The sequence below is a fragment of the Euprymna scolopes genome, chromosome 28, assembly GCF_053919585.1.
Source record: "Euprymna scolopes isolate OS-2025 chromosome 28, ASM5391958v1, whole genome shotgun sequence".
Taxonomy (NCBI): Eukaryota; Metazoa; Mollusca; class Cephalopoda; order Sepiida; family Sepiolidae; genus Euprymna; species Euprymna scolopes.
Window position 1 is genome coordinate 11,539,326 of NC_136509.1, and position 135,220 is coordinate 11,674,545.

The 135,220-nt window shown below is 34.5% G+C and overlaps 3 protein-coding genes across 11 annotated transcripts; 2 read left to right on the forward strand and 1 right to left on the reverse strand.

Moving 5' to 3' along the window:
* The first annotated feature begins 2,165 nt into the window (after positions 1 to 2,165).
* LOC145249450 (L-threonine ammonia-lyase-like) lies at positions 2,166 to 37,512 on the forward strand. Of its 7 annotated transcripts, none has more exons than XM_080111010.1 (9): positions 2,166 to 2,306; positions 7,709 to 7,861; positions 14,194 to 14,327; positions 18,483 to 18,641; positions 25,940 to 26,007; positions 27,203 to 27,317; positions 31,076 to 31,201; positions 35,722 to 35,823; positions 37,151 to 37,512. In XM_080111010.1, exons 1-9 carry the CDS (start codon positions 2,252 to 2,254, stop codon positions 37,289 to 37,291), a joined length of 1,053 nt encoding a protein of 350 aa, XP_079967136.1. In that variant the 5' UTR covers positions 2,166 to 2,251; the 3' UTR covers positions 37,292 to 37,512. The 7 variants fall into 7 exon arrangements, with proteins under 7 accessions (XP_079967136.1, XP_079967141.1, XP_079967137.1 ...); XM_080111015.1 differs by lacking the exon at positions 2,166 to 2,306 and adding an exon at positions 2,609 to 2,631; XM_080111011.1 differs by lacking the exon at positions 2,166 to 2,306 and adding an exon at positions 2,954 to 3,130.
* A 19,895-nt stretch (positions 37,513 to 57,407) lies between these two features.
* On the forward strand, positions 57,408 to 59,012 carry LOC145249452 (WD repeat-containing protein 18-like). Its single transcript, XM_080111017.1, has one exon. It carries the CDS (start codon positions 57,575 to 57,577, stop codon positions 58,994 to 58,996), a length of 1,422 nt encoding a protein of 473 aa, XP_079967143.1. The 5' UTR covers positions 57,408 to 57,574; the 3' UTR covers positions 58,997 to 59,012.
* A 12,640-nt stretch (positions 59,013 to 71,652) lies between these two features.
* Positions 71,653 to 92,554, reverse strand: LOC145249453 (uncharacterized). 3 transcript variants are annotated; one of them, XM_080111018.1, is made up of 3 exons: positions 92,400 to 92,554; positions 78,446 to 78,531; positions 71,653 to 73,118 (listed from the first exon to the last, which is right to left on the reverse strand). In XM_080111018.1, exons 2-3 carry the CDS (start codon positions 78,522 to 78,524, stop codon positions 72,064 to 72,066), a joined length of 1,134 nt encoding a protein of 377 aa, XP_079967144.1. In that variant the 5' UTR covers positions 78,525 to 78,531; positions 92,400 to 92,554; the 3' UTR covers positions 71,653 to 72,063. The 3 variants fall into 3 exon arrangements, with proteins under 3 accessions (XP_079967144.1, XP_079967145.1, XP_079967146.1); XM_080111019.1 differs by lacking the exon at positions 92,400 to 92,554 and adding an exon at positions 79,897 to 79,913; XM_080111020.1 differs by lacking the exon at positions 78,446 to 78,531 and having other exon boundaries at positions 92,400 to 92,550.
* Between the last annotated feature and the right edge of the window lie 42,666 nt (positions 92,555 to 135,220).

Consider the following 135,220-nt stretch of genomic DNA (forward strand, 5'->3'; position numbering starts at 1 on the left):
AAATATCTTTTCACTTCCTGCTGAACAGTGCACAAATGAGACCACTGAATGGTTGAAAACAGCAATTGAAACACATGTTCCCACACGGAAATTTTATAGCAAGCCTCACTCTCCCCAATGGTTTACATCTACTTGTGCAGTTGCCATCGCACAAAGGCAGCATGTGTACTGCAGATTTAACCAACATAAGTCCAGTTCAAACAGTCAGAAGTATATAGAAGCCAGAAGTAACTGTAAGAAAGAAATAGCGACAGCTAAGAGAGAATTTACTGAAGTTCAGAAATTAGGAACCCGTGACTTCTGGAAAATCTACAACAGTGTAGTAAATAATGGGCAATCAACAATTCCCCCACTATCCAACAATCAAGAGGTTGTTTGCTCTGTAACTGAGAAGGCTAACATGCTTGCCAGTGGGTTTGCCTCCAACTCCACACTAGACCCTGCCAACCACCCTCTCCCTGACTTTCCTTTGCAGACAGACGCGACACTAGACGATCTGAAAATCACCCCTTCTCAGGTGCATGCTATCATAAGAAATCTTGACACTGCAAAAGCATGTGGACCTGATCTCATCGTGGTTGTGCTATTAAAAAAGTGCTCAGCCTAAGTAGCTCCAGTTCTCTCTAAACTTTACAACAAATGCCTTAATGAATCTTTCTTTCCTGCCTGCTGGAAAACTGCTTCTGTCGTACCAGTTTTCAAGAATTCTGGTGAAAGAACTGACCCATCAAATTATCGCCCCATTAGCCTCCTCCCACTTCGCCAAAATATTTGACACCATGATTAACTAAGCTCTAGTCCATCATCTTACAGATACTAAACTTCTGACTGACCAACAATATGGATTTAGGCAAGCCCGTTCAACAGCAGACATCCTAACTGTAATCTCAGAAGGTATATACCAGTCACTGGACAAAGCGTAGGGCAGAGCAGTAGCTCTAGATATATCTAAGGCTTTTGACAGGGTATGGCATGAAGGTCTTCTCAGGAAAATCAGATCATATGGTATCACTGGAAGAATACATGACATAATTAAATCCTTCTTAGATAAGAGAAAAATCCAGCTTGTCCTCGACGGTCGTACATCTAAACAATATGATATAAATGCAGGAGTGCCTCAGGGGTCTATCTTAGGACCTCTGTTATTCCTAATATTCATAAATGACCTCTCTGACAAAATTGCCTGTGAGATAGGTATATATGCTGATGACACCACACTCTATAACAGACACGACAGGAAAACAAATGAACACATATCTAAAGAAATGGCAGAAACACTAGAGGATGACCTCCGATCTGTAGTGGAATGGGGACATAAATGGTTGGTCACATTCAATGCTGCCAAGACTAAACTCGTTTCCTTCAACAATTACAAGAAACCTTCTCTACCACCAATAGCAATGGCCAATGACTCTTTATCTGAAAGTACATCCTTTAAACTCCTCGGCCTAACGCTCTCAGGAAACATGAGTTGGAATAATTACATTGAGAGTATCGCCAGGACCGCTGTGAGGAAGGTAGGTTCTCTCTACCGTACTAGAAAGATCCTAACGCCCAAAAGTATCTTATACTTCTATAAGGCCACCATTCGCTTATGTATGGAGTATTGTTGTCATATTTGGGCTGGTGCATCTGTCACTAGTCTCTCGCTCCTAGACAACGTTCAAAAGAGAGTCGCCAATCTGATAGGTCCTGAACTGTCATCTAAACTTCAGCCCCTGTCCCATCGACGAAATGTTGCATCCCTCTGCCTTTTCTACAAGTACTTTAACGCTGAATGCTCTGACAAACTGCAAGCCCTTGTGCCCCCTCGACGTAAATACCCTCGATAAACCTGACAAGCAGCTAAAGCCGACCTCTTCACAGTAGAGATCCCTAAATGTAAGAGAGGCTTCTACTCCAGTAGTTTCTTCCCCAGGACAACTAGACTTTGGAATTCCATTCCAGGTCCCTGCTTCCCCAACTGTACTGACATGCAGAAGTTCAAGTGCGACGTGAACCGACATCTTGCTGCCCAACTTCCTACACAGTACCCCTGATGCCTATGTACCTGATAGTAGCCCCCTACACCAAAGTGGCAATGTGCCTTGTTTGAGGTGAAAATGTAATTAAAAAAAAATTTACGCCTCCCCCTCCAGTTTCTGCGCATGCGCCGTAAACAAATATGGCCGCTACATTATAGTACTACATGAAACATGTGGAAAAGTACGTTTGCAATATCGCGAAAACTAGTTGCCGGCCCCAATTTTAAATGCGATATTCGTTTTCAGCACACTCGAAAACCGACAGAAAAACAATTTTTAAAGGTAAGTTGTATGTTGGTCTACCAGGCCACAAATACCAAAGTAACTTCTATTGGCTACAGTAAAATTTAATTTTTAAATTTTTTTTCGCGTAGTATCGTTTGTTAGCTCCTTGGCTAAATGGTCGATTTTTTTTCCCGTAAATAAACTCACGCTCTGATTTAGTGACTTTGCACCAATTTATTAAAAAAAAAAAAATGCTTAAACAGAGGGGGGGGGGTAGAGTCTTGCGTTTAAAATGTTTATTGTACATTGTACAATAAACATTTTTACATCAGTGAAGTTACGCACAAATTAAACTATAATGATAAATTCTTATTTTAGTCACGTAAGTTATTTTGAGGTTTAAGTATTTAAATTACATCACATGTTATCATTTTCTTGGCCTTCGGGACAAGATCAAAGTGTAGTACCTGTTCTTCAGATGCTGCACTTCTATTTCTTGTTCTCTTTCGGTGGAGGAGAAATCCTTCACGACTGAGACAATTTTTATTTTTGTACCTTTTCTCCACGTTAAAAAACGACCCTGGTGTCTAACTCTGTCCCGTGGGGAGGCATAGTAAATAGGTAAATAGGTACATCACATGTTATCGCAAACGATATCAATATCGGGTCAACCTCAATATTGTTATCTTGTCGTTATCAAATGATATCAAGAAAAACTTTGGCCTTAAAAAAAATAATGATTCTGCTAAACGAGCCTCGTTCTCGTAACGAAATCCGTTTTTTTCTCTCGCGTGTGATTGTCTTGACGGTCATTCATTTTGAAAAGTTGGTGACATTCCCTTTTTTTAATCATTTATTTAAATCGGCTTAGAACATGTCAGGTACTTAAAAATTATTTTTTAAAAATTATTATTTAAAAAAAAAAAAAGGAAAAATGTGTTTTCGTGTTTACTGCTATTTTTATATTTCTGCAGAAGATTACAATTCATTTAACCTTCTCTTCCCTCCTCCCTCAAAATATTTCTGCTGGTCAGTATTGGTGAGAATTTAATCTTTACGGCATCTTTTGTTTATTAAATTGTTAGGTGAAAGTGCAGAATATTTTTTTTTAAAGCGCCCCCCCCTACATATTAAGAATGCTTCGTAAATGTTTACTAAAAGGGAACACCGACCAATATGAATTGTTTTTTTTGGGGGGTGGGGGAGTCAGTGTCGCTGACAACGAATCGGATATTCAAACTCGTCGCAAATTTACAGTTTGCATGGTATTAACCCCTGAACCCTGGCACTATTTTGCTCCATTTCACCGCCTTCATTAACACTACGCACGGGCACGCGGTAGCAGTGCTTACTGAAATGTACATTCGCGCGTGCATGCGCGCAGTAAAGTAACGTTTCACAAGGCGCATGAATACATGGCGGACATTTTAAATTATAAATATTTTTCATAAAATAAAAAAAAATTAGTTTTCACTTTCCATAAAATATTCTATATCTCGGTAGCCGTGGTTAAACTCTATGCTGGGTTTTAATCGCAAGGTCAAGGTTGTTTCGTGCTTACGGCCTTGTGAGGGCAGCCATCTTGGATTCTTAAAATATTTAAACATTTTAATCGAGTATTTCTCTTGTTTATATGGGTGAAATAAATTAAATTTTTGCTCGAAATGACTCCTCATGTAATAAAGTTTAAGATAAAAACATTTTGAATGCCTTATTTTTCTCAAATCACCTGCAAACCCTATTTAGCGACATTACCGAATTTGCTTTCCGAGTTATGTCCCCTGTGTAAACTCTTTATCGTCAGACGTCAACTAAGAAAAATACAATTTTACCACCACCACTTACTCTTGGTGGCATTGAGTTTACCCAATTTTTCGTAACAACTTTCTACTTGATGAATTTTCGTAATATTTGGATATATTACTATTTTCGACATGACAATTAAGTATGTAATATTGTTTTTGCTTAAAACGATATATTTTTTAAAAATCGATCTGTCAACTCTGTCTTAACAAGCACCAAAAATTTTTTGTGTTGTACGTACTCGTTACAGAACGGAGATGTCATATTCTAAAAGTCACGTAAATTGATAAAGTAGTTTCAGTAAATTTTTAGTTTACCGACCCCTCGGCATTCACCTTTAATTTGTCGACTTTTGGACGTTTTCAGGTACGCTGAGGACGAATATCGCATTTATTTTTTGCACAAACACGCAGTTATCCGTATTTAAAGACAAACGGTATCTAACGTAATCTCTATCATTTTAATGGCGGCCATCTTGTTTTCCAATAACGAAAAAACGCCCCCAAAAGACTAAATATGCCACATGTAAATGGAATCCCCTCTTTTCCACCACCGGTGTTGGCGCAAAAAAAAAAAAAAAAAAAAAAAAAAGTTTATTGGAAGAGGGAAGGGGTAAATTCCAAGAAGTTTTGAGCGAAAGGAAAGAACTTAAAGACAAGACCACAAATTAAAAGCAGTAATATTTATTAAAATAAATTTAAAGGTAAATATTACCTTTCGCTATAACAGCACCGACCACTAATTTTTTTTTTTTTTTTTTTTTAGGGATATTCGATATTGCTGGCCATAAATCTGATGATCAAATCCGTCGCAAATTTACGGTTTGCATGGTATAACCCTTTTAAAAAAATTAAGTTTTCACGAGCGGTTTATAAAAGCATATTTTGTTTTTCGTTCTTTTTTTTGGGGGGGGGTATTCAATTAGAGAATTTGTGTAGTTTAACAGATACTTCTGCAGTTTAATTAACCGTTTTTCCATAAGTAACGCGCCGACATTTACCTAGTAGAATACTGTTTAACATTTCACAGAAATTCTGTGTTTACATGGGGGGGGGTAGAGGGGCGGGCATGACATAATTAAAAAAAAAAATCACCCTTTTACCAACCTAACAATTTAATAAACAAAACATTGGTGAGATCCTTCTACCGCCCCAGTAGATATCTCACTTCTGATGCAATTCTCTACCTATATAAAAGCCAGGTTCGGCCAACGATGGATTACTGTTGCCACATCTGGGCAGGAACTGCTAGAAGCAGCTTAGCCTGCCTTGACAGAGTTCAAAATAGACTTCGTAGCTTAGTGGGGGATGCCCTTTTCTCTTCCCTGCAACCTCTTTCCCACAGAAGAGACGTAGCGAGCCTAGGCTGTCCCTGCTTTATCGTTATTTTCATGGCAGGTGCTCATCTGAACTTCAATCTATGCCCCCCCCCTCGCCAGACTTTCACGAAAAACACTCGTCGAGCTAGAATCACTATCAACAATTTCCCACACTCTTTATCTGTGCCTACACCCAAACGTAGATTCCATGAACAGAGCTTCTTTCTTAGAACTGCTCGCGTGTGGAACTATATTCCGTTTGTCTGCTTTCCAGCTGACTACAATCTGATTGTTTTCAAGTCCAACGTAAACAAGTTCTTATTGAACCGTCCCCCTAAGTAATCCAAATTACAAAATTCCCACTAATGTTTACTACGCTAAAATCACAATGACTAATGTATACCTATTAACCCTTATCCTCGAGCGGCCCCTGGGGCTTGGTAAGTGGTGACCCCCATGCAAAAAAAAAAAAAAATTTTAATTAAAAAAATAAAAACAAAGAAACAACCGGAAGTTAAATGGAAACAGTAATTGTAAAGATGACTATGTATATGTTACTCCCGTGCAACACCAAATCTTTTAATCTATGAAAAAGAATTTTAAAAATAGCAAATGATTAAAAAAAGAAAATGTAATGGAAGTATGCATTTTTCTGAATATTTTAGCAGATTCTTTTAACTAGAAATAACTTTCCACTCAATGAGTTTTCATAATTCTTTGATGCATTACTATTTTTCGACATGACAATTAAGTATGTAATATTGTTTTTGCTTAAAATAACATATTTACAGAAATCCACTTGTCACCTATATCTCAACAAGCACCAAATTTTTGTTGTTGGACTCCTAAACAGCTGGGCTGATTTTTTTTAAATTTCACACAATTGTACTTTATGTAGCTGGCAATGTTCTTAGAATATCGGAATATATGTAATAAGTATCAATAATCGAAAAATCCAATGAAAGAAGGAACAGACGATTTTGACTAAAGTTAATGCTTTATACAGCTTAACATTACAAGTGTATTTGAGAAATTTTATTACCACACAAGCAGAAAGGCCCAGCATATAAAATCAACAGTAGGTTCTTTGACATGACAAAATGAATGCTTCTGTCTAAAGCACAATTGAACCATTATACTTGACTTTTGCATTTTAAACTTTATTTCAAGCCATTATCACTGCAAAAGTGGAAAGGCCTAGCATATAAACTCAACAGTAGGTTCTTTGATATGACAGAGGTGCATTCAAAATGAATGTTTCTGTTAAGAGCACAGTTAAAGTATTACTATATTCCGATGTGACATTTTAATTTGTAAAAATGTCACATTGCCATGTGAATTTTTTATTTATAAGCATTACTATATTAAAATACTTTAAAAACAATTTCTTATTTCATGCATAATCTATATATATCTATAAAAGTGAATGTGCCTGTGTGTGTGTGTCTGTGTACATTTCCCTATGCAATAACTCTGTCAATTTTAAGTCTACAGACTCAAAATTTGATATACAGGGTACTGAGATTTGGGAAAATCGTTGTGATCAGTTTTTGGCCAGAAATTTGACTGTTAAGAGGTTAAAGTTCAACGATTTGACCTTCGAGAACTCTACCAAACTCCTTCGACAATAGGGTCTAAACACTTGAAATTTTAAATATAGGTTCCTTGGACATCAATCTAACTTAATAACTTGATTTGAGCCCAAAACAATAAATTTTAAGGAGTCATAATAGGGGTCAAAGTTTAAAAAAATTGATTGCTTTCTTTTTTTTTTTTTTTTTGCTCAACATACACCTCCAAACATCCGGGCAATGCCGGGCTGAAATGCTAGTATTTGTATAAAGTTAATAATTTCCCTCATTTGGATAATTCAGACTACTAACTAATAATCAGATTGCAATTTTGAAATTCACCAGCTGTGACAATCAGGCTTTAGTAGGGTGTATTCCAATTCCTGCTGTAGCTGTTCATTTGAACCTGAAATCATGAAACTCGGTCAGTCATGTCATAAGATGCATAACAATAACATATTGAATTTTAAATGCCTGTACAAAAAAATCTGGAAACTTATTGAAGGCGCCTCATATACAAATTATTAATCGTCATCTGAAAAAATTCTGAAAGATAAAGTTAATAATTCTAAAATAATTGTGTAATGAATGGTGTTTTAAAAACAAAGTTTATTACATGAAATAATATTTTGAAATGCTGAAAATTTGTTTTATTTCAAGAACACGTCTTGTACGATGAAGGGGGAAAAATTGATCATAAAGTGGCATTCATTATGCAACTCAATGCAATAAATGATATCATTGTTTATTTTCTGCCTTCTTTTCAGGAGAGGTAAGTTCACCAAAGATGAGCTTACTTACGGTGTCACAAATAATGCAGGCAAGAAACCGAATCAAGAATTATGTGAGACGGACGCCATTAGAATTTTCACCATTCTTGAGCCAACTTTCCAAAGATTCCAGAGTCTACATTAAATGTGGTAAGTAAACTTGGCCTCAAAAAATCAGATTTTATTGTAAATTCAAGATAGTTTAGATATCACATTCAAAAACATAGTGAGAAAAAATCTAAGCAAAAAGTATGCAACTTGATAAAGATACTGACATCAAAGACCTAGAAGAGCAAGAAAAATACAAATACCTTGGCACAGAAGAAGAAAATGATTCAATTCAACATGCCAAGGTTAGAGACAAAATTAGCAGTGAATATATATACATACCGTGTAAGGAAAATCTGTAAAAACAAAGCTTACAAAAACAAGATCACTACCATTAACCTACTAGCCTGTGGTAGCATACAGTTTTGGCATTGTTGACTGGCCACAAAAGGGCATAAACAGTCTAACGTCTCTCTGTACAGAGGTTTGTCAGAACAACCTGGCATGAGTATACTTTTTCCATAGAAGTAAACTCTGACCAAATATTCAAAATAACATAGTGTTCGCTGCCCATATTTGACATAGTACCCCAGTAGTTGTTGCCCCTGATAGTAGCCCCCTACACCAAAGTGGCAATGTGTCTTATTTGGGGTGAAAATATAATAAAAAAAATATTGTCCCTTTGACTACCATACACTCATTAACTCTTATCCTTGAGTGACTTTTGGTCCTTGATAAGTAGTTACTCCTTAAAAAAAATACGAAGAAGCTGAATGAGTAATTTAACAAGTTCATATTGCGTGAATGTCATCAACGATTGGCTGGTGAAATGACTCCGACACAGGTTTATCAACTATCTTGACTATTTGTTTATTACTAAGCATTTATGGGTTCATGCCTGATTTATGCATCTGGAAAAGCCAGTCCTACTCCCACCACAAACACAGCACACAATGCAGCTGCATATCAAACGAGTTTCTTGCCTGACATTTTAATTCTTACCTCCACTATCTGTCGGAATTTATGGTTTTCAATCTGCATTGTTTGTCGATCAACATTTCTTGAACAAGTCCACACAACAAATATCAATGTGTGTGCAAGTACACATGGCATAACAGCTTTTTTTTTTTTTTTACATGGGAGTCACCACTTATCAAGGCCCAGAGGCCACTCGAGGATAAGGGTTAATGCATGTACAGTAATCAATGGGATAATATCGTAGTAATCATTAGTAATGGAGATTTGATAAATTGGATTATTTAAGGGGGTGGTTTATCAGGAATTTGTTTATGTTGGACTTGAAGACATCCAAGTTGTAGTCAGGTGGGAAACAGGCAAACGGAAGAGAGTTCTACAGGCATGCACTTCTAAGAAAGAAGCTTTGTTCATGGAATTTATGTTTTGATTTAGGCACAGATAAAGAGTGGGGAAAATTATTGACAGTGATTACAGCTAGACAGGTGTTTTTCATGAAAGATTGGCGAGATTCGAGCTCAGACGAGCACTTGACATGGAAATAACAATAAAACAAAGACAGGCTCGCAATATCTCTTCTGAGGGAGAGAGGTTGCAGGGAAGAGAAAAGGGCATCTTCTACTAAGCTACAAAGTCTATTTTGTACTCTATCAAGGCAGGATAAGCTGTTTTTAGCAACTCCTGTCCAGATGTGGCAGCAGTACTCCATCCTTGGACGTACTTGGCTTTTATATAGATAGAGAATTGCATTAGCAGTGAAATATCTACTGGAGTGGTAAAAGGATCCCACCATTTTTCAAGCGACCTTGGCCACAGATTTGATGTATGTGTTCCATTTCAGATCAGGAGTAAAGGTCAATCCCAGAAGCTTGTCAAAACATGGAACCTCCCCAAGACGAGAGCCATCCATTTCAATTGATGCCAGATGAGGATCAGAATGTTGATGATGTAAAGATAGAAGCTTGGTTTTAGATGCATTAAAAGTAACAAGCCACCTCTTCCCCTATTGTACCACACGCTCAAGATCAGAGGAGAGAGAATCAGAGAGAACTTTGTCATTTCTGGCCTTTGATGTGTTGCCATAGATGGTCGTGTCATCAGCATAGATGTCAATGAATGATTTAAGTATGTGTTTTGGGAGATCATTGATGTAGATCAGAAAGAGAGTTGGGCCCAGGATGGACCCCTGAGGGACTCCAGTACTAATACTGTGGGCTTCTGATTTCTGCCCATCAACCACTACTCTTATGAGCTATCAGAGAGAAATGATTTAATAATTGAGAAAACATTTCCAGTTATACCGTAGCTGGAAATCTTGTAAAGTAGGCCTTTATGTCATACATTATCGAAGGCCTTTGATCTTTCAAGAGCAATTGCCCTAGAAAGGAAGCCGTTGTTGAGAGATTCACTAATCCTATGAGATATAACTGTTAGCACATCTGCTGAAGATCTAGCAGAACGGAAACCATATTGCATGTCACTAAGATGATTATTTCTGCTGAGGTGGTTGACTTCTTTATTTAATATGGATTCCAGCAACTTACTCATGACGCACAGGAGATTATTGGTCTGTACTGAGAAGGAGATGACCTATCACCTGAATTCTATAAATACTGATGAGATTTTCCAGGGTGTTGGGAAGCAATTCTCCTTAAGACAATGCTTAAACAGTTTTGTAAGTCTGGGGGCACGTTCTGATTGAAGCTTTTTCAACACCATAATTGGAATGCTGTCAGGGCCAGTTGCTTTACTGGAATCAAGGTTCTTGATTAGCTTGGTGACATCACGCACAGATATTTGTATGTTGCATAGCGTGTTATCTGTTATAGGAAGAAATACGGGGATTTGACGGCCTTGGTCGCATAGGGTAGAATTAGCTGCAAAGTTCTTGGCAAATAGTTTGGCTTTGTCTGATGCTGAGATGACCTCAGGTTCATTGATGATAGTTGGGATAGAACGCACGCTTCTGTTCAGGATCTTGTTTGCTATTTGCCATCACGCACAGATATTTGTATGTTGCATAGCGTGTTATAGGAAGAAATACGGGGATTTGACGGCCTTGGTCGCATAGGGTAGAATTAGCTGCAAAGTTCTTGGCAAATAGTTTGGCTTTGTCTGATGCTGAGATGACCTCAGGTTCATTGATGATAGTTGGGATAGAACGCACGCTTCTGTTCAGGATCTTGTTTGCTATTTGCCAAAATTGGTGGAAACCAAGCCGGTGCTCAGCTACTTTGTATTTAACGGACTGAGCATATAACTCTCATTGAAATTTGTGAATCATAAGTTACTGAATCATCTACGTTGAACGTTTATTTGTTATACCACGGTCCTTGCACAATGACCTGTACAATTAAAAATTTTATTCTTCATATTGCTCAAATTGAGGATTGAACATTTAACCGCCAGAAGAGTCTCACTTACGACTGAATTTTACCTTGCACTTTATTACACTCTGTGCACAAGTACCCATGGCGTAATAGATAAAGTACTAAGTAAAATTCAGTTAAAAGTGATACTCTTCTGGAGGCTGAAGGTTCAGTCATCAATGCGGACGATACAAAGATTTCAATTGTGAATTACCTGGATTAAGTGGAAGGTTCCATTCGTGAATCTGTGTAGATTCCCGAGTTTAACAGAAAAATACACCTGGAGACGGTTGGAGGTTATATTGGTCGAAACGTTTTGAGAATAATACCCAAAATAAGAACAGTAGTTTTAATAACCCAAACAATCCAAATTATCAATCTTCATCTCCAAAATTCAGAGACATTGATTTCAATTTTTCGTTAATCCCTTTATCGTTGAAAACTTAATAACATTGGCATTTTACCAAAATGGAATTCATTCCAGAAACTCTTTTTTTTTTGTTTTTTTTCAATTTTTTATTTTGTTCAAGCTGGAGATGGGGAATCTTACCGGCTGCCAGGTATTCACCCACCATCTCATATATTCCAACCGAGAGATCTTTTTAAGATTCTAACCATCTTTTTAAGTGCAATTGTTTGAATCTTTCTTGCACTTGGTTCACCAAGTATATTTTCCAGGTAGTTTTCTGGATTGCCGTGTGCTCAGTCAGCTTCCTGTTATTCTATGCCTTCTTTCTTTGATAACGGTAGCTGCGTTGCTAATGTCAAGCTCTGTTTTGCTCTCGGTCAGAAGAAGAGTAATTGGCATCGATTTTTATTTTTGTCGCAGTCAAGAGTGCTCATTTTGTTTTTGTGTGGGCGAAGGAATGTAATGGATACACTAAAGAACCGTCTGTGCTTATTAAGGCTCAAGAGCCACTTGAGGGTAAGGGTTAATGAATGTCAAGTAGACAGTGAGACAACATTTGATGATCAGTAATGGCAGAACTTGAACAGGGTTTAATTATTTAAGAGGACGGTACAACAAGAACTTATTTCCATTAGATTTGTAAATAACCATGTTATAGTCAGTTTGGAAGCAACCCCACAGTATTATGTTCCACAGGCGGACAGTTCTAAGAAAGAAACTTTGCTCATGGGATTTTCGTTTAGTTTTAGGTTCAGAAAGTGAGGAAAATTACTGACAGTTATTGTAGTTAGACGAGTATTTGTTGCGAATGTTTTGCAAGGGTGGGGGCATAGATTGTAGCTCAGTTGAGTACCTGCTATGAAAAGAACAATAGAGCAGAGACAGATTTGTAACATCTCTTTTACGAGAAAGAGGAAGTAAGGAGGCTAAAAGGTCTTTGCCCACTAGATTTCAAAGACGGTTTTGTACCCTGCTAAGGAAGGAAAGAGTATACTTAGCAGCTCCTCCTCAGATGTTTCAACAGTATTCCATCTTAGAACATATTTGGTTCTGTTATAGGTAAAGAATTTGGTTAGGAGTGAGATACTTTCTGGAGCGGTAGAATGATCCAACCATTTTTTCAGCAGCATTGGCAATGGATTTGATGTAAGTCCTCCATTTAAGGTCAGAAGTGAAGTTGGTTGGTTGGTTGTTTTTGTTTTACGGTATATCAACCCTTTCCAGGTTATTTAATGCCGAATCTGGTGATTTTGAAGAAATTTTTTTTTATAGAATATATTTGTTTTTTTCAAGTCGGTTTCTATTTAACCCATAGTTGGGACCCTAACAGGTACTACCACTCTGGGTCAGAGTGGACCTGGGAGCAATAGCAATTAAAGGGTGGCTCCACACTCCCCAAAGCCCGCAAGCTGGGGCCTCACCATCGGATATAGTTTAAGGTCATATCCAGGATCCAGAAGTGAAGGTCAATCCCAAAAGTTTGTCAAAGCAGAGTGCTTCCTCAAGATAAGATCGGTTCATTTCGACTGGGGCCAAGTGGAGATCAGAGCGCAGGCCTTGTGTCCAACTTTCGTATTGTGATGAGGCAAATAAAGAGAATTAAATCAAATTCCTTAAAAATAACAACTTATTTAAATTCCTTAACTGCCTAATATTTTTTTAATGAAAATAGCTCCAGACAAGGCATGAAACCACTTGATGTAAGGAGTTATCACAAATGAAACATCATTATCGCAAAAACAAAAGATACTTGTTGACCTCCTTAGTCTTAAAAGGACCATGACTATAATGATAGTTAGCAATTTCTTATGTTTTCTTCTTCTTCTTCTTCTTCTTCTTCTTCTTCTTCTTCTTCACCACTACAACGACAATGTCCATTTTAAAAACTAGCACGTGTTGGATAGCTTTTAGAAATTGACTTCCAAACTAGCCTATTACTAGCCAGGTTTTTATCTATCTCTATTTCTCTAACATCCATCCATTTCCTGCCATGTTTTAATTGGTTCCCTAGCAAAGGAGGGATTGGACCTAGTAATTCACTCCTGTTAATTCATTTGCTTGTTTGCACTTTTTTCAATAACTATGCTTGGATTTTTTTTGGAAATTTTGCACAAACATTAGTCATGGTGAAAATATTTTTTTCCAGCAAGGATTTTCCAGGTTAACTCTGGTTGCCCCCCTATGGGTCATTATAGGGGTAAAATTGCCCCCAAATTGTTCATCCATTTGTTTGTTCGCACTTTTTTCAGTAACCACTCCTAGAATATTTTTTTAAATTTTGCACAAACATTAGTCATGGTGAAAGTAAATTTTTCGCTCAGCTTATTTTCCTTTCTCTGTGAACTGACCCTGCTACCTCAACTGTTCTACATTTACTAACCCAAAAACTCTCATTTATTCTTTCAATGTGACTATACCATCAAAGTCTCCTGTTCCGCATACGTCTCCCTATACTGTCCATATTTAATCTTCCTATGAGGTTGTCAGCACTAAACCTCTTTTTAAGACTCACATTGCATGTATCATTCTTATCACATTTCTATCCATGCAATGCATGTCCTCAACTCGCACTTACCAGGTTTATCCGTTTCCATTGGTTTGCATAGATGTTCTTTCCTTTCATTTAAATCTTATTCTTCAATATTGAAATTATCTTCTTAAATTTTTCCTTTTTTTTTCAGAAAACCTTCAATTGACAGGTTCGTTTAAATTACGTGGAGCTTTCAATAAGGTTTGTCTCTTGAAAGAGAAAAGCGATAATATTGCTCAGAAAGGCGCAGTGTCTGCTTCGACAGGGAATCATGCTTTGGCTTGCGTAAGTATTCTGGTGAATTTCTGTTTCTATGCGTTTGTGTCCTACTGATCCCCTTTGTGATCACGCTATGATAAAACGACACAAGACAAGTACTGGGTGTTCATAACTTGCTGACCCTGATTAAAGAATGATATATTAAAGAATAATTTAAATCCAATGAAAAAGATGGTGACAGATGAAATTTAAAAGAAAAAGATGGCGACAGATGAAACTTAAAAGAAAAAGATGGCGACAGATGAAACTTAAAAGAAAAAGATGGCGACAGATGAAACTTAAAAGAAAAAGATGGTGACAGATGAAATTTAAAAGAAAAAGATGGTGACAGATGAAATTTAAAAGAAAAAGATGGTGACAGATGAAATTTAAAAGAAAAAGATGGCGACAGATGAAATTTAAAAGAAAAAGATGGCGACAGATGAAACTTAAAAGAAAAAGATGGTGACAGATGAAACTTAAAAGAAAAAGATGGCGACAGATGAAATTTAAAAGAAAAAGATGGCGACAGATGAAACTTAAAAGAAAAAGATGGTGACAGATGAAATTTAAAAGAAAAAGATGGCGACAGATGAAACTTAAAAGAAAAAGATGGTGACGGATGAAATTTAAAAGAAAAAGATGGCGACAGATGAAATTTAAAAGAAAAAGATGGCGACAGATGAAATTTAAAAAAAAAAGATGGCGACAGATGAAATTTAAAAGAAAAAGATGGCGACAGATGAAACTTAAAAGAAAAAGATGGTGACAGATGAAATTTAAAAGAAAAAGATGGCGACAGATGAAACTTAAAAGAAAAAGATGGTGACAGATGAAATTTAAAAGAAAAAGATGGTGACAGATGAAATTTAAAAGAAAAAGATGGCGACAGATGAAATTTAAAAGAAAAAGATGGTGACAGATGAAATTTAAAAGAAAAAGATGGTGACAGATGAAATTTAAAAGAAAAAGATGGTGACAGATGAAATTTAAAAGAAAAAGATGGTGACAGATGAAATTTAAACGAAAAAGATGGCGACAGATGAAATTTAAAAGAAAAAGATGGTGACAGATGAAATTTAAAAGAAAAAGATGGTGACAGATGAAATTTAAAAGAAAAAGATGGTGACAGATGAAATTTAAAAGAAAAAGATGGTGACAGATGAAATTTAAAAGAAAAAGATGGTGACAGATGAAATTTAAAAGAAAAAGATGGCGACAGATGAAACTTAAAAGAAAAAGATGGCGACAGATGAAACTTAAAAGAAAAAGATGGCGACAGATGAAATTTAAAAGAAAAAGATGGCGACAGATGAAACTTAAAAGAAAAAGATGGTGACAGATGAAACTTAAAAGAAAAAGATGGCGACAGATGAAATTTAAAAGAAAAAGATGGCGACAGATGAAACTTAAAAGAAAAAGATGGTGACAGATGAAATTTAAAAGAAAAAGATGGCGACAGATGAAATTTAAAAGAAAAAGATGGCGACAGATGAAACTTAAAAGAAAAAGATGGTGACAGATGAAATTTAAAAGAAAAAGATGGCGACAGATGAAATTTAAAAGAAAAGATGGCGACAGATGAAACTTAAAAGAAAAAGATGGTGACAGATGAAACTTAAAAGAAAAAGATGGCGACAGATGAAATTTAAAAGAAAAAGATGGCGACAGATGAAATTTAAACGAAAAAGATGGCGACAGATGAAATTTAAACGAAAAAGATGGTGACAGATGAAATTTAAAAGAAAAAGATGGTGACAGATGAAATTTAAAAGAAAAAGATGGTGACAGATGAAATTTAAAAGAAAAAGATGGCGACAGATGAAACTTAAACGAAAAAGATGGTGACAGATGAAATTTAAAAGAAAAAGATGGCGACAGATGAAATTTAAACGAAAAAGATGGTGACAGATGAAATTTAAAAGAAAAAGATGGTGACAGATGAAATTTAAAAGAAAAAGATGGTGACAGATGAAATTTAAAAGAAAAAGATGGTGACAGATGAAATTTAAAAGAAAAAGATGGTGACAGATGAAATTTAAACGAAAAAGATGGCGACAGATGAAATTTAAAAGAAAAAGATGGCGACAGATGAAATTTAAAAGAAAAAGATGGCGACAGATGAAATTTAAAAGAAAAAGATGGTGACAGATGAAATTTAAAAGAAAAAGATGGTGACAGATGAAATTTAAAAGAAAAAGAAAGTCTGGAAACCCGTAAAAACAAATTAAAATATTCAACTCCAATTACACAAAAACAAAAAATAAATATCATGGCCTCAGAAAATAATACAGTAGAGCTGTCATGAAACCAAAGTATAACAATATTTTGTCCAGGGCAATGCCAAGTAGCCTTGCTGGCATGTGATGATATTGTCAGATTGAAAAGAAAAAAGAAATGTACAAATTTATCAAACAAATATAATCGTTCCCAGGAATGGAGATATTTGAGTAACAGGTGTGACCTGTGACCCTGCCGGGATTATTTGTAGCTGGAGTTGCTGAGGTCAGTGGACAATGTGATGGATGAGGCTATCGAAAGATATTTACTTGAGTTCGGGAACACAAACATCTCTCTAATCTGAGAAAGAGACGAAAGAGCAAAAAAAGTTATTAATTTACAATTCTTTCTGATTTGGAAAATGGAGAAAAAGGAGAAAAGAAAAGTTATCGATTTAAAATTTCTGTACGTGAAGAGGAGGAGTGATTCATGGAGACTATAAGTGTCTGAGGAATCTACATCGTTCCGAGATAGCTCCCGGATTTGGGGTTGTGATCACCAACTAAAATCATCCAGAACTTAAGAACCAAAAGCCAATCCCAAAAATATTTTAGATGGAAATTACAATCATACATTTTTCTTCCTTAACTCAATATTGTTATATTTATTTAAATAATTATTTTTAATAAAAAAAGAAAACATTTGTGGACTTGTTCATTTTTTCTTACTTAAAAATGACCTCTGCTCCTCACTCATACAACACTGAGGACCAACATTGGACAATTACACTCATGATCCAGACAACGTGAGGTGTGTGATAATCTAATGGAACAAGACTTTTCGACATCGGCAGTCTTCATCAGAGTGGCAACCTTTCTACGAGCAGGTATCAAGTGACCATTCAGAACCCAGAAACAGCCAAAGTCGGTGACGTCACCAAGAAGAGGACAAAAAGGAGTACACTTTGATTAGTTAATGTAGAACAGTTGAGGTAGCAAGGTCAGTTGGTAGGGAAAAGCCAAGGGAAACATGGGAGGAATGATAAATATCGATTTGAGAGAAAGAGAAATAAGGACCTGTCCAAAAGTATTGTAATATTCCCTAGTTTGCTGCCATAGAAAAAAAAATACCTAAGTATGTTTTTTATAATGCCGTTATTTATGTGAGGGTTGAGGACATGTGTTGCATGGAAAGAAACCAATGAATTGTTTATTTTTATTTTTTTGCTTAAAAATGACCTCTGTTCTTCAGTGTTTTCAACTCTGATGACTAACACCGGACAATTACATTCATGATTTAGACAACGTGGGATGAGTGATAATCCGATAGAGTGAGACTCTTCAACATCTGCAGTCTTCGTCAGGTCGTCACCCTTTTTTGCGAGCAGGTGACCACTCTGAAACACAGGAATGGCCAAAGTTTGGGATGTCATCAGGTAAAGGAGAAATAAGGTACAAAAGAAAAATAAATGCTTTTATTAACAAACTAGCAGGGAGACCCAACGTTGTCCGGGATTAAATGAGGATCAACGAATGATTCACACCATACTTTTATTGTCATTGAAATCAGTGAAATTCCATATTTTTTAATCAAATCGATTGATTGCTTGCACCAGGAGGAAGCTTCACATATCTCTCTGCACTGATTTAGTCCACAATACTACGTTAGTTTTTTGGCAGAGTCTTATCAAAAACCTACTGTTGATTTTATGCTGTGTCCTTCTGAAAAATAACTTTTCTGTTCGATCTTCTCCAACAATTTGATTGTAAATAAGCTATTGATTGTTGATATATCGTAAAACAAAGCAAAAACAAAGGTATGAACCCCCTAATTCCCCAGCAATGGGTAAAATAGTAACTTGTGCACAATTAAACATTTTCATTTATTTTATTAAATAATGAACCAAAAATGAGTCAATGCGACCAAACCAAATTAAAGTCATTTTTGTCTTCTTTATTACAGACGGAGGCCATGAACCAACTTGGGGTTCCAATCCGAGTGTTTGTTCCTGAAAATATTTCTGCTGCTAAACTTGAACGCTTGAAGATGAACAATGCTATTTTAACCCTTCATGGTCATGACTGTATCTATGCAGAGAACGCGGCACGTAAATACTCTGAAGTAAGAAACTTTTTTTTGTTTCATAGTTTGTGTGATTGACAGTAATGTGGAATGTATCTTAGCTCACAGAAGAAACTGTTATGGCGGAAATAGTCTTATTTTATAAAGAATTTCTAAAGATAGGCATAAGTGGTTTGGAGAAGTGATGGATTATGGGAAGAAGTTTTGGAATACTGCTGGATGGAATACTGCTGCCATATCTGGGCAGGAGCTGCTAAAAACAGCCTATCCTGCCTTGACAGAGTACAAAATAGACTTCGTAGCTTAGTAGGGGATGCACTTTTCTCTTCCTTGCAACCTCTCTCTCACAGAAGAGACGTTGCGAGCCTATCTTTGTTTTATCGTTATTTTCATGGCAGGTGCTCATCTGAACTCCAATCTGTGGTCCCCCCTCACCAATCTTTCACGAAAAACACCCGTCTAGCCGAATCCATTGTCGAAAATTTTCCCCACTCTTTATCTGTGCCTAAATCAAAACGTAGGTTCCATGAACAAAGCTTCTTTCTTAGAACTGCACGCCTGTGGAACTCTGTTCCGTCTGCCTGCTTCCCACCTGACTACAACCTGGATGTCTTCAAGTCCAACGTAAACAAATTCCTAATGAACCGCCCCCTTAAGTAAACACTTCATTAAATCTCCACACTAACATACTGTACTTGCAATAACCCTTATCCCTGAGTGGCTTCCGGGCCTTGATAAGTGGTGACCACTGTGTAAAAAAAAAAAAATAAAAAAAAGTTATATTTCTGCTATGTTTAAAAGAATGACAACACACCGATGAAGATATAGTGATATATTTTTATTTTGGATGAAGGATGATGTGCAATAATAATTTCTACGTTAGTTTATTAAATGTTCATATAAAGCGATGCTAGCAAATTTTTGTTAATTTAAATTTAATAGTTATTAATAATCATTTTTCCCTTCTGTCAAATTGTCGTTGGAATAATATCAAATCAACGACATTATTGATTGATTCTGTGTGTAATGTTGGTTTGACTTGTTCCCAGAGAATTGCCAATTCTGTCAAATTGTTCTAGCAATCCAGTAGATATCTCACTGTTGATTCAATTCCCTACCTAAGAAACAGGTACATCCAAGGATGTATTGTTGCTACAAGTTATATTTCTGTTATGTTAAGAAGAATGACAACACACCGATGAAGATATAGCGATATATTTTTATTTTGGATGAAGGATGGTGTGCAACATTATCTTTACATACAAGCAAGCGGAAATAAATAAATAAATAAAAATCTGGGTTGGCATTTTTTATTTTTAACAAAAGTTTTGGAAATGGTGCATAGAAATATCTAAACAATTTGACAAAATATAAACATATTTATTTGAAAAAAGATATGCGATTAAAAAACACAAAATCCATTGATAAAGAAAGTTTACATATTTTAATATATTTTTGTTATAATGGGGTGAAAAAATAAACGTAAAATATAGTTAACTATAAAAAATAATATTTTTTTAAACTGGCGACAATCCTAATAGACTGCGCAGGTTTAAATAAAGTATATTTAAATATAGTACATTTAAAAAAAATGTAAATATGTTAAAAAAAAATATATTAACAAAAAATATCTTAATATTTTGCCCAAATATATAAGTAAGCAGTTTTGAAGAATAGCGGAAGTATTGTTTCAATTTTGTGCTTCCATAACTCAAATGACAGACTTGCCGCCATCTTTGAAATTTAGGGTCTCGTTTTATGCACCATTACAAAAGTTTTTTATTACCATTATAATTGTTTCAACACCATTTCCTGCCTTTGCTTTACACATTCATTTTCTTCGACATCCACTCTGACCTCATGCTGACATTAGCCATTTCTCGCCTGCGATTTCACTCGTTTATTTTCTTCAATGCACACTTTGTTTCTACTTCAAGCATGTGTTGCATTTTTTTCCTTTTTTTTTTTACGCCAACTCGCACGCACTTCCTAATTTGCATATGTGCATTTTTTAGCTGCTGCTGCTGATCTCTTCGCAGCCAGCCATCTTTTACTTCTTCTGATACTTTCCGACATGCTCATATGCACTATGCTACAGGTGCACAGGGATTTGACACGTTCATTCTTCTTGGGTTCAAATCGTTAACCAATTCCAATATCCATTTTGAGCTGTTATTATATAACTTTTTGTGACCACCTGTTTAGGTCAGCATTGTCACTGTAGCTAAACCCCATTTTTACTTAATTTTTAAAAAATTTTCAGTCATCAGAAATGATTATTTATGTATATGAAAAATGTTATACTTCTATTACCTTAATATTTTGGTAATATATCTAAATAATAGCAGGTGCGAACACTGGCGAAGCATAATTTTTTTTGTCATTTTTTGATGGAGTGTGTACACTGGCTGTAAATGTTCTACATTAATTAATTGTTTCCGCTTATCTTTACTGATGCATGTCATATCTGCCAATACAATGAATTTCTGTTGATGAGGGCACCAATATATGAAACATTATATTTGTTGCGGCTTTTGCCAAAAGAAAAACACCCATCAAAAAGGATCCCCATTCAAAAAGGATCTCCATTCAAAACGTAAAAAAAACACAACTGACGTGATTTTTGACACAGGCAAAATGGCTGGCAGAGAAGATGTCAGAAACCTCGGATGAAAAGAAGATTAACATATCAGTTGCTCATGTTCGACCCTGACTATCAAACGTCTAAACAGACTCAACCATGATGGAAGAAAGTCGCACCAAACTGCAACACATACATCAAAAAACTCAAGGACTGACCATTGTGGAAAAATTCACACCAGTTTGAAAATGAGTTAGCTGCGACAAGCACATTGAAAAACTTGATGACTAGACGTTCGTTGATTCAACCAATGCATAGGGAACTCGATCAACACAAACGATGCACATCGATATCAGTACAGACTCGCTTGTACTTGGCATTGCAGACTCGCTTGCAAGCCTTTGTGTAATTGACTTCAACCACAGCATGCCATCAATCTCGACAAATATCTCCACAAAACAGATGATACAATCAACAAGTACAGACTCACTCTCACTCATCATTCCAACGATCCTTGCAACTACATTCTAAAAACATTTGCAAATACCTCTGACATTGTTTCTTTGGTAATTGATTTACAATCAATTATCTAGGAGGGAGCCTTGTCAAAACGTAAAAAAAACCACACAGCCGACAGTATTTTGACAAGCACTTAGGCGTAAATAATTATCCCGTGGAACTCTGAATAACACAATTCCCGCTAGAATAATATTCACAACTTTACCAGCTTCAATTTGATATGACACATAGATGTAAATCTCAAACAAATGACTCCCCACATCACTTTAAAGACACAAAAACAAACACAAATTATGAACGAAAAATGATGACCAGCGCTGCAAAGCCTCGGTGTCTACAACTATGTCTGCCAGATGTGTATAAATACAGCGTTTTTTTCAACAAGCAGTCAGTCACAGCTAGATCGCCGCATGGCGAGGTTGGACCCATCAGCGGCCTGACCCAACTCAGCAGCAGCAGCAGTCATGTCCACGCAGAACGTTTTTGACTACCTCCCCAACAACGGCCAAATCAAGTAACAGCAGCAGCGACTACTTGCCATCGATGTGCTCGATTCCCAGCTTTTCAAGCCAGCACGTGTTTCCTGTAGCCACTAGCAATGACCTCATAGCATTCCAGTTCAAACATCAGCTGGATTCCAACCCTCAGCCATTCAGTTTCCTTACAAAAATAAACCTGAATGGATTTATATTCGTTCACGACGGTACCCACTGCGTTTGTCATCTCTTCTTTGCTATTGTCGTTTTTCTTCTTTTTCTTGCCTGTGTTGTATTTTAGTTGTAGGGTCGATTGTCATCGACATTTGGCCCGCAACATATCTTTATTGTCGGTTAAATAGTTGGTTGTTAGGAGGGAGATGTATGCAGAGGTTAGAGTTGATTTTTCTTGGGCCCAAAGTATCAACCAGGTATTTCAGGCTGTTATTCTACAACCATTTGTAACCATCTCAAAGCCCCCTTGCAATGACATTGTTTCTGTAGGCACATCCCAAAGGCGTTTTATTCAGTAATGGTAGTTTCACTGAATTGATCTGACTTTGGTTCAAATTGATTACACCTGTTTATACCTTTTGCCAAAAATGATGTTTCAAACATCTAACAATACACTTTTTGACTATCAATCATGGTTGTTGTTTTTTCCCATGATGGTTCATTATTTTTTTACTCAAATGACTATTTGATACATTTGATGATGCTTTTTATGTTGTTTCTTGCATATCATTGTTAAAAATGATTTCTTGGTACACATTGCCTGGATATTTAACAGAAGGAGGACATAGAAAGAGTATAAAACCCAAGAAAATAGATGAATGAGAATGATCATTGTTTTTTCTTTTTTTTTTTGCTTTTAGTGAAGAAAATTGGTGGTAGTTAAGAGGGCAAAGGAGATTAGGAAAGAGTGAGAGGAATAGACAGTATGCAAAGTATAACTGACAACACATTTCTTTATAAAAATATCTAAATCCAAAAGGGTGTTAAATTGCAGAAATCATTACAGCTACTATTAAAAAAATTTAAGAATTCTACATAGTTATGGCTGACTGGACAAGAGCATGCTACCCCCATGGATTAAATAAAGGGTTCTATTAAAAATTCTGTGCAGATTCCAGAGTTTGACAGAAAGAGTCCCGAGTTCAACAAGATACCCTTGAAGGTGATCGGAGGTTACATCGACTGAAACCTTGTGAAAATAAGGCTCAAGCAGAAAACAATAGTCCAACAAATCCAAACGATACAAATAATCAATCCTTATATAAAAAAAATTAAGTAAAAACTAGTTTTACGTAATCAGCGCTGCTAATGATTGAAGGAAAATACTGATTGACTTGTTTAATCAATTTAGGTAACTTTAATTTTGTAATCAAATTAACTGAATAGAGAGAACTAAGTATAATTGCACATGATTAATCTGTTTTGGTGAGTAAAGGAAATTGCCTCCACTCTTTCAGTTTTCTTAGCTGGAAAAAGTATTTTCAGAAAAAAAAAACAAGTCAAATAAAATACATTCATTGCAATAGTGGAAGGAAAAAAATGAAAGAAAAAGCTAGTCAAAAACAAATATGACAAATGGAAAAATAAAAAAGAAAAGCTAGTCAAAAACAAATATGACAAATAGATTTCTATTTATGCTTGCTTTTGACAGTTTTATATGTTAGATACTTTGGTTTTTTGAAAACATTAGAAAAACAAATGCTTTTTTTTCTTTTTTTTTTCAATTTTTAGAGGCATTAACCCCAAAGGGTCAGCTCCTTGTGAAGAGAGAGAAAAAAAAGTGTTATTGATAAGTGTTGTCAGTTTGAAGCGATGCGTATATTTGCATAACTGGTGCAAAATTTAAATTTTGAATAAATTTTAGGGCTGTTGTCTCGGGGTTAATACCACCAGAAAAATGGAGAGGAACAAAAATACTAAAAAAACCAACAGTCTTTGAAAATGTTGTTTTACACTAAAAGTCTCAGAAAAAAATGATTTCATTCATTTAATAAAATATTTTATGACATTGTTTTTTCTGAAATTTTCAAATTAACCTTACAAAATTATATTTTCCAAAATGTGATCAAATTCCTACTTTGATTTTGTTTTTATTTTTAGGCAAATTTTTGCTATACAATTTGTCATTGTATGTGTTCGGCTAAAAGTCAGGCACTACACAAGATACATTTATAAGCCTCACATTATCAGATTTGTTGTAATCTTGATCTCATTATGGTAATAAATATATTGTAATATTAATTTCCTTGTGGTCACCAGAGATTAAATTAGTGCAAGGTGGAAGATGCTAAAAATAATTCATTCTCACTGGTAGTTGTTTCGAAAAGAACACTGAAACTAGGTCAAGCAGTTAGTCAACTTTTTCTTTCTTACTGCCTTTCTTATTATATTGAACCAGTTGCTAGAGAGAGGAGGCAGTCATTTTTTTTTAACTCTTACTCACTCAAAACTCTTGGATGTAAGGGGCTACTATTTGAGACCATATTCACAGGGACACTATGTAGGGAGTTGAGCAGCGAGATTACATTACATTTAAATTTTTATGTTTCCACTGTTAGGGAAGCAAGAGACTAGGTGGGAATTCCAAAGTCTAGCAGTTCATGAGAAGGAACTATTAGAGTAGAATCCTTTCCGTCATCTAGGGACATCTACAGTGAAGGTGGGGTGGGATTTTGGTACTTGTCAGGTTAGTTAGAGGTATTTATGTTGAGGAGGCACAAGTGTTACGAGTTCGTCACAGCACATTCTATTAAAATGCTAGTAAAACAGGCACAGGGATGCAACATAGCAGCGATGGGACAGAGGTTGGAGCTTGGTTGATAGTGTGGAATCTATTAGGTTGGAGACTCTTTTTTTTTACCCTGTTTAAGAGCAATAAACTAGTGGCAGATGCACCAACTCAGATGTGGCAACAAGACTATGCATGGGCGAATGGTGGCTTTGTAGAGATACGGGATATTGTCAGATGCAAGTAATTTTCTAGTACAGTAGAGGGAGCCCATCTTCTAGCAGCCTTGGCAATGTTGGAGGGAAAGAGACAAATAGAGAGAGAGAGAGAGAGAGAGAGAGAGAGAGAGAGAGAGAGGTTTCAAAGAGATCTTATGCACCCTTTTTTTTTTTTAAATTCTTCTATTTTTTTTATCCTTCTCCTGCACAATACTGCTGGTCTTTATTATAAAAAGGAATCCATTACATATCAGTTTATTTATTTATTTGGCATGATAAAATTTTGTCCAAAAAAAAAAAAGAGAACATTCACAAATGTCCAAAATTATTGAGAAAATTTATCCATGTTAAATTTTTGGTTCTTCTTCATTATTGTTGTGAACTCTGACAGCCGAAAAAAAAATGCGTTTTCATTAAAAAAACAATTAAACTATTTACTGTTTTTATCAATTTCAACAATAAGCAATGTTATCTACTTAATTGTCATGTCAAAATTAATTAAATATTACTGAATTATTACATAAAACATGTACTTTGTACAAATAGATGATTGCGTGACAGCCATAATTATTGTAACAAGACAGATAGAGTTACTTCCCTTGATGTTATAAACACACTTGAATTTTTTTTTTTAACTATTTCCTTTAATAATTAATTTTTTATCATATCGTTTTTCATAATTTTTGGATATTTTCATAAGTGAGACATGAAAATTCAGTAGGTGTCATTGGTTTCACTTGAAATTCAATATTTCAATTTTCGAATTTCACTACAATAACAAAAAATGTTTTCCTTTTTAGGAACATAAAATCCCGTTTATTTCTCCTTATAACGATATTGACGTTGCAGCTGGCCAGGGAACAATTGGGTAAGTTTTGTTGAAAACATCTCATGTTTGACTGTAGACGTCTCTTTCATTAAAAAAAAAATTAGAAATAGCATAAAATTGCCCCCCTCCCCCTCCGTGCTCCAATGATACCATTTTCTGTCTTTTACTTTTTTCCATTTTTTTTTATTTTATTTTGTTTTTATCCTTTTGCTTTTCTATTTTGTTTCCTTATCTTTCCTTTTTTGTTTTAATTTTCTTTATTGAAAATTTTTTTTCTTTATTAAATTTTTAGTGCAAGTTCAGAATTTAACCTAATTAAGCACACACACACACACACTTTATAATGCTGTTAGGGAACGAAAATATCATATTCCAAAAAACACATAAATTGATCAAGTAGATTTTATTTTATATAAAAAATTTACGATTTTTAGCAAGTAATAGCAAATTGTAAGCATTAAAAAATTCTGATTTTGATCTCTATTTCTGCAGCCGCTTATGTCAATGGATCATTAAATCTAAGGGAGATAACCAGCATAGACATAGCAAAAATAAGCATATTTTGCAAGATATAATTTGGGATGCTGAAATCGCTCCAGACAAGGCATAAACCCACTAAGGAGTTTAGAGAAATTTTACTTAAAAGTCAAAAAACTATCCAACGATAAATATTATATGGATAGGTTTCAACCCAGAAAATAGCTATTGTTCCGCCTTTATCAGAAAAATATCTGATGGCATATGAGAACTAAAGGACAAAATAAAGAAAGTGAGAGTTATTTGAAGCAATTCATAAAACACTGAATTCCAAATTGACTTGCTCAGATATTAATTTGGTTACCGAATTTGCATCTGGTATATTATTTTTTATGTTACAGGATAGAATTTGCATCTGGTATATTGTTTATTTTATTCTGCTACAGGATAGAATTTGCATTTGGCATATTGTTTATTTTTTATGTTAAAGAATGGAATTTGCATTTTGTATATTGTTTATTTTTTATGTTACAGGACAGAATTTGCATCTGGCATATTGTTTATTTTGTTGTTATAGGATGGAATTTGCATCTTGTATATTGTTTATTTTTTATGTTACCGGATAGAATTTGCATCTGGTATAATGTTTATTTTTTATGTTACAGGATAGTATTTGTATCTGGTATATTATTTATTATTTTTTATATTACAGGATAAAATTTGCATCTGGCATATTGCATTATTTTTTATGTTACAGGATAGAAATATTTGAAGATTTATCAGAAGTAGACAATGTTTTAGTGCCTGTTGGGGGAGGAGGATTGATTGGTGGAATAGCAGCTTTTTTAAAACAAATCAATCCAAGAATAAAGGTAAATCAGAAAATATGATGTGATCGAGGTCTTTTCTTTTTCTTTCTTTTTTTCTTTTTCTTTCCTCTTTTCCTTCTTTTTTCAATTTTATTTATTATTTTTATTTTTTGTTTCATTTTTTATTATATGTTCTCACTTTTTCCATTTCTGATTCAATTTTTTTTATTGTTTTCTTATTTGTTTTCTTTTTTCTTCTATTTTTCATTAACTTTTTTTTAAAACGTTTGAGTTGAAATTCATGAGTTGTAAAATGTTATCAATGTGTCATTTTTCTTTGAAAAACGATCAATAATTTTGAAACTGAAATATTCACAAATAAACATGTAAAAATATATTGGATGAGTTTTTTGCAATGATTGCATCAAAAGAAAATTTTCAACACTGTATTAAATAGAATTACATAATATTTAATTAGAGGTTAATGTAGTTTGCTTGAAGCATAGTGTGTATATAAAATTAATTTATAGAAGGAAGTACAATGCAGAGGTGTAACAGTTATTCATAAATTATAATAGTGAAATAAACTATGCAGATTCACCTTTTTATTAATACAAAATATAAGTATTTTTTAAAATTATTTTACGGTTGCATTGTGTTTTTAATTGCATCAGTACACTCAGATGGAAGCTCTGTATTGTATAATATATTGGGAAAATTTTCCTTCCTCAGATGTATGTTCGACTCTAGTTCAAACCTGCATCCAAGGTCTGAAGTGCTACCAAAGGCAAGATAAGTTACTTTTCTGTGATTAAACTTTTTAAAAATTGGTACAAACCTTTTTTTTTGTGCAGTCTGTAGGGTCTCATGCAGACAAATAGAATGAAGAAGAAAGAAAAAAAAATGGCCACCTTTTCTCTTTATATGCTTATGATATTGTCACCTAATATGCAAATGAGATGCTTCTTGTTTGAAATAAAAAGCTTGATTTTTCAGAGACTGGGTTGATTTTGGATTTGGATGTTGTCATAGCAAGTTTTGTCAGCAGTGCATCCAGTTTTGAAGTAGCGAGTTTTGACAGCAGAGTGTCAAGTTTGAAAGTAGTGAACTTTTGACAGAATGTCACGTTTTGGAGTAGCAAATTTTTGGCAGCAATGTGTCAAATTTTGAGTTGTGAATTTTGAAAGTAGTGTGTCAAATTTAACCTTGGAAATTGTTGCTTGAAAACATAGCATAGTTAACAATCCAAGTATGAAACAGTGAACACTTGATTGTTTAAACCACATATTCAATATTTTTATTTTTTTAAATTTGTTTTTAATATTTGATTCTTTCCAACCAATGAACTATGTAGATTTTCACTCCACATTATCGACACAAAAAAAAAGAAATTTCCATCAATTTCAACCACATTCTATCCAGTTTAATAATTATTTCAACAACATTCACTATGAGAGATTCACTGTTTTTATTGGCTAATCATTTCTGTTGATTTAACAAATGAAAATACTGCATTTCTTCAATGGAAAATTTTAAATGGCTTCTAGAATTGCTAATGACATAATTTTTCAGTTCTTTTAATATATTTATACAAAGACTACGATTTAAGAATTAAACTGGCAAATTAATATTTAATTCTGCCTAGCCAGTGAACTACATGCATTTTCACTCTTTGTAACAACGGTCATGGAAATAAGCGTCCAAGAGTGGTGCATATTGAAAAAAGTTACCAACACTCGAAACTGAAACCTGATCAATAGAAAACGAAGAGGTGACATATGCAAGTTAAGACATGGTCGAATTTGAGCATATAAAAGCTGATATTTCTTCCATTGAGGAGGACATTCGTTTCTTGACTTGGAGTCATTTGAACATACAGTGAATTTGCATGTCAGTGGGAAGAAATAAATACAGATTTTCTATGAACGTCAAAACAAAAAAAGAAAAACGATTGTCGTTTTTGCGTGTGCCGAGAACATTGCAAGCTGAATAAAAAAATTTATTTTTTGCATGAACATTTAACAGTATTCGGCAGTTCAAAGGCAAATTTTAATTTCAACATCTCAACATAAAAAAAATAAATTCCCATCGATTTCATTCTAGTGCTATCAGATGCCGGCTTACTGACCTAAAACACACCAAATGTTGTTGTTTCTCTCTTTGCAAAACCAAAAACAAAAGTTTTTCTTTTATAGAACAATCTGTAGTGGAATGGGGACAAAAATGGATGGTCACATTTAATGCTGCCAAGACTAAGCTTGTTTCCTTCAATAACTAAAAGAAACCTTCTCTACCACCAATAGCAGTGGCCAAGAACACATTTCCTGAAAGTACTTCTTTTAACTCCTCGGCCTAAGGTTTACAGGGAATATGAACTGGAATAGATACATTGAGAGCATTGCCAAAGCTGCCGCAAAGGAGGTGGGCTCTCTCTACCATGCTAGAAAATTACTTACGCCTGAAAGTATCCTGTACCTCTATAAGGCCACCATTCGCCCATGCATGGAGTACTGTTGTCACATTTGGGCTGGTGCATCTGCTGCTTGTCTCTTACTCCTGGACAGGGTTCAAAAGAGAGTCGCCAACCTGATTGGTCCTGAACTGTCATCTAGACTTCAGCCTCTGTCCCATCGACGAAATGTTGCATCCCTCTGCCTGTTCTACAAATACTTTAATGGTGAATGCTCTGACTAACTGCAAACATTTGTACCTCCTCGACGTGACTACCCCCAACAAACCCAACAAGCAACTAAGTCCCACCCCTTTACAGTAGAGATCCCTAGGTGTAAGAGATCCCTAGGTTTAAGAAAGCCTTTTACTCCAATAGTTTCTTCCCCAGAACTGCAAGTCTTTGGAACTCCCTTCCGGGATTCTGCTTTCCCAACTGTACTGATATGCAGAAGTTCAAGTGTAATGTGAACAAACATCTTGCTACTCATCTCATTTCATAATGCCCCTGCAAATTATGTCCTCGATAGTAGCCCCCTACTTCAAAGTGGCACTGTGCCTTGTTTGGGGTGAAAATTTATAAACAAAACAAAAAACAAAAAAAAAAACAAAGCAAACTTTTTGTGAATACATATTTGAAAATATAAAGAACTTGATGAATAGAAACCTTTTCTCAGATTACTGAATTTGGCATTAAATAACCTGAAAATGGTTGATATGCTGTGAAACAAAACAACCAAACCAAGCACTATGAATAAATATTTGAAGATATAAAGAACTTGACATATAAAAACTTTTATCCAAATTACTGGATTCGTCATTAAATAACCTAAAAAGGGTTGATATGCTGTAAAACAAAGTAAGCAAAACAACCATAATAATTTTTTCTGTAACATACATTACGAAAGATTCACTATTTATTTTCATTGGTTAATCAACAGAGATGATTATCCAATTAAAATGCTGCATTTGAAATAAATGGAAAATTCAAAATGGCTTCCAAAATTGCTAGGTACATAATTTTGCAGTTCTTTTATTTTAGTTACACAAAGACTGCAATTTAAGAATTAAATTCAAACACTTATTATATATATGCAATTACAAATTCACAGGGTGTTTTTTATTCAGTTTTTTTAATTTATGATCTCTTGAAAGGTCACTTTGAAAGCTTCAAACTTTTTTTTTTGTAACTGAATGATTTTGGAAAGTCGACTGACAATTTCCCTCCAATTGGGGGTAATATAGAAACTTACACTGAACAAATTGTATAAAATGAATTGTTAACAATTTTGTATTTTGTTTCAGCAGTAAATGACTGAAAAAAGTAACAGAAATTTTTTCTGATGTTTTGTGAATTTTATTTAATTATTCAGGTTTTTGGTTGTCAGCCGATTCAATCAAAAGTGATGTATGAAAGCATAAAAGCTGGACGGATAATATTTGAAGAATCTGGAGACACATTGTCTGACGGAACATCGGGAGGAATTGAAGAGAATTCTGTAAGTAAAGATTACTGACGAGCTAGCTTCACCTGCTCAATATGGCTTTGCAATTTTATTCGTATTTTCTACTTGAAATCATTGAAAGAAAAAGAAAATAAAACTACTGGTATTTCTACCTCAAACTTAATCTCTCTTTTCTATATAAATAAAAATGTATCTGTCCGTTTGTTACTAACTGCTAATCTAAAAATAAACTACTTTACTGATTGCTTTGAAATTTTGCTATAGCATTTTCATTGAATACAGGCATGTTTTTATATACTTAATATAAAAAAATATTACATTGTTAAAAATATATTTTTTTTAAGTCGATTTTACTCAAGAAAAGTTGATTTGTAATGAACGTAACACTTTTCTGTTCACATTTTGTTTTTCTTTGTTTTTTCTATTATTTTTAAATTTTTATCTATCTTTTTCAGTGAATACGAATGTGTTTTCATATACATAATATCAAAGATTACAAAAAATATTTTTTCATGTTTTTTTTTACATAGGAATCACCACTTATCAAGGCCCAGAGGCCACTTGAGGATAGGGGTTAAAGATTATACAGTAGTCAATGGGACAATATCATAGTAATCGTTCGTAGTGTAAATTTGGTAAATTGGATTACTTAAAGGAACGGCTCATCAAGAACTTGTTTACATTGGACTTGAAGACAACCATATTATAGTTAGCTGGAAAACAGGAAAACGGAACAAAGTTCCACAGGTGTGCAGTTATAATAAATAAGCATTGTTCATCGAATCTATGTTTAGGTTTAGGCACAGATAAAGCTAAGAAACTTTTCTGTTCATAACTTTTGCAGCCTACTAATCTAAAAACACTAACATGTTTAGGTTTTATTTTTTATTTTTTTCTCTTTTTCCTTATCACAGGTTTGACTTTAATTCTGAATATTTGTCTTGTTTTCTTATCTTTCTCCTAAATCTTTTTTGTCAAAAATACTATTATTAACCAATACTTTTTCTTATATTTAAAACGAGAGGAAAAAAAAAAGTATCCCATGAAATGGAACATTTCCCAAATTATATTTGCATATTATCTGAACTCAAAAACACGCAGCTTTTTTTTTTCTTCTCCTAAAGTATGCATTACTTCTAGCTAAAGTTAATACATAACCCTAAAGGTATTACTTCTTAACCAGCTTTTTAAACGAGTTAAAAATAACCAGACTTTTTCACTTTGATAAAAGTTCCATTATAGCATATTTATTATGGGGTGGAGCTGGAACAGTTTCACATCCCAGCTTGACCTAGATAAAGGCAAAAAGTATCCATGCACTAACATTGGAGGGGAGACTATATTCAAGTAATAGCCTAAGCCGTGAATGGGGCAACGGACTTATACTAAGTAGATATTAATAAGTCCTTCCCACCTTTTTTTTTTTTCTTTCTCAATTGAGAGTAGATAATGCATGTGGATGTGTTATCGGCAGCTCCAGTAACTCTCGCTTCTTTTTTGTCCTTCAGTCCTCATTTCAAATGAATGATTTTTCTGAAAAAGGGTGAAGAAAAAGCTGCTTTCCAGGTCGGTAGTACTTTGTAAAGAGTAGCCTGAGATGTTGGAAAATTTCTGTTTCTATATCTATCCTTGTAGTCATGTCACTAGTAAGGGTGCTGGAGGTAAACGTTTCATCTGGACTGACGTTACCCACCTGATAATCAGGGACCCGAACCTTGGATTAACCACTAAGGAGGCTGTCCTATCAGCAGGTGCAAAGTACCGAGGCTGCTGTATTGCCATTTGGTGAATGGATTCTGGACTATACAGTAGTTTCTGGTAGAGCCTCTCGATGCCATACTAGTGGGTAATTGTTACGGCTTTACCTTATCATGTGCCACAAAACAAAACAACAAAAATAAAAAATTTCTTGTCTTTTTTCTCTCTTATTTTCCCTCTCTGTCCTGCTCCAACCAAGTCTACCGACCTGCTCCACAAACCCCAAAACCTCAATGGTAGGGATATCTCCAGAGAAGACCCTAATTTACCTTATATATGCTTCCGGGTTGCACTAGCTTACACCACTGCATTTATATTTGCCCTCTCTCGCCCCCACAACAGTGGGGTTACTATCTTTAAGAGCATATCTGAGAAAATTGACCACATCCTGTCTGCTCATCCTTCGGCTAACATTCACATTTGCGGTGACTTCAATGTCCATAATGTGGATGTGGAATGGCCGACCCACTCAAATAAAACTAATAACGAGGGGAGGTTTTGTCATGATTTTGCCATTGCCTATAACCTCACTTAGATTGTTCACGAACCCACCCGTATGCCCGATACACCCGGTCAATATGCAAGCCTTTTAGACCTTTTCTGATAATGAAAATTCGTTTTTATTTAGCTTAATTGTGACAATTTGAAAAACTTATAGAATATCTACCTTAAAAGTATGTTTCCTCATAATCAAAATATATGTATGTACATATTTTTTTGTATATATCTAGATATATATATATATGTATGTATATATATATATATATATATGTGTGTGTGTGTGTATATAGTAAGTTATAAAATATATATGGCAATTAAGCTACACTGAATATTCCGCATTTTATCCACTCTAGGATTCTTCAGGCTTATGCGAGAATTTTGTGGTTGTCTCGCGTTTTTATATATGCACCTTTTATTGAGTTTTTAGTTAGCCAATCAGCTTTATAGTATTCACCGCGCCCTTCCTAATCAGCCAATGAGCAGGCACTTACAGGACAAATGCCCAGTTGACTTCCGGTTGAATATGAGTTTATGTATATGCATATTTATTTATTAATTTTTTTTATTTGTTTATTTTCTATTGTTATTGTTAGTTTTAAAATTATTTTGTATCTCTATCCTAGAGTAAATTTTATCCTGTGAACACAATTGTTCGCTATTTCTTAGAACTGCACGCCTGTGGAACTCTGTTCCGTCTGCCTGCTTCCCACCGGACTACAACTTGGATGTCTTCAAGTCCAACGTTAACAAATTCCTAATGAACCGCCCCCTTAATAAACACTTCATCAAATCTCCACACTAGCATAATGTACTTGCAATAACCCTTGTCCCTGAGTGGTTTCCGGGCCTTGATAAGTGGTGATCACTGTGTAAAAAAAAAAAATTTCTCTCCTACAGTTTAATAAATGTTGGGGTTCTTTAAAGTATAGGATAGCAAATTTTTCATGAAGGCATAATCTACATGGATCGTTTAGGTCTCTACATGTGTTTGCTTGTCTTACTATTTTCCATTCGACTACCGGCAAACGTCCGCTTTCCTTGAGTTCCCAGTATTTGCTAGCGTTGTTTTCATACAGTGTTTTTTATTGTTGAATGTACTTTTGTGGTCATAATATCGAGTTTTGAAATCTAAGGAAGTCATACCTACGTAATATTTCTTGTTATTTGGGTTTTCTTTTGCAAATATTGCGACCTGGTAAACTATGCTTTTGGTTAGACATTTATTTGGAAGTGGGCAAAGTGTGTGGTATCTACAGTTGTATATATTTATCAGTATTTTTATTTTTATTTCTACTATGGTTGTTTTTGTCCGAAGTTATTATTATTATTATTATTATTATTTCTACTAGTTACATATGTGTTTTTTGTGTTAGTTTTATTTTTGTCATGGTGTCCACTTTTTTTTTGTTTATTTTGTTGTTGTTTTCATTGTTTTTATTTAATATTTTGTTATTATGTGCGTTAATTATCATCTCTAAATTTTTGCAGCATCTGTAGGATAACTTTAGGGTATTTTTTTTTTTTTTAATTTTGTGTAAGAGATTGGTTGCGGGAAAGTGCTTTTCAATAAGATCTAGAAATTTCTTGCCAAGTTTTTTTTTAACATTTGATTGTATGGTGCCGTATACTAGATTATACTTCTTTTTCTTCTATGTTTAATTTTATTATAGTTATTCGTGTTTTGTTTCTTATATTTGATATCAATATTTTTGTATCCACTATTTTTTAGGGCTGTTTCATAGATATTGGTTGACCTGTTAAATGCATTTTCATCGCTTGAGTTGTTGCTGAGCCTACTTACGATCAAGTTAGGAATCTGTTTTATAATTGATGGTGGGTGATTGGACTTAGGGTTTACGTATATTGGATTAGCGTTATCTTTTAAGTAGGGTTCATATGTGTTTTTATCTAAATTTAACGTGATGTCCAGGAAGTTTGTTATTTTTATGTTAGCTAATACGTCTACTTTTAGACCTAATTTTTTCATTTGCTTGTGTATGATTTTTTAAAAGTTATCTCCTTTGACTTTGTTGGAGTCTTTTATTATAGCTAGTCCACCATCTCTATATAGGCCATTTATCAAGAACACCTGTGTTGTACTTTTAGGCCTAATTTTTTCATTTGCTTGTGTATGATTTTTTTTAAGTTATCTCCCTTGACTTTGTTGGAGTCTTTTATTATAGCTAGTCCACCATCTCTATATAGGCCATTTATCAAGAACACCTGCGTTGTGTGTAATTCTTGTTGAACTTTTGTGCACTTTTTTGACTCATTCTTTTATTTGATGCTTTCAGGTGACCTTTGAACTCTGCCGCAGCTATGTTGACCATTGGCTTCTCGTGAAAGAGGAAGACATTGCCAGAGCAATTTATGTGATGCTCTCACATCATCACATGGTGAATTATCATTTTAAAAAAATTTCTCTTCTCTTTTTCAATGAGAAAAACAAAAAATTAATTCTAACTTTTTATATAGTTCAGTTATCGGTTCTTGTCCAGAATTCCCATATATTAATAAATAAAAAAAAAACAAAAAAAAAATAAATAAAAATAAATAAAAATGAACAAAATTCTGTATGATATATGAGGTGCCGTCAATAAGTTTCCAGACATTTTTTTGCTGACAATGAATATTGAAAAATTTAAACATCAATAACCTAAGAACACATTCTTAGTGGAAAAAGATGTTTTATTGAGCTGAGGTCATGTTTGCTGTATAAGTGTGTGTGAGGGAGGGGGGCAGAAAAGAAGGTCCTTATTGCTTTGTTCAGATTTTAAATCATCTCAGATGCATCTGTTCACAGCGCTTATTCCCTGTTATCATTCCCATGGGTGATTGCCTCGAAAGGTTAACCCTGTTCACTGAACATTTTTTTTTTATTACATACATTTTCACCCCAAACAAGGCACTTTACCACTTTGGTGTAGGGGGTTACTATCAGGGACATAAGCTACTGGGGTACTATGTAAGGAGTTGGGCAGCAAGATGTTGGCTTACGTTATACTTGAACTTCTGCATGTCAGTACAGTTAGGGAAGCAGGGAGCTGGAATGGAATTCCAAAGTCTAGCAGTTCTGGGGAAGAAACTACTGGAATAGAAAGCTCTCTTACATTTAGGAATCTCAATTGTGAAGGGGTGGGATTTTACTGCTTGTCGGGTTTGTCGGAGATATTTACATCGTGGGTGATTGCCTCGAAAGGTTAACCCTGCTGACTGAACATCCTTTTTATGCAATATGTGAGCATTATTCCTTAATTACTGGTTGATGTAGCTACTATTATTTAAAAATATGATGTCACTCCGTCTGTACATGAATGAAGACTATTTCTGTATAAGTATGATTAAGATTGAAATTTGATTTTTCAAAAAGATAATACATTTTTATTAGGAAATTTTTATAAATTCTTTCATTGTTTTTTACTTTTCTTTTATTTATGTATTTATTTTTAGTTATTTCTTTTATTTTTTCTCTCTTTATTTATTTCTGTATTTCTTTATTGATTTATTTAATTTACTTAATTATTTATTTATTTCATTTAATTAATTATTTATTTATTTTTATTTTATTTATTTTATTTATTTAATTAATTTATTTTATTTGTTTATTTATTTATTTTATTTATACATTTTATTTTATGATTTATTTAATTATTTATTTCTTTAATTTATTTATTTGTTTTAATTATTTATTTTATTTATTTATTTTATTTATTTATTTCTCAGATGGTTGAAGGGGCAGCTGGAGTGGCCCTTGGTGCTTTCATGACGAACGCGGATCAATTTGCTGGACAAAAAACCGTTATTGTTGCCTGTGGAGCAAACATAAGCATGGAAAAACTTAAAACAATTATCCAAATGGAATAACGTGAAAACCTCAAAAACAAATAACCTGTAATTTGTATTATTTGGTCCTCAGCTTGAGTGTTATTCTCACAACATTTCGTCCGATGTAACCTCTGACATTCTTCAAACTCAGGAATCTGCACGAAATATTTCCCTGACTGAGGCAGCATGTCATTTTTGCAGAATACACATTTCTTTCTTTTTTTACAAAAAAGAAAATAAAGTTTGTTATTTTAATCGATTCAATGAATATATCTGATGCAATACAAAGTTATATACTTTCTTTTGGTAATTAAAGAATTACAAGTTCCAGGTGCAAGGCACGCAAAATCATATTAACGGTTTTAATGGTGCTTGTTAACACTGCAAGAGAAATCTTGCTCGACTGATGATTAAATGTTTCTTTCTTTTTTTGACTGAAAAGGAAATGATCAATTCTCGTTGATCTGGTACTTCCATGTTGAGAATTTAGATGTGTGCTGCGCGCAAAGTTATGTCAGTGGTTTAATGCTGAACCGAGACGGAGTCCATCTTGCTGTTTACGACATGCTGGCTAGCTTCGACTGTTTAATTTATGTGCACAAAAGCTTATATAGCCAGGTTCTGGAAGGTTCTGCACTATTTACTATATTGATTACATACTCCTTTTATCTGGTGTGCAGATAGGTAAATCACGACATTGTGTTTTTGCGCATTCCATTAAAATGTCATAATTTTGGACGCAAAAAGCAAACATTAAAAAAAGAAATCCGTCTTGCTTATTAGGATTCATTTATTTTGTTATTAAATAATTTAGGACGCTGTGAACAAACATTATATAAAAAAGCTTGTCTCGTTTACTAAAATTTGATTTTATAATCTAGGATGCTCACGACGCTAAAACCAATGAACAAACTATTTTCAATAGATGAAAACATTGCATAAAGAATATTTCTAAAGCTTTTTTATCGCAAATACTTTTTAGTAAGAAAAAAGTAAATGCTATAGTAAGGTAATGAAAACATTCGTTGTTAACCTCTCGGAAATACGACGATAGGAAAATGTATTTTTTTAAACAATTCGCAACAATATTATGTGTGTGTAGGTAAATGTGAGTTCCTATTTACAATGCCTCCCCACGGAACAGAGTTAGACACCAGGGTCGTTTTTAATGTGGAGAAAAGGAACAAAAATAAAAATTGTCTCAGTCGTGAAGGATTTCTCCTCCACTGATAGACAACAAGAAATTGAAGTGCAGCATCTGAAGAACAGATGGTATTTATTTGCTCCCCCACCGAGCAAATTAGGCACAAGGCCGATTTTTAATGTGAGGAGTGAAGGGAGGGGGAAGGGAAAATGGGGACCAGCTCCCGAGAGGTGGGAAATGGGAGCTGGTTAAAGGTCAGGGATGTGGGGTTGCCCCCACATCTGGTCTTTGCTAGTCATAGCTAGTCATAGCCAGTCATAGCCTGCAGCATCTGAAGAACAGATACTACATTTTGATTTTGTCCCAAAGGCCACGAAAAGTTATGATTATGAGAGTTTTAGAATATTTTTATTTGGTTTAATATTCAGAAAAATGTTGATTCGTGTAGAGGTAGAGGCAATGTTGGTGAAGATACGAAGTGTTCGTTTTTAGTATGAATGTATAATCCAGAATAGCAGATTTTTTAGTATGAATGTATAATCCAGAATAGCAGATTTTTTAGTATGAATGTATAATCCAGAATAGCAGATTTTTTAGTATGAATGTATAATCCAGAATAGCAGATTTTTTAGTATGAATGTGTAATCCAGAATAGCAGATTTTTTAGTATGAATGTGTAATCCAGAATAGCAGATTTTTTAGTATGAATGTATAATCCAGAATAGCAGATTTTTTAGTATGAATGTGTAATCCAGAATAGCAGATTTTTTAGTATGAATGTGTAATCCAGAATAGCAGATTTTTTAGTATGAATGTGTAATCCAGAATAGCAGATTTTTTAGTATGAATGTGTAATCCAGAATAGCAGATTTTTTAGTATGAATGTATAATCCAGAATAGCAGATTTTTTAGTATGAATGTGTAATCCAGAATAGCAGATTTTTTAGTATGAATGTGTAATCCAGAATAGCAGATTTTTTAGTATGAATGTATAATCCAGAATAGCAGATTTTTTAGTATGAATGTGTAATCCAGAATAGCAGATTTTTTAGTATGAATGTGTAATCCAGAATAGCAGATTTTTTAGTATGAATGTGTAATCCAGAATAGCAGATTTTTTAGTATGAATGTGTAATCCAGAATAGCAGATTTTTTAGTATGAATGTATAATCCAGAATAGCAGATTTTTTAGTATGAATGTGTAATCCAGAATAGCAGATTTTTTAGTATGAATGTGTAATCCAGAATAGAAGATTTTTTAGTATGAATGTATAATCCAGAATAGCAGATTTTTTAGTATGAATGTGTAATCCAGAATAGCAGATTTTTTAGTATGAATGTATAATCCAGAATAGCAGATTTTTTAGTATGAATGTGTAATCCAGAATAGCAGATTTTTTAGTATGAATGTATAATCCAGAATAGCAGATTTTTTAGTATGAATGTATAATCCAGAATAGCAGATTTTTTAGTATGAATGTGTAATCCAGAATAGCAGATTTTTTAGTATGAATGTGTAATCCAGAATAGCAGATTTTTTAGTATGAATGTGTAATCCAGAATAGCAGATTTTTTAGTATGAAAGTATAATCCAGAATAGCAGATTTTTTAGTATGAATGTGTAATCCAGAATAGCAGATTTTTTAGTATGAATGTGTAATCCAGAATAGCAGATTTTTTAGTATGAATGTATAATCCAGAATAGCAGATTTTTTAGTATGAATGTGTAATCCAGAATAGCAGATTTTTTAGTATGAATGTGTAATCCAGAATAGCAGATTTTTTAGTATGAATGTGTAATCCAGAATAGCAGATTTTTTAGTATGAATGTGTAATCCAGAATAGCAGATTTTTTAGTATGAATGTGTAATCCAGAATAGCAGATTTTTTAGTATGAATGTATAATCCAGAATAGCAGATTTTTTAGTATGAATGTGTAATCCAGAATAGCAGATTTTTTAGTATGAATGTGTAATCCAGAATAGCAGATTTTTTAGTATGAATGTATAATCCAGAATAGCAGATTTTTTAGTATGAATGTGTAATCCAGAATAGCAGATTTTTTAGTATGAATGTATAATCCAGAATAGCAGATTTTTTAGTATGAATGTGTAATCCAGAATAGCAGATTTTTTAGTATGAATGTATAATCCAGAATAGCAGATTTTTTAGTATGAATGTATAATCCAGAATAGCAGATTTTTTAGTATGAATGTGTAATCCAGAATAGCAGATTTTTTAGTATGAATGTGTAATCCAGAATAGCAGATTTTTTAGTATGAATGTGTAATCCAGAATAGCAGATTTTTTAGTATGAATGTGTAATCCAGAATAGCAGATTTTTTAGTATGAATGTGTAATCCAGAATAGCAGATTTTTTAGTATGAATGTGTAATCCAGAATAGCAGATTTTTTAGTATGAATGTGCAATCCAGAATGAAGTGAATAGTATCAGTAAGTAAAGAATTGCCTTTTAGAAAGGTTTTATTAACTGTAAAATACACGTACGCTCTTGAAAGGATCGAGCGGGAAAATGAAACAGAGGGCGCTTTTATTATGAATGTCAATCCCAAGGGGGATAACTCTTAACAACAAATTAAATCATAACATTTTCCCCGTCCTAAAGTATTCAAGTAAGGGGTAATTAATTATAGACAAATTTTTTTTTTTTTTTTTTTTTTTTTTTTTACAATCACATAAGAATCATTTTATTTACAAATAACATATGAACCCAAACTGCAGTTTTTTCAGTATTTAGTCACAAACTCCTTATATTTACTAGGGAATTGTCGAACTCGGGACGACCTCCGCACAGATTGGCAGGAATGCTGATTTTCAGTATTATTTTTTAGTGAAATCTGATTTTCTTCAAGATCAGACGATTGATTTTTGTCTTCCTCATGACCAATGTTTTCATTAGTAGAAGGTTCAAATAAAGTCTCTGAAGTAGTAGGATTATTATTAGAGTTTTCTTCATTTGATGAGTTTGGAGCTAAGTCTCGAACGTTGACAGTGGTTTCAGTACCAGAAGGTAGTTGAACATAAGCGTAGTGGGGGTTGACATCTATTAGGGTGGCAGGCGTTACAGGAGGGTCATGTTTACTTGTTTTAGTGTGGTTTCTAATATATATTGGGCCTGGTTTAACCCAAGAAGGAATTGAAATTCCGGAAGCAGATTTACGACTATATTTAAATAGTCTATCATGGGGAGTCATATTAGTGGCAGTACAAAGTAATGATCTAATTGAATGAAGTGCGTCCGGTAGTATGTCTTCCCAATAAGGTAGTTTCATTTGATTAGAATGTAATGTTGTTTGAATGGCCTTCCATAAGGTACCGTTGAGTTTTTCAATCTGTCCATTACCTTCAGGATGATATCTACTTGTTTTAGAAGTAGCAATTCCTTTTTTGTGTAAAAAATCCTTTATTTCTCTTGCTAAGAAATCAGAAGCACGGTCAGTATGTATCATGTCAGGCAAACCAAAAATTGAAAAGAGTTTGTTTAGACAGTGGATAATGGTTTTGCTTGTCATATCTCTGCAAGGAAAAGCGAAAGGAAAACGGGAATACTCATCAATTAGAGTAAGTAGATATTTGTTGCCATGTATAGAAGTAGGTAGAGGGCCTTTAAAATCAAGATTTAATCGTTGAAAAGGTAATATGGCTTGAATGAGAGTCCCTCCATTGGTATTGGCGAATTTGGGTTTCAGTAATTGACAGGATGAGCAAGAGTCAGTAATATTCTTAATTTGATCCAAAGTAAAAGGGAGGTTCCTCGTTCTTATAAAATGGCTTAGTCTTGAAACACCAGGATGACATAATTGTTTATGTAAATCACGAAGATCTTGTAGATTGTAAGTAAGAGCAGAGATGCGAGAGAATGTGTCAGCAGCAATATTTTCAGGTCCAGGTCGATAAGCTATAGTGAAATTGTATTGGGATAATTCTATACGCCAACGACATATTTTGTCATTCTTAATTTTTGATTTTCTTTTATTGTCGAATATGAAGCTGATGCTCTTCTGATCTGTGATGACTTTAAAGTGCCTGCCGAGTAGAAAATGTCGCCACTTACGGAGAGCTTCTACAATAGCGGCTGCCTCTTTTTCTACTGCATGGTGCTTAATTTCGTTAGTATTGAGAGTTCTTGAAAAAAATGCAATAGGACGATCTTCTTGATTTAGTGTTGCAGCAATGCAATAGTTACTAGCGTCCGTTTCTACTTCAAATTCTTTATTTGGATCTACCGTTATTAAAGTGGCGTCTTTTAGATCATTTTTCAATGTTTGAAAAGATTTTAATACAGATGGAGGTAGTGGAAATTCTTTGTTTTGATTTAGTAATAAAATTTTATCAGAAAATTTTTTAATGAATTTGCAGTAATAGGAAAACATTCCAACTATTCTTTTTTGAGATTTAAGATTCAGCGGAGGTGGCATTTCGAGTAATGGTTTTAGTCTTTGATAATCGGGAGCTATTTGATTATTTTCTATGGTGTAGCCGAGTAGAGTAATAGAACTAGAAGAAATTATGCTTTTATTTTCATTTAAAGTGATGTTATATTGTTTAGCAATTTTGTAGAATTTTTGAAGATTGTAATCGTGTTCTTCTTGATTTTTTCCGCATATAGTTACGTTATCAACATACACAAAGGTATCGGTTAGATTTTCTTTTTCTATAATATAGTCTATGCTCCTCTGGAAAGCACTTACTCCATTGGTGACGCCAAAAGGAAGACGAGTAAATTGAAAAAGTTTGCCACTTACTTCAAACGCAGTGAATTTACGATCAGCATGATTTATAGGTATTTGGTGATAAGCAGATTTTAGGTCGAGAGTAGAGAAGATGTTATATTGAGCGATGTCGTCTACCATCTTATTGATATTAGGCATTGGGTAAGCGTCTAGTTCCGTGAATCTATTAATGGTATCGCTGTAGTCGACTACCATTCTTTTCTTATGATTCTAATTCGAAGTTACAAGAACTTGCGCTCGCCACGGAGATATCGAAGGTTCAATTATGCCTTCTTTCAACATTCTAGCAGTCTCTTCTTTTATGAATTTGTTGGCGGCAAAAGTGTAACGTCGGGATTTTGTCGCAATAGGAGTAGTATGAGGAGAAAGATTAGAAAAGAGAGGAGGGGGTGGAACGTTTATGGTAGGAAAAAAATTATTCGTGTTTATAGCTCCAATTATAAGTTTGTCTCTAGGACCGTCGAATTTAAGTGTTACTTTTTTATATTTTTTTAAAATATCTTTTCCGATTATTAAATCAATGAAAAGGTTTTCAATGATTTCAATTGTTATTCCAGAATGGGTTTTATCTTTCAGTATTAAATCCACGACAGCTTCGCCAGTTATTTTAGCATGTTGATCGGAAGCAGCCAGAGCTATAGTTTTGTTTTTAGGTATTGTGAAGAGTTTAAGTTTTTTAGCAGTATTTTCATTAATGAATGTTTTTACACTGCCGGAGTCCACCATAGCGTTCACGAAGTGCCCGTTAATTTGGCATTGAGTGAATGTGACATCTTTGGAGTTAGTTCCTAGTCAGGATAGAGAAGGTGAGGGGTAGTCAGAGTCGTCATAAAGAACAGCAGTATGAGTGTTAGAAATAGAAGATTTACACACTTTAGCCCAATGACCATTTTTTTTTGCATTTTTTACATTCGGCGTTTCGTGCAGGACATAAATATCGAGGATGACGTGATTTTCCACAGAAAAAACAAACCCCTTTTGGATGCATATTTTCTTTAGTCACAGCTATACGATTGTAGCCCGAAGGATTATTTGTAGCTGCTACAGTAAAGTTATTTGCGTAGCTTATCGAATGCTTTTCTGCTTGTTCAAGAGATCTGGCCGTGGCATATGTGTCTTGTAAAGTCAGGATGGGTTTTTCTAACAGTCGTTGTCGGATGGACGAAGAAGAAATTCCACCGATGAAAGCTTCCCGAATGTATTGATTTTTGTTTTCTTCAGCAGAAACCGCTTCGAAGTTACATGTTTTGGCAAGCATTTCCAATTGTAGTATGAAGGCATCTATATTTTGTGTTGTTTGTTGCTTCGTCGTCATCAACCGATATCTATTATAAACAATATTTTCAGGTTTTAAATAAGCGGCGTCCAATGTTCTTAATGCACTATCGTAGTCGGTTTTATCGCTTATTAAATCGAAAACAGAGGCTGAAATACAATTGATCAAGGCAAAGAAATTATCTGAAGTGTTTTCGATTAATCCGTTATTATGTGAGCGGATATAATTCTGGAGGGTTAATTTCCAATGCCTATAGGATTTTTCGGAATTAGGGCATGTAGGTTCCACCTCGAATCTGTCGGGACGTAAGATTCGATCCATTATTTTTTTTTTTTTTTTTTTTTTTTTACAGTTAATAAAATCGAAGTGAATAGTATCAGTAAGTAAAGAATTGCCTTTTAGAAAGGTTTTATTAACTGTAAAATACACGTACGCTCTTGAAAGGATCGAGCGGGAAAATGAAACAGAGGGCGCTTTTATTATGAATGTCAATCCCAAGGGGGATAACTCTTAACAACAAATTAAATCATAACACAGAATAGCAGATTTTTTAGTATGAATGTGCAATCCAGAATAGCAGATTTTTTAGTATGAATGTGTAATCCAGAATAGCAGATTTTTTAGTATGAATGTGTAATCCAGAATAGCAGATTTTTTAGTATGAATGTGTAATCCAGAATAGCAGATTCTTTAGTATGAATGTGTAATCCAGAATAGCAGATTTTTTAGTATGAATGTGTAATCCAGAATAGCAGATTTTTTAGTATGAATGTGTAATCCAGAATAGCAAATTTTTTACATTTTTAGCCAATGAAAATAGTCAAAATGTAAGTGGGGAGAAATCATTATTTTCGAAAAGGTAGTTGTATGGCTATCAGTGATGATGCAGTTAATATTTATATTGTGTATATTTTTACTTGGTCTTCACTGGGGTGGTGGGAATACTTTTGAGGTAGAGGGAAAAATATGAACCACTTTGTCTAAATATGTTGTCGGTCATGATAATGGTACTCGTAGGATGTAATGTAAGATTTTATCATAACAAATAAATGTATCCGTAACGGCCTGCAAAAGTTACATAAGATATTGTGTGACAGTTTAGACATAAAAAATATTGTTTATGGCATCTATGAGTGATAACCTATGGTAATTTTATCCAGAGGGGAATTTCTGCAATCAAAATATTATATATATAGCGACATAAGTTGCCAGATATTTTTGTACAATCATGTAAAATTGTCATAGACTATTGAAAATTTCAGTGTCTTTAATGTAGCTTTAATATAAGTTAATAATATAATTTGCATATGAGAGGAGTGGCTGCGATAAGAAGGACAAATTGTGAAGGAGGAGGAGTCGAGTGCTCGGCAGCGAAGAGAACACATCGAAGTACTAATCATGCGAATTTCATAGGCAAGCTGTCAATCCTTATTTTCTATTTCTTTTTAGATTACAGGCTATTTTTGGCAAGAAAAGTAAAGTTGATGCGACCATGTTGAGAGTCGGACTATTTGAGAGTTAGAATTGTTATGTTATGAAAAAGTTTTAATTACAAGATGAGAGTCAAATTTTTTACAGTTGGCGTCGGCATGTTTTAGAGAATCGTTTATACAATTCGAGAATTTTTGAAAATTGTCTTCGTTGAGTTATAGAGAAAATTAAAGTTCAATTCGAGTCAGATTTTTAAGAAATAGAAAAATGTTATGGAGAAGATAATTATGATTTGAATCAGACTTTTTTACGTTTGAAGGCTTAGGTGTGTCTAGTCATGTATGGAGGGTTAGTTGTGTTTGACCGTGTATCAAGGATTAGCTGTGTCTGACTGTGTATCGAAAGTTAGTTAAATCTTGCCATGTATCAAGAGTTAGTCGAGTCTTGCAATATATCAAAGGTTACTAAAGTCTGGCTATGTATATGATACAGGGCCTCTACAAAGTTTCTAAGGTGGTTAAAGGAACTTTTGAACTCCTTTGCAGAAGGCGCCCCAATCATAAAAAATAATAGTTTTTAGGTTATACTGGCCCCGAACCCAGCTGAACAACTAGCTACCATGAGAGAAAAGATTCTAGAATGCTCACGCAAACCCAGCCAACAACCCTAGTCAATTCAGACAGTAAGACAGGCTAAGCAACTACCAAGTTTATTTCATGCAAATTTTTAACGAAGATCGACTCATTAACGCACAAGCTGGACATGTTTTGATGAGACAAACGAGTTCCTTGTGTTAAGGATTGAAGTTGTAATAATTCTCGGCTGTATATTACAAATAATACTAGGCCTTGCTAGTACCATCTCGTTTGTGGTGAGAGGGCACATCAATGCCAACCATCCTGCTTTTTTAACCTGGGAAACGAATCATGGAGGACCTGAGCACGTCATGTGCCTCCAGTGAGTGTTCACAAAATTGCGCAAATTTTTGTAAAGGATCATGTGTCAAACGGTTTTTGGTGGACACAGGATCATCATCGTGCTCAGTTATTATTTCTGGTTTCTAATAAACCAAATCGGACATTGCTGTAAATTCGTCGATGATAGACACCTATGGTCAAGTTTCATTGACCCTCAACCTCAAACTTCACTGAGCACCCCATTAGGGTTCATAATTGCGGACCTACCCTATCCAATTCTGATTTCCGAGATCATTTTGACCTGCTGGTTGATATTAGAAAGTGGAGACTTGTGGAAAATTCAACATTCCTGCACATCCCTTAACTAAGAGAGTGTACGGTCCAAAAATATTTGACAGTCTCTACTAACAACCGGTTTCATAGTCTTGTTTTCCTATCATTTTCTCTTGTCTAAGACGACTTGCATCTGATCATCTCAAGAAGGCTAAGGCCGAATTTGACCATATGCTCCAATTTGGGTTGATCTGCTCTTCAAAAATCCATGGGCATCTCCTTTTCATTTTGTAAGGAAGGGTGAAACAGATTTTCATCCTGTGGGAGACTAAATTCTGTCACTGTCCCCGACAGACATTCAATCTCAAACCTCCAAGAATTTTCAGCTAATATTCATGGTTGCATGATATTTAATAAGGTTGATCTCATTCGCACATACCATCAAATTCCTATGAATCCAGAAGATATCCCTAAGACAGCAATAACTATTCCCATTGGGAATTTCGAGTTGGTTTTTATGCCATTTGAGCTTCAGAATGCAACTAGTACATTTCAAAGTTGATGAAGTTTTCTGGTTATTGGATTTTATATTTGCCTATATCAAGATTTGCTGGTCACTAGTGACACAGAGGAAAACTATGTAAAACATCTTACTCAGTTCTTCAAATGACTCAATACACACAATGTACTCATAAATACAGACAAATGCCTGTTAGAACAGAACTCACTTGAATTTTTGGGTCATTTGATTGACTCTAATGGTATTCAACTGCGTTCAATGAAAATCAATGCAGTTAAACAAATCTTCCTTCCTACCTCTTTACAACAGTTACGTAAATTTCTGTGCATGTTGAATTTTTTCTCAAAGGTTTATACCAAAATGTGCTCATAAACTTCTTTGACTATCTTATTGAAAGCACAAAAAAAAGTAAATGCCCTTGACCGAAGATGTGTTATTTTCGTTTGAGTTAGTAAAAAAGGAAAATTTATTTCTTGGCACATCCCATACCAAATGTCTCTTTATCATTGACAGTAGATGCTTTCGATTCTGCTGTTGGATTAGTTCTCCAGTATATTGTAAATGAAGTAACCCGACCACTGGCATTCTTCTCTTACCAGTTCAAACCTGCTGCATGTCAATACAGCACATTCGACTGAGAGCTACTGGCAATCTACGTATCTGTTTGACATTTTCAAAATCGAAGGTCGGAATTTTGTAATTTTTACCAATCACTTTTTACTTTGTCATCTACAGCTGATAATCACTCGCCTCACACTTTTCGTCATCTGAACTATATATCTCAGTTTACCAGTAACATTAGACATATTCCCAGAACTGAAAATGTACCAACTGATGCACTTTCCTGACTACCAGTTGGTGCCCTTACAACTTCTACCTCTATTAACTTAAAACACATAGCATAGGCACTGGAAAATTTAGATTTAACATCCAAAAAATTTTCTTTTGCCTTCGACTTCCCAATTCAGAGGGTACCATACTCTGCCACTGGGATGCTTAGACCCCTTGTTCCTGAACAATACCAACACACAGTATTTTAGACACTACTGGCACTATCACACTCGGGGATTGCTGCATCAGTAAAACTTGTCACAGCCCTTTTCTTTGGGGGGGGGCGAACATGTGCTGAACTATCACTGGTTGGACCTGTGCTTGCCTTTAGTGTCAATGCACCAAATTTCACCAACACATCCGAGCTCCCCTTGAATGTTTCTCTTCTCCTGTAGCACATTGACGACATGTTCATATAGATATCCTGGGATAGTGGTCTGGCAGTTCTGGTTATTCTTAATAATATGTGTCGACCGTTTCTCACTGTGGCCTGAAGCAACACCGATAACTGATAATTCTTTGGAGACTATTGCAAAAGTTTTTGTTTCTTCCTGGATTGCTCATTTCGGAGGAGCTGAATAAATAACTACTGATTGCGATTCAGCAGTTTGAAATTTCTCTTTTTTGTGAATTATTGTGAATCCTAGGTACTTAACACATTTACACAACTAATTATTATCCAGCTTCCAATGGGATGGTGGAAAGGTTTCATAGGTAATTTAAGGCCGCATTGTGTGCTTCTTCCAGATCCACAGTTTTGGTCTAAAACATTACCTATTATTCTACTCGGCTGATGTACTGCCGTTAAATCAGATTTAAGTTACTCATCCTGAGAACTGCTTCAAGGGACTAATCTGGCCTTGCCTCGTACGATGTTCACTCCTGACACTCAGTACAGATATTTCATTGTATCTCTCACAACTTCAGTCATAGTTTTTTCAAAGCTACCTCCTTTGTCTCCTCATCCACAAACAATCTCAGTGTATGTCCCTCGAGATATGGATAGATGGACACATGTTTATATCCAAAATGATGCGGGTTGTGGAACTCTCAATGTTTCCTACCTTGGATCATTCAAAGTTTTGGCACAAAAAAAAGAAACACTTGTTGTTGGATATGAATAATCGAACCGAAATGGTGTCGGTGGACAGACTAAAGAAAGCCCATATTGAGTGTGACACTGCTGTGTTGGACATACCCAATACATCCAGTTTCAACCGCTTCACTCACTCACCGACACACACACATCTGAATAATCAGCCCAACTACACAAAACAAGACCAGGTAGGACAGTCCACTGACCCAAGAAACTTTCAAAAGATTTTATTTAAATTTTCAATCTCTTTCTGCATTTATGATATCTACAACTGTTCTGGATGAGGAGCCTTGTAGCGGAGCGATATTTTGGTTGTGGGATTTCAAGAACTAACAAGAGTCCCTACCTACAAAAAGAGAGAAACACAACTCACTACAGACTCGTTTGTCAAACATACTCGCGATGCTGCAACCCGCAAGCACACAATCAACTCGACAACTCGTAAAGAGACACAGTGAACAACTACAAATTTGTTACAAAATGAAAAAGTTTAAAATAATTATAATGTAAACATGATTTTAGTCTCGCATTTTCATCATTTTCATATGGTGGAAAGTTTTTTTTTAAATATCACTACTTTATTAGTAGTGATATTTAAAAAAAAAAGAAAATGATGAAAATGCGAGACTAAAATCATGTTTACATTATTGATGCCTCAAAACGTTCCTATGTATTCGTCATTTTGTTTAACAAATCTATCATAGCAAAAAAAAAAAAAAAAAGAAAGGATTTTCATGAAATTTTCGATATTTATTCACTTTTGGGTTAAATTATATTCAAAATACAATTTTCAGGGGAAACAAAAAGACGTAACTTCCATTATTCATATTTAATACTTTTGACCAAATTTGTCAATATTTAATTTACACACAGAATGATGATGTCACCGATTTGGTCAATATTTAATTTACACACAAAATGATGATGTCACCGATTTGGTGCAGAAAAATGGAGGTAACACAAAGAATAACTAACAATATTTTTTGTAAATAAATAATTCAATGTGTATGTTTTATCCTCAATTAGAAGCGGAGAGACAATTTTTATTTTTGCCCCATCCAGAGTATCTCTGTTTTTGGAGGGGGAGGTGAATTTTCTCATTAAAACAGACTTTTTTTTTTTTTTTTTAAATAAGGATTAATGAGTGTACAGCAGACAATGGGACATTATAGTAATCGTTAGTAAAAATTTGGTAAATTGGATTACTTAAGGGAACGGCTCATCAAGAACTTGTTTACATTGGATTTGAAGATGATCATATTGTAGTCAGCTGAAAAGCAGGCTAATGGAAGAGAGTCCCACAGGCGTGCAGTTCTAAGAAAGAAGCTTTGTTCATGGAATCTACATTTAGGTTTAGGCACAGATAAAGAGTGGCTCATGATGTCTCTTCTGTGGGAAAGAGGTTGGAGGGAAGAGAAAAAGGCATCCCCTCACTAGGCTACGAAGTCTATTTTGAATTCTGTAAAGGCAGGATAAGGTCTTTCTAGCATCTCCTGCCCAGATGTGGCAGCAGTACTCCATCCTTGGACGTACTTGGCTTTTATACAGATAGAGAATTGCATCAGTACTGAGATATCTACTGGAGCAGTAGAATGATACCACCATTTTTCCAGCGACCTTGGCAACGGATTTGATGTACATGTTCCATTTCAGATCAGGAGTAAAGGTCAGACCCAGAAGCTTGTTAAAACATAAAGCCTCTCCAAAATGAGAGCTATTCATTTCAATTGATGCCAGATGGGGATCAGAGTTTTGATGATGTAAAGATAGAAGCTTGGTTTTAGATGCAATAAAATCAACCAGCTACCTTTTCTCCCATTTTACCACATGCTCAAGATAAGAGGAAAGAGAATTGGAGAAAACTTGATCATTTGCAGCCTTTGAAGTGTTACCATAGATGGTAATGTTGTCCGCATAAATGTCTACAGATAATCTTAGGATGTGATTTGGGAGATCATTGATGTAGATCAGGAAGAAAGTTGGGCCCAGGATAGACCCCAGAAGGATTCCAGCATTAATACTATTGTGCTGCTGTCATTGTGCACAGAAATCACTTTTTCCATTGCTTCCAACGTAACAGACGTGTTATATAGGAGTTTCATTAAAAGAGAGTCTTAGAGAGAGAGAGAGAGATGTTGTTGTGAGAGTTCTAGAGAGAGATGTTGTGAGAGAGATTGTTCGTTCCGTGTTCGTGTTATGACGATTCATATATATTAAAAATATGTTCATTCTTAAGTTAATAGATGTGTTGCTATGTGAAGCTCTTAGAGTGAGGAGATAGTGTTCAGACAGTCTTAGTGTAGATATGAGATGTAGATTCACATTGTGGATATGAGATGTGCATGTCACGACATTTTATAACACAGACATATAATAACAATTCACTTTACCTTTTTGTAAGAATCACAAACACAAAGACGAGCTTTATCAAAACACATGATGGGTTTATTTCTTCACGACCGGCCGTGGTTTTCTCACCAAGAATTCAAAGCTTCACATTTTAGTTTAAAAGTGATCGTCTCGCTTCTAGACATTCGAATTTCAAACTCCAGACTCTCTCTGAGTTTCTCACTGACTAACTATCTAATTAACTAACTCTCACTTCCTATATTGATAAATCCATGCATGTCCGGCCACGTGAGCAAAATTCACGTGTTTCAACATGCGCGACTTTGCACGCTTCCGACATTATGATTTCCCAATAACCTATTTTTCTTTGATGTTTTTACAAAGGAATTCAACCTACATATCTAATTTATTTAACCCATATTTTATTATCCACATTCTTTCTAACAATTGAATAGTTTATTTATTATTTATTTCATCAGAATTAACAATTTACTGGACATTCCATTTAAACCTATTGTTCTTTAAAACTTATATCCAAGGTTCGATTTCTGCTTTCTCTCATTTTATTTAAGTAATCTCTCTATTTTTATACTTACATGAAAAGGGGACAGCCCTTATCATGTAACAGATGTACTGAGACTAAAGCCTCCTTCAGGGCCACTAGCAACCACTGTAAAAGAGTAATAAAGAACGCAAGAGAGTTGTACGTTCAGTCGGTCAAGTCCAATATAGCTGAGTAGCGGCCACTGTAAAAGAGTAACAAAGTATTGAGAATAGCAATATTCATGGATTTTGAGATATTGGAGAGTTATCTTCCTTTGACCGTTAAATATCAGTGATATGGACCGTAAGCAGTTGCCTCCCTTTGTCTGTTAAATGAAGTTATTTAAAGAAGAAAAGGTACGTTCACTTTATTTGCTTCATAATTAACAAAGGTTATTAATTAAACCAACAAAAGTCATGCGCCTAGAAACGACATATCGACGATAAAAAAAAAAGAAACTTAACTCGTTTGAACATTGTTTTTGACTATCAGAAGTTTTCGATTGTGATAAAAAAAAGTTTTTGCTGTTTATAAAAATAATAATTATGAATGCAAAGCTTGTACCATTACTGAATAAAATAAACTACGCCACATGGAAACTTCAAGTTAAAATGGCTTTAATTAGAGATGGTCTCCGGGGAATTGTTGATGGAACAGAATCTGTTCCCCAGAAGGGCCCTGATGTTCAAGCAGATAAAACGTATATGTTAAGGAGAGGCCGTGTGTTAGCTACAATTGTTCTTTCACTGAAAACATCTCTGCCATATTTAATTGGGGATCGAACCGAACCCATGATTGTTTGGAAGAAATTGACTGATCAATTACAAAAAAAGAAAAAGTGAGCTAATAAATTAGCGTTACGGAGAACATTACATCCTCTTGAATTAAAAGAAGGTGACTGTCAATGAATACATCAAAACGATGGTTTGATATTTGATGAGATATCAGTTATTGGTGACCTAATACACAAAGAAATTCCTAAGTGGACCTTAGTAACTGAGCGACTGTTACGTGGAGAATCCAAAATTAAAGAAACCGAAGATAATAATGCTGAATTGAAAGTCATGACATCAAAACACAACGTTAGCAGAAAGGAACCCAAATGTTATCATTGTGGAAAAACCGGACACATTAAACGTGATTGTGGACTGAGTGATAAAGATACTGAAGAGAATTTCTAGTGGAATTATCCGAAAAAATAAAGCATCCTTCACCAAAGGAATGCAGGGTAATTCAAACGTTGTTAGACTTTTCTCACATAATGTGTTGTTTAAAAATAAACTTACAGACTCGATTGTGGACTCTGGTGCTATGTGTCATATGTGTTATGATATGAAGAAATTTATTAAGTTTTGAAAATTGGATGTGGCAGAAAAATATAACCGTTGGTGATGGATTCTACCAAAAGATGCAACTTGTATGAGACTCGATACATTCCCAAATTATGTTATAACTTATTAAGTGTGTCACGAGCTACTAAATCCGGGGAAAAACCTGCATATTTACTGAGACAGGTTGTAAAATTTTGGACAAACAGAAAATAGTAGCTATGGGTTCGAAAGTTGGGAACATGTACTATTTGAACTGCAATAAAATAAAGGAAGCAGCCCATACAGAAGAATTATTATTATTATTATTATTATTATTATTATTATTTTTATTATTATTTTTATTATTATTATTATTATTATTTTTATTATTATTATTATTATTTTTTTTATTATTAAACAACAACAACACATTTTCATTGAATGAAATTATAGTTAGTAGTATTATAAATTATTCGGCAATATAATGTACTGGATTAGTACTTATGTATATTAATATATGATATGTAATATTATAATATTATTTTTCATTATTAACGTTTTATATATAAATAAGTGTGTAGTAACTGCTACATACAGCTAGAACAACTCTTCGGCAGAAACATTATCATAGTGGTCACCATTTTCGACACGCATGTGTATGAAGAACGCGCAAAGACACAATGCCGTAATTTGCCCATCTGCATACATGTGATAAAGGAAATAAAGGAACATTTTTTTTTTTTTTTTACATGGTGGTCACCACATATCAAGGCCCGTAAGCCACTCGGGGATAAAGGTTATTGCATGTACAGTAATAAATGGGATAGTATCATAGTAATCGTTAGTATTGGAGTTTTGATAAAGTGTCTTACTTAAGGGGGCAGTTCCTCAGGAATTTGTTTATGTTGGACTTGAAGACATCCAAGTTGTAGTCAGGTGGGAAACAGGCAGACGGAAGAGAGTTCCACAGGCGTGCACTTCTAAGAAAGAAGCTTTGTTCATGGAATCTATGTTTGGATTTAGGCACAGATAAAGAGTGGGGAAAAGTATTGACAGTGGTTTCAGCTAGACGGGTGTTTATCATGAAAGATTGGCGAGGGGGTACCAGAGATTGGAGCTCAGACGAGCACTTGCCATGGAAATAACGATAAAACAAAGGCAGGCTCGCAATGTCTCTTCTGTCTCTTCTGTGGGAAAGAGGCTGCAGGGAAGAGAAAAGGGCCCCCCCCCACTAAGCCTATTTTGTACTCTGTCAAGGCAGGATAAGCTGTTTTTAGCAGCTCCTGTCCATATGTGGCAGCAATACTCCGTCCTAGGACGTACTTGACTTTTATATAGATAGAGAATTGCATCAGTAGTGAGATGTCTTCTGGAGCAGTAGAAGGATCCCACCATTTTTCCAGTGACCTCGGCAACAGTACGTAAATGTACGTGTTCCATTTCAGATCAGGAGTAAAGGTCAAACCCAGAAGCTTGTCAAAACATGGAGCCTCCCCAAGACAAGAGCCATCCATTTCAATTGATGCCAGATGGGGATCAGAACGTTGATGATGTAAAGATAGGAGCTTGGTTTTAGATGCATAAAAAGTAACCAGCCACCTCTTCCCCCACTGTCCCACGTTCAGGGATACAACAAATAGACTGGAATGTTCTAGAACACACGTATATAAGGTTCTCCCTGCAAAAATCAAACCAGTTCAGGATGCAGTCCTATGAGTGAATATCACTACTGCCCGTCCTCAGCACAAACTCCGTCTATTCAAATGTAAAACAGTTTCGCCGGGAATGCTACCAAAACCAAACCAGTTTTTCTCTACATATTTCACCAGCCTGACTCGTGTCAAAGAGACTCCGTTCTTGTGGGACGTTAAATCACCCAACATGAATCTGTATGTGTCCTGCACCTTAAATTCTCAACATGGAAAGTTACCATACTGAATGAGAATTCTTCTTCTTTTAACAAAGTTATTTCGAACTGCTGTTTTCATATGTGATGAACACACACACACACACACACACACACACACAAGATGCTTAAGTAGTTTAATGACTTTCTTTTCCCTCCAGAAATGAATGTGGCACTCTGTTCATGAAAATCAGTAATTTTAAACTTTATGCCTTTCCATGGAACACTTATCAGCAAAGATTGTCTAATGAACAATCGTTGCAAATCCCTTAACGTTGGAATGATTTGAATTACTGTTTCTTAAAAAAGTAAATAAATGTTATTTCATCCAAATATAACGATCTTGAGTTCACATGCTGTTATTTTTCTGAAGTTGTTCACATTTTCTTTTATTCTGCAGGAGTGTCGATGTGGTTTGATGGAAGCCTTTTGTAAATTGGAGATCCCGTTAAATTTATCTTTAACGGTCCCAGCGATACTCTACTACTTTCAACCTCTAGAAATTACTGCACCTGCAACCTTGGTCTTAAAAATCGATAGATCTCGATTATGAATTAGTGAACACCAACTCACACCCATAACCTATAAATGGAACAATGTGAACAATCCTTACTTTTACTTATTTCTTGTAACTTAACTTTCTTTTTCATGTGAAACATTCTTAAAAGTAAAACATATTTTTTTTACACAAAAGGTATCATTATTATGCCAAACTACTAATAAAAATAATAAAAATACTACTACTACTAATCATAATAATAATAACTAGTGGGACCTGAGGAAATTCCACAGGGGACTGATTCATATGTAATATATTGATGTTGGCATTCTGTAGATGTTCAGTGTCAATGGAGACACTCTGATATTATTGTAGCTATTTTGTTAAAACCGCAAAAGTATTTATCCAAGCTAGCAGGGACGACCGGCCTAGCCAGATCGTAAAATACGCTTAAATATGATACTTTAATTCTTGCAGATTTCGTATATATTATTATAGAGTTAATGTTCTATCGATTTTTATATATTATAAATTTGCGATTTCAAAAATAAACAATATATCTATATGAATAGGGTTCATCAGCTTGAATTGAAACCGAATCCCAAACTTATGAATATATATATATATATATATATATATATATATATATATATATATATATATATATAAAACTTTAGTTCCTTCAGTTATAATCGAAACCGAAACCAAAACTTAATGAGGAATTCTTGGTAAAATTATTTATAAAAAAAACATAGATGACTTTAAGTGCACACAACTGTAATCGAAACCAAAACTGATGAAGAATTTTTGGTAAAATTATTTATTACAAGAAATTGAAGTACAGAACAATTAAACGACCCGGATGTAAGCGTGACACAGAAAATAGCATACAGGCAGGCTATAAAAATTCGTCGAAGAATGTGATAAATTTCTTCAGTTAAATATCTGTTGGCAGATGTTTTGTCGGGGACGCCAAATCAGCTTTTACCGTCTAGAAAACAACGGTAGTAATACAATAATGGAATGTCTCAAGAAATATGCCGGAATGTCATAGAAAGTTTTACTTCTGAAAAACAAAATAATTACCTAACAGTAAATAAACATCAATATTGAAGAGAAACAGGTCGGAACTTTTATGCACCGGGATGATTTTCATTCAATCACCGCCTTGTTCGATTTTTCGGTCTTTATGAAAGAAGAGTATAATGAGTTAAACTGTCAAATAACCATAAAAATATATTACTTTATGAAATATGCATTGAGTTTTTTTTTTTTAGAAAAACAGAATAATTTTTGCTGCAGACTTCGAGTCGTCTGTTCTGATTCACCGAAATGGATTTCTATATTTCTTTATTTAAAGGGAAATAACTCTATTATGAAAAATGAAAGAGCCAACCACGTGACCGGAAGTAAATTATCGGCCTTCTTCATTCAAACACGATTTTCACGTTTAAGAACGAAAACAAAAAAAGATGTCTATGCGAAAGGAAATTAATGAAGTGATCATCTCCAGCGATATTTACCGCTCGAATTGCAGCGATGATGAGCCGGGCGTAACGTATGTTTGGAATATTGCTACCGGCAACCCGTTGACCTGTTACAAGAGAGACGACGGCACGCGAGCGAGGGCACTCGGCGTGTTGAAGACGGAGTTTTTGATCGGGGCCGTCCACAATCGAGCCCAGATCGTATTATGGCCTTTGTCCAATAACAAAAGCAGTGAACATGTGCCCACAAGAATGGAAATGCCTGACAGGATCTCGTCGCTCGCAGTCTCACCCGATGGGGCTTACTGTGTGGCCGGTGTAGCCGAAAAAATTTACGTTTGGTGCGTGTCTACCGGTCAGTTGCTGAACGTCATCCAAAGGCATTATCAAAAGATCGTATGTATCAAATTTGCTGATAATCTAACATTCGTCACTGGGGGAGAAGATAATTTGGTTATGGTGTGGTCCATGACCGATATCTTAACAATTCCAAGTATTCCCGGGACTAAAAAATCCAAAATCGAACCCCTTCATTTTTGGAACGAGCACACCCTCCCCGTGACAGATATTTACGTCGGGGCCGGCGGCATCCGAGCCCGAGCCGTGTCTTCCTCCCTTGACCAGACCTGCAAGTTTTGGGATTTGGCCACCGGCCGCCTTTTATGCAGTCTTAAATTCTCTGAGGGTCTCTTGTCTGTGACTATGAACATGGCTGAAAATCGTCTATATGCCGGCGGAACTAGCGGAAAAATATACGTCATGGATTTGTCCCAGGGATCGGCCAAGAAAACCGCTAAAGATTACGAAGGCATGAAAGAAACAAACCCTGAAAACAAAAGTAAGTTGTATCTCTTGGGTCATCAGAAACGCGTGACCTGTCTGTCCGTGTCGGCGAGTGGTCAGTACCTTGTGTCCGGTTCTGACGATAATAATGTTAAAGTTTGGGACACTTCAACCGGGCAATGTCTTCGGACTTTAGTCCACAAAGGGTCCGTGACGAATGCCTTCATTCTTCCCTGCCCTCCATCGCTTCTTGTCAGCCATAAAACTAATGGAAGGCAGCAACCGCCGACATTTGCAAAAGATTTCCAAGAAGAAAACACCAGAAATGTCGATTCCGTCCTGCTGAGTCCAACTTTGGGACTTTTGGAAACCGACCATATTTGTGGTGGACTGTCTTCTTCGTCTCCATCTTCATGTTACCCTTTTCAGTCTGAGGTATTCGCCACGGTTTTTGCAGGGGATTTCAATTTACAGTTTTATCCTGACGGATCGCCGGGAGTTGACAAAGAGGAAAGTTTCAGGGAGAAAACGGAAATAATTGCCCGCCTTCAAAAAGAGATCAACCAAATCAAAGACGCCAACAATAAACTCTTTTCGTTCTCCGTGGAGCGAGTCCTGAAATAAAATTATAGTAATATAATTTCCTCTTTTTCTTTTTTAAGAGAGAACTGACGTAATTCCTCTTTCAGTCGCGTTAATTCAATCTAATTAAACAAAATCACGAAAATCTGTGTGGAATAGTATACGTACTCGTCACGAAACGAAAGTGAAGTCATATTCCAAAAATTGCGTAAATTGATCAAGTGTTTTTTTTTTATAGAAAATTATTTATTTACGATTTTTAGCGATTAATAGTAATTCGTAGACATTACAAGGCTTATTTTGATCTCCATTTCTGCCTTGGTAATTCTCTTTCCTATTCCTTTCCTTCATAATATTTGATTTTTCTTATAACAACAACAACAAAAAAAAAAACCCTACTTAATCAATTTACGTGATTTATTTTGGAAAATGTAATTTTCGTTTCGTAACGTTTATGTGCATCATAAAGATTTTCCTGTTTTTTTAGTTTTTTAATTAAGTTAAATTCTGTAGAAAATTATAATCATGAGTTATTCTTCCAGTCTTCATAGCCTGTGAAATTTTTTTGTATGTTTATAAAGATTGCGACTATATTTTTCTAGTCGATTTTTTTTTTATTTCAGCGTTTCTGATGTACGATAAAAGCGGGCTATAATTTTTCCTTTTTACTAAAGCATGGGTTAAATTTTTTACTAAAGCATGGGTTAAATTAAATTTTTTTACTAAAGCATGGGTTAAATTTAATTTTTTTACTAAAGCATGGGTTAAATTTAAAAAAATTGAAATTCACTCTAAATAATTTACGTGACTGAAATAGGAAAATCTAACTTATTTTGTTTGTTTCGATGTTGTTGCCCCCCACCCCCATCACAATTTAGATAAAATTGATTGATTTTTGTATTTTGGATCCTTAAATAAAATTGTAACTAACTTTTTAACACGTTGAAAAATGTTTTAATCACTAGGGTCTGCCAAACGATTGTGGAAAATGGACCGCATGTTTCCGTAACGTCAGACTTGTGTTAACTATACGAACTATGGAAAAGCAGAAGTGACTTAATGATTTTTTTAAAACCTTTGTTTATCTTCTTCAAACTGCAATTAATAATTAATTTTTGTTATAATTTTGTTAGATTTTAAGATTTACACAGTTTAATGATTAATAATATTATAAACATTTGTATATTAAATATGAAATACGGTTTTACTGAATGTTCTTTTGGTTACCTACGGGCTTCCATATTTTGTTCGGTAAAAAGAGACAAACAAAATATGAGGGGGGGGGCTACAAAATGCTTAATATTTGTGCAATAATATTTTCAAATTGGTTTTAATCTGGCGATAAAATAGCTGACAAGAGTCATGTTTATATTAAAACTTGATATTTAAAAAAAAAAATTTAAACACAATTAAAATTCACACAACATCTGGTCAAATTCGGTCGCCATCTTGTTTTGATTTCATTGATTAACATAATGTTGGCAGATTTCAAAACATGTTTGTCTCAAGTTTACATGTGTAATATCAAATGGATTTTAACTTAATAAACAACATGTGAGAAATAAACTTGCAGGATCCGATTAGGCTAAATGTGTCAGAAAAATGGACTGCAAATAATGACAAACACAGGGATTCCTTTGGGAGACATTGATACAAGGTTGCCAAAATAGCGGGTCCATTTTAGTGGCGTAGCGTGTTAGTTGATTTATTTCCATAATTGTTGACATCTTGTAAATAAAATTTCAATTCAGCAAATGGAGTTCAAAAATTTTAGGTTCATATTTTTCAATCAGGAGGAATCATATTTGGGGGGAAGGGGTTCTACAATAAAAAACCTGGTGAGCAATGTTGAGTTCATGTTGACATGTCCATCGCTTTGGTGAGGACTGGAGCTGTAAATCACATCATGATGACACATATCAAGCATGATTTTTTCTCAATTTGATATGCATAATACTAACTGGATTTTAAATCCAAACCATTCCTTATTTATTAATATTTAACAAAAACTACATAAAACCATTTTTAATGCCTATATGGATATTTTTTCCTCGCATTCTGCTCTAGCTGCAACCATTAACGTTTGCTGGAAAAGATTATCCTAAACAATTGCCAATATCGCTGGAAAAATGGAGTACTTTTTTTTTTTTTTTTTTTTTTTTACACAGTGATCACCACTTATCAAGGCCCGGAAGCCACTCAGGGATAAGGGTTATTGCAAGTACATTACGTTAGTGAGGAGATTTGCTGAAGTGTTTACTTAAGGGGGCGGTTCATTAGGAATTTGTTAACATTGGACTTGAAGACATCCAAGTTGTAGTCCGGAGGGAAGCAGGCAGACGGAACAGAGTTCCACAGGCGTGCAGTTCTAAGAAAGAAGCTTTGTTCATGGAATCCGCGTTTTGATTTAGGCACAGATATAGAGTGGGTGAAATTTTTCACAGTGGATTCAGCTAGACGGGTGTTTTTCGTGAAAGATTGGCGAGGGGGGACCAGAGATTGGAGTTCAGACGTGCATCTGCCATGGAAATAACGATAAAACAAAGACAGGCTCGCAACGTCTCTTCTGTGGGAGAGAGGTTGCAGGGTAGAGAAAAGGGCATCCCCCACTAAGCCACGAAGTCTATTTTGTACTCTGTCAAGGCAGGATAGGCTGTTTTTAGCAGCTCCTGCCCAGATATGGCAACAGTATTCCATCCTTGGACGTACTTGGCTTTTATATAGATAGAGAATTGCATCAGTAGTGAGATATCTTCTGGAGCGGTAGAAGGATCCCACCATCTTTCCAGCGAACTTGGCAACAGACTTGATGTACGTGTTCCATTTCAGATCAGGAGTAAAGGTCAAACCCAGAAGCTTGTCAAAACACGGGGCCTCACCCAGACGAGAGCCATCCATCACAATTGATGCCAGATGGGGATCAGAGCGTTGATGATGTAAGGATAGGAGTTTGGTTTTGGATGCATTAAAGGTAACCAGCCACATCTTCCCCCACTGAACTACGCGCTCGAGATCAGAGGAGAGAGCATCAGAGAGAACTTTGTCATTTACAGCCTTTGATGTGTTGTCGTAGATGGTTGTGTCATCAGCATAGATGTCAACGAATGATTTAAGTATGTGTTTAGGGAGGTCATTGATGTAGATCAGGAAGAGAGTTGGGCCCAGGATTGACCCCTGAGGGACTCCAGCATTTATATTGCAAGTCTCCGATTTTGGTCCATCAACCACTACTCTTATGAGCCTATCGGAGAGAAATGATTTAATGATTGAGAAAACATTTCCAGTTATACCGTAGCTGGAAATCTTGTGAAGTAGACCCTTATGCCATACCTTGTCGAAGGTCTTTGATATGTCAAGAGCAATTGCCCTAGAAAGGAAGCCTTTGTCAAGAGATTCACTAATCCTGTGGGATATAACCGTCAGCACATCTGCGGTAGATCTTGCAGAGCGGAAACCATATTGTGTGTCACTAAGAAGGTTGTTTCTGTTGAGGTGGTTGAATATTTCTCTATTTAATATGGATTCCAGCAACTTAATCATAACACACAGGAGACTTATAGGTCTGTAATGAGAGGGAGATGACTTATCACCTGAATTCTTAAATACAGGGCAAACTGATGAGGTCTTCCAGGGAGTCGGAAAGCACTTCTCCTTAAGGCAGCGCTTAAATAGTTTCGTAAGTATGGGAGCAAGTTCTGGTTGAAGCTTTTTTAACACTATAATTGGGATGCCATCAGGGCCAGTTGCTTTACTAGAATCTAGGTTCTTTATTAGTTTGGCGACCTCATGCACGGATATTTGTATGTTACCTAGCTTTTTCTGTGTTATAGGAGGAAATATGGGGAGTTGATGGCCTTTGTCGCATAGGGTAGAATTGTCTGACGCTGACGAAATGACCTCTGGTCCATTGATAATGGTTGGGATAGAACGCACACTTCTGTTCAGGATCCTATTTGTTATTTGCCAAAACTGGTGGGATCCAAGCCGCTGATCAGCTACCTTGGATTTAACAGACTGGGCATATAGCTCTCTTGCATTTTTTTATTACTCTTTTACAGTGGTTGCTGGCAGACCTGAAAGCAGCTTTAGTCTCAGTGCATCTATTACGTTGGTAGCTATGGAAAAAGTGATTTCTGTGCGCGATAGCAGCAGCACATTCTGAGGAGAACCATAGCTGGCTGTTAGGTTTTTGTTGGAATTTTTTGGATGGTATGAATTGGTCTATGCCTACAATTAACCATTCGGTCAGATCTGATACTATAGAGGACACTTCCTTTTTAAACATGGAGTGCAGAGGTAAATCAGATATGAATGTAAACTAAGTACTGTTGCCACATCTGGGCAGGAGCTGCTCAGTGCGTCATATCCAGTCTTGATTTTCAAAACTGACTTCGTTTCCATGACAAATGCTTGACTGAACTCCAATCTATGATACACCCCCCCCGCCCCGTGCCAAACATTCACAAAAAACAAACAAACATTCGACTAACTACAACCACTATATATAATTTCTCCTATTCTCTATCTGTGCTTAAATCTAAATGCAGATTCCATAAACAAAGTTTCTTTCCCAGAACTGTCCTTCTGTAGAACACTGCTCTGCTGGCCTGCTTCCTGGTTGAATACAACATGGTAATAAATAATCAAATTCTACCCAATTTACACTATTAACAATTATTAAACTACCATCCTATGTTCATTTACACTTATCCTCGAGTGGACTGTGGGCTTTGATAAGTGATGACTCCTAAGTAATAAAAAAAAAAAGAAAAAGGGCAGTCACAGTTGATGGGCAAGGCTTTGAAAATGATTGAAAGAATAGTTGAGTAGCAAATAAGTCAGATGAAGTGAAACAAATAGTTCCTACATGCATGTTTGAAATAGTAACATATCCAAAAATCAAGAAAAACGGTGAGGTAGAAAAATAATTATTAATGAAAAAAGAAAATTGCGAAAGGAAGCAGAATCACTAGATTGCATTTATTTAAAAAGAGAAATTGACAGGGGAAATAAGTTCTGTTGCTTACGTCATGTGACAAAAATTCAAAATGTGGGACAATTTATCCTCCATATAAACTTAATGGAAAACAGTTTTTCATTAATAATTATTTTTCTACCTTATCGTTTTCCGTAATTTTTAGATATGTTACTATTTGTGACATGACAGTTACATAGATACCATTTGTTTTACTTGAAATTCAATATTTTTTTTTTCGTTATTATAATATAGAAGCACCTCAATTTTGTTTTCAGGTCAAAAAGGATCTTGATGCCAAACTTTCACAAGAAACACTAGACTAGCTGAAAACATTATCAATAATTTTCCCCACTCTTTATCTGTACCTAAACCTAAACGTAGAGTCCATGATCAAAGCTTCTTTCTTAGAACTGCACGCCTGTGGAATTGTCTTCCGGTTTCCTGCTTTCCAGCTGTCTATAACATGGTTGTCTTCAAGTCCAACGTGAACAAGTTTCTGATGAGCCGTTCCACTTAAGTTAACAAATTTACCGAACTTCCATTACTATCGATTACTATATTGTCCTTTTGACTACTGTACACTCTTTAACCCTTATCCTTGAGTGGCCTATCGGCCTTGATAAGTGGTGACGCCTATGTAAAAAAAAAAAAAATAGTCAACTCATTTTTCCACCGAGGCTTTTTCCTGTGCCTCATGTTATTGAAAGAGAAAGCTGCAGCCATGTACAAGTCTGCAAAATTTAAAGTTCGATGAGTTTTATAAAGTACCTAACAACAATCACATCCATGATTATATGGTACTTGTAAGCATTCGGTACATAAGACGTATGGTGGTAAATTTAGTAACGATAACCAGTGTAACCTGATGCGTGTCTCCCTCGTCAATCGCCGGACTCCCAACGTCGTGTACCGTGGATTTTTCGTTCGACTGTTCTTCTTTTGGCCGGATCGTCCTTTTCCTGTTGGCGACTGTCGATGAGAACACATGCGGTTCACCAAATAGAAATATGAACAAACAAAGGAAAAACACAAACGCCAATGTTCATATATAAAATTGACTGTTGGACTTGTGAGTGTGTGTGTCTTCCCCCCCGTTCTATCGATGTTACATTTTTCTATGTTTCACAATCAACTCCAAAATTGTCCACGTCTCTAGTTTACAGTCAACTCTATAACTGTTCAACTATCACTGTCCAACTTCCAACTGCTGTCTAGCGAATCTAGATCTCAACTGTCACTGTCCAATTTCAATCCGCTGCGATGGGCATCTAACTGTCAACTCACTGTTCAACTTCCATCTGCTCTCGAGCGCATCTCGATCTCAACTGCCTGTCCCCTCTACGTTGGTATCACTGGTCGCCCACCCCACCCTGGATACCGGAAGCTGCCCTTCCTTGTTTTATCAGTAGGGGTCTATTGTTATTGTCAGCTACTTCATATCTATTGTTGATTCTAGGATATTTCCGATTTCTTTGTTTATTCTAAGCTATTTCCTTTTCTTTTGTCTATTGTAGGATATTTCTGATTTCTTTATTTATCCCCCCCCCCAAGCACTTAGTGGCTCAAATCCACCCAGGGCCACTTTATAGTATCACACCAGTTTCTGCGCATGAAATGTAAGATGTTGAGAAATAGCTTTATCATCCAAATTTACTAAGTTCATCAAATACCATTGGAGCACAGGATGGAGCAGGTGTTTTTTTTTTTTTGTTAACACACCTCTTATCAAAGCCTGGAGGCCATGAGAATAAGAGTTATGAGTGGACAGTAGTCATTGGGACAATAGTGTAGTAACTGTTAGTCATAAGAATTTGATAAATTGGATTACTTAATAGATGGATCATCAAGAATTTGTTTACATGTGACTTGAAAGCAACCATATTGTAGTCAGATTGACAGCATTAAAAGTAGCTGGAGTAAGTCATTACTATGGCTATGACAACAGAATATTCTTTTCATTGTTTTGACTCTTGAGTATATATCCAACGCAGTTAATCAACTGAGAACCACATCACTCCATATAAAAGCATATAAGATATACACACTTGGGAATCAAAACAAGGAAAAAAATATGCTGTTGTCCTAGCCCTAGTCATTACTAACCAGAGCATTACCATTGTCACTGAAGGGAAAATTCTATCAGGCATGTGTATGCAGTGTGATGATGTATGGAAAATGAAATGCAGCCCGTGAGGGTTGAGGATATGTGTTGCATGGAGAGAAATATGAGAAAATATTGGATTTGTAATTTGAGTTTTAAAGACAAACCTGGATCTAATACTTTCTGGATGTTTCACTTTATTCAGTGAAAATTCTCAGAAATCAAGTGAGAGGGACTTCCTAGGTTTAAGACTTAGTTTGTATATGAGAGAAGTCGAAATTCGAATAATCTATTAAATTTCTCCTTTATCTCTTAAACGCTAAGTAAAGAAATTGTGGACATAATTTTACTCTTTCCAATGAATCGTTTAAATATGTTATGGTATATCTTTCTTTTTGGTCTCTTGGTCTTACTGGAGTGGATTCCAGGCCAAGAATTTATCTAGTCTGGTGGAGTATTCAGCTTTGTGTTGTTACTTGAAGTAACATCAATCAAATAAGGTTCACCATTTCTCGTACAAGTCAATGTGGGTTAGCCATACTGAAGAGATCTTATTTGTGCTGCAAATACAAAATGTGATTTATTTAGTCAGGGATTACTTCTAGGGAAAAGTATCCTCCACAACACCCTTGTACAGAGGCCGAAGACACGAGAGGACAGTGCCTAGTAGACATTCAAGCTATGTCTTATGTGAGTTTTAAAGACCGGCTTATTTCTGATGGTCTTAGGAAAAGATTAAATCTGGACAGTATAAGGAAATGTATGCAGAACGGTATAACTGGAAATGTTTTCTCAATTATTAAATCATTTCTCTCCGATAGGCTCATAAGAGTAGTGGTTGATGGACAAAAATCAGAGGCCTGCAGTATTAATGCTGGAGTCCCTCAAGGGTCAATCCTGGGCCCAACTCTCTTCCTGATCTACATCAATGACCTCCCTAAACACATACTTAAATCATTTGTTGACATCTATGCTGATGACACGACCATCTATGGCAACACATCAAAGGCTGTAAATGACAAAGTTCTCTCTGATTCTCTCTCCTCTGATCTCGAGCGTGTGGTTCAGTGGGGGAAGACGTGGCTGGTTACCTTTAATGCATCTAAGACCAAACTCCTATCCTTACATCATCAACGCTCTGATCTCCATCTGGCATCAATTGTGATGGATGGCTCTCGTCTGGGTGAGGCCCCGTGTTTTGACAAGCTTCTGGGTTTGACCTTTACTCCTGATCTGAAATGGAGCATTTCATCAAGTCTGTTGCCAAGGTCGCTGGAAAGATGGTGGGATCCTTCTACCACTCCAGAAGATATCTCACTACTGATGCAATTCTCTATCTATATAAAAGCCAAGTACGTCCAAGGATGGAATACTGCTGCCATATCAGGGCAGGAACTGCTAAATACAGCCTAGTCTGCCTTGACAGAGTACAAAATAGACTTCGTGGCTTAGTGGGGGATGCCCTTTTGTCTACCCTGCAACCTCTCTCCCAAAGAAGAGACGTTGCAAGCCTATCCTTGTTTTATCGTTATTTCCATGGCAGGTGCTCGTCTCAACTCCAATCTCTGGTCCCCCCTTGCCAATCTTTCATGAAAAACACCCGTCTAACTGAATCCACTGTGAAAAATTTCCCCCACTCTTTATCTGTGCCTAAATCAAAATGTGGATTCCATGAACAAAGCTTCTTTCTTAGAACTGCACGCCTATGGAACTCTCTTCCGTTTGCCTGTTTCCCACCTGACTATAACTTGGACGTCTTCAAGTCCAACATAAACAAATCTCCACACTAACATACTGTACTTGCAATAACCCTTATCCCTGAGTGGCTTACGGGCCTTGATAAGTGGTGACCACCGTGTAAAAAAATAAAAAATAAATAAAAACAGGAGATTTCAATGGTAACGTTAAGTATAAATAATTTTAAAATGCTTAACGTTAAGAATAAATAATTTTAAAATGCTTAACGTTAAGTATAAGTAAATTTTAAAATGCTTAACGTTAAGTATAAATAATTTTAAAATGCTTAACGTTAAGTATAAGTAAATTTTAAAATGCTTAACGTTAAATATAAATAATTTTAAAATGCTTAACGTTAAGTATAAGTAAATTTTAAAATGCTTAATGTTAAGTATAAATAATTTTAAAATGCTTAACGTTAAGTATAAGTAAATTTTAAAATGCTTAACGTTAAGTATAAGTAAATTTTAATATGCTTAACGTTAAGTATAAGTAAATTTTAATATGCTTAACGTTAAGTATAAATAAATTTTAAAATGCTTAACGTTAAGTATAAGTAAATTTTAAAATGCTTAATGTTAAATATAAATAATTTTAAAATGCTTAAAGTTAAGTATAAGTAAATTTTAAAATGCTTAACGTTAAGTATAAGTAAATTTTAATATGCTTAACGTTAAGTATAAATAAATTTTAAAATGCTTAACGTTAAGTATAAGTAAATTTTAAAATGCTTAACATTAAGTATAAGTAAATTTTAAAATGCTTAATGTTAAGTATAAATAATTTTAAAATGCTTAACGTTAAGTATAAGTAAATTTTAAAATGCTTAACGTTAAGTATAAGTAAATTTTAAAATGCTTAACGTTAAGTATAAGTAAATTTTAAAATGCTTAACGTTAAGTATAAGTAAATTTTAATATGCTTAACGTTAAGTATAAGTAAATTTTAAAATGCTTAACGTTAAGTATAAGTAAATTTTAAAATGCTTAACGTTAAGTATAAATAATTTTAAAATTCTTAACGTTAAGTATAAGTAAATTTTAAAATGCTTAACGTTAAGTATAAATAATTTTAAAATGCTTAATGTTAAGTATAAATAATTTTAAAATGCTTAACGTTAAGTATAAGTAAATTTTAATATGCTTAACGTTAAGTATAAGTAAATTTTAAAATGCTTAATGTTAAGTATAAATAATTTTAAAATGCTTAACGTTAAGTATAAGTAAGTTTTAAAATGCTTAACGTTAAGTATAAGTAAATTTTAAAATGCTTAACGTTAAGTATAAGTAAATTTTAAAATGCTTAACGTTAAGTATAAATAATTTTAAAATGCTTAACGTTAAGTATAAATAATTTTAAAATGCTTAACGTTAAGTATAAGTAAATTTTAAAATGCTTAACGTTAAGTATAAATAATTTTAAAAATGCTTAACGTTAAGTATAAGTAAATTTTAAAATGCTTAACGTTAAGTATAAATAATTTTAAAATGCTTAACGTTAAGTATAAGTAAATTTTAAAATGCTTAACGTTAAGTATAAGTAAATTTTAAAATGCTTAACGTTAAGTATAAGTAAATTTTAAAATGCTTAACGTTAAGTATAAGTAAATTTTAAAATGCTTAACATTAAATATAAATAATTTTAAAATGCTTAACGTTAAGTATAAATAATTTTAAAATGCTTAACATTAAATATAAATAATTTTAAAATGCTTAACATTAAATATAAATAATTTTAAAATGCTTAACATTAAGTATAAGTAAATTTTAAAATGCTTAACATTAAATATAAATAATTTTAAAATGCTTAAAGTTAAGTATAAGTAAATTTTAAAATGCTTAACGTTAAGTATAAGTAAATTTTAAAATGCTTAACGTTAAGTATAAGTAAATTTTAATATGCTTAACGTTAAGTATAAATAAATTTTAAAATGCTTAACATTAAGTATAAGTAAATTTTAAAATGCTTAACATTAAATATAAATAATTTTAAAATGCTTAACATTAAGTATAAATAATTTTAAAATGCTTAAAGTTAAGTATAAGTAAATTTTAAAATGCTTAACGTTAAGTATAAGTAAATTTTAAAATGCTTAACGTTAAGTATAAGTAAATTTTAAAATGCTTAACGTTAAGTATAAGTAAATTTTAAAATGCTTAACGTTAAGTATAAGTAAATTTTAAAATGCTTAACATTAAGTATAAGTAAATTTTAAAATGCTTAACGTTAAGTATAAGTAAATTTTAAAATGCTTAACGTTAAGTATAAGTAAATTTTAAAATGCTTAACGTTAAGTATAAGTAAATTTTAATATGCTTAACATTAAGTATAAATAATTTTAAAATGCTTAACGTTAAGTATAAGTAAATTTTAAAATGCTTAACATTAAGTATAAATAATTTTAAAATGCTTAACGTTAAGTATAAGTAAATTTTAAAATGCTTAACGTTAAGTATAAGTAAATTTTAATATGCTTAACGTTAAGTATAAGTAAATTTTAAAATGCTTAACGTTAAGTATAAGTAAATTTTAAAATGCTTAACGTTAAGTATAAGTAAATTTTAAAATGCTTAACGTTAAGTATAAATAATTTTAAAATGCTTAACGTTAAGTATAAGTAAATTTTAAAATGCTTAACATTAAGTATAAATAATTTTAAAATGCTTAACGTTAAGTATAAGTAAATTTTAAAATGCTTAACGTTAAGTATAAGTAAATTTTAAAATGCTTAACATTAAATATAAATAATTTTAAAATGCTTAACATTAAGTATAAATAATTTTAAAATGCTTAACATTAAATATAAATAATTTTAAAATGCTTAACATTAAGTATAAGTAAATTTTAAAATGCTTAATGTTAAGTATAAATAATTTTAAAATGCTTAATGTTAAGTATAAATAATTTTAAAATGCTTAATGTTAAGTATAAGTAAATTTTAAAATGCTTAATGTTAAGTATAAATAATTTTAAAATGCTTAAAGTTAAGTATAAGTAAATTTTAAAATGCTTAACGTTAAGTATAAGTAAATTTTAAAATGCTTAACATTAAGTATAAGAAAATTTTAAAATGCTTAACATTAAATATAAATAATTTTAAAATGCTTAACATTAAGTATAAATAATTTTAAAATGCTTAACGTTAAGTATAAATAATTTTAAAATGCTTAATGTTAAGTATAAATAATTTTAAAATGCTTAAAGTTAAGTATAAGTAAATTTTAAAATGCTTAACGTTAAGTATAAATAATTTTAAAATGCTTAACATTAAGTATAAATAAATTTTAAAATGCTTAACATTAAGTATAAGTAAATTTTAAAATGCTTAATATTAAGTGTAAATAATTTTAAAATGTTTAACGTTAAGTATAAATAATTTTAAAATGCTTAATTTTAAGTATAAGTAAATTTTAATATGCTTAACGTTAAGTATAAGTAAATTTTAAAATGCTTAACGTTAAGTATAAATAAATTTTAAAATGCTTGACATATAACGTATTTGAAAATTAGATCAATCAAATGCAAATAGATGTAAATTAATTAAGATTCCTTGTATTTCAATTTGTTTTTAAGATCCCTTAAGCATGAGCTGTAACTTTTAGATATTTTCTAAAATTAAAAGCATGTAGTGGATTTTGATCAAAATTACAATAAGTATTATAGACATAAGTTTTTTTTATCATTATACCTTGGTGTTAATTTTTGTAAAACGAACGTAAAATTGGTGTAAATTACTTTTATCTGCAACGGCTATTCAAGTTTTTGATGAAATCAAAATTAGATTTTATCAAAACTTTTTTCAAACAAACTGGGAGTTTCTATGGCAACACACACAAAAAAAAAAGAAAAAAAAAAAAGTAGAAATTGAATCAACACTTTGCGTAAAAATGTTTTTTTTATTTTTAGCATTTAGAAGTTATTCTTCTTTTTATTCAAGTACAATTTGTTGACCCTATCAAGAATAGAGTGCCTGAAAACGCCCGCCGTTTTGGCAGTATCTGCAAAGACAAAAAAGAAAAAGAAAAGAAATCACCAATTGTGACAATCTGTTAGTGTTTAATGCCCTTTTAAGCATTGTTAGGTCATCTTAGGTGAAACCAATTGCGACAAAGGTCATGCTGGAGCGATTTTTTTTTTTTTGATGCACACATATGTCCTATGCTTTCCGGCATGGTTATGCAACAAAAAAAATGGAGGATGTTGGTGACTAGAAGTTTTCAGATACTTTAGTCATGAAGGGAAAACTGAACCTTTTTTTTTCATTTTTAATTAATTTTTTTTTTAAATTGTGGATTATGTATTTTCTTTATAGATTTTTACGTGCGGAACAAACGTATGAATATCGATGGGTCCCTTAAGCGTAATACTCAGATCGAGGTAGGTATGGATCCAGTGGTGCGTAGCAAATGACATGGATGATATCTGACGTTTGATGCCCTTCACTTTCAAACTCTTGCATGCCTTCTTTTGGATTTCACTCAGTTTATGCTGCCGGGCACATTGTGTTCGCATCCAGAAAAACTTGGCAGGGTCAATTGTAGGGAAGAAATATTCCGCAGGCGCCAAATAGACACCGTCTTTGTCTTCGGGTGAAAAATTGGCATCACGGATGTATTGGCGGTAATGCAACGTGAGAAAGTGGGGTCCTGTGCTATCGAGGACGTGCCACATGTGTGAGAAGTCTGGAAGGGTTTTCATGACTTTCAGCATGAATGGGTGATTCTTCCGGCAGCCCATTATAGCATTAATCACCAAATGTTCATAGTTGGAATCTAAAATTGGGTGCTCGTACGGTTCTTGCCCAACAAAACACGAATATTTTAAGATTAGTGGATTCAGCGATTTAAAACTTTCCATATCAAGGTCGGCATACACACCTCCATATTCGTAGAGCACAAAATATCTTAACGCATCTGCTCGTCGAATATTTTCTGAATAATTATCAAAAGTGTTCAAGAACCACGGATATTTGTCAGCAATTAAACGCCGAGCACTCTCATCTGTCCAAAGGTAATATTCCCACTCTGGGTGGTATTTTATCCATGATTTGACCCAAGCGGTCAATTTTTGTGGTACCATTGTGTCTTTCCAAGTCTGGTGGATTATTTTGGGAATTTTCACCTCACCAGACACGGGAAACGTTTCCATCGTGACAATGCCATATGGCTGGAAGTCAGGCTCCACAGGCATGTTTAACTCGTGGAAACTTCCATGTTCACGGATCTGTTCAAATTTGACGAGCCAATGGAGTGTAAAGATGAAAAAGGTGCCAAGCGCAACAGTTTTGATGGGGATTCTGGGTAACCCTTGAGGGAGGCTGCTCCGACCAGCTTCCATTTGAGGAGGCTCTGAAAAATAAAAAATTAAACAATTCAGTCTTAGGTTAACATACACACACACACATATATATATATATATATATATATATATATAAATAAAGCAATGAGAATGTATGTGTGAGGGAACCTCTCAACCTAACTTGGAATTTGGTATATAGGGTATTCAGACATGTATAAAACTTTTTAATCAGTTTTCATCTGGAAAAAAAAAGGCTGCTAAGGGGTCAAAATTAAAAATTGGTACTTGTGGGGGTGGGGGGTGCATCAGATTTTTATCTGTTAACTGTTTCACGAATGTATATGCGTGAACTGTTCACATGACAGATTACTTTGGTTAAGAATAAGTAAATTTAAAAACACTTTTTAAAGAACGTGTCAAGCTGGCCTAATGGTTATCATACTTGACTTGCTATCTTTAGGCTTTGGTTTCAATCTCAACTTTAGTATGCTTCTTTTTTTTGGGGTGGGGGGACTTACTGGAAGTGAACTTAAAAAATAAAAAACAATGCTTGCATACATATGTCTCAGTTTCTTTCTCCATCGTATTTTTTAAAAAGGAATTTAATGTTAGATTAAATACCTATGGTATTTCTGTTTATGATAAATATGAATTCTGCTTTAATTAAAATATAATATTTGTTTATTTTATGACCAGGCAGTGCCGGGCAGCTCGCTAGTATACATACAAGTAAAATGATAAGTAGTAAAGTTACATAGACCTTTATCACACTATTATTTCAATAAGGAGAGAGAAATGGAAAAAACAAGCATTACTTTCCTTTCATATTTTGTACCAGGTTTCAATCTCAAGACATTTTGTATTGGATTACCGTCATCTTAGATTACTTATCCAAGGACTTGAGTTGAACTACATATAAAACTTCAGATGTTTTTGTTTTTTCCTTTATGTCAAGTCTTTTTCGTTATTCTTTTCTATCTCTTATAAACTTTTCCTCCATTTCCTCATATTTTTCTCTCTTCTGCCTTTTTGATTTTTCTTTTCATGCGCTTCATTAATCCCCATCATATTATCCCCTGAAATGTTTTTCATTTCTAATCTAAATGTCCTTAAGTCAGTTTTCTCTTTCTATAATACCAGTTTTTCTCCTCTTCTGATGAGCTTCATTTAGCTTCGGAATGCCATGGCCTAAAGAGTTTTTTTTTTTTTTTTTTTTTTTTTTCCATTTCCCTGTTCAATTTTGTCCATATTAACCTGATAATATAAAGTTCTATGTAACTTTACGAATTGTCTCTTTTTGGCCGGTTAGAGCATTTTCTATCCTAATAGGTTTGTTTTATTATTGAAAATATATTATATCTATATAATTATAAAACTGGACTGTGCACCCGTTTGAATCTTGTCTTTGACTATTGGGTGATTCCATCTCTTAAAAAAGGGATGATAGGTGAATATATATATATATATATATATATATATATATATATATATATATATATGAGCATGGCTCAGAGGCTAAGGAATAAGAGTGGAGAGTTGTATATTTTGGTTTTGCTTCTAGCTCATGGCACCAAGATCATATACACATTTTTTAGCTTTGATCTCACTACTATGTGTTAGGTTCAATAAAATAATTGTCTGTAATAATGAATATGTAATCTGCATGAATTAGAATACAATATTAAAAATATTTAAGAGTATCTTACGGCCGGGCAATGCCAGGTGCTTTGCTAGTATATATATATATATATATATATATATATATATACACACACACACACACACACACACACACACACACACACATACATACAGCCACTCTGATGAGTGGTAGACGACGAAACACATGTCAGTGGATAATTATATTTTAAAAATAATATACATGCCGCTCCCCATTTTAGGGGGTACCAAATTGGTCAAAAGGGAAAATTATTCTCAACACCGCATTTAGGTAAAAATGCACTTTCATATAAATACTTGAATTCATTCAAGAAAGTATCGCTAACAAAAACAAATAAAAACATATATATATATATATATATATATATATATATATATAAATAAAAATTACAATAAGTTTACCAAGGTAATCAAAATGGTAAACTTAAAATATATTATAAATATTAAAGAGTTAATATTTACAAGTAAAGTAATCTCAACCAAATGTAAAAGCTCAATAAAACCGAAAAGGAAATAGAGCTTATAATATGAACAAATGATTAATAAAACATGTTAAAAGACATCTTGAAAAAGAGTTAAAAACATATTTAATTTTAAAAAGGAAGCACAAGATAAGTGGATAGTCCTTAATCCGCGGAGTTTTGAAGAAATACTCTCCTTCTCATCAGAGGGCAGGAATTAGCAAAATGCGGGATCAGATTTTGCATGTAAAAGTATTTAGTGAAACTACAAGTAAGTCACAGATCTTACTTGGTTAAAAAAAAGGGTGAGGTAAGGGGAGTAGGAGGTAAAAGAAAAATGATAAAAAGATTTCACATGAATGGATAGTCCGGTGAAGGGTAAAAAATCCAAGAATGGTAAAATCCAAACCCGATAGAATTAAACATTTCCAATCCAACAGGTAAGTTCCAAATGGTCCAAAATGATCCAAAAGGCAGAATTCCTTGGAAAAAAAATCACAAATGGAATGAGTTCCAAATCATTAAAAGAAAAGTTCAAATGTGCACAGAAAAAGCACTGGAGAGAATATTTAAAACACGCCTGCCAAGGCCGGAGGAATCAAGTATACATATATATATTATTTTTAAAATATAATTATCCACTGACACGTGTTTCGTCATCCACAATTCATCAGAGTGGCTGAATCTAGCGAGATTCGAAATCGGCACCTCGTGATAAGAAGCCTAAACCTCTACCACGGTGCTAACCTCGCCGGACTACTAAATGCATCACTTTTACGTAGATGTTTTTATTAATATATATATATATATATATATATATATATATCACTTTTATGTTGATGTTTTTACTTGTTATGGTTTTTCCTTAGTCTAGGGGTATTGGAACACCGCAAATATAAAAAAAAAATAAAATAAAAGTTAAAAAAAAAAAGATAATTTGAAAAGAAAAACAAATTTTTATTAACCAAGACAAAGAAAAGCAAAATTAAAAACAGTAAAGAAAATTAATTTAAATAAGGTGTTTATAACTATAGTGTAAGGGAGATAACTCTTTTTCCTGGTTATTTCCCTTTTGGTAGTGGAAAAGGTTTTTAAGTAATGTTTGTTTTTTGCTCTTTTAGACATACATGCTCTTGGTCAAATATAATTCAGAAAAATCTATATTTTACCAGTTTGTTGAGGAAAGAGATTTCTTCTCTGTATTTTGTTTGGTTCATCGATTATTTTAACGACTCGAGTTTTCTTATGTTTTTCTTTTGGTGGGAGTTATAATAAATTGGTCGCCTCTCATTTGCGTCCCAACATCGTGTTATAACTGAGTTAAAAATAACAATCATTTGCTATTTATAGTTATCGCTAGAGATGGTTCCAGAAAGAACAAAAAAATAATTTTTTGTTTCATCTTTTGAAAATCTCTAGAGATGCTAAAAAAAAAAAAAAATGTTTTACATTCAAATTCTAAAGTAATAATTTTTATATTATTTTTATTATTATTATATATGTTAAGTATTTTTATTTTGTTATAATTAATAATATTAATAATCATTTTTATTATATGTTTATTATATTTTTATTATATGTTATTTAGATTATTAATATTATCTTTATAATTATTAATTATATTAATAATTATTATTATATTTTTAATTATATGTTATTATATTTTATTATATGTTATTATTTGGATAATATTATCTTTTGTGTAATAAATCTTAATTTCTTCATATCAAAAGGGAAAAATATATCACCCCATGACAAATTAATAAACATTTTATTAGAGATCTGATCCTTTTCAAATATGTTAAAATGACTATAACCCCCAGTGCCAACAAAATTGAAAAACCCTGACCAGAGCATTTTAAATTTTTTAATAATTAAGTCTGAACTCTTTGAGAGGAGGCATATACAGTAGCATCCAAAACTAAGGGACAAAGTTTTAAAACCTAATATTTGTTAGAAATAACAACTGTGAAAAGCTGAGATTTTGGCAACTGGTAGTCGTTATCATCCATAATAACATACTATAATTTGAATCATTTGCAAACGATAGAAAAAGAATTATAACAATTATTTATTTATTTTCAAAATAACTTCTGCATATCAGTACCATCAGGGAAGCAGAGACTCTGTAGGGAATTCCAAAGTTTAACAATTTGAGGGAAAAAAAACTGAATAGAAGATTTTCTGGCATCTACGGATCTTTGCAGTGTAGGGGTAGGGTTTTGCTGCTGGTCAGGTTAGTCGGGGGGGGGGGATATTTATGTTGAGGGGGCACAGAGTACATTCCATTAAAATACTAGACTTTGGAATTCCCTTCCAGGTCCCTGTTTCCCATACTGTACTGACACGTAGCAGTTCAACTGTAACGTGAACCGACATCTCGCTGCCCAACTCCCAACATAGTACCCCTGTAGATTATGTCATTGATAGTAGCCCCTTACATCAAAGTGGCAATGTGCCTTGTTTGGCGTGAAAATGTAATAAAAAAAATAAATAAATAAAATAATCAGAGATGCAACATTTTGGGGATGGGACACAGATTGGAGTTTGGTTAAGGACCGTTTGTAGATTAATGCCACTGTGATTACGTACTTTACTTTGCGCTTTCTTAACACTGGACTTTCCAAGTCTACAACTAGCATATTTGCTGTGACATCTAATCCCTATTTCTATCTTTTTTTCTTTTATTTTCTGTCTTCAAAGATTGTAATGCTGGGTATGGGGCAGCCAAACCAGCTGCCAACATTCCCCCGCTTTTTATTGAAACCAGCCGAGAGCTCTTTTTAGTATCCTTGTTCCAGTTTGTCTACATTTGTGTCCAAGAAAATATTAAAGTCCTAGCAACACATAACTCACCCATTCAGGCTTCTTAGCATGAATAGACAATTTTCAATTTGAAGGAAATGAAGAAAAGACAATGAGAGTGGGAGGAGAAAGAATATATGTCTCCTCCCACCACACATATATCCATCTCCTGATAGAGAGAAGAGGAGGCATACAGGAGATAGACATGAGGGGTGGGGGGGAGGTAGAAAGGCGATACAGAAATGAGAGAAGAAGAAACATTGAAAAAGAGGGAGAGGGAAAAAGAGGACTTGACTGAAATAGGAGAGAAACAACAGAGACAATGCTAAGGCAATCAGCCATGCCCACCTCCTGTCCCAGTTTTAACAAAAATGTTCCCAATCAAAACTTTTTTCCTAACAATTTATTGTATAATTCCCTAATAAACTTACCAAAGTGAGGAGAAGGCTTGAAAGATTTGCTCAATTTTAACACATGGGCTAAGGCTCGGACCAACCATCTAATCAACATTCTATGTCTGGGATGAAAGGACGAACACAATTAAAAAAAAAAATAAAAATAAAAAAATAAATTAATTAATGACTGAAAAGATCAAAAAAGATATTTATTGAAAATGATTTTTTTTTTTTTTATTAAAGCCACAAACTAATCTGGTGGTTGTCCAGAATTCCCCCATATTAAAAAACACAAATAAAGAAACTTTATGATGTACGTATCTGTCACAGACCAAAAAGTCATATTCCAAAAATCATACACATTGATTCAGCAGTTTTTATTTTTGATATCAGTTTTATTTACGATTTTAAATGATTAATGGTAGATTGTTAATGGCTACAAAGAAAATTTTTTTAAAGTTATTTAGTTATCTCCCTTTCTTTAGTTAAGATGGCGAAGTGAGACACTGTCTTTGATTCTACATACTTGATCAATTTATGTGATTTTTGGAATATGACAGTTACGTTTCATCACCAGTGCATACATATTTTCATTATTTTTGTTTTTTAATATAAGGGGAATAATGGACAAGAACTACTCATTTTTTTGTTGGGGGTGGGGGCTATTGTAAAATAATCTTTGTACTTAAAATGTGTTAAGTGTAATAAAATTTTATGTTTCTAATAAAATTTTCTCAAAGTTAAAAAAAGAAAATAAAAATTTGAAATTAAAAAATAAAACAAAACAAAAATACGCCAATTATTTTATTTAAAGAGAAAATAAAATCCAAATATACAATTTTTTAAAATTTATTTTAAAAATTAGATTAGAAAAAAAAGAATCCACTAATCATTATACAGAATTTACGCGGAATTGAAAATTGTCTTTTTGTTTTCTTTATTTAGGTTATTATTTTCTTTCTCTTATGCTGCAGTGATACTCGTGCATCTTTTGACCTGGATTTTCGTGATTTTGACTCGAGCTCGACCGGCAGCTGACGAGAACCGCCGGAAAAAGCAGAGTGAAATCAAACACCAAAATACATAATTAACAACATTTATATATAAAAAAAATAAAAAAAAATAAAAACTACCTTAAATTTAATATTTTTTATTCATATTTCAAAAATTGTTAACAAAAATATGTGAATGTTTTGTGAAAGTTTTTTTTTTTTTTTTTTTTTTACACGAAATGTTTCAATTTTCTAGGTTTTGTTTTTTTTTAATTTTGTTTCAAGAAAATTTGACAGATATATGCTTTACAAGCACAAGAGCAGGAACTAACTGCTAATACCACCTATGAAAACATTGTTAGATCGCACCAAGAAGCAGCAAAGAAGTGTATACCTCTGAAGCCCAAGGTAAAGATAAAAGTACCATGGGAAAATAACAAAATAATATCAAAACGAGAAAAGTTAAAAAGCATAATCAAAAAGCAACATAAATACCCTACTTGACAGAATACAAAAGCTTGGATATCTCCATTTTAAACCTGGAAAAAGAAAGGTTCCTGTATGCAAGGAGGCCCACTATCTGCGTTGAGCATTAGTACACCTCCAAGCAGAACCATCACATACATACATCCTTTTCTTGGAAGAACACTACTGCAAACATGACTTGCATATCAATTCCAAGGCTATTAAATTCCTCTCTTAGCAATAAATTAACATTTGTTCAGGCGTCTAGATAATTTCTTCAAATTTATTCAAAGAGTCGTCTGCTTCAAATTTCAAAATTCCAATTTTCATTAGCTAATCAAACGCAGCTGAATGATTTGAAAAATAAAAAGTAAGATTACCCCCTCCCTTCACCCCCTCCCCCCAATTACTTAAATACTTTTATATAAAAGACAAGAAAAACTCATTTTCTTTCTCTATCAGCACTCGCCTTGTTTTGACATGTCTTGTCAACTGCTGGTTGAGTATGAGCCAACGTCACAGAAATCTGTGTCAAAAGATACACAAGTATTATTGCAACTACTACTACTACTACTACAACACGCATGCACATTTATATGAGTAAAAGTTTGATAATTTTGCTTACTTAATTGGTTGTTTGCAATTTGAATGCTTTAGCTTGTGGGAGGAAGGGCCAAATGAGATCTGAAGTTGTGGTAAGAGGGAAATAGAGGGAGTTATTAGGTTTCTGGATTTTTGAGATGAGGGTTGATTATTTAGATTGTTCCGGTTTCTTTTCTCATCATGGATGTTAGTCTCACAACATTTCAATCAATGTAACCCCCGATCTTCTTGTCAAACTTGAGAATCTTTCTACCGAACTCGTGAACTTGCATGGAATTTTAAACAAAACTTTGGAAGGAAAGAGGGTAGCATACAAGATGGTCCAAAAGCAGTCTGAAGCATTCCATACATTTCTGTGGCATTTTCCCAAGTTTAAAACAATTTTTTTTTATCGCGCATACAAACATGGTCGCCAGTGAATTACAGTGCATAATATAGGTCTTCAAAAAATAAAAAAAATCTACATGTTTTTTTTTAAGTGAAACCTCATATTTTGAAAATATTGTCCTGTAAAAATTGGACACCTACATCAATTTTTTCTATTTCATTCAATGTTGTTTTGTTTTTTTTTTAGATTAAAAAAAAAAAAAAATTGCAAAAAAAAGAAATAAAATATTTTAAATCAAAAACTCATGTAATTCTTTAAGAGAATAAAAAAAAAAAATGGAAAATTTGTCGATAGATTTGTGTTTAAAAGTAAACTTACTTATTCAACTGATGAGTGAAATGTGATCATTTTTCAAATACGGTGACCCATAACTGACTAACTTGGTTGTTGACAGACACATGTCAGAAATTCAAAGGAAAAAGATAAGACAGATATCAGCACTTCAAATGTTTCTTTCTTTATATAGTTACTACCGGGATTACTTTTGAAATATATTTGGTCTAATATGTTTTTTTTACGTTTTTGAAATAATTAATTATAGCGGTTTTCGGCCTTCATATTTCTCAACTGGAAGAAAGAGAGACAACTCCGTTGTGAGCCTCTCATATGACAATTTAAAATCACGGTCTATTTGAATCCTCGCTTAAAAAATCTTTTTATTTAAAAAGTATGTGGAATATAAAATATAAATATGGACAAATTCATAAGAATGAAGAATGGAAGCACCCATTGATTACTATTTTTTATAGGTAAGTGATTTTTTGGAATTTATATATATATATTTTTACATTCGAAGTTAGTTAAGATTCGTTGAATTTCTTGAAATCTTTTTTAAAGAAAACCGATTTAAAAAAATATTTTTCTATTAAACCTTTTATTATTTTAAAATTTGGTCTTTGCTCCTTTTATTGAAAAAGAAATTATGGTTTAAATTACATTTTTCAAGTAGTTATAAGCTTCGAAAGACAGTGAATCTAATTAAAATTTTTATCACTCATTTTTAAATGGCGACATCTAACACTGCTAGCACATGCCGAAAATTCTTCAGAGTTTAAATTTTATTGGGGTCAAAAAACGCCTTTCAGCTGCCACATAACTTCCTATTTACTTGCCTCCTCATGAGGGCAATGTTAGACACGAGGTCGGTTTTTAATGTAGAGAAACATTTATTACTAAAAAATGAAATGGTGAAATATAAAAGCAAGTTAAGCTAAAAGTAAAAAAAAAAACAAAAAAACAAAACAATTCAAAGAATTAAAGAAAGACAAAATTCAAAGAAATTTTGAACATTTATTACTATAAACATAACGAAGAAGTGAAAATAAATAAATAATTGTAACCAAAGGCAAGAGAAGTCAACGTAAAAAGGGTCGAAGCACTGGAGTCATACGTCACGTGACCTAACTGTTCAGATTTTTCAGAACGAGGCTCGTCTGCGGGACCTACTTTAAGCTGCACTCAGGTGACGATAACTCATACTTTTTGGGAAATTGTTCAGAAACTTTCTCTCAAATCGAATTAAAATTTATGGAAAAATGTTTCATTTAAATTATTTGTTTGGGGGGGGGGGCAAAAAAACAATTTTACTTTATAAAACTCTAATGTTGCTTTGATTACAAAATTGTTTTATTAAAATTATATTTTTTTTATGCAGACTTTTCGTTGACAATTCAACAAATGCCACAATTTTACTTCAATTCAAAAAATGTTTTGGAAAAAAAAAATAAAAATCCAATGTTACCTTAATTTGGAAAAATATTTCATTTAAATTATTAATTTGTTGTTGACCCTTCAAGGTTGCTTTAATTCGAAAAATGTTTCATTAAAATTTTGTTAAAAAACAAAAAAAATTATTTTTATAAAAACCTAATATTTGTAGCAGCGGACACAATCTACAAACACAGGCAGAAGCTACTTCTCTCGACTCGAGATTTGAAATCCATTTTCTCTCTGGTTTGTCCAATCACAAGCCAGCTCTCAATCACGTGACAGAGTATATAAAAGGCAAAATCTGAAACTCGACTCTTTGATCTTGACCCTGCCTGGTAGCAGATTTCGCCTCGGGCAGAACACAAGTACTACAAGCTAACAATGGCTCTTTTCAAACTCCCATTTTTTTCCACGTGTGGTACCCACACAAACTTTATTCATCATGCTAAAGAACTGCTCTCGTCGATACACTTATCCATGACAACACGCAGACACACTGAAGACTTAGCCCTTTCTTTCTCCTTTAACCGGCTTTCTTCATCCCGGTGACTACTAGCTATAAACACACGTGTGAACTGAGCCGTTCTCTCCTCAACAATCCAGCAATATATTAATTCTATCTTTATACAAGAACACTTCAACCTACTAACCCGTTTCATCTACCAACGCTACTAACGAAGATGACAAGATATTAAATCTATCTTAAAACACATTGAACACTTTTCTCTTTCAATGAACTCTCACACTAATACGTTTCTCTCTTCTTCTAACGCTACTAACAAAGATGACAAATAAAGTTGTTTATGAAACGTTAAAATGAGACTGCCTTTCGTTGTCTTCATTATTATTAAATATTGCTTTCATTACATAATTGTTTCATTTAAATTATATTTTCTTACGCAGACTTTTAAATAAATATTTTTAAAATTATATACTGATACATTTTTTTATACAATAAATGTTTCGGTTTTCAAATATTTTTGTGTCCAGAAAAAAAAAGAAAAAATTCTCGCTTGTTACTTATTTGCTGCGTTATTTGGCCAAAAAGAAATTAGAGTTATCGCCCCTTACAATGGCTGCCGTCCGTATACTACAGAAGAACCCGAGAATCACCTCCCCTTCTATAATTTTTATAGTATGTTTTCGTATGTAGTATAGTTTCGAGGTTGGGGGTGTTTATTCCGAAAGCCGTTCTTAACATGGGGAGGTTGGGGGTGTTTATACTATTCTGGGTTGTGAGAAATTACATGACTTAAATTGCATCACTTCATTGGTTGATTGAATTAATGCATTGTTTTAATTACAGCTTTTCTCATTGGTTGATTTCAATTTTAACCAACACAAGTGCGAGTAAGTTTAAATTGAAATTCTTCAGTCCGAGCAAATCTTTCATGCACTCATTTCTATCTCTTATTAAGTTAAAGGCCTTTTGGCGCCCAATGTTACCTTTAAGGCAATTTAACCTACTAAGGTAGGAGTTCTTTTATTGAACTGCATTTATCGATCCGCAATTTTCAAGAAGTTACCGGCAGATGATAGGAAGAACCAGAAACGGACAGGAGAACCTTATTACAATAAACACAAATTGTTATCCCCCTCCATGTTAAGAATGGCGACAATCACTGAAATTCATTCAATAATACATTGGAAAAAAATGTCTTAATATCCAGAGACTACTTGTCGATTGTTTCTGGTTCTTCCTGTTATCTGCTGAGCACATCCGAGTAACTTTGTGGAAATTGCAGATTGATAAACGCAGAAGTACCAAACAAAATATAAACATATATAATAAAAGTTATCGGCCTTGCTTAGCTAGCCTTTCTTCTGATCATTTTTGCACAAGTATTTTTAAAATGATTTATTTACTCCAAACAGCACATACAACAACTGAGCTGTAAGGGGTTACAGTGGTTAGGGGGCATATTTATACAGAGCCATTCTAAGTAGGGAGTTGTGCAGCAAGATGTTTGTTCACTTTACATTTAAATTAAAGCGTTCCGGGGAAAGAAATTATTAGAGTAGAAAGTTTACCGACATCAGTGAAGGAGTTAGGGTTTTTGATGTTTTTTTGAAGGTCGGTTTTTAGTGTGAGGAGAATCCAGCTCCCCAAAAAGGGGCGCTCTGGATAGGAACAAAAATAAAAATTGTCTCAGTCATAAAGGACCAAAGGACCCCTCCTCCACTGACCGAGTACCAAAAAGGTGAAGCATATCATCAGAACAGATACCACACTGTGATCGCTTTCCCGAAAGGTTTTTGATGTTAGTTGGGTAAAGGGGTATTTACTTTCAATGAGCACAAATTCATCAAAGCACATTCTGTAGAAGTACTTATAAAACAAGCATAGAGATGCAACAATGCAGTGATGAGACAGGGGCTGGAGTTTGGTAGACAGTATGTGATCTATTAAGTTAGAGGCTCTTTTTTCACACTCTGTCCAAAGGAGATGGACTAGTAATTGGTGAACGAACCCAAATATGGCAACAATAATCCATTCATGGGCAGATGGTGACTTTAGAAAAGGCACGGCCAAAACGGAAGGAGGGGGTAAATATATTTTGATCAAGTCTCTTTAAAAATCTACTAAAAAGCAAGTAATTATCCAATCAATACGAAATTTTCACAGATTAAGTGAAGAATGAACTTTATAATGATGTACTTTTTTTTTATATAATATATATATATATATATATATATATATATGACAAATGATTAATAAAATATGTTAAAAGACATCTTGAAAAAGAGTTAAAAACATATTTAATTTTAAAAAAGGAAACACAAGATAAGTGGATAGTCCTTAATCCGTGGAGTTTCGAAGAAATACTCTCCTTCTCATCAGAGGGCAGGAATTAGCAAAATGCAGGATCGGATTTTGCATATAAAAGTATTTAATGAAACTACAAGTAAGTCAAAGATCTTACTTGGTTAAAAAAAGGGTGAGGTAAGGGGAACAAGAGGCAAAAGAAAAATAATAAAAAGATTTCACATGAATGGATAGTCATATATATATATATTTTGCCTACAACCCCACCTTTATTTGTAGTTATAAATATGCTTAAAATAATCAGCCAAAACTGAAAATATTATGAGGAGGATGAGGATTGTAAATAAAAAAAAAAAAAACAACTGCGCACATATCAGATTTTAAGGTCGAAAATTCGAATTTTGAATGTGCTTATTTTTCATTCTGTGTTAAATGTGAAATTCATTGAATATTTTAATAATAATAATTATTCTTTTAGATTAGCAAATACGTTTTGATTATTTTATGAAAACACTACCTTTAAATCTTTGAAAAGTAAATTAATAATTTTCTTTTAGTGAGCCCAATGTACCATTAAATCAGAAATGCTTTGAAGAATCAATAAAAAAAAAATAATCGATAAATAACTGCGCATTTTGCTAAAAATACAATTTCTTTCAGCAATTTGTCATTACGTGACATTTCCTCACCTATGGAAGACCATAAAGGCCTACAAACAGTTGTTATCTCCCCTTTTCCTTTTTGTTGTAATTTGCGCTTGACTTAATTAAAAGTATGGAGGACTTGCATCTACCACACTCTCGTCCAAAAACACTTGGTACTGATGGCAAGACAACCAAGCATGATACTAGATGCAGGAGTTGTCTTTAACACATAGGGCGCCTAGCATTTTTTTTTTTTTTTTTTTGCATGGGGGATCACCACTTATCAAGGCCCGGAAGCCACTCGGGGATAAAGGTTATTGCGTGTACAATAATCAATGGGATATTGTAGTAATCGTTAGTAATGGAGATTTGATAAAGTGTCTTACTTAAGGAATTTGTTTATGTTGGACTTGAAGACATCCAAGTTGTAGTCAGGTGGGAAAAAGGCAGACGGAACAGAGTTCCACAGGTGTGCACTTCTCAGAAAGAAGCTTTGTTCATGGAATCTACATTTTGATTTAGGCACAGATAAAGAGTGGGGGAAATTACTGATAGTGGTTTTAGCTAGACAGGTGTTTATCGTGAAAGATTGGCTAGGGGGGACCAGAGATTCGATCTCAGACGAGCACTTGCCATGGAAATAACGATAAAACAACGACAGGCAATGTCTCTTCTGTGGGAGAGAGGGTGCAGGGAAGAGAAAAGGGCATCCCCACTAAGCCACAAAGTCTATTTTGTACTTTGTCAAGGCAGGATAGGCTGTTTTTAGAAGCTCCAGCCCAGCAGTACTCCATCTTTGGACGTACTTTGCTTTTATACAGATAGAGAATTGCATCCCCAAAATGGTCACCCATCTGGTGCTGGCCAGCCTCATCATTACTTAACTTCAGGGGTTATATAAGCAACAAATATATATATCGCTTATGAAAAAAGAATTAAACCCTTATAAAGTTGATTCTTCACTTAATCGTCAAAAAAAAAAAAAAAAAAAAAAAATGTTAAAATATGAACTTCATTTAGTCAGGTAAAGGCTACTGTATTTTCTTCCAAACAATCATTAAATTTTGAATTTCACCACATAAAAATCTATGGAGGGAAATAAAAGATGAAATTATTTGAAATTCAGGAACTTACGTTATAATATTTTTGCATATTCTTATAGCAAATCATCCTAACTCTTATTTAGAAAAAAAAAAAAAAAATTTTTTTTAAATGTATTATCCATAGAGACAAAAATTGCGGTGAATGGTGTTTTATGGAAAATTTGAAATTCTATTAAAAATAGTAGAAAAAGTTTTACATCATTCTACTTTTCATATGATAAAATTCAGACTTTTATCTTTCTGGGAAAAGAAAAGTTGCTGAAGAATGGCTTTTAATAGATTTTAATTAGCTTAAAAAAAACAAAAAAAAAACAACTTGGTTTTGCTTCCATTTTTAGCTGTGCCTACGTTAATATAATACTAACAGTCCGGTAGAAGGAGCATACCTTCTTTGCAGCAGACTTGGCAGCATCTATGTATCTATTACATTTGTTTCATTTTACTGCAGTTGAAGTTCTCAGACTCAAGGAGAAGGAGGGGGGGGGGGTTCCTGGCGCTAACACCTGATATCTATGTGAGATCCATAGATATTCGAATATTCCATTAACGTTCTCCTTTACATCTCAAACTCAGAGTTAGTAAAGAAGTTCAGAAGATTATTTCCCTCTCTTCAATTGATTATATCTTTCTTATGGTCTCTTGATCTTACTTGATTCCAGGAAAAGAATTTATCTAGTCTGGTGGAGTATCCAAATTCGTGTCGTTACATCACTTGGTGAAGATGCACCATTCGTCGTAAAAGCCAGTGTTGGTTAGCCATACCGAAGAGATCTCATTTGGGCCACAAATACTATGTAATTTTTAATATTTGGTCAGGGTTGTCCTGATGAACACCTGTACAGAAGGATATTTAGATATTTGAGGATAGTGTCTGGTAGGAAGTTCTCTCCAGCAGGCATTCAAGTTCCAACTCCAATTAAGTTTCAATTCAGGAGTTTGTTTTACAATGTACAGAGATATGAAGAAGTGGTCAAAAATTCAAAAATATAACAAATAAATGTTATCAGAGGCAAGATAAGTAATGTAATAAGTCACCAGGCATACCCCTCCACCGTACTGTATACCAATACTCCATGGCTGACTGGGATAGCTTCCGTACATTCATATCTGATCTACCTCTGCATTCCATGTTTAAAAAGGATGTGTCCTCTATAGTATCAGGCCTGACCGAATGGTTAATTGTAGGCATAGACCAATTCATACCATCTAAAAAAAATCCAACAAAAACCTAACAGTCAGCCATGGTTCTCCCCAGAATGTGCTGCTTCTATCACGCACAGAAATCACCTTTTCCATAGCTACCAATGTAATAGATGTACTGAGACTAAAGCTGCTTTCAGGAACGCCAGCAACCACTGTAAAAGAGTAATAAAAAAATGCAAGAGAGCTATATGCCCAGTCTGTTAAATCCAAAGTAGCTGATCAGCGGCTTGGTTCCCACCAGTTTTGGCAAATAACAAATAGGATCCTGAACAGAAGTGTGCGTTCTATCCCAATCATTATCAATGGACCAGAGGTTATCTCGTCAGCGTCAGACAAGGCCAAACTATTTGCCAAGAACCTTGCAGCTAATTCTACCCTATGCGACGAAGGCCATCAACTCCCCATATTTCCTCCTATAACACAGAACACGCTAGGTAACATACAAATATCTGTGCATGAGGACGCCAAGCTAATCAAAAACCTAGATTCCAGTAAAGCAACTGGCCCTGACGGCATTCCAATTATAGTGTTAAAAAAGCTTCAACCAGAACTTGCTCCCATACTTACAAAACTGTTTAAGCGTTGCCTTAAGGAGAAGTGCTTTCCAACTCCCTGGAAAACCTCATCAGTATGCCTTGTATTTAAGAATTTAGGTGATAAGTCATCTCCCTCTCAGTACAGACCAATAAGTCTCCTGTGTGCTATGAGTAAGTTGCTGGAATTCATATTAAATAGAGTCAACCACCTCAGCAGAAATAACCTTCTTAGTGACATGCTATATGGTTTCTGTTCTGCAAGATCTACCGCAGATGTGCTAACGGTTATATCTCATAGGATTAGTGAATCTCTTGACAAAGGGCAATTGCTCTTTACATATCAAAGGCCTTTGACAAAGTATGGCATAAGGGCCTATTTCACAAGATTTCCAGCTATGGTATAACTGGAAATGTTCTCTCTATCATTAAATCATTTTTCTCTGATAGGCTCATAAGAGTAGTGGTCGATGGACAAAAATCAGAGGCCTGCAGTATTAATGCTGGAGTCCCTCAAGGGTCCATCCTGGGCGCAACTCTCTTCCTGATCTACATCAATGATCTCCCTAAACATATACTTAAATCATTCGTTGATATCTATTCTGATGACACGACCATCTACGGTAACACATCAAAGGCTGTAAACGACAAAGTTCTCACTGATTCTCTCTCCTCTGATATCGAGCGCGTGGTTCAGTGGGGGAAGACATGGCTGGTTACCTTTAATGCATCTAAAACCAAACACCTATCTTTACATCATCAACGCTCTGATCCCCATCTGGCATCAATTGAAATGGATGGCTCTTGTCTTGGGGAGGCTTCATGTTTTAACAAGCTCCTGGGTTTGACCTTTACTCCTGATCTGAAATGGAACACGTATATAAAGTCTGTTGCCCGGGTCGTTGGAAAAATGGCAGGATCCTTCTACCGCTCCAGAAGATATCTCACTACTGATGCAATTCTCTATCTATATAAAAGCCAAGTACGTCCAAGGATGGAATACTGCTGCCATATCTGGACAGGAGCTGCTAAAAACAGCCTATCCTGCCTTGACAGAGTACAAAATAGACTTCGTGGCTTAGTAGAGGATGCACTTTTCTCTTTCCTGCAACCTCTCTCCCACAGAAGAGACGATGCGAGCCTATCTTTGTTTTATCGTTATTTCCATGGCAGGTGCTCGTCTAAACTCCAATCTCTGCTCCCCCTCTCGCCAATCTTTTACGAAAATCATCTGTCTAGTTGAATCCACTGTCAAAAATTTTCCCCATTCTTTATCTGTGCCTAAATTAAAACGTAGGTTCCATAAACAAAGCTTCTTTCTTAAAACTGCACGCCTGTGGAACTCTGTTCCGTCTGCCTGCTTCCCACCTGACTACAACCTGGATGTCTTCAAGTCCAATGTAAACAAATTCCTGATGAACCGCCCCCTTAAGTAGACACTTCATTAAATCTCCACACTAACGTACTGTACTTGCAATAACCCTTATCCTTGAGTGGCTTCCGGGACTTGATAAGTAGTGACCACCGTGTAAAAAAAAAAAGTTACTCTTTTACCTATCTGAATTTTTTTTTTTTAGTGGTTTTGCTCACTTTAAAGCGTTTAAAAATCATGCAAAAAACTGATGGAAACCAACCCAATCTATTACCGAGGCATATTGAGTGGGTTTCTGACAGTATTTTGTATTTTTAACTCATTTTTCAAACTTCATGTATTTAACAGTCAGCTCGCCGCTATTTGTCTTGTTCACATATGTTGATAAACACTGTATTTTTGAACCGAATAAACATTCTAAAGGAAGTAAAATCACTAAAAACTTTTCCAGATAAGTAGAAGAGTAACTTATCTTGCCTTTGATGACATTTATTTATTATATATTTGTTTTGTTATCAGTTTTTCGTATATCTTTGGATTGCAAAACAACCCCCATTTCAGTTCCATTTGAATGTATTCATAAAATAATGTTTCAAGTGTATGCAATGGAACTTGTTAGAACTTGCTGTGTTTAATGTTTTGGGCGAAATTTAGCTTTAGCGGCCTCATTATTACTGTACAAACGTTTTATGGTCTTTTTTTTTTACGAAAAATTCGATAATTATGCAGAGAGGGTGCCGTGTGCCGTGCCGAAATAACGTTATTATTTAGTAACCCATTCGTAACAGAGAGGAGAGGGTGTTTTGTAAGTTACATTCTGTTCTTTGAACTAACAATTTAATAAGCAAAAGAGACCGCAAAACTGGAATTTAACTTGAAAATACTGTATTAAAAAAGAAAAAAAAAGTCTTCTCTGCATAAGCACAACAAATTCTTTTATTACCAACTGACATAGGATTCCGATTAAGGAAGGGCACGTTCTTTTTTTTTTTTTTGTATTGACATTTTTTTTTAGATTAAACTTTGAGAACATTCACTATACGCTTAAGTTCTGGTACAGAATACTTAATAAAACCCTCCCCCAGTTAAGAATCGGTTTCTAAATGATGTTATTTAGAAATCCATTAACATTTGGGGGAAGAAGGTCTTTGTTAACTATTCTGCATTTTCACTAAATTTAAAAAAACAAAAAACAAAAAAAATACCGATTTAAAACTAAGATATGGCGGACCTGAACGAGAACCTCCGCTATAATTTTAACCGGCAATTTACAGTTGGTATTTTTTTTACGACCTAACCTAGCAATCATAGTATAAACACCCTCAACCTCCCCATGTTAAGAACGGCTTTCGTAATAAACTCCCCTAACCTCGAAAACTATACTTAAAAAAAAATATGGTCAATTTTTACGACGTGCCCCAGCGTAAAAAAAAAAAAAAAAAAAAAAATTATAAGGGGGTGATTTTCGTTTAGGTCTACCAAAGATATTGATTAGAGAAAGATACTTATGCTATGCAGAATACGGACCGTGCTGACTGCTGAAATAATGTTATTTATAAAGCCATTTCTAGGAGGTCGAATTGTAACTATTCTGTGTTTTCGCCAACGTGGAAGGTGACGAAGTGGTTAACGATACGGACTAACAACCTGGGTGTTCAAGTTCGAATCTACTTTCACTTAGGATGTTGGCAAACTTCACGTGGCCCCTCCCGTCTTTCGAGAATAATATCGGGGAAACCAATGTCAACAATAGAATTTTCGGATTCATTCAATGATGACCTAACGAAATAATAAACAAACGATAGCGCAAAAATTTAATTTAAATCCCATGGAACAAAATAGGGTTTGCTTATTTAAAAAAATATAATTTGAATAAATAAATAAATAAAAAATAAAACTCATTTCATTTTGCAGCTGACGTGACAGGCTCAACACAAAACGTTTATAAACACAGGGGTGACTAAACTTGATAACCACTAATAACACAGTCCATATTCTACATAAAAACGAAACGAAATATTAAACTTTAAAAACACAAATCCAAAATAAAACGAAGAGTGTGAAAATCAATTAATTCGCTTTTCCAACCCATTGATACAGTTCAATATTTTTCAAAACCGGTCGCGATGACACGTATTGAAAAATCAATGGAATTCAAAATATATTCTGTCTTTTTTGTAAGCAAAATGTGTAATGGATAAATTTCTCACCGATGTTGTAAAATTCGGATCTATCAGAGTTTTTCCGGAACCTACGCGAGGACTCCGAACACTTCATCTGATCCACTTGAGACAAAAAAACGAGGTTTGTTCATTTGCGATTGGAAACCGGTGTCATTTTAGAAATTGTCCCGGACTAAAAATCACCCGCTTAATCTTTGAAAGTTTTCAAAAAGTATTCTTAGGAAAATTAACTTTTAGCGCTTCTTTAAACGAAAAAAATATTGAATTTCAAGTTAAAAAAAAAAAAAAATGGTACCTCGGGAATTGTCAAGGTTCAAATAGTAACATATCCAAAAATTACGACAAATAATAAAAATTATTAATGAAAAAAGAAATTTGTGAAAGGAAATGTAAAAAAAATAAATAAATAAAATAAAAAAAAAGAGAGAGAGAGAGAGAGAGAACAGGGGAATTAATTAAGTTCTATTGCTTACATCACATGACGAACGTATTCCAAAATGGACAAAATTTATTTCCCATATAATCTTTACAGAAAACAAATTTTCATTAATAATTATTTTTCTACCTGATCATTTTGCATAATGTTTGGATATGTTACTATTTGCGACATGACAATTACGTAGATGCCATTTGTTTTACTGGAAATTTAATATTTTTTCATTTTTATAATATAGAAGCACCTGACTTTTTATTCTTTACTATCCAGTATAACCCGGGAGTTAATTTAATATTGTTAAGGAATAGTACATGAATATAAAGTCAGGAAAACAGTATTTTATAAAAATAACTGAATTGAAACAGGAATGCATTCTAGTGGGTATAAAATAAGAACTAACTTTTTCTCACAACTTGCCTTGAACTGTGTTCAGCTTCCGTTCTGTCTCCACTTGGATCTTCTGACCACTCTGTTGTATCAGTTAAGATAAAAATGAAATGTAATAAGTCCTCAGATGTACCTCTCCATCATACAGTATATCGATACTCTATGGCTGACTGGGATAGCATCTGTACATTTATATCAGATCTACGTCTGCATTCCATGTTTAAAAATAATGTGTCTTCTATAGTGTTAAACCTGATGGAATGGTTAACTATAGGTATATACCGCTCCATACTAATCAAGTCTGTCGACCTGTTTCACAAATCCCCAAAACTCCATGATGAAAAGTCTCCAGAAAAAATACACGATTAAATCCAAAACTACAACTTCCAACGTAGACCCCCACTATGTCACTAGATTTCCTTCTCCAACATCAGGGGTCTACTTTCCAGAGGTTGAATCCCAATTACAGGAGACTAAACCAGATTATTATTCCTAAACAAAACCGGCATTGGACCAACTATTACCCTAAATGATTTTGTAATTAAAGGATACTCTAACTTAGCATCCAAATCTGACCCCCAAGATCGCCATGGGCATGGAATATGTGCCTACATTAAAGATGGCTTTCCATGTGATAAGGAGTGGTAAGAACTCAAACAAGACAGATGATGAGGGGGAGGTTTTTCCACAATTTTTCTATTATGATCTTACTCTTTCTAAGCGAAACTGGCATAGGGCCGACCACTTCTCTAGATGAGTTCATAATAAAAGGATACTCTAACTTAACATCTAAATCTGACCCCCAAGATCGCCATGGGCATGGAATATGCGCCTACATTAAAGATGGCTTCCTGTGTGGTAGAGATATCTCCAGAGAAGACCCTAATTTACCTTATATGTGCTTCCGGGTTGCACTTGCTTACACCATCGCATTCATATTTGCTCTCTATCACCCCCACAACAGCGAGGTTACTGTCCTTAAGAGTATATCTGAGAAAATTGACCTCATCCTGTCTGCTCATCCTTTGGCTACCATTCACATTTGCGGTGACTTCAATATTCATAATGTGGAATGGCTGACCCACTCAAATAATACAGATGATGAGGGGAGGTTCTGTCATGAATTTGCCATTACCTATGACCTCAGTCAGATTGTTCATGAACCCACCCGTGTGCCCGATACTACTGGTCAGTATGCAAGCCTTTTAGACCTTTTTCTCACAACTTCCCCATAGCTATGTTCATGTTCCGTTCTATCTCTCCTGGGCTCCTCCGATCACACAGTTGTATCAGTTAAGATAAAAAAGAAATTCAATAAGTCTTCAGATGAACCTCTCCACCGTACTGTATATCGATACTCTATGGCTAACTGGGATAGCTTCCGTACATTCATATCTGATCTACCTCTGCATTCCATGTTTAAAAAGGATGTATCCTCTATAGTATCAGACCTTACCGAATGGTTAATTGTAGGCATAGACCGATTCATACCATCCAAAAAAATCCAACAAAAACCTAACAGCCAGCCATGGTTCTCCCTAGAATGTGCTGCTGTCATTGCACACAGAAATCACTTAACGTAATAGATGTACTGAGACTAAAGCTGCCTGCAGGACTGCCAGCAACCACTGTAAAAGAGTAATAAAAAATGCAAGAGAGCTATATGCTCAATCCGTCAAATCCAAAGTAGCTGAGCAACGGCTTGGTTCCCACCAGTTTTGGCAAATAGCAAACAGGATCCTGAACAGAAGCGTGCGTTCCATCCCAACCATACTCAATGGACCTGAGGTCATCTCATCAGCATCAGACAAGGCCAAACTATTTGCCAAGAACTTTGCAGCTAACTCCACCCTCTGTGATGAAGACCATCAACTCCCCGTATTTCCTCCTACAACACCTTATCCAACATACAAATATCCGTGCACGAGGACGCCAAACTAATCAAGAACCTTGATTTCAGTAAAGCAACTGGCCCAGACGGCATTCCAATAATAGTGTTGAAAAAGCTTTAACCAGAACTTGCTCCCATACTTACAAAACTGTTTAAGTGTTGCCTTAAGGAGAAGTGTTTTCCCACACCCTGGAAAACCTCATCAGTATGCACTGTATTTAAGAACTCAGGTGATAAATCATCCCCCTCTCAGTACAGACCAATATGTCTCTTGTATGTCATGAGTAAGTCGCTGGAATTCATATTAAATAAAGAAGTAGTCAACCACCTCAGCAGAAATAAATTCCTTAGTGACATGCAATATGGTTTCTGTTCTGCTAGATCTATAGCTGATGTGCTAACAGTTATATCCCATAGGATTAGTGAATCTCTCGACAATGGCTTCCTTTCTAGGGCAATTGCTCTTGACATATCAAAGGCCTTCGATAAGGTTTGGCATAAGGGCCTATTTCACAAGATTTCCAGCTACAGTATAACTGGAAATGTTTTCTCAATAATTAAATCATTTCTCTCTGATAGGTCCATAAGAGTAGTGGTTGATGGGAAGAAATCAGAGGCCCCCAGTATTAATGCTGGAGTCCCCCAGGGGTCCATCCTGGGCCCAACTCTCTTCCTGATATATATCTCCCAAAACACATACTTAATTCATTCGTTGACATCCATGCTGATGACACGACCATCTACGGCAACACATCAAAGGCCATAAATTACAAAGCTCTCTCTGATTCCCTCTCCTCTGATCTTGAGCGCGTCTTTCAGTGGAGGAAGAGATGGCTGGTTACTTTTAATGCATCTAAAACCAAGCTCCTAACTTTATATCATCAACGCTCTGTTCCTCATCTAGCATCAGTTGAAATGAATGGCTCTTGTCTTGGGGAGGCTCCATGTTTTAACAAGCTCCTGGGTTTGACCTTTACTCCTGATCTGAAATGGAACACGTATATAAAGTCTGTTGCCCGGGTCGCTGGAAAAATGGTAGGATCCTTCTACCGCTCCAGAAGATATCTCACTACTGATGCAATTCTCTATCTATATAAAAGCCAAGTACGTCCAAGGATGGAATACTGCTGCCACATCTGGGCAGGAGCTTCAAAAAATAGCCTATCCTGCCTTGACAAAGTACAAAATAGACTTCGTGGCTTAGTGGGAGATGCTCTCTTCTCTTCCCTGCAACCTCTCTCCCACAGAAGAGACGTTGCGAGCCTATCTTTGTTTTATCGCTATTTCCATGGCAAGTGCTCATCCGAGCTCCAATCACTGGTCCCCACTCACCAATCCTTCATGATAAACACCTGTCTAGCTAAAACCATTGTCAGTGATTTTCCCCACTCTTTATTTGTGCCTAAATCAAAACGTAGATTCCATGAACATAACTTTTTTCTGAGAAGTGACGCCTGTGGAGTTCTCTTCCGTTTGCCTGTTTCCCACCTGACTACAACTTGGACGTCTTCAAGTCCAACATAAACAAATTCCTGATTAATCGCGCCCTTAAGTAAGACACTTTATCAAATCTCCAATACCAACTATTACAACGATATTATCTCATTGATTATTGTACACAAAATGACCCTTATCCCCGAGTGGCTTACGGGCCTTGATAAGTGGTGATCCCCATGTAAAAAAAAAACTCAGACTGTTCAAGAACCCACCCATGTGCTTGTGATACTGACAGTCAGCATGCAAGTCTCCTAGACCTTTTCCTTACAACTTGCCCTGAGCTATGTTCATCTTACGTTCTATCACCACTTGGATATTCCGACCAGTTAAGATAAAAACAAAATGTAATAAGTCCTCAACCGTATCTCTCCATCGTACTGTATATCAATACTCTATGGCTGACTGGGATAGTTTTCATACATTTATATCAGATCTACCTCTGCATTCCATGTTTAAAAATAATGTGTCCTCTATAGTATCAAACCTGATGGAAATGGTTAACTATAGGTATATACCGCTTCATACCCTTCAAAATATTCCAGCAAAAGCCTAACAGTCAGCCATGATTCTCTTCAGAATGTGCTGCTGCCATTGTGGCAGAAATCACTTTTTCCATTGCTTCCAATGTAATAGATGTACTGAGACTGAAGCTGCTTTCAGGACTGCCAGCAACCACTGTAAAATAGTAATAAAGAATGCAAGAGAGTTGTATGCTCAGTCTGTTAAATCCAAGGAGTTATTGTACTTGTCTGCCTTGATTAGTTATTTAAAATTCATTTTTATCAAACCCAACTAGAAAAACAATTTCTCTCTCCAGCTCCCTTGCCACAAGGAAATCCCATTATCAGATTTATATTTTCCTTTCATTGAAATAGATATTATTTTCTGATGGACATCTGTTTTTCCTTGACCAAGTTTCAGCATACCCCCCCCCTCACTAACCATACTTCATTCTCTCTCATCTACATCTCTCTGAACGGGGTCTCTGGTGTCGTCCAGGATCCTGTTACATTTGGAAGGGATAATTTCTTTCTTTCAAACAATCATTAAGATCAGTAAAATAATCAGCGCACATTCTGATTTTATTTATTTTTTCTTTACATACACAATAGGCACTGCTCAAGGGTTGTAGTGCATTGTTTTCTATTACATCTTGCTTTTCTAGTCGTTTTAACTCTTGATCAATGATTTTTACCGACGCATAGGGTCTTTTAGGTTGGAAAACTCTTTCAACTCGAACTTTACCTTAGCTTTAGAACAAAATCTTAATCATTATATATTATGTTTTTTTTATTGGAGTCCTTTAAGATAAGTAATTTGTGTATTTATTTATTTGTAGACTGTTATCCTTATCATCAGAGTTGTTGTTGAAGGCCAGACGATGTATTGGCCGAAACGCGATGAAACAGCAACAACTGCGAACATGAGAATAACAGTGCGCAAATAAATAAGTAAAAAATCCAAGTTCTTCAGAAAAAAATTCTGTGGATTTTTTAAAAAACTTAACTGAATTTGTTGTAATACCATCTATTTTATTGCAGAAATTATTTATTGGAATGCTAAATTGTTGGAATTCCTCGATGCAATTCCTTCTATGATAAAAAACTTTTAATTTTAATTTTTTTTCGTCAGAGGAAACAATTAAGCTAGTTTCACTCATAATTTTTAACACTTCTTGCATTTTCTTTTATAGTTAGTTAGGGTTGGACATTTTATTTTTCAAAGTCTCAGCATCAGTAGTAGTAGTATCGCATGGGTTATACTGCAATACCACTATTTCTTAGCCAGTCTGAGAAATTGTCTTCAGATAAATTGAGATATATATAGAGAGATAGCTAGATAAATATAGATAGACATATATAAATAAATAGACAGATAGAGACAGGTAGATTTAGACAGATAGGGATAGATGGAGAATTAGAGAGATAGATTGAAACGAATAGATAGATAGATAGACAGATAGAGACACACACAGAGCTAGATAGATACATACATAAAGAGTTAGGAAGATAGATAGAGATAGAGAGATACACAGAGTTATGTACAAAGGTAGATAGATAGATAGATAGATAGAGATAGGGATAGATAGATAGATAGATAGAGATAGGGATAGATAGATAGATAGATAGATAGAGATAGGGATAGATAAATAGATAGATAGATAGAGATAGGGATAGATAGATAGATAGAAGGAGAAAGTGGGCAAGAGCTTTATAGACAGACAGTAGTGATGGGACGACTCCAATATTTTTTCTGATTCCGATACAATTACCGATTTTGTTCCCAATTCCTGATTCCAATACAATTCCGATTCTTTTTAAATTTCTAAATATTTAGTTATAAAGCTGTTTTTTTTATGGGATAATTCTAAACCCCCCACGTAATATGTTCATGTATTCTTGTAAAGGTGACAATACACTTGTGGTGATTTTACTATTGCTGGTAGTTTGATATCAATTGATATCATTTTATTGTTAGCACCAGAAATAGAAAATTAAGTTTTAAATGAAAACAAGACAAAACAAAACAAAACAAAAACAAAACAAAACAAAAACAACTATAACAATCGCTTTTGACATCAGAAAATGCAATCCGTTCTAGCCCAAAGAAAGTGTACATTGGTGAACCTGGCTAGGTCGTTCAATAGATAGATAGATAGGTAGATAGGTAGAGAGAAAGAGAGAGAGAGGGAGAGAGAGAGAGAGAGAGAGAGAGAGAGAGAAAGTAGTCGTGTTTTGAGGATAGCATTCCCCACCCCTTATTGAGGAATGGGTTGGGGTTATAAATGTGTACCTCATACTGAAAAGAAATAGACCCCCCCCCCGACAAAATTGTTGAAATCAAAATGATTTTGCACTGTTAATCTTTTTAATAACTTTTACAATCGTGAGCAAAAAAAAAAAAAAAAAAAATTTTTTTATACATTTCATTGTACTAAAAGCTATATTGAACAAAGAACAATTGAACAGGGAAACTTAAACAAGACTAATAACACAGAACAAGGCATTTACTTTAATAAATGCTTAAGATGAAATCGCATTCCTTTTGATTTCTTTAAAAGATCAATCCTTTTAGACATGCTCTCAATACTGTGAAGAGGAGATGCTATTCCATTCACTTTGCACAGCTTCCCACAGTTTGCCATTGTTAAAAAAGTTCTTCCATCCGATGCACGAGATATTATCGACCAAATATTCTCGATTGGGTTTAAATCGGGGCTTTGACCTGGCCAAAATATCACATTAATTGAATTATCAGAAAACCAGTTTTTGTGACTTTAGCAGTGTGTGCAGGGGCATTATCATGTTGAAAAATAATGTTCTGAGATATTCCCAGCTTCTGAATACTTGGTAACAGTCCTGTTTCTAATATTCGAATGTATTCCTTTGCATTGATTGACTTCTCACATCTAATAAGTTCCCCAACTGCTGCTGCAGTAAAAGTTCCCCATACCATTATCCCTCCATTTCCGTGTTTAACTGTCGTTTTTATGCAACTTGATGAAAATCTTTCTCCAGTTCTTCGATTGCACCATTCGGGAGCATCAGGAGCATCAATAACAAGACAAAATCTTGATTCATCTGACCAGAAAACATTCCTGAACCAGTCTGTATCTTTCTTTCCATAACAAGAGAAAAATCTCTTTCTATCATTGATATTCTTCTGAGATAAAAATGGCTTATTTGCACACCTTTTAGAAGAAAATCCCATTTCTTTCATTCGTCTAGATATTGTACATCTGGAAAGAGAATTTCCATCCCCTGTTTTGAATTCTTTGCTATGGTCAACATAAGTTTTCTTCCAATCCTTCAAAACAGTTAATTTAAGCCTGTGGTCGCCATTCAAAGTGGATGCTCTAGGGCGACTAGAACCAGATTTCCCTTTTACCAAGCATTTGATTTCGAACCTTTGACCAATTCGCTTTACTACAGAAAGAGATGTTTTCACTTTTTCTTTTCTTAAAATATCAAAAATCTACTTGTAAGTCATTTTGGACTGCCTTAATCCCGCAATTCGTTTTTTATATCCTCACCAAGATGCGGTCTTACCATTTTAGGATTAATTTTTCGACTTATTATTATATGCTATAATAATAATGATCTGCAAAATAGAAATTTTCAGTTAAAATTAACAAAAAATTCATGGAAAAATTTTGAAAAATCGATTTCTTCCTTCTTTCACTCTTGGCCCATTTTTTTTTTGCTCATGAGTGTACTAAGAAGTTACCACAAGACAATCGGCCACTCGATGGCCACTCGATGACAAGGATGAATAAATTTGGATAGTGAAACAATAACAACGTAAGGATTGGTAACAATGGTCAAGACTGGCCAGAAATGAAATTATATAAAAGGACGACTCAATAAGAATGTGTTAACACTGAACTTGTAAACGACTACGTTATAGTCAACTGAGAAGCAACTTCTTGATATTGTGTCCCACAGATGGATAGTTCTTGGAAAGAAGCTTCACTCGTGAAAGTCCTGTTTAGTTTTAGGTAACTGAGGGAGAAAGGAAAATTATCTTCAGTTGTTGTAGATAGACGAGTTCTTATTGTAAATGTTTTAAAACTCAAAATGTTTCTGGAGCTTAGTCGAGTATCTACTATGAAAATAATGATAGAGCAGAGAAAGACTAGGAACGTTTCTTTGTTGAGAAAGAAGCTGTATGAAAGAGAAGAGAGCATCGACCCACTAGATTTTGAAGTTAGTTTTGTTCTCTGTCAAGGTTGGAAAAGTGATCTGACCCTCCCCTCCCCGTACTCTATCTTGATTTATAGAGTTTGATTATTTAAGAAGATGGCCCAACACGAACTTATATACATTAGACTTGAAAACGACCATGTGAAAAATAAATCGTATTTATCGGAGGAGCCACTATTTTAGAAAGGACTCGGTTTTGTTATTCTGCTCCTGTTGTAAATAATTCGTTTGTTATACATAAATGATAAATTCTAGCTGGCTGTGTTTGTTTAAGCTTTTAAACTTTAAGAAAAATACTGTAGCTTCTGGTGGGCCTTTTGATGCCATATTAGTGGGTAATGTTACGGCCTTTTTCTCTGCAAAAATCATTCTTCGTTCTTTTTTGTCTTACCCTTTTTGCTCTTCTCTAACAACTCTGCCGACCCCGTCCATATATCAAAAATGAAAAATCTCAAAAAACAAAACAAGATTAAACCCAAAACTCTAACTCCCAACATAGATCCGCCCTATCTGGTCTCCTCCTTTAACGTCAGGGTATAACACTATCAACTGGTCACTGGTGTATGACCGACTTCACATGTTACACTAAATGCCTTAGAAACGGTCCCATGAAGATGTGAAGATGGGCCAGTCATTAGAAGAAAAGCATACGTGAGATGTTGGATGTAGATGTGTGACTTCTTCATTCTCTCAAGATGACATCTTCATCTGGGTGGCATTCTGGTTGGAATCTTCCTTCATCCTCCAGACTGCTTCGTTGTTTAATGGAGACATTTTTATAGCAGACACAAGAAAACACACAACACGACACAATCGTAATATATATGAAATATAATTAACTATTTTATTTTACATTATGTATACAATATATATTACAAAAAAATTCCACTTTACATATCCTAAAATTATTAAACTAACTATGCTTAACTGGTGTTGAGGGGGAGGGGGCGCCCTCTCTCATTTTCGGAGAGACAGAAATATGAATGCTTACCCCATGTTGTCCGGACAAAAAAGAGGCCGATAAAAGGAAAAGGAATTCTGGGGTTTCATTTCTGTGTATCTCTACGCTTATGGCCAAATCACCACCCAGCCATGCTGAAGAGTGTGTTAGCAACCGTGGCACTGAGTGCCACAAGAGGTCTATGTTCCAATCTTTCAGAGGTTGAAATCCAATCGCAGGAGACCAAACCTGACCTTTTGTTCCTGTTCGAAACTGGTATTGCACTGACTGTTTCTCTATATGAGTATGCAATTAAAGGATACTAACTTTACATCAAAATCTGACCCTCAAGATCACCATCGGCATGGATATGTGCCTACATTAGAGATAGCTTTCTATGTGGTAAGGACATCTCCAGAGAAGACCTAAATTTATCATATATGTGCTCCCGAGTAGCACTTGCTCACAGCACTGAATTCATATTTGCCCCTTATCGCCCACATAACAGCAGAGTTACTATTATTGAGAGTATCTCTGAGAAAATTAATCACAATCTGTCAGCTCATCTCTTGGCTAACATTCACATCTGTGGAGACTTCAATATTCACAATGTTGAATGGCTAACCCACTCAAACAAGACGGATGATGAGGAGAGGTTATGTCATGATTTCTTGATTGCTAATGACCTAACACAAATTGTTCACAATAAGCAAGTCTTCATACAACTTGCCCAGAACTGTACTTATCTTTAGTTTTGTCTCCATTGGAATCTTCAGATCACTCGATTGTCTCGATTAAGATAAAAACAAAATGTAATAAATCCTCAAATGTATCTCTCCATCGTACAGTATATCAATACTCTATCGCTGACTGGGATAACTTCCGAACATTTATATTAGATCTACCCCTGCACTCCATGTTTAAAAAGAACCTGTCTTCTATAATATCAAACCTGATGGATTGGTTGTCGGTATAGACCGCTTCATACCCTCCAAAAAATTCCAGCAAAAGACTAACAGCCAACCGTGATTCACTTCAGAATGTACTGCTGCCATTGAGCACAGGAATCATTATATCCATTGCTATCAACAGAATAGGTGTTATGAAAATAAGCTACCTTTAGAACTGCCAGCAATCACTGTAGAAGAGTAATAAAGAATGCAAGAGATTTTTATGCTCAGTACGTCAAGTTAAAAGTAGCTAACCAGTGGCTTGGTTCTCACGAGTTTTGGTAAATAACAAACAAGATCATGAACAGAGGCGGGTCCTCTATTCCAACCATCATAAATGGACCTGAGCTAATCTCGTCAGCAACTGAAAAAGCAAAACTCTTTGCCAAAAACTTTGCAGCAAATTCTACCCTTTGCGACTAGGGCCACTATTTCTTCCTGTGACTGAAAACACACTATACAGCATACAAATATCTGTGCATGATGTTGCCAAGCGTATTAAAACTTTTGATTCCAATAAAGCAACTGGCCCTGACGTCATTCCAATCATAGTGTTCAAAAAGCTTCAACCGGAACTAGCTCCCATACTTACAAAGCTGTTTAAACGTTGCCTTAAAGAAAAATGCTTCCCAACACCCTAAAAAACCCATCAGTTTGCATCACATTTAAAAATTCTGGAGATTGGTCACTTGCTTCTCAGTACAGACCAATCAGTCTCCTGTGTGTCATGAGTAAGTTGCAGGGATCTGTAATGAATAGAACAGTGGTAACCACCTTACCAAAAATAACCTACTCACTGACGTGCAATATAGTTTTCATTCTGCTAGATCTACAGCTGATGTGCTAATTTTAATTTCACATAGGATTAGTGAATCTCTCAATGAAGGCTTCGTTTCTAGAGCAATAGCTCTTCATATATCAAAGGCTTTGATAGGGTATGGCATAAACGTCTACAACACAAGATGGCTCCGAAATAGCTAAAAATTTCCTCTCAATTATTATATCCTTTCTCTCTGATAGGTTTTTAAGAGTAGTTGTTGATGCACAGAAATCAGAAGCTCAAAGTATCAATGCTGGCGTCCCTCAAGATTCCATCCTGGACCCAACCATCTCCCTGATCTTTATCAGTGATCTCCCAAATCACATTCTTAGGTTATTCATAGACATTTATGTTGACGACGCCACAATCTATAGCAACACTTTAAAGGCTGTAAATGACCAAGATCTTTCTGATTCTCTCTCTTCTGATCTTGAGCACATGGTGCAAAGGGGAAAAAGGTGGCTGGTTAATTCTAATGCATCTAAAATCAAGCTTCTTTCTTTTCATCATAATCATTCTGACCCCCATCATGCCCCAATTGAAATGAATGGTCTTGGAGAAGCATCATGTCTTGACAAACTACTGGGACTGACCTTCACTCCTGATCTGAAATGGAACACATGCATCAAATCTGTTGCCAATATCGCTGGAAAAATGTTGAATCATTCTACCGCTCCAGTAGGTATCTCACTGATGCAATCCTCTCTCTGTATAAGTTCCAAGTATGTCCTAAAATGGAGTACTGTTGCCACATCTGAGCAGGAGTTGCTCAGTACACTCCATCCTACCTTGATAGAGTTCAAAATCTGCTTCAGAAATCTAGTAGATGATGAACTTTTTTCTTCCCTGCAACCTCTTTCCCCACAGAAGAGACATTGTAAACCTGTTTCTGCTCTATCGTTATTTTCATGGCAAATACTCGTCTGAGCTCCAATCTTTCACGAGAAACACTTGACTAGCTATAATCACTATCAAAAGCCCCCCCCTCCCAATCTCTATCTGTGCCTAAATCTAAATGCAGATTCCATGAACAAAGCTTTTTTCCTAGAACTGCTCGCCTGTGGAAAACTGTTCCATTGGCCTGCTTCCCGACCGACTACAGTATGGCAACCTTTAAGTCTAATGTAAACAAGTTCTTGTTGAACGGTTCCCTTAAATAATCAAAATTTTACCCAACTTTCACCGTTAACGATTACTACACTGCCACCTTAGTTTATGATGTACGCACCTATGACAGAACGAAAAGAGCATATTTAAAAATATCACATAAATTGATCAAGTAGTTTTATTTTTTTATAGAGAAAATCATTTGAAAACGATTTTACGTGATTTATGAAAAATCATAGGCATTACAACACTGATCTCATCAAGTTTGAATTATTGTTGAGTGATCTCCATTTGTTTCTTTAAAATAACCATGCAAGACCGTCTCTTCTTGTTTACTTATAAAATTGGATCTTCTTAGTTAAAAATAAAACTACTTGATTAATTTACGTGAATTTTGGAATATGACATTTTCATTCTGTCACGGGTACGTACATCATACATATTTTTATTATTTATATCCTTATTTAATAAGGGGGGAAATCTGGACAAGTTCGAAATCCTTCTAGATTGATGCAATTTTTACTTTTATAGTAATCTAAAGTGCTTTTTTTTCGGGGAGGTAGGTTTTTTTTTTTTACAGTGTATATAACTCTGCCCACGTAAATTGCTAAGGATATTTCAGCTCGTGTCCAGGGTTTGATCTCCTTTGTTTTGTAATTGTTTCGGGGTGGATGGAGATGAGGAGACCGGATCTGAATAAAGCAATTAATGCACTGCACCCGGGATGAGTCGCTTGTGTAGTTTTGGTTATTAGTCCCTCGTATATTGTATTTCGTTTGGTTCGATAGCCGCTTTTTTTTTTTTTTTTTTTTTTTACGAGAAAGACTTGTTTGAACGCTAAAATGAAAGACGGGTGGGGATGAGCCAATTTGTTATTCTTACTTTTTCGCTAATTTATTCATTTTTCTCCGTACTAAATCTTTTTTCTTGACTGATGAACTATCGACAATATCGCATTCTCATTTGTCTTGATTTTTTTTGTCATATTCCATTCTTTGCCGGCTAATGACGAGTTTTACGATTTCATTAATATCTTTATCGATATCCCAAACAAACAAGACGCCGCGCACGAGAAATGATCGTCGCCATTATTATTTGCAAAATGAACAAAAAATGGCGGACGACATCTTTCCGTGTGAAAATGACCCACCTCTTGACTTTTCTCCCGCTTTTTTTGCCTTTGTCATAAACAAAATGTAACAACCGACATCTTTTTTTCTTCTTCATATTCGGATTTATTTTGTCATTTGTACAATTGAGAACGGGACAAAACAACATGACTAATTAGCGTTTTTTTATTGACTGGGCTTTCTTTTTCTTTTCACTTTATATACGCCCACAAAGAATAAAAAAATGGCGCAAGAAAAAATGGATAAGTTTAACACCCAATTAGATGAATATTAACATACACACATAAAGTTTTTATTACCAATAGGAACCCCGTGGAAATTCCATGTTGCTTTGTACACCAATATGTATAATTTACTGTTAAGAACAATTAGTGATGGGACGATTCCAATATTTTCCCCCGATTCCGATACAATTACCGATTCCGATTCCAATTCTTTTAAAGCATCTAAATATTTAACCGTAGATTTCTTTATTATTATTTTTTTTTTCGGAGTTCCATAAAAACACATGTAATATATGCATATATTTTCAGAAATGTAAAAAAACAAAACAAAAAAAACAAACAAACAAACAAAAAAAAAAAAAAAAAAAAAAAAACAAACACTTGTACGAGTGTTTGTTTCCATTGTTAACAGGATCCTGCGGAAATTCCACAGTGATTTTTATATTTCTGTATACTTTAATAATTAAATTCCTTTTGAATTACTTTTGCATTTAACGACCTGCTACACTCCGGCAATTTACATAAACCGCTGGAATATGCCGAGTGCTGATCAAATTTTAAAATGCTAGAAAAAAAGTCAGAAAAAAAAGAAAGAAAAATAAAGAACAATAATAATCGTATAGTAATTTCAACGGAAAAAAATGGGAATAAAATAAATAAAAATATAACATCAACCTACCGTAAGTTTCATGAATGAATATTTTTTTTTTATAAATAATATACAACAATAAATGAAACATATTTTTGTAAGAAAAGTGCTGTTTTATGTTTTGTAAAAGTTTTTTAAAACATTTTTTGGGATGGAAGAAAGATTCCACATTAGGGGAACATAGGCAAAGAAGACCGGTTTATATAGATACCGGGGGAGTGACTGATTTCCCTTGACATACGGAGACACGTACAACGTGTTTGAGCACCGAGAAGAGCAGCCACGTTACCCCCCCCCCCGTGGGCATTATTATGCCCACGGAAGAGACACAGAGATGTTTCGGCTTTAACAGAAAATGTAAGGTTTTACCCCAGTGAGAACATCTTCCCACTATGAGACAAAGTAGGACTCTAACCACTTCTAATTGTTGTTCTGTATTCGTGATGTTATATGACTTCCATGTTTGTCAATTAGCAATTAAACGTGTATTTATGTACTCGTGAATTATCTGCGTTTGTTAAGTATTTATGTTTGTAAGCATTTCTAGTTTCAGTGATTCAACTAACTATGAAACCCCCAACGTTTACAACAAAATGATTTGTAGTAGTCTTCGTTATATGATCGACAAAATTAAGACTGTGGTTAACCATTAAGCGTTGAAACCTTTCTGATTCTACTTTGCTATAGACTTTCCAACAATCGGATACGACCGTAGTTCCCAATAAAATATATGTACTTCTTTATTATGGAAGGACTTAGGATTTTCGCATTACGATTTGATAGAAAACCCCTCTTCTCAGTGCGGTCATATCCTTCGAAGACCTAAAGCGGTCCGACGAATTTTCCAACGTTATGTTTCCTCCTGTTGAAGAGGGATTCATAAATTTCCAGTGTGGCCTGGGACCCTCATCTTCCGAGGATTCTTAAGAAAATATTCCTGACAAATGTCGTCTGGTCAAAGGATTTTTCATTAGCTGAACATGTCGTCATATTTCGTCGGTTTACGTAAGCTGCCGGGATATGCCGAGGCAGCGTTCACGGAAAAACAGATCGTTAAATGCATGAATACCAATAAATGTCTGTTAGGGTTAATACTACTAAAAAATCTTACAATTTCTTCTTTGATACCAAAACTAATATGCAACAGGCGACATCATTAACAATCTGCAAACGATGTCTATGCTAGCTCGGACATGCCCTACGATTGACCCAAAATGGAATTGCCAACCAGGTGCTTCAATGAGCCAACGATGGAAAAAGAAAAGGTAGACCAAAAATAAACTGGAAGCAAACAATTGAGAGATATTTGATCGCAACGAGAAAAAACTGAAAGGACACTCGATCTGGCTTCAGATAAAAACAATGATCGTATACTTGTAATGCCTCATGCGGCGTAAGACACAGAGGTTACTAAATCCGTAAAAATAATTGCCAATGTTAGCTAAATATTTTTTAATGAATAAAACGAATACGTCTCTTTTTATTTATTTATGCATTCGTTTAAAATAGAATTAATAGGCCATGCCCACCCAAATTTTATTATGCCCTAAAGACAGTTAAACAGAGAAACGGAATTATTACCGGCAGCTACACAGAACAATGAGATTAGAACAAACGTTATCATACGCACGCAAAAGAGCTGTATGTTGACAACCTGTGTAAATTTAGGCAGATATTTTTCTCATAGAATTTTTATTTACATTTCTTATTATATATTAAATCCACCAATACGTAGTTACAGAAAGATAAATTGTTTTTGACTGTACAAATAATTTCCGATGTATACCTATTTATTTATTTTTTTATTATCACTTATGTTTAAATTCATGTTTTTAAAACATGACGTAAATCATAAATCTATGATGTCACGCAAGAATATAATCATTTTATTATGATAATGTTTTAAGCTCTATTTATATGTAAAAAGTTATTTTCATGGCAGATGCTCGTCTGAGCTCCAATCTATGGTCTCCCCATCGCCAAACATTCACGAGAAACACTCGTTTGGCTGTAAACACTATCAATAATTTTCCCAACTCTTTATCTGTGCCTACACCTAAACGTAGATTCCATGAACAAAACTTCTTTCTTAGAACTGCATACCTGTGGAACTATCTTCCGTTTACCTGCTTTCCAGCTGACTACGATATGGCCGTCTTCAAGTCCAATGTAAACAAGTTCTTAATGAGCCGTTCCCCTTAAGTAATCCAATGTACCAAATTTACTCTTCTAACGATTACTATGATATTGCCCGTTTGACCACTGTACACTCTTTAACCTTCATCATCGAGGGCCTTTGGGCCTGGATAAGTGATGATTCAATTGTAAAAAAAAAGTCTAAATAGGTTAGTTAGTTTCGGTTTCGATTTTTGGTCATGTATTCTGCTTTATTTGTTGGGAATAGATATTTTGAATACGTTGATAAACCTATCAATCAGGCCGTTTGATCTTGGGTGCACGTTTTAGGTAATTTATCGAAAGTATTTTACAAATATTTTCGAATCCTTTCGACGAAAATTGCGTTATATTATCAGATACAATAGTTTCTAGTACGTCGAATCTTGCGAAAAGTTTCTGTAAGAAGTTCATTGGGTCTTTTACTTGTCGGTGTTTTGCGTTTGACAACTTCTGACCGTTTAGTCAAACTGTCTACTAAGACGAAAAACTATGTTCTTTTTATCGGTCCAGTATAGTCAATTTGTAAATAAGACCACGGTTTGTCTGTCTCAGACCAAGGGATGAATTTTATTGACGGTGCTTTTGTATATTTTCACCATATTTTCAATATTCTTATCCATCCCTGGCCAATATACGAAGCTCCGTATAAATGCCTTCATTTTACAAACTCCCACATGTCTTCTGTGAAAATCTAAAATTTTCTTTGTTAGCACTGCGGTTCCGTACACCAATATGCCATTACGTAATATTTTTCTGATACCTTAACTGCTTTTTTTTTATGAACTTATCAAATTTTATTGGAAGCTGAGATGAGTAATTTGCATATTTATTTATTTGCAGAGTGTTATCCTCATCTTCAAAGTTGTTGTTTCATGAAGGCCAGAGGATGAGTTGGCCGAAACGTTGTGAAGCAACAACAACTATGAAGATGAGGATAACAGTCCTCAAACAAATAAATAAATATCAAATTTTCTTTGAAATTTTATCTCCTCAAGAGTAACTGGCAGTTCTTTTATTGTAGACGTAAGACGTATTTTACGTCCATCTGGGGCCTTTGGGAAGCAATGACCGTCTTCTCTAATGGTTCACTATTTTTTGGTGTAATAAACCTAGATAAGCCATTCGCATGTGCGATCTGTTTTGACGTTAAAAATTCCATTTTGGAAGAATATTTTAACAACATCTTTGCTCATATCTGTAAACGATTCACAGTCTGCAATTGGTACCTTCTTTCTTGAACCGAATATTGCTAAATAGCTGGCAACCCAGCATTGCCCGGTCACACAATACGCTTAAAGTATAATATTTTTATTCATGCAAACCCTACCTGAGAATTTTTCCTTCAAACTCCTCGGTCTAACATTCATAGAAAATATGAACTGGAACAAATACATTGAGAACATTGCAAAAGCTGTTGCAAAGAAGGCGGACTCCCTCTATCGTGCTAGAAAACTATTCACACCTGAGTGTATCCTGTACCTCTACAAGGCCACCATTCGCCCATACACGGAGTATTATTGCCACATCTGCACTGGTGCATTTAAGACTAGTCTCTCCCTCTTTGATAGGGTCCCAAAAAAGGGTCTCCAATCTAATAGATCCCACTTTGTCAACCAGGCTCCAACCCCTGTCCCATAGCCGCAATGTTGCATCCCTGTGTCTGTTTTACAAGTATTTTAATGGAATGTGCTCTGATGAACTCATCGCACTTGTGCCCTCTAGATGTACATATCCCCAACAAGTCCGCTTGGCAGCAAAGTCACACCTCTTTTACTGTTGAGGTTCCTAAATGTCCGAAAGCTTTCTACTCTAAAAGCTTCTTCCATCGAACAGCTAGATTTTGGAATTCCCTTCCTGCTACGTGCTTCCCAAACTGTACTGATTTGCAGAAGTCCAAATGTAACGTAAACCAACATCTTAATCTTTCTTAGGCAAGATCCCCATTAGTAGCCCCTTACGTCCAAGTGGCGATATGGCTTGTTTGGGGGTGAAGGTGAGTACAAAAAAAAAAAAAAAAAAAAATGCAGATAGCATATGTATTATTAATTCTCTGTTAATTATTATAAATTATGAGGAATAATTTGCCCGGTTGACTAATTCGAAAATAAATAAATAAATAAATAAATAAATAAAATAATAATAATAATAATAATAATAATAATAATAATAAAATGATAATAATAAAATAATGATAATAGTAATAATAATAATAATAATAATAATAAAATAATAATAATAATAATAATAAAATAATAATAATAATAATAATAATAAAATAATAATAATAATAATAATAATAAAAACAAAAAAAATAATAATAATAATAAAATAATAATGAAAAAATAATAATAATAATATCTTCATCAAATTTCGTCTGTGTTTGTTTACAATATAATGCCAGCTGATATTTGAGCTTGACGATGAATGCTTTGGAAAAATCGCTTCTTATTAATGTTTAGTTTTAAAATATGCCAACGAAAAAATGATTTACGTCGATTTTAAATGGTACCTCTTCTTTTATCATAAATTGAACTCATTAATATGAAAAAAAAAAAATGGCTTGAATAGGGGATCATTCGATCTGTAGTCGAATGCTCTACCATTAAGCTATGTCTCCAGATTAAAATATATCTGTTTTTTATTTATTTTTTTTAAGAAATGATTTGCTAAAATGTTATTATCTCCCTTGGCCGGTGTAACGTAAAATATTTACCTGTAAAAATTAATCTTTTTTATTTATAAGATCTATTTTTAAGATCATATTTTTTCGATTTTCGATACTTATTGGATAAATTTCTGTACAAAACATATTTAAGAACACTACCAGAAATATAAATTGCCTTTGTGTGAAATTTGCAAAAGATAGACTCAGCTATTTCGGAATCTATGCGGAAGACACACACGCGCGTGCGCACACACACACACACACACACACACACACACACACACACACACACACACACACACACACACTCTCTCTCTCTCTCTCTCTCTTTCTCTCTCTCTATCTCTATCTCTCTCTCACACACACACACACACAAACTGATTTTTATATAACAGTAGAGATAGAGATATTGACCGATGGTCCGTTTACAGTATAAATTTTCTATCATGCAAGAATTTATTAATTTTTTATTGTAAATATTATAACTAATCTTTTATTCTCTATTTGCGAATAGTTAGTTTCCACCGGGAGTAGCATTCTTGAAATATGTTGGTACAATTTTAGTTTAGTTGTTAAAAAAACCTGCTCCCAATCTAAGATTACATGCGTCATTTATAACGTATATTTTCTGATTAGGTTTGTAATACGTGAAAACAAAGTCTGACGATATTGCCGGTTTTAGTTTAATGAATGCTCTTTGACAGTTGTTTGTCCAACACACTTTACATTTTTATTTTCGTAAGAGCTCTTAAAAGATGTATATTTGGTATATAGCTATTATAGTAATTTGCTAAACCAAAAAAATGATTGTAATGATGTCACGTTAGTCGGGATGGGCATGTATTATATCGCGTCTGTTTTTTTTTTTTTTTTTTTACACAGTGGTCACCACTTATCAAGGCCCGGAAGCCACTCAGGGATAAGGGTTATTGCAAGTACATTACGTTAGTGTGGAGATTTGATGAAGTGTTTACTTAAGGGGGCTGTTCATAAGGAATTTGTTAACGTTGGACTTGAACACATCCAAGTTATAGTCAGGTGGGAAGCAGGCAGACAGAACAGAGTTCCACAGGTGTGCAGTTCTAAGAAAGAAGCTTTGTTCATGGAATCCACGTTTTAATTTAGGCACAGATAAAGAATGGGGGAAATTTTTGACAGTGGATTCGACTAGATGGGTGTTTTTCATGAAAGATTAGCGAGGGGGGACCAGAGATTGGAGTTCAGACGAGCACCTGCCATGGAAATAACGATAAAGCAAGGATAGGCTCGCAACGTCTCTTCTGTGTGAGAGAGGTTGCAGGGTAGAGAAGAGAGCATCCTCCACTAAGCCACGAAGTCTATTTTGTACTCTGTCAAGGCAGGATAGGCTGTTTTTAGCAGCTCCTGCCCAGATATGGCAGCAGTATTCCATCCTTGGACGTACTTGGCTTTTATATAGATAGAGAATCGCATCAGTAGTGAGATATCTTCTGGAGCGGTAGAAGGATCCCACCATCTATCCAGCGACCTTGGCAACAGACTTTATATACGTGTTCCATTTAAGATCAGGAGTAAAGGTCAAACCCAGAAGCTTGTCAAAACACGGGGCCTCTCCCAGACGAGAGCCATCCATCCCAATTGATGCCAGATGGGGTTCAGAGCGTTGATGATGTAAAGATAGGAGTTTGGTTTTATATGCATTAAAGGTAACCAGCCACGTCTTCCCCCACTGAACCACGCGCTCGAGATCAGAGGAAAGAGAATCAGAGAGAACTTTGTCATTTACGGCCTTTGATGTGTTGCCGTAGATGGTCGTGTCATCAGCATAGATGTCAACGAATGATTTAAGTATGTGTTTAGGGAGGTCATTGATGTAGATCAGGAAGAGAGTTGGGCCCAGGATTGACCCCTGAGGGACTCCAGCATTAATACTGCAGGCCTCTGATTTTTGTCCATCGACCACTACTCTTATGAGCCTATCGGAGAGAAATGATTTAATGATTGAGAAAACATTTCCAGTTATACCGTAGCTGGAAATCTTGTGAAGTAGACCCTTATGCCATACCTTGTCGAAGGCCTTTGATATGTAAAGAACAATTGCCCTAGAAAGGAAGCCTTTGTCAAGAGATTCACTAATCCTATGAGATATAACCGTCAGCACATCTGCGGTAGATCTTGCAGAGCTGAAACCATATTGTGTGTCACTAAGAAGGTTGTTTCTGCTGAGGTGGTTGACTATTTCTCTATTTAATATGGATTCCAGCAACTTACTCATAACACACAGGAGACATTGGTCTGTACTGAGAGGGAGATGACTTATCACCTGAATTCTTAAATACAGGGCAAACTAATGAGGTCTTCCAGGGAGTCGGAAAGCACTTCTCCTTAAGGCAGCGCTTAAACAGTTTCGTAAGTATGTGAGCAAGTTCTGGTTGAAGCTTTTTTAACACTATAATTGGAATGCCGTCAGGGCCAGTTGCTTTACTGGAACCAAAGTTCTTGATTAGCTTGGCGACCTCATGCACAGATATTTGTATGTTACCTAGCGTGTTCTGTGTTATAGGAGGAAATATGGGGAGTTGATGGCCTTCGTCGCATAGGGTAGAATTAGCTGCAAAGTTCTTGGCAAATAGTTTGGCCTTGTCTGATGCTGACGAGATGACCTCTGGTCCATTGATAATGGTTGAGATAGAACGCACACTTCTGTTCAGGATCCTATTTGTTATTTGCCAAAACTGGTGGGAACCAAGCCGCTGATCAGCTACCTTGGATTTAACAGACTGGGCATATAGCTCTCTTGCATTTTTTATTACTCTTTTACAGTGGTTGCTGGCAGTCCTGAAAGCAGCAGTTTGTCTTGGGCCAGGAGTCCCACCATTTTCATCAATTATATGTCCTAGATATTTGATTTTTTTTTTCAATAGAGAATTGGCTCTTTTATAATAAATATGTTATTTTTAATCTTTGGAAATCAGTATTATATATTAGGTACATATTCAATAGAGAATTGGCTCTGTAATAATAAATATGAAACCTGTATGAATTAAAATATATTTAAGCGTATTTTACGAATGAGCAAGGCTATTCCCATCCCCAGCCCCAGCCCCAGCCCTAGCCCCAGCCCCAGCCCCAGCCCCGCTAGTGGTTAATAAGGGACACTCTTTTCTTCCTCTGAGATTTGCAAACATGACTCCTGACAAATCATATTTAAAAATATTCGTCTGCCATTTAATTTTGTAAAAATTTCTTCCGGTGTTTGGAGGAAATATTTTCTTTCAAACAGTCGTTAAGATCTGTGAAATAATCAGCGCAAATTCTAATTTTATTATTTTATTTTTTTCTTTACATACACAGTAGGCGCTTCTCAAGTGCCGTAGTATGTTTTTCCCTTATTAAATTTTGTTTTGTTTTAGCGGTTCTAACCACTTATCATGATTTCTACGATTTCTACCGAGGCATAGGGTATTGGTCTTTTAAGTTAGAAAAGTGACATTACATTTTCTTTCAATTCAAATCTTAGCTTAAGAACAAAATCTAAGTCCTGAAAAAATTCTGGAAATTTTTCTTTTAACCTATTTTTTTTAGCTGATATGAATTTATCGTAATACTCAAACCATCCATTTTACCGCAGAAATTATTAGAATGGTCGAATTCTTTCCATTTAATTTTTTTCGCAATAAATGTTGTAAATTTTGTATGAAAAACTTTATATTTTCGTCCTTTTTTTCGTCAAAAGAAAAATGAAAAAATTTCATCCATGCATTTCAATCTGTAATACTTTTTTTTACAAATCTGTGACACCTTTTTTAAATTTGTACCATTTTCTAAAAAATCTGTAACAATTGTTTAAAATCTGCAACACTTTTTAAAAAATCTGTAAAACATTGTGTTAGTCTATAACACTTTTTTAATCTGTAACACATTTTAAAAATCTGTAACACTTTTTTTTATCTGTAGCACATATTTTAATCTTTAACACTTTTAAAAACTTTTTAAAAAATTTGTATGGCATTTTAAAAATCTGTAACACTTTTTAAAATTTGTAACTCTTTTTTAATCTGCAACACTTTAAAAAAATGGTAACACTTTTTAAAATCTTTAACACTTTTTAAAAATGTGTAACATATTTTTAAACTAGTAACACTTTCGTTGATCTGTAACACTTTTAAAAAATTGCAATACTTTTTCAAATCTGTAACACTTTATTTTTAATCCGTTACACTTTTTGAAACCTTTAACACCTTTAAAAAATTTGTAACAGTTTTTTAATCTGTGATACACTTTTTAATCTGCAACAGTTTTTTTTAATCTGTAACACTTTATTTTAATCTGTAACACTTTATTTTAATCCGTAACACTTTATTTTTAATCTGTAACACTTTTTTTAATCCGTAACATTTAATGCAATTATTTTTAGTTGATTAATGTTGAACATATTATTATTACTTTTTTAATTCTGAGCAATTAATTATGATTAAGTTCGACTCAGTGTCTACGTATTTGAATTTTTTAAAATTAGTATTTAGACCGACATTAATGCATTTTCTTTTAACTTTCTCAATTAATATTTGTTCAGTTGAGCACTGTACGATGTTTTTACTTTTTATTTTTATTATAAGAGGGCGAAAAATAAGTATAAAATATAGTTAACTATAAAAATAGTTTAACAGTTTTAAAATGTAAATATTTCACATACGTAAAAAACAATAAATTCAAACAACATAATAAGTACGATTACAGTAGATGATATTGGCGAAACATTTATTTTTAAATCGGCGACGATTGTAATCGATTGCGCAGTTTTAAATAAAGTATATTTAAATAAAGTACATATGAAAAAATACGTAACTCTATTTGAAAAATAAAATATATTAACAAAAAATATCTTAATATTTTGCCCAAATATATAAGTAATCAGTTTTGAAGATTAGCGGAAGTATTGTATCCATTTTGTGCTTCCATACCTCAAATGACAGACTTACTGGCGTGTATTAAAGTTAAGGTTTGGTTTGATGCACAATTACCCAGTTTTTATCCCCTCTCTTTCTCTGCATATATTCTCCCCAACTCGCTCTCGCTCTCTCTCTCTCTCTCTCTCTCTCTCTCTCTCTCTCTCTCTCTCTCTCTCTCTCTCTCTCTCTCTCATAGCCGAAAACCTATGCGGACAAGATAAGTAATGTGTAATCTAGCTAATCGTAGGAAAATATGTAAGTAATTTAAATCGCCCACATTAAAAGTAAATGTAAAAAAAGTATTAAAAAAAGATAAAAAAAAAAAAACAAAAAAAAAACGCCCAGTTATCACCACAATTCTCAGTTTTTTATTTATTTTTTCTTTACGTCTACAGTGTGGAGAAATGTCCTTTGAATCCGCAAGAATTGCATTTTTCCTCTTTAAATAGACAATCTTGATATAAATGTAATTCTTCATAGTCGTAGCACAGATTAATTAAAAAAAAAATAAGGTTTTCTGTTACCTTGTGCCTTGTTCTTCATCGTGTTAATATTTGCTATATCACTTTCTCTGTTTTTTTTTTGTGTTGTTCACTTTCAACGTTACAAATGTCTGACATTTTTATGTTAAACATTTGAGAGTAATGTTTTGCTTCTGCTTTATCGGTCAGTTAACCCTGTCCTCATTTCTTTTTCTAGCACGGAGGTTAGGCCTTGCGTAACGTAGCAGGACCCGTTAACTGGCGTTGCCCGGTGACCCCCCCCGCAAAAAAAGTAAACTAAAGTTGTTGTTGGTGGCCACTGTCGTCGCTGGACAATAGCAGACACTTACGTCCGTGACCGAAATAAAATTATCTGGCTTTCACTGGCGATTAGTGCTGGTTTGAGGCGATAACATGCAGGTACTGTTTGAATTAAAAAAAAAAAAAAAGAAGCAATTAAGGGAATGCCTTCAGTATGAAATAACAAAATAACGAAAAATGACCCATTAGAAAATTAATAGAAAGGCAAAACAGAAGTTTTAAAGTCAGGGGTTCTCACTGTATGTGGACTGATCGAAATCAGTGGTAGCAGTCCTAGCTGTTTCCGTTTGTTTGCCGAATCTTCCTCTTTTTATCAACTCTTCCACCAATAGTTTTAAATTAAATTCCAATTTTATGTCGTGATGGTTGCGACTGTGATGGTGTTGCTCCTAGGATGAAATGTAGGATTTTATTATAATGACATATCAAGACTAAAATGTCGTTCTAAAGTTACATAAGATAGTGACTAACAGTTTAAACATAATAAATTTGTATGTGGCATCTGTTGTTGCAAACCTACTGTACTTTGGTCCAGAGGGTAATTTCTGCAATCCAAAAATTATGTATGGACATGTTTAACTGGAATTTTTAACTGAAACTTTTAACGAACGTTTAACTAGAACTTTTCACAATATCTATTAACTGAATTGTCATGCGTTGTATAACCCCCCCCCCAATCTTTTTCGTTAGGTTTAGGCATTGCCAGCGAATATTAAATAGCAAGCTTATCTCTACAAATAGTTTCGTTAATATTTTTATTATTTCCTTGACCAGGAGTCTAAGCAAGTTAAAGTTGGCATATTTTTCCTGTGTTACTGAACTGAAATTTCCTAACCGGAATCTTTTTTTTTTTCCTTGTCAGCCCAGTTTTTATAGTCTTTTTCAACATTTTCTAGATACATGTGAAAGTATGCTTCGAAGTTGACCTTTTATTCTGGTTTATAAAAAAAAAAAAAAAATTGCTGACTGAATTTATTTCGTTACTAGACTAGCAGGACGCCCAGCATTGCCGGATCGTAAATTACGCTTAAATATGATATTTTGATTAATGCAAATGTCGTATTTATTATTATATTATATTGGATCCAATATACAATAATGATTTAAAAAGTAAAAAAAAAAAAAAAGTTTCGCATGGGTTCGAATACCCTATATATTAAGTTTTATGTCTGTAGACCAAAAACTGATAGAGGAATTTGGTAGGCAAAATTTTAAAAACAAATCTATATACACATACATAAATATATATAGAAATAAGTTTGTGTTTACTATAACCTTTTTACGAAAATATTACGCAAGTATAAATCATGTAGAATATCTGCATGAATATAATTACACGTAATAGTTAACTAAAGATGATTATCGCATAAGAAAATGGAAAAAAAACTAATAAGGAATTGATTAAAATGAATGTTTAAAAGAATATGCAAATTAGGTAGATCTTTTGTCAATTAATGCAATTCCACAACACATATATATAACAACGTTGTATTTTCTTTTTAAATAAATAGGAAAAAGGGTTTTTAATTTGAATATCAATATACCAAAATAAAAAAAGAAATAAAGAAAAATTATAGGAGTATACGTTCTTGTGACAAGTACTTATAGGGATATAAAGACCTGTATTATGCACTGTAATTCACTGGCTGCCAGGTTTGTACGCACGCGCGATAGACAAACCTATTTCTCTTCTACCGATACTGCCACCTCCATTTTTTTTTTTAGCATTTGCAGGTGCGTATGCTGACAACGATTATCACGGTTAAATTTGGGTGAATTATTTTTCCAACCCCACAAAAAAAAAAAAAACATATCCGAAAGCCGTTCTTTATATGGGAATGTTGGGGATGTTTATTCTGAACGTCGTTCTTTAGATGGGGAGTTGGCGGTGTCTATCTCGAAAGCCGTTCTTAACATGGGGAGTTTGGTATGTCTAGTCCAAACGCCGTTATTAACATGATAATACTCAAAGAAGTAAAGTGAAAAAACTCGTAATTGTTTTGTCTTCCACATTAAAAAAAGACGACATAAAATTGGAATTTAATTTAAAACTATTGGCGGAAGAGTTGTAAAGATGAAGACTTGAACAACAAACGGAAACAGCTAGGACTGCTACCACTTATTTCGATTACTCTAAACAGTATACAATGAGAATTCCTGGCTTTAAAACTTTTGTTTTTACTTTCTATTATTATTCTAATGGATCATTTTTCGTAATTTTATTAATTCATACTGATTTACGCATTCCATTAATTGCTTTTTTTTTAACAATCAAATAGTACCTGCATGTTATCGCCCCAAACCAGCATAATCGCCAGGGAAAGCCAGATAATTTTATTTCGGTCACGGTCGTCAGGGACGACAGTGGCCACCAACGACAACCGTAGTTTACTTTTTTTGCGAGGGGGGAGTCTTCCATGGTGCAACGCCATTTAACGGGTCTTGATAGTAATGAATTTTAGCAATTATTTTTGTTACCTACAGACACTAGTGTTTCGTACTTACGCAATCATCAGTGTAGGAAGTGAAAAACAGAAGATTCGAATTCAAAATTCGAAAAAACTCATACATAACTCTATAGATTAGCATTCTACTTTAAGGTTAATTAACACAAGAATTGAGGGGAACTAAGAACCTATTAATGCCAAGTCAGCGGACATACATAATAAACAGTCAGAGAGTATTCAACGCAAGTCAGTATGCTGCATTTGCGTTAAAGTTGCCCGTTTTTTCTTTATTCCCTAAAGAAGGCTCGACTTTAATTCCTTAAAGGAACATTATAACTATACTATTTTTAAAATAAATACTAGCAATTATTTATCACAGACACTAGTGTTTCGTGCGTACGCAATCATCAGGGTAAGGAATAATAATTACTGCAGGTCGTGTGGTTCGAACACAAAATAAAACTTCACTTCGCTGATTAGTATTTTACCTCAAAGCTATCGGACATTCTCTCTCTCTCTTTCTTTCTCTCTCACTCTCTCTCTCTCTATATATATATATATATATACACACATATATATACATATATACACACACACATATATATATATATTTGTAGAAATATATTTTCTTGTACTATATATCAATCCTTATTTAAGAAGCTCATTGTAATTACAGAGCAATATAGAGAATAAATGACAAAAAGTTATATTCCAAAATTCATGATGTTGACCATCTTAAAATTCATTCCTTTAATTCAGTTGACTTATACAATTCATGAATTATTCCTTTAATTCATGAATTGTATAAGTCAACTGAATTAAAGGAATAAATTATAAGATGGTCAACATCATGAATTTTGGAATATAACTTTGTCATTTATCTATATAATTATAAAACTCAAATGACCCTGTAACGATGTATGTAAGCCACTTTCCGGTTTACGACATCCGGTTGCGCATGCGCGCATAACCTTTACACTGAAATATTAACGTTATTATTTCGAAATTATTATTTAACATGAGAAGAGTGGGGTTTAAAATAACTTAAACGTAATACAGAAATGAACGATGTAAAAAAAAGCACACATTATTAACAATTGTTTATTTGGATAATTTAAACGCGAAAAAAAAAAGAACAATTGGGACGCTGAAATATTAACGTTATTATTTCGAAATTATTATTTAACATGGGAAGAGTGGCGTTTAAAATAAACAAAAAAAAAGAACAATTAGGACGCTGAAATATTAATGTTATTATTTCGAAATTATTATTTAACATGGGAAGAGTGAGGTTTAAAATAACTTAAACGTAATACAGAAATGAACGATCTAAAAAAAAAAGAACAACGACAACCCCCCCCAGATATATCAATATTTGAATTTAACTATAATAAGTATTATGGTATCTGTTCAGTGCACATTTACATTTATGGCCAACCACTTATAATTCAGTAACTGTAAATTTATTTTCAAAAATGATCAATTATAATAAACAGAACGACTCCTAGAAATCTATCTATATTCTTTTTTTCATTTTAATATACTTTCATAGAAATGTTTCAGTTATGTAAAAAAAAAAAAACTATTTCCTTTACGTCACAAGTGTCACGCTCATACATGAATTCCATAGCTAATATAACATACTGACCCAACGGGTCACAGGCAGTCTAGTTCTCTCTATATATACATATATATATATATATAAGTATATATATGTATATATGTGTATACACACACACACACACACACACACACACACACACACATATATATATACATCTTCTCTATCTATTCTTCTATCTTCTTCTATCTATCTTCTATCTATCTTCTATATAAATAAAATGAACTCATTTTTCCCCTCCAACTTTGACCTTAATAGGATTAAAACTCATGACATTACATGCAAATGTAATGTCATACAGACTGTAGCACATTATCTGAGGTTTGCTATAGGCCTATTACCTCTACAGTTCCTCGGCAATGGTACATTCCTATATTTTTGTACGGTGAGAGTCCACTGTCAAAATCGCTTAGATTCAAAGGAAGTTGCAACATCTTTTCTCTCTATTAGATTCCTCCTTCCCCCTCTCCCCATTTACACCGCAGCGGATGCGTTCACAAGGAACTACGAGGAAACACACCGGTTTGGAATCATACAAGGTTACTTATGTCGTTTCTTTTCTTTTTTTTAATATTTTTTTTCCTGATTTATGCTTTCTGTTTTTTTTCCATATTAAAATAGAAATTAAAAAAAAAAAAAAACAAAAAAAAAAAAAACAACAACAAACAAACGCGAAAACGCGATTACTATTATTGTTTTCTTTTTGCTTTTTTTCGTTAGTGTAAGACGGAATCTGCGAGACTAACCGAATTTTACTTCCGGTTTTAACGACTCTAACTGTGAAATCTAACTATGACATTTATTTATTAGTACTTTCAACTCAATATTTATCTTTACACAAATATTACAACGCAACGATATCGTAAATTCACTTGCATTACACTTAAATTAAAATTAAAACAAATAAATTAATTTGGAATTTGAGTGTGATGTGACTACTGAAACTAAACCAAAACAAACTTCACTGCGGAATTGATATTTGACCTAATTCACTTTTTAGTTAATTCATCACGGTTTTTTTTTTTGGCGCTTTCGCCTCAATGATTCGAGTTCGACCCCCCCCTTCAAACTTTTTGGGGATTTTTCAAACACACGGGCTCCGCTGGACCGTTCGTATTGCATCACGTTCATTTTTTTAATTGTTTTTTTTTTACACGATTTTTAAAAATAGTTTTAACATTGTTTGTTTTTATAATATTTAAACAGGGTGATGATTTTGTTTTGTTTTCATTTTACCCCCCCTCCCCAACCACACACGGCTCTAAAAATAGGGAAACGACGGCAACGCCGTGTACCCCCGGCTAGTATATATATATAAATATATATATATATATATATATATATATATATATATATATACACACACACACACACACACACACACACACACACACACACATATATATATATATATATATATATATATATATATATATATATATATATATATATATATATGGGAGAGATGTGATGAGCGAAGGGGGGGGGGATAATTATTTGTGTATACGATGACGGCGGTGTCTCAATAAAAGGATTCTACGCTCATCATTGTCAAAGAATAAAATCGAGATGGCTTTTTAATCATTCATTAACTTCTTTGTCAAGTGTAAATATCTAGCGACGTGACATTCCAGAAAGTTCCACAAATTAACAAGTGTCCCAGGCAGTTGTGAGTTGCGCACGCGCATGCGCACGCGGCGATCACGCATGCGCATATACGCACATAAAAAATATGTTCAACTCGACAGAAAAAAAGTATAATAAAAGTCAATAATAATAATAATAATAATAATAATAATAAAAAAATAAATAAATAAATAAATAAATAAAAGGCGAAAACGATGACCGCTCGGGTGGAACTGCGTGTGGGTCTTTTATTTGTTAGTGAAGAAACAAAAGGAAACGAGAGAAAAAAAAAAAAAAACACACAACGTTCCTATTTTGTTAGGCCGGTAATCACGGGGAGAAGGTGGAGCGGAGGCGGGTATATAGATGCAATGATAGACAACTAATTATTCCACCGTATACGTCGTTGATGTAGATAATGGGCCACGCGTTGCTCTAATCAGTTGAAAAGCGTTGACCCCGATAGCCGGCCATTTTGACTAACGGACGTTATGGCCAATAGATTTTATGACCAACGGATTTAATGATGAAATTTACGATGAAATTTAAAATTTAAAAATTTTTAAAAATTTATTTATTTATGTATTTTACTATTGCTTGAATAAGACATATTACTACTTGGACGTAAGGGGCTACTATTTGGGATCACGTCTGCTGGAGACTACGTTTGTTTACATTACATTTAAACTTGTACATGTTAATACAATCGGGGAAGCAGAAAACAGGGAGAAAATTTTAAAGTTTGGCAGTCCGATGGAAGAAACTATAAGAGGAGATGGCTTCTGGCATCTAAGGATCTCAATAGTGAAGAGATGTGATTTTGCTGCTAGCTGGGTGTATGTACGCTGAGGGGGGAGACAAGTACAATGAGTACATTCCATTAAAATACTTGAAAACATACGCAAGGATGTAACATACGGCGATGGGACAGGGGCTGGAACTTTGCTGATAGCGCGGGACCTGTTGGATTGGGGATTATTTTTTACCCCCCCCCCTCCCGGTCTAATAGGGAGAGGTTAGTGGTGGATGCACCGACCCAGATGTGTCAACACTGTGTAGCAGACGAAATTGCAACAAACACAACTAAGTACGAATTATTGCTCTTGGAGATTTTGAATGTAGTTCTTTATCTGGCTTGTCCAATCAGAAGCCAGCTCTCAGTCACGTGATCGAGTTTATAAAAGATTAAACCGACAGCACACTCTCTCTTTCTTCCTAGATATTGGACTGACAACAACTCCACGTGGAATGGACCTGTTCGCCTCCAACTTCTCTCTTAGGACTCAACAGAACTCACCCGGCCTTCGGGCTCGGAGTTCGACTAAAACGTGAATACAAAAAAACTAACGTGACTATCTACGCACACGGACTTTAATGCAATACACACACGTACTCTCTTTTAACCACGGGACTCTCTGATCTGTTGTCCCCGTCTGTACATGGACGCACGCTCCGACTACCAACTTCAACACGTATCCACTGAACGCGTTTCTCTTTCCACAGGTCTGTATGATCATCAACGTCTTTTTTTTTACATAGGCATAACCACTTATCAAGGCCCAGAGACCACTCGAGGATAAGGGTTACGAGTGTACAGTAGTCAATTGGACAATATAGTAATCATTAGTAATGGAAATTCGGTAAATTTTTTAACTTAAGTGGAACGGCTCATCAAGAACTTGTTTACGTTGGACTTGAGGACTTGAGGAGTCAGCTGGAAAGCAGGAAAACGGAAGACAGTTTCACAGGCGCGCAGTTCTAAGAAAGAAGCTTTGATCATGGAATCTACGTTTAGGTTTAGGCACAGATAAAGAGTGGGGGGAATTATTGATAGTGTTTTCAGCTAGACGGGTGTTTCTTGTGAAAGTTTGGCGAGAGAGGACCATAGATTGAATCTCAGTCGAACACCTGCCATGAAAATAACGATAAAGCAGAGACAAACTCGCAACATCTCTTCTGTGAGAAAGAGGTTGCAGGGAAGAGAAAAGGGCATCTCCTACGAGGCTACGAAGTCTATTTTGAACTCTATCAAGTCCTTTCTATACGGAAACTCTTTTAACGACTAACCCGTTTCCTTATTCTTACTAACAAAGATGATCAATAAAGCTGTTTATTAAATGTGAAAATCAGATTTATCGCTTTTCTTTATTCTGCATTTTGGCGACCCCGACGGGAAGGCGAACATGCAACGACACCTTATTAAACAAGTGGCTTTGTAGAGATACTGGTTGTGCACTTTAGGTTTGGGGGGACAACTTTTCTTTGTTTTTCATTTTTTTTTTTTTTTGTGAATTCCATTTGGAACAAGGGGACACAATTAAAGAATTTCTTGAAAAAAATTCCTTAAAAAAAATTAAACATTGCAATGCTGACTCTTAAAAACTATAACTTTTTATGATTGTTGTGATTTATTACGAAAGTTTAACAAAATTAACTTTCGAAATAAATCACAAAATTCGTTTTTTAAAGTCATACATTTTCATACAATGCCCACTTTTATTCATTTCTCTTTTTAGAGAGTTTACTTATTGACAAATAAATAAATGATAAATAAAAACCATGTTGAAGTTTTTTGTTTTATTTTTACAAAGGAATCGCCACTCATCAAGACCCAGAAGCCATTCGAGGATGAGGGTTATACAGTGGTCAAAAGGACAATATCATAGTAATCGGTAGAAGTGTAAATTAGGTAAATTGGATTACTTAAGGAGAACGGTTCATCAAGAACTTGTTTACATTGAACTTGAAGACGGCCATATTTTAGTCAGCTGGAAAGCAGGTAAAGGCGAAAGAGTTTCACAGGTGTGCAGTTCTTAGAAAGAAGTTTTGTTCATGGAATCTACGTTTAGGTTTAGGCACAGATAAAGAGTGGGGTAAATTATTGATAGTGTCTTCAGTTAAACGAGTGTTTCTCATGAAAGTTTGGCGAGAGGGGACCATAGATTGGAGCTCAGACGAGTACTTGCCATGAAATTAACGATAAAACAGAGACAGGCTCACAATGTCTCTTCTGTGAGAAAGAAGTGGTAGGGAGGAGAAAAGGGCATCCTCCACTAGGCTACGAAGTATATTTTGAACACTGTCAAGGCAGGATAAGTACTTGATAGCAGCTCCTGCCCAGATGTAACAGCAATACTCCATACTTGGACGTATCTGGCTCTTATATAGGTAGAGAATTGCGTCAGCAGGTAGTGAAAAATATATTTAATAGTTTTCATTGAGACGGAAGGTGTTAAAAATAAGTTGTTTAATTGTTATATTTTCTGTTTTTATTCAAAGCTGAAATTTTGCATGTGCAATGATTTATATCTCTACGGGTTATGTGACAAATTACAGCTTTGAACTAATTGTGGTTTCTGTTTTACAGGTGTTTGAACTGAGTCAGGTGTGAAATGGAGCCTGTTGAATGTCGAGCAGTGATCCAGTTTTTGTATTTGAAAGGACGCACACCACAGGAGACTTTTGATGAAATGAAAGAAACTTATGGTGATAATGCCCTATCATATGACCTTGTAAAAAGCTGGCATCGTGAATTCAAACATGGCTGGAAGTCTGTGGAAACAGCTCCCAGACCTGGTCGCCCCCTTCTACCATTGATGAGGCATCTGTCCGTCAAGTTGAGGCTGCCATTTTGGAAGATCGGCGCATTACTATTCGCCAATAGCCCAAGATGTCAAGATTAGTACAGGGTCTGTGAAAACTATCATTCATGACCATTTGCATATCCATAAGGTATCTGCCAGATGAATTCCCAGGTTGCTCACACCATTCCAGAAGCGAGAACGCGTTGAGTGTTCAAGGATGAATTTGGAGATGTGCCAAGAAGATGAGTCAAAGATTTTCAAAAGACTGATTACACAGGATGAAACCTGGGTCCATCACTATGATCCAGAGACCAAAGCCCAGTCAATGCAGTGGAAGCACTTGGACTCACCACCTCCAAAGAAGGCAAGGGTGCAGCCCTCCGCTGGCAAGGTCATGCTCACAGTCTTCTGGGACCAGGACGGAGTAGTGATGACAGATTTCCTGGCAAAGGGTACCACAATTACAGGAGCCTATTATGCTTCACTTTTGAGGAAAATAAGGGAAGCTATCAAAATCAAGAGGCGGGGCAAGATTAGCAAAGGTCCCCTCCTCCTGCAGGACAATGTCCCGGTCCACAACTCGCATGTCGCCAGATCAGAAGCATGGGCGCGTGATTATGAAATCCTCCCCCATCTTCCCTACTCTCCTGACCTTGCACCTTCTGACTTTCACCTCTTCCCAGCCATGAAGTTGTTTTTTTTTTTTTTAAGGAAAGCGTTTCCCAGATGATGCAGCCTTGATTTCTGAAGTCACGTCGTGGTTGGAGGACCAACCTGGGGTGTTCTACAAAAACGGTCTCAAGAGCTGCATCAAACGATGGGAAAAACGCATAACTCTGGATGGTTCCTATGCAGAAAAATACTAATAACTGTGCCAAGTTTCGTTGCTCTACTTCTATGGGAAGTGGGTCAGGGTCATTACTTATTGCACGCCCCTCGTATTTTCATATTTATTGCAGTTTTTTAATTGATATATTCATTATCTAATTGTTTTATTTAGTAACAGATTCTGTTGTTCATTAAAATCTAGCAAATTGATTTGAAATATAGACTAAATAGATTTAAAATTTTCTACTCCCCCCCCTCTCTTCCTTGCATTTCGTATTCTTTAAAACGTCACGAAACCAAGCTGTAATAAGAGTAGTGTTTTTAAAACGGCTCATTTTTAAACTTTTCCAGGAACCCTCATCTAATCAAAATCGAAAAATATCTTTAATATTTTTCATTGAGACGGAAGGCGTTAAAAGATAAGTTATTTAATTGTTATGTTTTCTGTTTTATTCTAAGCAAAGGCTAATTATTTTTATATTTATTGCAGTTCTCTAATTGATATATTTATTATTTTGCTTGTTTTATTTAGAAATAGATTCTCTTGATTTGAAATATAGCATAAATGGATTCGAAAATTCTATTTATTTTCAGTTATCACGATACTTTGCCTTAAACACGTACATTGGACTTATATTAAGTACATTACTTATTTCGAAATTCTAATTATTGTATAAAAAATAAAAAAAATATTTTAATTCAATAAATGTTCTGATGTTTTATTTGGTGTTATTGTGTTAATTCATTGTTTTTTTTTTCTTTTACCAATAAGTTACGCGAAACGTTAACAATCCTTTGAATTGTTTCCCCTTGTTCCGAATGGAATTCTTCAAAAACGAAAACAAAATTGTCATCAAAACCTAAAATGCACAAGTATCGCCACTTTTTATCATGGATCATTACCTATTAAGGTCAAGGATTACTCAAGTATAAACGTTACTGAGGCAGGATGATTATTAATCGAAAGATGAAGAACACTGGAAGTACAAACATTAATCAATGGTATGAACTGCCTTTGATTAATTATGGGGTTAGGCTTACGACAAAAATTTGTTGAGATTCGATTTAAAGACAACAAAGTTTTAAGCAGTTCCGCAGTAATGTGTTCCACGGTCGGGAAGCCCTTGCAAAGACGATATATACATGAAAATTTCGCCTGACAATATGAACATTATTTTTTCCGTCGTGTTAGCAATACGAGCTCTTTATGCGAATGTCTTACAAGGAAGAACTAAAGATTATAGCTCAGTTGAGTATATTTCATTTAAATAACGGCGAAGTAGCGAGAAACTAACAGCGTTGCTTAGTCAAAAAAAAGTCTATAATATAAATCTCACCTGTCTGTTTAAATGTATGTATGTATGTCTGGCTAAAACTTTCGAAAGAGGCGACGGATTTTAACGAGATCAGTAGCGTTTTGAAGCTCGGCCCTTCGGACCACAAATATAAAAAATTAGCTAAAAACATTTATTCCGTTTACCTCAACTGGGCACTTTTCTACAGGAAGGGGTCTCTTTTTTCACCGATATTTTAGAAAGTCATCCCCTCTTTTTGAATAAATAACCTTAATTTAAACAACAGCAAAGACGTCAGGTTTTTTTCTTTCTTTTTCACATTCTTTTCTTCCTTCACGGTACGAGTTCGAGCCTGCCTGCCTACTATCACTTTTTTTTTTTTTTTTTCTCAACACACACCTCTAAACACTCGGTCAACGCCGTGCACCCAAGCTAGTTACAAATAAATAATCACTTATTAAGGCAAAAAACCACTCTAGGTTAAAGGCTAAAGAGATGGGTGGATTGTTAATTGAATGGTGGAAGGGATAATGATAGGATTGAAAATGATTAATAGAAAAAAACCACGTTGGATTACTGTTATGGAATAAGCTAATATACCCATTTCAGGAATAATGGACTTACCCAGAGATTATAAATTTAGTGAAAAGTAACATTTTCTCAGATATTTACATTTATTCCAGCTTTTCTTATTCCATTTTCGTTTGATTTTCTTTTTGTTGGAATTTTTTTTTCCATTTATTCTCTGATATTTCATTTATTCTAAGGAATTTTTTTCAATTCGGCTATTTTTTCTGTTGTTAATTCTTCAATTTCCTTTGCTTCAAATTTCTTTATTATATGTTCCATGTTTTTCTTCATGTTTTTTTCTCCTGCGATTCCATTTTTCCGCATCCACGTTCATTTGACGCTGTTTTTACAGTTGCTGTTCTTTGCCTGAAAATCACTTCAATTAAACTGAATTTTCCATATATATATATATATATATATATATATATATATATATATATATATATATATATATATATATACTAGCATGGGTGCCCGGCATTGCCCGGGTATTTGGAGGTGTATGTTGAGCAAAAAAAAACCCCGGTCAATTTGACACCTATTATGACCCCCTTAACATTTATTGTTTTGGGCTCAAATCAAGTTATTAAGTTAGAGCTATGTCTAAGAAACCTATATCTAAAATTTCACGTGTTTAGACCCAAAATTGTCGGAGGAGTTTGGTAGAGTTCTCAAAGGTCAAATCGTTGAACTTTGACCCATTAATCGTCAAATTTCTGTCCGAAAACCAATCACATCGATTTTCCCAAATATCAGTACCCTGTATATTAAATTTCGAGTCTGTATACTAAAAATTGACAGAGTTATTGCGTAGGGAAATGTACACACACAGACAGACAGATACACAGGCACGTTCACTTTTATAGATATACTAGCATTTCGGCCCGGCGTGGCCCGGGTGTATGGAGGTATATGCTGAGCAAAAAAAAAAAAAACCCCAAAATACCGGCCAATTTTTAAACTTTGACCCCTATTATGACCCCTTAACATTAATTGTTTTGGGCTCAAATTGAGTTATTAAATTAGATCCATATCAGTGGAACCTATATCTAAAATTTCAAGTGTTTAGACCCAAAATTGTCGGAGGAGTTTGGTAGAGTTCTCAAAGGTCAAATCGATGAACTTTGACCCCTAAACAGCCAAATTTCTGGCCGAAAACCGATCATGTAGATTTTCCCAAATCTCAGTACCCTGTATATCAAATTTCGAGTCTGTAGACTGAAAATTAACAGCGTTATTGCGAAGGAAAATGTACACAGACACACAGACAGACAGACAGACAAACACACAGACACCTTCACTTTTATAGATATATAGATACGCTAGCATTTCGGCTCAGCGTTGCCCGGGTGTTTGGAGATGTATGCTGAGCAAAAAAACAAAAACAAAAAAACGGTAATTTTTTAAAACTTTGAACCCTATTAAGACCCCTTAAAATTCATTATTTTGGACTCAAATCGAGTTATTAAGTTAGATCCATGTCCAAGGAACCTATATCTAAAGTTTCAACTGTTTAAACCCCAAATTGTCAGAGGAGTTTGGTAGAGTTCTCAAAGGTCAAATCGTTGAACTTTGACCCCTTAACAGCAAAATTTCTGGCCGAAAACCGATCACGTAGATTTTTCCAAATCTCAGTACCCTGTATATCAAATTTCGAGCCTGTATACTGAAAATTAACAGCGTTATTGCGAAGGAAAATGTACACAGACACACAGACAGACACACAAATACATTCACTTTTATAGATATACTAGCATTTCGGCCCGGCGTTGCCCGGGTGTTTGGATGTGTCTGTTAAACAAACAAAAAAAAAATGTGGAAGTAGGAAGGCAGGCTTGAACCCGTACCGCGAAGGAGGAAAAGAACAGGGTAAAAACCTAACGTCTATGCTGTTACGACCACCGCCAATCCGGAAGCGATATTTTTAAAAATTAAGGCTAGACAATCTAAAGGAGAGGATAACTTTAAAAAATATCGGTAAAAAAAGTGACCCACCTCCTTGTAGAAAAGTGCCTAGTTGAAGGGGAAGATATTAATGTTTTTAGCCAATTTTTCGATATTTGTCGTATGAAAGGTCGAACTTAAAAACGATACTGATCTTAGTAAAATCCGTCACCTCTATTGAAAGTTTAAGGCAGACATGCAAACATACATACATGCATACATACATGCATACATTTATATATTGGTAACTACAAAATTTCGAACCAAACCGATGAAAAAGCTTGCCCTATCTCTGAATACCCTTTATGTAAAATTTCAAATATTTAGACCAGAAATTGTCTGAGTAATTTGGAAGAGACCGCAGAGGTCAATTTTTTTTTAAAACTTTGAACCCTTTTTTTGCCCCTTAACATTTATTGTTTTGGGCTCAAATCAAGTTATTAAGTTAGATCTATGTCTAAGGAACCTATATCTAAAATTTCACGTGTTTAGACCCAAAATTGTCAGAGGAGTTTGGTAGAGTTCTCAAAGGTCAAATCGTTGAACTTTTACCCCTTAATCGTCAAATTTCTGTCCGAAAACCAATCACATCGATTTTCCCAAATCTCAGTACCCTGTATATCAAATTTCGAATCTGTAGGCTTAAAATTGACAGAGTTATTGCGTAGGGAAATGTACACAGACACACAAACACACAGATACACAGGCACGTTCACTTATATATATATATATATATATATATATATATATATATATATATATAGATAGATAGATAGATAGATAGATATGTTTACTGGCCACCCGACGTTGCCCGGTCATACAATACGCTTAAACATGATATTTTTATTTATGCAGATTGCATATATATACATTATTATAGAATCCATTTTCTATTGATTATTATATATTACGAGGAATAATTTGCCCGGTGGACTAATTCGAAAAAAAAAAAAAATAAAATAAATAAATAAAAAATAAATAAATAAATAAAAATAAATAAATAATAATAAAAATAATAATATTGTTCATCAATTTCCGTCTGTGTTTGTTTACAATATCATGTCAGCTGATATTTTGACTTGCCGATCTTAAAGATAGTCTTTCTTATCGATAAAAAAGAAGAAAGTTTACTGTAAAAATTCCTTTTTTTTATCTATAAGAGAAGAAAGGCTATTTTTAGGATAGTTTTTTTTTCGATTTTCGATACTTATCAGATAAATTTCTGTACAAAACATATCTAAGAACACTGCCAAAAATATAAAATAACTTTGTGCGAAATTTGCCTTTTCCATTGAAGGTCGCATTCACAAATACCCGTGGTCTTCGTAGTAATATAGAGGATATAGAGTCTTAGTAAACTCCCCGGATATCTTAGTATTAAGTGAAACAAACTTACACTCCTCAGTCTCCTCTAACTACTTTAACATGACAAAATACCTCCCTCTCTGTCGTAAGGACGGATAGATATATGCACGGGCTTGGCGTCTATATTCCTAGCACGCTCCCTTTAACAAGAGAGCAACGTATTGAATCGGATGACAAGGCTTTTATGTGCTTTCGACTAGCCTTTCATCACTGCATTATTATTACTTATATTTTCTCTACCGTTTTCCCTCAAGTCAGGATTGTACCATAATCGATCATATCTCTAATAGTATAGACGAAGCACTCTCTTTAGTAACGCCCAAATACATGTGTTTGGTGACTTTAATGTCCACCATAAAAAATTAGCTTGGTTTCTCAGGTTGCACAGATGCAGCTGGATGCTCATAGCTTCTCTATAGCCCATTCCCTCACACAGACAGTCATGTTCCCAACTCGCCTCCCAGATTGTGAGCACCAGCAGGCTTCTCTTCTAGACCTATTCTTCACCACATTAACCCGAGGATTGTGTGACTAATCACCACATTCCACCTGGAAAAACAGACTACCTAGTGGTATCAGTTGATATCACACTTAAATTCCAACCCCAGGATGAGGAGCCATTGCTCAAAACACTAAGGTACTACAAAAGAGCTGAATGGGAAGCCATCAGAAAACACACCAGAGATGTCCCATGGACCAACATCTTCTTTCCTGCTTAACAGTGTGCCAATGAGACAACTGAATGGTGCCAAGCGGGCATTGAAGCAGATGTTCCCACATGGAAGTAGAGAATGGAACGATAAATTTGTTGCCCTAAAGAAAATAATACTACATCTTTATTTTAAAACTTTTATTGAAAAAGAAATCAATTTAGGTAACTTGATTATGTAGTAGAGCAGACATCTATTTAATGTAATCGCCTTCAACTTCAATCACAGCCTTGATACGGGTCCGGAACTGGGAGCATGCCTTTTCTACAAGCGCTGGTTGGAGCTCTGTGGATACTCGACGGATGACAGCGATCACGCTGGCTTTGGTGTTGTAGGAGGTCATGTTTGGTTATGTTCTCGACGTATGACGAAGTAGTCCAGCGGGTTCATGTTGGAGGAGGAGGGTGCCAGTGAGAGAAGAGTACAATGTCGTAGCACTCCTTCTGAAGCAACTCCTGGGTCTCTGGACTTGTTGGGCGGTACCGTGTCCTGCTGACACACCCATGGTCTGCCAGCGGGAACCTGATTGCACCAGGGAATTGCCACACTCTTCAGCACATCGTTCCGACGACGTTCCATACAAAAGCGAGGCTGAAAATGAGGAACATTTAAAAGACATTATTTTTCATAAATAAAAATTGTTTGAATTTTGCATTTTTTAAAAATTTCCCAATGTCTTAGTCAGATTGTGTTAAAATTACAGAAAGATATCAAAAATAAAGAATCTATTTAAGTTCAAAACCTTTCAATGACTTTTTGGACTCTCTCTCTCTCTCTCTCTCTCTCTCTCTCTCTCTCTCTCTCTCTCTCTATATATATATATATATATATATATATATATATATATATATATATGTGTGTGTGTGTGTGTGTGTGTGTGTGTGTGTGTGTGTGTGTATGTATATATACGGTCGAAGTTTTTATTACTGAAAGATAAGTTCATATTCTCACAGTGGAATGAAGAAAAGTTCGTACAAAACTTATTAATGTTATTCAACAAAAAAATCGATTTATGTTGAATTATTTTTTGCATTTGCTAAACGGTTGAACGACTTGAATTTCCAAACACGGATTTCAAAAATGCTTCGTTCTACTCAGAGACAATTTCTCTTCAATCCTTTTCGTGACTTTTCGCGAGTATGTATTTCTCCGCAGAATTTACATACTTTGCTTATTAAAATTTAGTTTGACTTTAACATCTCACTCTGTTGTTAACAAATATTCAGAACATAGTACCAAAGTTGTTTTTTTAATCCAATGTTCTAATTGTAGACATAATTCTGCGTTTTCCTTGCCAGTGTTGAGTGTAACAAGTTCGGGTTATTTTCGTGTTCGAATAAATCCGAAATATTTTGTCACCAGAGTTGTGTGATATGCGTTAGAAAAAAAAAATGTTGATCCGAATGTCCGAGTACCTTGCCTCAAGTATTGTATGATAAGGTTTCGAATTCTCGTCGCCAGTGTTGCGACTTTGAAGGGCCAATAATAATCAAGGCAACACGATGGTATATTTACTAGATCATTATCATCGTCGTGATTCATCATCA

Coding starts and splice junctions, on each gene's coding strand:
- LOC145249453 (XM_080111018.1), bottom strand. CDS start 78,524: ATGTTGATTAGATGGTTGGTCCGAGCCTTAGCCCATGTGTTAAAATTG. Junction 73,119..78,445: donor CAAGCCTTCTCCTCACTTTG/GTAAGTTTATTA, acceptor TTTATTTTTCAG/AGCCTCCTCAAATGGAAGCT.
- LOC145249450 (XM_080111010.1), top strand. CDS start 2,252: ATGCGATATTCGTTTTCAGCACACTCGAAAACCGACAGAAAAACAATT. Junction 2,307..7,708: donor CAGAAAAACAATTTTTAAAG/GTAAGTTGTATG, acceptor CCTTCTTTTCAG/GAGAGGTAAGTTCACCAAAG. Junction 26,008..27,202: donor GCTGGCCAGGGAACAATTGG/GTAAGTTTTGTT, acceptor TTTATGTTACAG/GATAGAAATATTTGAAGATT.
- LOC145249452 (XM_080111017.1), top strand. CDS start 57,575: ATGTCTATGCGAAAGGAAATTAATGAAGTGATCATCTCCAGCGATATT.